Source organism: Watersipora subatra, chromosome 2 (assembly GCF_963576615.1).
Source record: "Watersipora subatra chromosome 2, tzWatSuba1.1, whole genome shotgun sequence".
In the NCBI taxonomy this organism is placed as follows: domain Eukaryota; kingdom Metazoa; phylum Bryozoa; class Gymnolaemata; order Cheilostomatida; family Watersiporidae; genus Watersipora; species Watersipora subatra.
The window spans coordinates 23,217,919-23,332,330 of NC_088709.1; the positions used below are offsets into that span (position 1 = coordinate 23,217,919).

Genomic DNA, 114,412 nt, shown 5'->3' on the forward strand with positions numbered 1-114,412 from the left:
CAGTTTTTTCATCTATAATTACATCATCAATTTCATGCTCGATTTCCTCTTCCAGTATTTCTCCGATTAATGGAAATTGTGCTATATGAAGGAGTCTTTTGAAGAGCAGTTGTTTCGTTTCATCACGTTGTGTAGGATGAGTCATGTAGTGCCGAATTCTATTCCAAAGCACGGTTTCAAAAATCTTTTCTTCCATCGTTTTAAAATCGATCGCGATAAATCTGTTAATCCATTCTAAATCAACCTCTTTTCCAATTTTACCTTCTCGAATGGTAGCTTCAAGATCAACCCATTCAAAGATCATCTTCAAATCTTAGGGTGTTATCGATATTTCTTTTACACATATTGTTGATTCCAAACATTCCCTGCATTCCAACGCACTGCAGACACAGTTGGACTTTAATCTTTTCAATGACACAACTTTTCTAAAAGCAGCTGTTCCTAGAATGTAGTATAAACATTCCTCGGTGAGATGTGTACGAATTTGTTCATTTTCGTCAAGTTGAACCAAGATGTTATCCGGGATTATTTCTGCAACCTCGAATGGAACAAAATCTTTAATCAGAATGTTTTGAGCCATGTTACTATGAGAAAGTCTACATTCGAAATGATTTTACATTGGATAGTATATTGAATTTATATGAGCTTAGTTATATATTATTGATATTGTATATACGAAAAGAAGAGACAATGAAGAAAATAAAATTTTATAGTAATAATACATCGAGGAGCAAAACTCTACTATCATATATACTTAGCAACAAAATCACTTCTAAAAATTATGCTAAAATATATTCTGTGCTCACTCCATCGTTACATACTCTTCTTTTTGAATAAAAATATGTTAATCCGGTTCTAAGTTGAGTGTATGAGAACACTCTATTGTCTTTTTTTACAAAACCTTTGTTTATCCCTTCCTTAGGAAATCTTGATTGTAATACTTTTAAAAAAGTGTCTTTTGTAAAACTATTCGTAGTTTTACTTAATCCTTTACTGCTATGCTTTGTAGAATGAGTTTCATCATTCCAGCAAAAGTAAGTCTTAGAATTTAAGGCTACTATTCCATGACCTGAAAATTCTACTTTGAATAAACCAGGAGTCCTTATATCATATTGATATACTTCTTTGCAACAATTTTGTAATTCCCACAACTTTGTAGGATCAGATTTACAGAGTTGGAAATCATCCGCGTGTCGTTCGCAATACATCCTAGGAAACCATTTTCCATATTCTTTGTAGTATATATCAGCGATCTCTTTTCTAACAATATTATCCATAGGTGCTGAAAGAGCCATGTAGGCACTATCTGTATCCATCGCCACATACTGGAAGTCCTTTCTGTCGAAGTATCTAAAATAAAAAAATCAATCCTTAATTCTTGTTATCTTAGTATTATAATACTCTCATTTCAAAAATTTATCATTCAAATGTTTACCATTATACATATTTTTTCTAGAAGATACAAATGAGATTACTTACCTATCCATGAAGTCATAGTAAAACTCCAACATCCGAAGTTTAGCCAGTTGTAATATGGAGAATCCGATATGTACAGGTATATCCATCTTCATCTGAATAAATATATATATAGTCTTATTAGATTCCTTTACATATATTAGTCCAAGTAAATTTTTCATTATGATTCAATTATATCAATAAGATAATAAATATATACTACTAACCGAAGTCTTGTGTTGAGTCAACTCATAGAAGCTATCATCGATTTCCTCCAAAGATTCAAATCTGTGTGATCGTATTCTCAAGGATGCTTCATAATCTCCTTGAATATACTTGACGTTTCGATGTTTTAATTTCTCAGTGATTGTTTTCCCATACGATGAATTTCCAATGAGTTTATTGGTTGTGGCTATCAACTCTTGGTCAGGATCTTTGTCACCAGCTCTTCTAGCATTTGAGACAGATTCTCCAAATGACTGGAAAACTCTTCTAGGGGTGTATTCTATGAGTTGATATATTTTGGTTATAATCAACCCATGATTAAGATACCATTTTGCTAAAGTGGTGAGTAGTAAAATTTTTTGTCCAAACATACTCCCCACCAAAGTTCGTTGTTCTTGAGGTAGCATTCCTTCCTTTTCAGCAAATTCTTTCATACTTTCACTAAGATGATTTCTATTCAAAGATGTATTCTTGAAAATGGGACTCATTTCTGAAAACTTTTCGTATAAGTTTTCAGGAACAGATATATCGCATTCAATGAAACCATATATCTCCCCTTTTATAATCTGCTGAATAATCTCATCCTCAGTGGCAAAGGAATTGGAAGGATAAAACTCTTCGTTGAAGATACTAATAAAGTTCTTAATCTCGGTGTTATCCTCAATCATCTTGTCCCATTCACACTCCCAGATTCTTACTAAACGATATCCAAGTTCTTTAACATATTCTTCCTTCTTTATCGTTTCCTCCAGAACTTCACTCATGGGTCGATTCTTATATGGATGTATACTTATTCCTTTGGTCTTGTTACAGTTATGTCCATGCCAGAAACATCCATGAAATTGAAACACTGTATTCGATTCTTCACAATATCCATCAACAGGAAGATTATGTTGTCCAATTCTAAATTCTTTATCATTGTTTTCATGTAAGATTTGAATATTGTCCTTCCAAGTTAAAAATTGTAACCATCCATGAGCAGCCTTGCTATTTTTTCGAGGATGAGTGTATGCAAATCCATTTTCGAATCGCCTTATTCTAGGGTTTCCGGTAGGCATTTTTTGCATCATACTCCACAAATATAATGCATTTGCATCAACTCCTAGAATAAGTTCACAAAGTTTGGATTCCTTTCCAAACTTTCTTTCTCGAATCAGTGTTTTCTTCGACTCATGAAGTCTGTGAAAAACAATGCTAGGTCCACCTACGATATTGTCTTTGATGGTAAAGTAAATATCTTTATCGTTTTCCTTGATCAGACAGACAGGTTGACAAGTTTTGAAATGATGTGATGAGATTGTCTGATGATGAGAACTCATAGGATGAGGAGGTGAATCTGAAAGTTTCAACATCCATTTTACTGCCAATCCAGGACGTGAAATGGCGTCTTTCAACATATCGATTCCCATGGTTCTGTAAACTTCTTTTTGTTTTTCTACAGCTTCAACAAATGGTACTACATCGAGATTGTTGTACCATACTAGAAAATCTTTTAACGTTTTCATCTTCTCTTGTTTCCAAATGTTTAAACAGATTTCATAATCAGCATCAGAAATATGTTCATCTCTCAAAGAACTGTAAAAGCATTCTTTAGGTGGTAGAAACGGTTGTTTCAACTTCTCAAGATCATCCATATATTCATAAGGATAGAATCCTTTTTGTTGAGAGCATTTGAAAGCTTTGAGATACTTTGCATAGGAAAATCCTGGAGCAATGAAGTTGGAAATATCCAAGAATTTGAATCTTCTTGATTGAATACAGCTCATCTTGTTTGTTCTTTTCACTACAAAATCAAAATCTTCATCTTCTGTGTCTTGAAGAAAACGAAGTAGAGGTCCTTTCATCACATTCAGGTCGTAGTTTTGTGAATTAAATCCTAGAATCGGAATACATGAGATGAATTTGTCGAAACGTTCAAATAAATGACGAAATCCCTCTCTTGAATGGTATACTCGAGGATTGGAAAATTTGCAGGATTTAAATCTTTTTTCAACTTTTCCTTGCTTTTCAGCTTTTGCCTTCATCAACTGTCTAATGTAGTAAAGTTTTTCTTCAAGGATATCCTGGGCTTCATCAGCAATTTGGAAAATATACTGAACAAAAAAAGATATACAAGAATCAGTATCTCCCTCACTTACAAAACACTTTGGATCCTTAAATCCATGTACATTTGAACAAACTGATATACTCATCAATTCGTGTCTCGATGTGAATCTAACCGAATTGGAATTTGGTGGAAGGTCGGATTTTGGAAGATAACACTCGATATCATAGATGATTAAAAAAGGATAATAAGTATCTTCCTCAGCCACGGATATTCCTATCTCTCGTTTCAGTTGTTCGAAAATTGTAGGTGTTGCCTTAAACTTTCCTCCTTCGAAGATGAAGTTTGTTACTGTTTCTTGACTACATTTATGTCTCTTGAAATTTCCTCTTTTTGTAAAGCTCACTTCACAGGAAGGACAACTAAACCCTTTAGTATAAGCATTAACATCCTTGATGAAACTGAAATGAGAGTTCTGCAAATCGAGGAAGAGTTCCTTTCCCTCTTCTTGGGTCGATGTCCAGATGACTGTTGAGGTTTCATCAGCATTCAGAGATAATACGGTTATACGGATGTCAAAACATTTCTCAAGAGAAATTAAGTCTCCTAACTCAATTCCAGGAAAATTCTTCATCAGATCTTTGGAGGATGAGGAAGAAGAAGAAATGTGTTTCGAGTACTTTTGAAATAGCATCTTCACAAGTTGCTGTTTTGGTCTTTGTCTGGTGCAACTACATCGCTTTGAACACTCACACATCTCCTTCAATGCTAAACATCTGAAGAAACAGAGATTGTCTGTGTAAGGAGTGCAGCTCATAGTGATTACATGTCGATTGTTAAGAATGTGAGTCGGAAGATCTGAAGCCACTCCTATTTGCCCCATTCCAATCAATTTATAGAAATAGAATGAAATATTGGTAATTACATTCAATTTCCAAGCTGTATTCGGGCGTTCTCGAATCGCTATAGCAGCAAGATCTTGTCTTGTCAATTCTTCAAAGAAATTCTGTAGTTCCTGTCTTGTTGTAATCAGTTTTGCTTTTTTGAAAATTGTAGCATTATTCGATGAAGCATGAAAATATCTTAATTCTCCTGAGGCTTTATGTTCAAGAATGCATCCCACACTACAATTTAACTTAGCTCTTGTTTGTAACCCATTCCAAGTTGTCAACATATCGTTCCATATTCTTTCCGAATGGATTGGAGTTGGAAGTTCTGCTTGAGGAATATTTCCATTCCATAAATTTACGTTTAACGTTTCAACAACTCTTCCTCGTTGTCTTTTTGTTTTCATAGCATTCCAATATCTTCTTATTAACTCATCCCATGCCTCATCATCATTAACAGGAATGATATCCTGATTAACTTGTTCTCTTTCATTTTCGATAGGAACGATGGGCTCGACTCTATCATTAATACCAACTAAATTGTCATCATCAGCGTCCACTTCATTTTCGTTTCTTTCGATTTGTTTTGTAGCTTGATCAGATAAATATCTATTTTCTTCGATTTCATTTGTATTTTCTTCTTCTGATACATCTGATTCATCGGATTCATCATCAGCAAGATTTCGAGTAATAGGAGTTACTGTTATCTTAGATCGACTAGGATCTCCTCTTCCAATTTGAGTTGAAGCAGAACGAAATGAAGAATGATGAGAAACATTCTTTACTTTTTCGAAAATGAAAGGGGGATTGGAAACTTGTATAATAATCGAGGCATCATCATCATCATCATATTCGTGATATTGTTCCGAAGATTCATTAGTTGATGTTGTAAACGATTCTGAACTTTCATTCGATTGGAGATGAATGTGTTTAACATGTCTTTTGAGGATTGATTTTTTGTTAAATGAAGTCGAACATTCTAAGCAGATATATTTATTAGCTGAAACGGATGATGCACTTCTTTCCCTACTTCTGCTTCTTTCTCTATTATCAATTGAAGTAGAAGGAGTAGAATTTTCCGATGAAATTAAATTATGCTCTCGTGAAAGCTTGAACATCTTTGAGGAAAATTTCCAGCTGCCAAGAATTAAAAATCTCATTTTACTATTCTCTCTACATTTATTCATTCATTAAAAATTTTTTCCACCAATTATTGTAAATCAACTTACCTCATCAGATTTGCTCCAGTCTCCTTCTGAATGAGAAGATGCCGGATACATTTCCTTGTTGTATTCAAATTTCGGAGATATATAATCCGGTGAAACAGAGATAATCCAAAGTTCTGAGAGAAGATTATACATAGATATCCAAATTGTAGAATTAATCCAAACTTTTGTGAGATATATATTCCAGTTAGTTCGGAGAAATATAATCCAGTGAAACAGAGATAATCCAAAGTTCTGAGAGAAGATTATACGTAGATATCCAAATTGTAGAATTAATCCAAACTTTTGTGAGAAATATAATCCAGTTAGTTCGGAGATATATAATCCAAAGTTCTGAGAGAAGATTATACGTAGATATCCAAATTGTAGAATTAATCCAAACTTTTGTGAGATATATAATCCAGTTAGTTCGGAGAAATATAATCCAAAGTTCTGAGAGAAGATTATACGTAGATATCCAAATTGTAGAATTAATCCAAACTTTTGTGAGATATATAATCCAGTTAGGTATAGAAATAGTTCGAAGTTCTGAGAATTTCATGTATAATAACTCCAGGAAAAAAAAGTCTCGATAATGGTGAGCCCATCAAACTTGGTTGTATTTATACTAGTCAAGTTCAAGGAGGTGGAACCCGGACAAAAGCTATAAACCACTTCTAATCCATCTTGTCTCACTCAACTTTCGCGAAAATTGAATTTCGCGAAAGTGAATTTCGCGAAATTGGATTTCGCGAAATTACACATTATATATATATTATATAGTCAACTTTCGCGAAATTGAATTTTGCAAAAAGTGAATTTCGCGAAATTGGATTTCACGAAATGATATATTATATAGTCAACTTTCGCGAAATTGAGTTTCGCGAAAGTGAATTTCGCGAAATTGGATTTCGCGAAATTACACATTATATATATATTATATAGTCAACTTTCGCGAAATTGAATTTCGCGAAATTGGATTTCGCGAAATTATACATTATATATATTATATAGTCAACTTTCGCGAAATTGAGTTTCGCGAAAGTGAATTTCGCGAAATTGGATTTCGCGAAATTACACATTATATATATTATATAGTCAACTTTCGCGAAAGTGAATTTCGCGAAATCCAATTTCGCGAAATTACACATATATATTATATAGTTAACTTTCGCGAAATTGAATTTCGCGAAAGTGAATTTCGCGAAATTGGATTTCGCGAAATTACACATTATATATATTATATAGTCAACTTTCGCGAAATTGATTTTCGCGATTTTCAATTTCGCGAAAAGTCTTCTGATATTATGGATGATGCAGCTAAATTTATCAAAACTCATTAATCATTTGATGAGGAGAATTGTATATAACCAGCAGAATTTTACTAAAACGATATCAGTTCTTCATTCAAAATCAGAGAATTAACACACTACACAACTATGGAGGATAATACTCAATCTGGAGTGATAAAACCTGGATCGAATAGTTCAGTGAAGATGTCGAAAAAGAAAATTTCACCTGTAACTCTTTCTAACACGACTCCTCCAACGAAGAAGAAGAAATCCAACCAAATCGAAACGAATTTGGAGCAAAGGGCAAAAGATGTAGCAGACAAGTTAAGAACATTAAGTAAGGAAACTTTAATGGAAGCAAAATCACTGCAGAAAATGACAGACCTTTCAGTAGGATTGATTATGGAGGTGACAAAAACGGAAGAAGCTCATTCGATCCATGGAGCGTGCTGTATCATTCACTTCAACTATGTGGAAAATGGGATTAGTAAATCTACTGCTGTATTTGCTCCAAAACGATTTCTAGATGAATCGCTGTCTTATCCAAGTATTATGGTATATCTTGGATTAAAACCTAAGAGTAATGGACAGGGAAGTTACCATGACTTAAGACGAGTAACAGAAGGAACCTCAACTCCCTTGGAGATGAAACGCACTCTAGCCAATCTGAGAATGAAGAGACTTGAAAAACTTATACAACTTTTCAAGACTCGTCATCTCAAGGAGTTCAAAGCACCATCTATTTTCTACTATCTCAATGTTGGAACAAGTGAATACAAAGATGCTGAAGGCAAGGTGAATGTGGTACCAACTGTAGCATTTTCAACCAAAGTTGATGGAGAGGAAGTTCAAGGAACTTTAACGATGCCTTCGAGATGTGCCCTTTCGTTGAAAGAAAATTATCCGGGTATCATTATATACAAGGGACTAGTAACATCTCACAATACTCGCGAATACTACGATGTAGTAGTCATGGGACATGAAGAAGCAAGCAGATTTTACGAGAGTTCGGCACAATGCAAAAAGGATCCTGCTATCATAAATATTTCCGATGACGATGAGTGATTGATGAACAACTCGATACAAACTTCGTTTTAAAGAATGTACATGAACATTTTCTTATATATATATTGAATGTTTCATTTATACTATATTATCTTTATTGTGTCCTATCTACTTGAACGTTTTCATATATTTCAAGTTAAACATAAACTATTTTATTTTTATTGAAACAAAATGATGATGGAAATAATGAATAATACATATAAATATATCTTTTAAAGTGAATAATTTTGTAATAAAACTGTTCTTTCATTCAACATATTAATTTCTCCAACAAATTTCAATCTTACATATATACAAAAAACCGAAAATAAATTTCTTAAAATTCTTAACCATTCAAGAGCTTCAACATTACAAAAACATCAAATCTTCAAAAAATAACTTTGAACATAAATACTTTCTCATATATATTCAATGTTTCAAATATATAACAATCTCCGGAAAATCAACCCCTCGGTGTCCCAGATATTAACCCCCTCACTCATCCGGTAATCTCTCGCTCTCCTCGATAATCCGCGAGATCCACTCCGGAAAACCAACCAGCCCTCGATGTCCCAGATATTCACCCCCCACTAATCCACCGATAATCCGCGACGATTCGGCCGACTAATCCGCAACGATTCCCCCGACTAATCCCGCGATAATCCACGTTTAATCGGATGACTCATCCCCCACTAATCGGATGACTCATCCACAGATAATCCGCCGATTACGCCAGGAGCGGATCCATACCCCCTCGAATTCAACCCCCTACTCTACACCACAATTTCCCCCCAAACCCCAACATCTCATTCAACTCCACGCAATTCAATCTACACCCCTAGCCAATTTAATTCGCAACCCCCTTTTTCTATCCCCCCGCTGGATCCGTCACTTTTTTGTGTAGATCTGCTCTCTACATACTACTTATAGATAGAGAGTTTTAGCAACTGGTGAGGGAAAGAGAGGCTCCTCAGCAGGCAGAAGAGAAAGCGCCTAAGCAAGCCCTTGGAAAAGAGACTGAGTCATTGAAGCTGTTCTCTTTTATATATGTCTGGCATGTGAGACGGCTAGTTTGTAGAAGTAGATTGAGCGTTTAGGTTCAATGCTTTATGTCAGGCGTGCAAAGATATATTGTTTGTGTAAGTTTTCAGCTGGTGTATGTGCTGTAGACATGTAGGGTGAAGCCGGTGACTTACTCCTGGTATTTAGGTCATGTCTGACAGAGAATGGTAGATCTGTATAAGTGTAATCATCGGATTAGTATCAAGTGGTTTTATGGTAGTGGCTGGTAGATTTAGTTGTTTGTACATCCCTTTGGCGGTTTATCCAGCTGGTGTTAACAAAATTTCTATGATTGATTCTTCCAACTTTGAAGTTTCTAATTTGCTTTTGACATTGTCTAATTATTGGATCTTTTGATGTCTTTGGGCGTCTTACTGCTTGTATGTATTATATGCCTATATAGAAGTCTGGTTGCATTTTCTTTTGGTATGTTGTTCTCATAATATTTTCATACAACAGCTTATAAAATTTAATGTCTGGTCACATCTAATAAATCAGGATCTACTCCTTGGCTGTTAATTATAATTATCCAAAAATTTCTATTCACTCCCTAAGCTCGTTTAGGATTTAGGTAGGAAAGCTAAAGGAAACTATGTTATGAGGTAATATACAATTCTATTGCATTGCCATAATTCTAAGTTAGTCTCTTAAGCAGATAGGTAAGTAAGTTAGTAAACAGATAGGTAGGCCGATAGGTAGGTAAGTGAGTAAATTGTTAGGTAGGTATTGTTCTTGTTGTTTCTGAGAACAGTGCTGAAATAATCACAGCTACAATACAAGAGTCAGTACTGTGTTACTACAAATGTTAAAATGTTACTAAGTTACAACGTTACTAGGTTACAATGTTACTAAGTTACAATGTTACTAGGTTACAATGTTACTAAGTTACTATGTTGCTAGGTTACAATGTTAAAAGGTTACTATGTTACTAGGTTACAATGTTACTAAGTTACTATGTTGCTAGGTTACAATGTTACTAAGTTACAACGTTGCTAGGTTACAATGTTACTAAGTTACAACGTTACTAGGTTACTATGTTACTAGGTTACGATGTTACTAGGTTACAATGTTACTAGGTTACAGTGTTACTAAGTTACTATGTTGCTAGGTTACAATGTTAAAAGGTTACTATGTTACTAGGTTACAATGTTAAAAGGTTACTATGTTACTAGGTTACCATGTTACTAGGTTACGATGTTACTAAGTTACTATGTTGCTAGGTTACAATGTTACTAAGTTACAACGTTACTAGGTTACAATGTTACTAAGTTACAACGTTACTAGGTTACTATGTTACTAGGTTACGATGTTACTAGGTTACAATGTTACTAGGTTACTATGTTACTAGGTTACAGTGTTACTAGGTTACAATGTTACTAGGTTACAGTAGTAGTATGTAGAGAGCAGATCTACACACGTTTGCACTTAAAGTGAGATTTTGGGTACATTTTAGCCCGAGAACCTCGGAGAATGGTGTTGTCTGATGGAAAGTTTGGGGGGGTAGGTGTGTGAGTGTTGGGAGCTAAGGTTATGAAGTTTGAGAGGAATTGTGGGAAGGATGCGGTGCTGGTCGAGAGGAATTGTGGGAAGGATGACGTGAAGAGGGCGATGGTTTCGGGTTTCGATGCGATGGGTTTGGGGTTCGGGTGTCGACGAGTTGAGCGATCGACCGTCGAATGGTTGGGGTTGGGTTGGCGACCGGTGGGGTGAACGGTGTTATGTCGTTTCAGTTGAATGAACGCTGATGTTGGACGAGTTCGGGCGTGTCTATTCGTGGAATCGGTTAAGTCTCCCTTCGTTATAAAACTCTTTAAAGATGAGTAATAAGAAAGGGGAAAGTCGAATGATTTATTCATTATGAAAAATTTCGTTCAACTAGAAGGAATATAAAAATATATAAAATTATGGAAACTATTCATAAGGATAATTCTAAAGTTTACAAATCTTGTGAAGAAGAAAAAGATAATACAGATGGATTAGTTGAAGATGCTGTATTATTACATAAACATTTTGATAACATCACTAAATCTACATCAAAACCGCTTCGACAAAGTTTGCTTCAATTTTTTGGACCGGTTTTAATATTACTTGCAATAACTGTAGCTTCATCTTTGATTGAATATTTTTTTATTTGGATTACAGGAGAAAAGATGAATGCTACTGTGAACTATGTAGAAGTATTTTTTCAAAATCTTATGAATAATGAAAGTGTGATTTTTGAAAACATCTCCTCATCATTATAATTAGTTGAAATGAAAACTTCAATGTTAGTAATTATCAAAACATGGAGAAAGACGGACTACAATCAATTGATGTGAGGTTACATTCTCCTTTCACATCTATGATAACAGGACCAACAGGATCAGGAAAAACTCAACTCGTTAAACGGTTGATTGAACAATCTCAATTAATATCTACCCCTTCTCCAATCGAAATTATATATTGCTATGGAATATGGCAGGAAGCTTTTGAGGATATGAAAGGAGTGGAATTTCATGAAGGATTGAAAGATCCGAGTACTTTTCCCAAAGATGGAGAAAATAGATGGATGATCATTGATGATCTAATGGAGGAATTATCATCAAATATCAAGATGGCTAACAATTTGTATACTCGAGAAAGTCACCATCTAAATATTAGTATTTTTACTATTACACAAAACTTATTCTTTGGTAAACTTAGAACAATTTCGTTGAATAGTCACTATTTTTTTATAGGAAAAAACCCCAGGGATTCTACATCAATCACATTTTTAGGAAAACAAGTTTTTCCTGGACAAGTTAAATATTTTCAGGAATCCTACCGAGATGCAACATCTTCACCATATTCCTTCATGAGACTGGACCTCCGACAAGAAACCGATGATACAATGAGAATTATGGGAAATTTCCCTCCTGTTGACTCTACGCCTATGATTATTTATAAGCCTAATTAAGCAATCGATTTTGATTGGTATTCCATAATTAAATAAAACAAGTATATATTCCAAGTTCTCTTTAAATATTCACCATACTACTTCTGTATCTTCCTCTGAGTGATTACTATAACATCACTAAAATTATCACATAGATATGGCTGAAACAAAAAGAATTCAACGAAATTTACTAACTTTATTAACTCTAGTTGGTGATTCTATTTCTTCTCAACATTCAATTATTAAAAATGCTAAAACGGATTTAATTTTAGCAATTATTGATTGTGTGAAATTACTCATTAAAAGAAAAGAACGACTAACTGATGCTCAGTATAAAGCTTTGAGTCGACAAAGTACGAACATCGCTCGACTGATTAGTCCTAAAACATCGAATTTGGAAAAGAAACAACTTTTGCAAAAAGGAGGGTTTTTATCGGCTTTACTAGGTCCGATCGCGGGTGCTATACTTCCAGGATTAGTTGAACCATTGCTCGGAGGATTGTTTAAACCACGAAAAAGAAGATAATTAAGTTATCATGGATAATTCTCCACTTTCTAAGAGAATGAAAAAAAACAGAGTAATTCTGCAAATACTGAACAGTCTTACAGATAAACTTGCAAGTTCTGCTTTACCTCATATGAAAGAAGAAGTAATTAGAACATTACTTGAAATTGTTAAAAATATTATATATGGGAATGTACCTTTAACGAAAAATCAATACCATTCTCTGAGTCAACATAAAAAGGAGTTGATGAATATTATCGATGAAAACAAACCTCTTAAATATAAACGAAAGATTTTGCAAAACGGAAGAGGATTATTGAAACGGATTATAAAGCCATCCCTCAACTTGTATTAATCATTCACCAGGAAGATGAGCTTTCCTAAGTACACAAAAAAATTTTTTTTGGTTTCTGAAGACGAGTACAAAAGAAACCAATTTAAAAGTCAACAGGATTCAAAAATTATCAACGATGGCTATAGTTCGTCACTTCGTTTTAATCCAATAGAAAATCCAAAAGTAAGTAAGGTTAAGGAGACCAGAGATAGGATGCGTCAAATTAATAACGATAACACTATTTCAGACTATAACAAAGTTAATTTGTATGCAGCTGAACTTCAAAAATTTTTAGATGAAATGAAATCAATTCGGAGTTATCCAATTCAACAGTCTCCGACTATTCGAAAACCGATTTCAATGATGTCACAAACACCTTCAGCACCTCAAAATTCAAAAGAAACTCTAAAGAAAGACACACCTGAATTACCCGAAGATAATTCGTCTCATGACTCTACAGTTTTAAAAGAATCGCCAAAAAAAGAAGACACATTATCACCACCGAAGTTAAACGAAGAAGAACCATCGTCAAAATCTTCTAGATCTTATTCCATTTCTTCAATAGTTGAAGACTTCGGTTCGAAACAAGATCAAACTAAAGCGAAAAAACTTCTGGAAAAATTGGAAAAGTCTGGAAATTATGATTCTTTAACCGGGAAAATAACAGGATCTACAGGAGAGATTAAACCTGAGAACTTACGAAATCTTCTTGAAAGAAAGTTTCGTGTTAAAGATAGATCAATTGTATCTTCTCCCTTTTCTCCAAGTTCATTTGAGAAACAATTTAACCTATTTGAAAAAATTATCAAGGAGTCGAACTCGAATTTATCAAATAAATCAAAATCCAACTCGAATAGATCGTCTTCACGAAAACCTTATGTAGGAACAAGAGGAAAATGGACGACTTACTAAATGAATTCTATTATACCCCGGATCTAACATCTTCATTAGGTGGAGCACGAAAACTGATTGAAGCACTTCGGAGAAAAGAAAGCGAACAAGAAGTTAGAGATTGGTTAAGTGGTGAAGATGCTTATACGTTACACAAACAAATAAAAACGAAATTTAGAAGAAGACCTACAATTGTTGCAGGAGTTGGTGAACAATTACAGGCTGATTTAATGGATGTTAGATCTCATCGAGCTGAAAATGATGGAATTACATTTTTACTTACATTGATTGATGTTTTTTCAAGAAAAGCATGGGTAGAACCTCTTGTTAACAAATCAGGTATATTGGTAGCAAAAGTCTTAAAAAAGTATTGGATGGAACTAATTATAGAGTTTTTCAAACAGACAAAGGAAAAGAGTTTAATAATCGAGATGTCAAAAAAGTTTTGAAAGAAAATAAAGTAAAATGGTTTACATCTGAGAATGAGACAATTAAAGCTTCCATCATAGAACGATTCAACAAAACATTACGGATGAAGATGTATAGATTCATGACATATTCGGATGAACGAAGATATATTGATGTTTTACCACAAATGGTAAAAGCATATAACAATACTATTCACACAACATTAGGAATAAAACCGAATGATGTAAATTATGAAAATCAAGAAAGAATCTGGAATAGGATTTATGAAAATGGAGAATATAGTTCTGACAGTACTCCCAAATTCAATATTGATGATGACGTTCGTATTAGTAAAGCTAGAACAGCTTTCGAAAGAGGTTTCACAATAAATTGGACGGTTGAAGTTTTTCAAATTACAGAAGTACTTGATTTTGAAAGACCGATTATCTATAAATTACGTGATTTGGCAAACGAACCGGTTGATGGAACTTTTTATGAAGATGAACTACAGAAAGTAAAAAAACCCACATTTTTTCGAATCGAGAAAATTCTTAAATCTCGGAAACGAGGAAGAACAAAGGAAATACTCGTTAAATGGATGGGATATCCTGATTCATTCAATAGCTGGGTCAATGAAAGAGATTTTGTTAAATAAAAGAGGATGATAAGGAATTGAACTTCATTGAAAGAATTGAAAATGTCGGAGTTCGTAACTCTTCCTTCTGATGCTAGTTTTAGTGACTTTCCTAAAAATACTAATTCAAACTTTACAGTTAGACTAGCCAGATATGTAGATTTTACAGAAGGACAATGGGAAGTTGCTCTAAAAGATATATCGTTTTTAAATAATTGGCCAAATGTAGTAGAAGGGATAATAAGCATCACAAAAGCGGAACTTAATGGGAGATTTCGTCGTTTCGACATAAAAATTGGAAATGGAAGATACGAAGATATAGATGAAGTAATTCAACGAGCTCATGATGTTCTAAAATCCTTCAATTTCCATCCAACTATAGAATTCGAATACGACAAAATATCCAACAAATCTATGTTGTATGTAAGAGATTCGAGTGTTCAGGTTTCGTTTTCACAAGATTTCGCAAATATCTTAGGATTAGATCCGAAGATAACTTATAATGTGGGAAAACACGGAAACATCACATCTCCGGATATCAACTATGGATTTACATCATTATACGTATATTCATCAATTGTAAGTAACAGACTCGTTGGAGATGCAAATGTACGATTGTTACGAGTTGTCCCAGTAAGTGGAAAGAAGTTCTCTCGAGTTTATACAGAATTCAGTCAAGCGCATTACGTTGAAGTAGATAAAATTTCTACTGATGTGATAGAGACCCTTATAACAAGTGATGATGGAGAAAAAGTACCATTTGATGGAGGGAAGGTTATACTAACGGTTCATTTCAGAAAGAAACAATGAATTCCATATTAATTCCATATACTCCAGAAGACTCAAAAAACTTTTACATTCAATATTACACGTCTAATCAAACAGGAAATGGCGGATTGACACCATATAAAGGAAAAAGAGTGATGGGAAATGGACGACTATCAGGAATATTTAAAAAATTAGCAAAAGCTGTTGCGCCTCTAGCAAAAAAAACGGCTATCTCATTAGGGAAAAAAGGGTTAGATGCCGCATCCAATTATCTTAATAACATGGTAGAGAGACCAAAAGAAGAAGAAGAAGAAACAGATGAAGTAGTAATTCCAAGAGTTAGAAAACCTGGGAAAAGAAAATTAAATAACCGTAGCAAACCTGCAAAACGACGGAAAAAAGCCACTCCAAATATTTTTTAAAATTTGAAATGTTTTATATATTATTATCTCAATATTTTTAGTTCATTTCATTGACATACATCAATAGTGAAAGATGAGTTCTGGAGAGATTGGTTCAACAGGTTTAAAAATAACGGGTTCTCCTTTTACGATAAACGAAAGTTTGGGTATATTTGATGTTCCGGGCACACATAGTTCGGTGGAGCACGGATATTATAGTGAATTAGGTCCGTCACGACTCAGTGAATATGGACCAATTGAAATTGAAATACCTGGAGATGTAGATCACTATATCGATTTAAGTAATTCATATTTGCAAATCGAAGGAAAAGTAGTCAAGGACGATGGTTCCAATTTAGACAATACTGTTGGTAACGTAAATGTTGTACCAGGGGATGCGTTTTTTCATTCGCTAATCAAAACAGCAACATTCAAAATTAATGGATCCGTTGTTGAACATTCAAGTGATTATCCTATGAGATCGTTCATAGAAACCCTTCTCAATAATAGCAGAGAAGCAAAACAATACCAATTAAAAGCAGAAGGATGGTTTCAAGATGATAATCTTGCAAAAGATAGTGCGGATTTCGATAATACTGCGTCTACAGCAAGAAAGAATCTTATTAGAGGATCAAACACATTTGAGTTTTTTGGACGACTCCATCTTAGCATTTTTCAACAGGAAAGATATCTCATTCCAGGATTGAATTGTAAATTAGAACTAGACCGAAGTAAACCAAGTTATTGTCTGATGGCAACAGGAGCTGCTCCTGGAGGAGGGGGAAAAGTAAAGTTGACGAAATGTGTACTTCATCTTCGAAAATTAAAAATCAACCAAACAATTCAGCTTTTACATAACGAAAAACTACTCAATGGTGTTAATGCAAAGTATCCTCTTTCTCGGGTATACACCAGATCTTATAATGTGAATACTGGATTAACCCATACTCAAATTAAAATTGCTGATAACACACTTAGACCAAATTTAATACTTGTTTCACTTTCATCACACGATGGAGAAAATGGATCATACAATCGTAATCCTTTCAAATTTGGTCATTACGATGTGAGTCATGTAGAACTACAAATTGATGGACTACCTTTTGGAAAACGATATACTCCAAATTTTGAAAATAGAATGTATACTCGACCATATGTACAACTTCTAAATGCAATGGGAAAAGATCTTTCTTCTGAAGGAAGTGGAATTGGACTGACTGAATATGAAACTGGACTTGCAATATACGCTTTCGATTTGACAGGAGATCTCTCATCCGAAGGTTTTCATTTAATGAGACATGTTTCACTAACAATCGATATCGGTTTTCGGACTGCAACACCAGAAAATGTCTATCTTAATACATATATACAAAAAGATGGAATGATGGAAATCGCTTCTGACTTTAGTGTTCGACTCAGTGGTGGAAGCATATTCTAAGGATGAATACAGCAAATATTTTCGATGTTCTTTCCCAAGATCACATGACTAATAATCATTTTTTTGCTGTCTGTGCAAGAAATGAATTTAAAGAACAATTTTTATCGAATGAAGGAATATATATTTTTAACACACACTATTCTTATCAACCAGGAGAACACTGGATAGGAGTTATTCGAACAAAATCCGAAATTAATTATTTCGATTCAACAGGACGAGATCCTTCAACATATCCAGATGTCGCTCAAATCTTAAAACTTTCTGGAATAAAGTTAATTAAATGGAATGATGTTCTACTCCAAGGATTTCTTTCAACAACATGTGGAGATTACTGTCTTCTCTTTGCAATATTTTGGAGCAGAGGATTTTCAATAGAAGATTTTCTAACAGTTATGCTAAAAATTTCTGAAACAGATACACGAGATCATGTAGTTCGAAAAACTATACTAGATAGATATGATTGGAATGGAAAAATTAGTAAAAGTCTTAATAACGAAGAAAATGAAGGTGTTGACAATGTACATATTCAAGGAACTTCCCAAATTGTTAAATTACGAGAAGAACTGACATAAATTTTTTCTATATTTTACAATTGAATATACATATATACTTTATATCGAAATAAACTTGGTGACAAATACAACCGAATATTATTTACTTTTTTTATATAAGTTTTATATATTGATATACTCACGCTGAGTTGGAGCTATCCTCAAAATAATCCACATATTAATCCATGTATGCCCCTTTACTAGTTCATCATCTTCATCTATTTACTGGTCGAGAGACTGTTATGGAATGGTTAAGCCAAACCAAACAGGAGAATTCCATAGGTAAACCTAGGAAAACAATCAGGTCAAATGCCAAGGCGCTTGTCCACACAACAGCCTGAACACAGCGACACTCAACGAACTTAATCGCGAGTAGCCGGCTAACAGAATTCTAGCTGAAGCATACAAGCCTTATGGTATCAACGCTCGATCGACCCAAATTCTCAAGTCTGTATATAAGTAGGCATCAAGAGATGGTTAAGGAGGCAGAATATTCCATCAGTTCATGCAACGCTTATATAATGAATTGAAGAATGATGGGTGTGTCCAAAGGAATTAATGAGGTGAAAATAGTAAACAGATTTTCGCGAAATTGAATTTCGCGAAAGTTGACTATATAATATATAATGTGAAATTTCGCGAAATCCAATTTCGCGAAATTCAATTTCGCGAAAGTTGACTATATAATATATATGATGTGAAATTTCGCGAAATCCAATTTCGCGAAATTCACTTTCGCGAAATTCAATTTCGCGAAAGTTGACTATATAATATATATGATGTGAAATTTCGCGAAATCCAATTTTGCGAAAGTTGACTATATAACATATATGATGTAAAATTTCGCTAAATCCATTTTCGCGAAATTCGCTTTCGCGAAATTCAATTTCGCGAAAGTTGACTATATAATATATATAATGTGAAATTTCGCGAAAGTTGACTATATAATATATATAATGTGAAATTTCGCGAAATCCAATTTCGCGAAAGTTGACTATATAATATATATGTGTAATTTCGCGAAATTCATTTTCGCGAAATTGTAAGCATAGAGGAATGTTTTGTAATCTATTTATAAATTTTCATTAAACTCACTCAAGCGTTTTACAGACGTTCAACTATATAAAGCAATCGAGAACAAATCATTATTATCATAACACTCTTCATAAGCTAACAGAATTCTGAGAAGGGTAAAATGTCAGAATGGAAATGTACAGATAGTTGTCTTCAAATTTGGGCTACACCATGGGAATATTGTACACACGGACTACTTTCCTGTACATGTGGATATGTATATGATGGATTAGCACAATGTGTACATTGGTAAGTACATTTTGAAATTTTAAATTCTAAAGTTTTATATGAATATATAATTATTCATTTTATATACATCATCTTTTCTCAATTTTCAATGAATTTTCAAAAAAAATTAAACAGGTATCAAGAAGATGGTAAGGAAACTGATGAAAAAAACAACTCGAAAGAAACAAACTCTCAAAATAGTGAAACGGAGTTGCAATTGGATTTACCATTGGATTATCCTATAGATGGATTACCTTCCTGTAAATGTGGACAAGACGTATGCGATGGCTTAGCTCAATGTATATTTTGGTAAGTAGATTTTGAGAATTTTAAATCCAAAGATATATAGTTATCCATTTATTTCATCCTTTCTCAATCCTCATTGTTTTATATATTTAAACAATAATGATGCAAAACAAAAAGAAGTTGATGAGAAAAGCGAGTCAAGCATCACATACTTCTATCTCGATAAGAAAGAATTACAATATTCTGAAGTGACAAGCTCTTCAACTCCACAGAAAACTGGCAATTAGTATTTATAAGAAAGAATTTTTTTTTTTTTTTTGAATGAATATATATGCAAATCAATAGAATCTTTAGAAATAAAATCTTCATCTCCAAAGATGGAGAATTTATATTTTATTGTATATTTTAAGATACTATTATTAAAATAAAATCAATACAATATTCACATATCATTTTTATTGTGGAATAAAAATTTAGAAAAGCATGAAAATTAGATTACAACTTTAGCAGCAGCATGTGATTATGATAAAAAATTTCGACATCCTGTAATTTGTCTACAGAAAAACTTTCATTTCCATACTCTCTTTCTTTATTACTTGGATTATATAATCTTAAGGCTCTTGGTATGAATAAGATATCAGTTATATTTTCCTTAAGATTTTCAGATGATGTCTGAGTTGTCATTCTGCTCACTGGAATAGTGGTAACGTCCGTAGTTGCAATGTTGGTAGGAATTGTGGAAATGTGTGTAGTTCTGATGGTGGATCTTTCTACAGAAAAACTTTCATTTCCATATTCTCTTTCTTCATTATTCGGATTATATAATCTTGAGGTTGTTGGTACAAATGGGATATTAGTTATATTTTCCTTAAGATTTTCAGATGATGGAAGAGTTGTGATTCCACTTGCTAGAATGATGGTATCGAGTGTAGTTGTGGTGGTAGTAGGAATTGTACTAGCGAGTGTAGTTGTGGTGGTGGTAGGAATTCTGGATGTGTGTGTAGTTCTGATGGTGGATCGAGTAGTGGAAGTATTAATTGGTGCTGTAAATCTACCATTATTTTCTTCGAAATGTGGATGATGACAAACAAACTTAATAGGCAATACTCTCCTTCCACAAAACCTTGAACGAGCTGAGTTGCCTACACAATATCTCGCTAACCGTGAAGATGGATTAGCCCATTGAACAAGTCGTTCAGTAATTCCCAACCTTTGAATAATTTCATAACTAGCTATACCATAAGTACAATCCGAGGGGTCATGTTCTAATTGAATTATATTTCGTAAAAATTCACCGTTAACCGAAAAAAATCCAAAACTAATAAATAGTATTGGAGAAATTTGAATTATATCATCTAGTTTTCTATAAAGACTCTTCATGTCTTCTCAAAAGATTTTTTTCATTATGAATAAATCATTCGACTTTCCCCTTTCTTATTACTCATCTTTAAAGAGTTTTATAACGAAGGGAGATTTAACCGATTCCACGAATAGACACGCCTGAACTCGTCCAACATCAGCGTTCATTCAACCGAAATGACATAACACCGTTCACCCCACCGGTCGCCAACCCAACCCCAACCATTCGACGATCGATCGCTCAACTCGTCGACACCCGAACCCCAAACCCATCGCATCGAAACCCGAAACCATCGCCCTCTTCACGTCATCCTTCCCACAATTCCTCTCGACCAGCACCGCATCCTTCCCACAATTCCTCTCAAACTTCATAACCTTAGCTCCCAACACTCACACACCTACCCCCCCAAACTTTCCATCAGGCAACACCATTCTCCGAGGTTCTCGGGCTAAAATGTACCCAAAATCTCACTTTAAGTGCAAACGTGTGTAGATCTGCTCTCTACATACTACTTACAGTGTTACTAAGTTACTATGTTGCTAGGTTACAATGTTAAAAGGTCACTATGTTACTAGGTTACGATGTTACTAGGTTACAATGTTACTATGTTACTAGGTTACAATGTTAAAAGGTTACTATTTTACTAGGTTACGATGTTACTAGGTTACAATGTTACTAGGTTACTGCTAATTTTCTTAATAGCCAAATGGTGTTATAGTTGAAAAACCTGGCAACACAAATTGTATTTTAACCACCAGTAGAAGCAGCAGTACCCAAAACAGTTGCAAAAATTAATACTTGTATAGTAGTCAAAGAAATCTTAGCTAAGCTTGTTAGCAGTTGTCCTATCATGTGTGAGAACAAGAAAGTGTTCAACTCTCATTGGCTTCTCCAGCCTTTTAAAGCAGAATTTTAAATCTTTCACTAAGAGTTGATTAGTGTATTTATTAGCTACATAGGACAGCTGTCCTTGACCCACAGTTGTCTATATACTACTGTCCTGTTAGGACTCTTTACGAATAAAATTACTAAAATAATCTCATGTAATTTTCATCATAGGCTTAGATTGTTTTGTGAGATAAGATAATATTTTATTAGAGTGTTAAGCTGATTATAAGAATCTGTATTTGTTTGCGTACTGCTTGAAAGGGTATATGGCATCGTTCCTTAGTTATTTAAATGAAATCGCTGAAATTTGATATGGAAATGTCACCATCCATATCTACAAAGAAATATTACAAGTAGTCATGTGACCTTATGACACAAGGAAGGTCATCAACTCAAAAAAGAAGAAATATATAAACACCTCTCTGAGATGTGAAAGTTTTGTTGTGTACTGTTAAAGTGCATGTTTATTGATTGCTCAGCTGTTTTACATACGAACAGTGCAAGGTAATGTACAGACAGCATATGAACGGTGCACAGACAGTATAAAGATAGTGTACAGTCAGCATATAGATAGTGTAAAAACAGTGTACAGACAGCGTACAGACAGCGTACAGACAGTGTACAGACAGTGTACAGGCAGCGTACCATTAGCGTAAAACCACATGCAGACAGTACACAAAAAGCAGCATACAAACAGCATTCAGACAAAGTACAAACAGTGTTCAAACAGCATACTAACAGCGTACACACAGCGTACAAACAGCGTAAGATCACATACAGGAAGTACGCACAAAGCAGCATACAAATAGCTTATAGACAATGTATATATAGTGTACACACAGCATAAAACTGGTACTGACAGCAAATGGAGTACCGATAAATCTACTATAAACCAAAAAATTCTGTTTCCCAAACATAGAAAGATTTCTGTAAAGCTGTTTTGAGTTCGCTTTAAATTAGCGATGCATAATATAAAATTTAGTTACAGTAGAAGGAAAGTCCCGAATAAAGAATAATGATTATAACAATGATATATACAAGCAGTATTTAGCATAGCATGTATTTATTATTGCTCGCTGGGCTGTTTTTGCGCTTACAGGACTACAACAAAAGTTGAAAATTACCTCAAAAACAGGACATTATCAAGCTTGGTAAAAATTACAACCATTGTTATAAGACGCTAGCTGGCTGATGTGAAAGAATACGCAAGACTTTGGTTTTAGATGATCAGCTGACAAATTGTTGAGACTAGTTTCTGCCTTCCTGCCGTCTTTATACCTCTACATTCTTCTCGTTTGCCTAAATGGTTACCTATCTTGACCTCTGTTGCAGATTGACACTACTGTTTTTCATTTAGCACATGGTGGAACACATTCTCTTCACTTTATATGATGTCTACTTGTTCCCTCATATAAAACACTGTATAACTAAAACTATAGTTTCTTTACAACATTTTTGTTTACTTAGCCATCCATCCTTTGTATTTCTTTATTTATTTTATACATTTGATCAATATCTTATTTATTTTATATATTTTGTGAATTTATTTATATATTATAATTATTTTACTTATTCAACCTATTTTATTAAATTGATCTGTGTTATTTATTTTATATATCTTTATGTTAGTTGGAGAATGTTCTAGAACCTAGCCTTCAAGCAAACCTATAAATGCGCAACACGAATGAGTTTTTTACGCTCACATGCGAGTCCTAGGGCCTCAAACCAGCAATGTTTATAGACCTTTGTTCTCCCTCTCTCAACAAACCTAATGTATAGAGTGGAAATAGAACAAGCCTCGGGTTATAGAAGAATGTCTCAAACTATTCACACAATAAAAGCATAAATCCTATTGCCATCAGTAAAGTTTTGCTAATTTATCTGGTGTTCAATTATAAACGTGTGTTGGCAGTGGAGTTCAAGGTAATCCAGTAACATGAGTAGATAAGAAATGATAAACAGCTGTCTAATTACAAGCGTGAGTACGTTCATTCATGAGCTGACAAACTTATCATTGATTCAAGGCTGCTTCAACTATTATTGCAGACCAATCAGAATTCTGGTAAGTTTTCAATAGGAACTAACAGTATTACAAATCAGCAAGTAGCAATCACAAATTAACAGGCTTACAAATCAGCAAGTAGCAACCACAAACTAACAGGGTGATAAATCAGCAAGTAGCAACCACAAACTAACAGGGTGATAAATCAGCAAGTAGCAGCCACAAACTAACAGGGTTACATATCAGTAATTAGCGATCATTAGCTGGCAATTATGGATTGCATACAGAATACAATACGTATTTGTTACCGATTGTGTCAACACTACATGACTATTATTCTTGTCTCCTTGTTGAGTTAAGTTAAGGAGAAGTTAGAAACTGAAGGTTTGTTTAGCTGACAACAACCGCAAGTGACACCGCAGTAGGCATGAGTTAGTTCATGCATTACATTGCACAAACTTCAAACATTTTTACTAAAAGACCTGCATTAATTATAATTGCTGGTATTCTAGAATATCGTATTAGTATAAACAAACTATTTTATATAAAGTTAATCCATTAATTAATTTATTCTACTTTCATGTTTTATCGAAACGATTATAAATCAACCATTTGTATTTTTAATTGAGAACTCTGATTGTGTCAGCCTGTTTTTTCAAATAGTTAGCCTAGACAGTTTTAACTCTCACATACTACAAAACATGCATTCAACTTTGTTAACAGTTTTGTTAAGAAAATCGATCCTGATTTCAAATTTCTTTAGCACAAAAAAACTCATTTTCATACTGTTAGGAATCATCAACAGCCCAACTTTTGAAAGTAAATTAATACGATTTCTGTATAAAATGTTTTTAAATAATCAGTGAATGCTTCATAAAGTTTTCCTTCAAGTAGACTCTGGGTAACATGGGAGTTGTCACACATTTTATACCATGGTCCACTTTACTCAATCCAAAGTTTCTGCGACTTAAGATAGAACAGAAAATCAGAAACTATCTATAAATCTTAAATCTATATATATAAATGTCAATGTTCATCTTTCCGTCTGTACATCCATCTGTCCAGCTGTGGCGTTAATTAAAGGCTGACGTGCAACAAAGTTCACATTACAGTTGTTTGGTATCAAAAGATTCACCATGTCTTACTCTGCTGTGTTGTAGGTGCAAAATATGTGGAAATGTGATTACAAGCTCCTAAAGCTCAAGATCAAATTACGACTAGACGATTAGGCCAAGTCGAAACAAAACTGTAAAGTAGCGAGCATCTATATTTGATACGGGGTCTTTGGTAAAACCCGAGGTGTTTGTCATAAACTAGTGCTACGAGAAGTTTTATATTGAGCCTTTTATTGGCCTTTCAATTTACGTGAGAACATCATGTGAACAAAAAATAATCAAATGTAATGACAAGGTCAGAGAAATAAACTGATTCCAATTTACGGCGGCTTTTCGTTTTTGGGCTTTCAAGAGCTTGTAATCCCATTTCCACATATTTTGCACCTACAACACAGCAGAGTAAGACACGGTGAATTTTTTGATACCAAATAACTGTAATGTGAATTTTGTTGCAAGTCAACCTTTAAAGTTTTAAAAATGGAAAATCCACTGGAAACTGGATTTGAACTCACAACTTCCAGTTCTGCTGAACACTAATTTTCCAATACACTACACTGTTCAACTTGCTATACCAGGGAATAAATTTGGCGCATACATGGAATACATGCCAATCTTTTATGGCTTCACGTTAAACACTGCAGGTAGCATGATATGTAAAGCAGTACTAAAAGAAAAATCCATGAAGCCTTACCAGAAGAAAAATACAGGCCCATAAGTGAAGAAAAATGCTTAAACTCATATAACCAGCAAGACTATTGCAATCAGTACAAATCTGTAACAGACACTGCAGCCGGTACGGTATAAATTACACAGAAATGATCACAGTAACATAATAGCACAGTTTACAGAAATAAACAAACACCTTGATTTAAAAGTTAGAATGGCAAATTTTGGTATTGAATATGTCGATTAAAAGTGAATTTTCTGAACGAAAACTTTTTGCATTACCCGTGCAACGTTGGGCATCCATCTAGTTCTAGTATATACCGTAGGTAATAATGCTTAGTTGAACAGATTCTCATAAATGTATTTGTACAAGGTAATGAGATGCAAGTTAGTCAGATCCTTGATACTGGTGTCTGCAGACAAATTCATCATCGTAGTTCAAAAAAGATAAAGCACACCTGGCATCATGGGCTATTTTAAGGTGCCCTTTGTAAACTTGTAGACTGGTGATACAGAGATATGCTGCTGCAAAAGACAACGACATCATTAGACACTTTTTAGCCATTAAGGAATAGCTGGAGGTATTCTACTTAACAGCTTTTAGCCTGCAATCCATTGTAGTGTGCTTGATGACCATGACTTTGTGAAATCACACAGCTCTGAAATTCTCATTGTCCATGAGTTATTTGGAAACCTGCATGAACAGACAACTCTTATTTTGATTTAATTGTATCACTAGACATGTGGCTTCTGAAAGGTCTGTTGCTGGCTCTTAGGGGGCTGTTGACCCCCTCCTTTGAGTACCATTGTGGTAACATTAGTAGATAACTCCCTAAAATCTAAACTATTAATCTCTGCTACAGGGATAGAGTCAATGACTATAGTGTTAAAGGTGTCCCGATGTGCCCTTACCCTTCCTCACAAAAGCCTCTAAGCTACCAGCTGATAGTGAAGCTTATGAATGCCACAGGCATCATAATTTGGAAAAGATTAAAGGATTCTTTGTTGGATATCAGCTTACTCCAGCGCCTGAGAGGTTTTATATCGTCAACACTGTGTTAGTTATTGCTTTGGCAATTATGTTCCCATTTTTGGCTGTTAGCGGGCTATAAATATAGATAGCAGGTTTATTATCAAGCGAACAACTTACCCTGTTCTATTACATTCATACAGTACATGAACCTGCACAAAAAACTCAAGTAAGGTATGTAAACCATCATTACCAGTTGTTTTTGTATCCTGTTTTTCCCTTTAAAAAAAAATTGACATTTGCTAATTTTGAAGCTCTAGATTTTGATGATAAAATGTTGATATGAAAACTACTAGCTGGTTTATAAAAAATTTCAGTCTAATAGCTTTTTCAACTGTGGCAGTAGGTAAGTTCAAAGTAATAAATCCAGTACTGGCATCACACATTTTGATTTCTCTGGATAACAAACTTGCGAGTTTATGTTAAATTCAGGTCAAGAAAGTTACAGAAAACAATAACTTATTTATGCTGTCTAGAATGCTCAGTCTGAGAACTGTAGTCGTGGGTAATATAACATCACCTTCTTCACATGTATATAAGCTCATAGTCTGAGGACCGTAGTGATAGGTAATATAACATGATCTTCATTACATGTATATAAGCTCATAGTCTGAGAACTGCAGTGATAGGTAATATAACATGATCTTCGTTACATGTATATAAGCTCATAGCCTGAGGACTGTAGCGATAGGTAATATAACATGATCTTCATTGCATGTATATAAGCTCATAACCTGTGGACTGCAGTGATAGGTAATATAACATGATCTTCATTACATGTATATAAGCTCATAGTCTGAGAACTGTAGTAATAGGTAATATAACATGATCTTCATTACTTGTATATAAGCTCATAGCCTGAGGACTGCAGTGATAGGTAATATAACATGACCTTCATTACATGTATATAAGCTCATAGTCTGAGGACTGCACTGATAGGTAATATAACATGATCTTCATTACATGTATATAAGCTCATAGTCTGAGAACTGTAGTAATAGGTAATATAACATGATCTTCATTACTTGTATATAAGCTCATAGCCTGAGGACTGCAGTGATAGGTAATATAACATGACCTTCATTACATGTATATAAGCTCATAGTCTGAGGACTGCACTGATAGGTAATATAACATGATCTTCATTACATGTATATAAGCTCATAGTCTGAGAACTGTAGTAATAGGTAATATAACATGACCCTTGATATCTACCTACCTAACATACTTGTAGACTACCCAAAAACAATCATTTAAATTTTGGCTGATTTTGGCTAGGATGGATGGCGTGGAGCTATTGAAACATAGTCGTGATCTTTCGAAGTAAGTAATTACTGAGGGTTCTATACATAAATTATTTTTATATTGGTCTGTCTAAAGCTTACAATCACAATCTACAATCATATTATATAGACTAAGGCTTAAACGAGCTTATGGTTGAGTCACCAACTTGCCCTGATATAAAGCATGCATTCAATATATCTCATTATCATGAACCATAGTCTACCTGAGAATAATTGCTAAATTGTGTAAAGGACTTGAAAGTTTTTCATTTCTTTTATTAGCTTATCATCTTTTCTACAGACATTTAATTATTTGGAACAAGTAAGTATAAGTAGATATGAATTTTATCATTACCGGTCAATGCAGTTCAAAACAAATTAGATCAGGAGACAAAAGATAAAATAAAATAAAGAATGAGAAATGAAAATTATCGTATTGAAAAAAAGCTCCTTTTGCATAGCGCCGTTCTATAACGTGGATTGGCATGGTGTCGGTGTTTGGAATAAGGTGTTGTGGTTTTCCTGAGGCAGTAGGAATGTAATGGATGATCAGGTAAATTGGAGATACGATCTGGGTATTTTAGACACCAAATATCTACGAAAGCAAATATCGATGTTACGATCAGTCTAAATGCTGATGAGTTAGCTCATCGACATTTAGACTCTGATGGTAACTTCAAGATCAGGCAGCATAACCCTAAAGCCTAATTTTTGAAAGCGCTCCAATTTTATTTTATTGGTTTTCAATACAAAAGAATACCAGTTTGAAGCAGCATACGACAAAATATATGCTTAATACATAAAATAGATGAAAAGAGTTCTAGAAGTTGTATGACCTGTGCCCGCAGTGTAAACCATAACCAATAAAATGTTATTGAAATGTTTGTGCAGAGTAGGATCAACACCCAATAGTGGGAAGTGTGAATATAAACTGTCTAAGATGACATTTTATGTCATGTAAAACTGCTGATAACATAACAGAAAGATTAATCAGTGCAAACTCATCACCCTATTGCTCCGGTGCAGCCTTTTTGACATCCATGTAGTTCATGGATCGCATTTTAGGCTTCAAGGGCTGCCCATCGGAAATTTGCTATTAAGAGTTTTTAATGAGTCTTCATTGACTACTATCTGTCTTCAAACAAATATTTGGGGCGTATGAAACCTTTACACGTGTTTGTTTATAGAAACATAGACAATATCAGCTAAATGGATACAGTAGATTAAGAGAGTTCTAGGAATTGTATGCGTGCACTCTCCTGCACATCGTGCCTAGGGTCTCTATACTCACATCATCCGAAGCAATGATGACGTGCACTATGCGGTATCTAGATTGGTATGTCTATGATCTTTGTAACATTCTTTTCAAAGTGCATCAGCAAACCTTTGAAATCATCCTGATCTGACATACCATTTATTTTTAGCGGCGTATCGAAATATCACAAACTAATCTGACATATTAATCTAACGATAAAATCTACTCGCACATTCGGATCACCAGCAGCGAAGCATTGAAACTTGAAAGGCTCTGTTAAACATTGCTTATTTATTCAATATTCCAGTTACAAAAACAATGTGTTATTATACTACAACAACCATTATAGCAGACTACTGCATTCGACTATCCACTACAATACATATACAAATGCGTATGTGCGCCATTCAACCAGTCAGCCGTAACGCGATGCAACAGGCTTCAAGATATTTTCACATTTTTCTGCTACATATTAAGGTAACTAATAAATTTGTGGTGCTCCATTGTGCTCCTCTTTCTTGCTCAGTGCAGTCAAACTTTTTTATTGAGTGAAGGGTAAACTATGCTCCAACTAAGATCGCTGCATCTATTCGGAGATACTCAGCAGAGGTATCTATCCTGACTAAATTAATTATCTTTTCTATTAGTCCTACTGATTTCACTCTATAGCCACTTAATGAAGACGTTGCGCTATCAGTTAATGAAATTATAACCTGTAGTAAGAGGCTGAACTTTTCGTCGTTTTTCTATAACGTTTCGATTAATCATGTTAGTTTGATTATCTCGGCTGAGACTTTCTCAAGCCCAAACTTGTCTCAGGTATAAGAGTCTCGTAAACGATTTGCTTTCTTACCTAAAGGCAGCAGCAAAATGAAGTTATTTATAACTAATATAGCTAATTCCATAAGAGGCATCAGTAGCGAAGGGTCAAGAGTGTTTACACGTGGTTTAACTCTAGTGCTCGGGTATTCATACGCTCTGTAATACTAATAAAGATCTACAAAGAATTTATGTAAGTCTTTTGTCGAATGTATATTTCGTATTTTCAGGAGTAGCTCGTTTAGTTCTCCCAAAGATCGAATAGAGAATGCAGGCAGCTGGTTACACAAAAACAAAAGGAAGCCTGCCATGCACTTTGCTAGCCTTGGTACATATGGCAACAGCTGCCAACCTGAGATTTACGGATCTAACTGGAGTTTAAACAGAAGAAGCTCATGCTCTGCTCAACAGGCTACTAGTTTGCTAGGACCATCTCTAGAAAGAAACTCTCTTATTGGACCAAAGGATCCGAGATATGAACGAGCGATAGATCTTGTTCCCGATGAACATGGAAATATAAAACACAGATGCGACAGCGGAACGTGTCAGCGGGTATTCATTAGAGTTAGCGGTCAAATGTTTGAGACGCAACTGGGAACACTCAATAGATTTCCCAACACGTTACTAGGAAATCCAGCGAAACGAGAACGGTATTGGAGTCCAGACAATAAATGCTATGAATTCAGTAAACATTCTCCTACCTTCAACTACGTTCTCTATTATTACCAAAGCGGAGGCAAACTCATCTGTCCGGATGATATTCCAGAGGATATATTTCTCGATGAAGTTGCATTTTATGAACTGGGACAGGAAGTTGTGGACAACTACAAGGTGAGAGCAGGGTTTCTTCCGGAACCGGATCTGGTTCTACCAGAAACCATATGGAAGCGGAAAATCTGGTTATTGCTGGAATACCCAACAAGCAGTACAAAATCTCGAGTGATAGGAGTTGTATCTCTTGCAATTATTATTCTCTCCATAGTAAATTTCTGCCTAGAAAGCATTCCAGCCTTTGAGAAAACGGTATGCGTGAACGTGACTGACTCTCAGTATTTTGATGACTATGGTAAAGAGGTCTGGCAGGAAGTACAAAGCTACTCCAGTCCTTTCTTTATCATAGAATGCATGTGCGCGCTGTGGTTCACCATAGAGGTCATTTTAAGGTTTCTTACTTGTCCATATAAGAAAAGATTCGTGTTTAATTTGATGAACATATTTGACATAGCCGCGGTTATTCCATTTTATGTAATCACAGCTGTAATCATGGTAACAGGCACTTGTGATCACACCAAAGAATCAAGCATATCCATCGTGTTTCTCAGAATAATGAGACTGTTTAGAGCATTCAGAATCTTCAAATTGACGAAACATTCCCGAGGTATGCAGATTCTTGGCTTGACAATCAAGGAGAGTTTAAAGGAGTTGTCTCTCTTTGCTATTTTCCTTGGAATAGCCGTCATCTTCTTTTCCGCCTCCATATATTACGCTGATCTATTTGACACACGCTCGGAGAATATTACAAGCATACCGGATGCATTCTGGTGGGCGATAGTCACCATGTGTACAGTGGGGTAAGTCTCTGAACGTACATTCGGTAGGTTAAGTTTTCTGCTTATACAAGGAGTAGAGTATGTTTTCAGTACTCTATACTCTGTAGCTTCACATATATCTAGACACTCAAATATAGATTTTTTTATTTTATTTCTATAATTAGGAATAATATCATACAGGGTAAGTACTCTTTATACTTACCCAATAAGGTAAGTTCTCTATGTACTTATTCAATAAGTAAGTCTTCTTATGTAATAATTTAAGTATGTTTTATATTTACTCACTAAAGTAAGTCATCTTTATACTTGCTCTATAAAATAAGTCATCTTTATACTTACTCTATAAGGTAAGTCATCTTTATACTTACTCTATAAGGTAAGTCATCTTTATACTTACTCTATAAGGTAAGTCATCTTTATACTTACTCTATATGGTAAGTCATCTTTATACTTACTCTATAAGGCAAGTCATCTTTATACTTACTCTGTAAGGTAAGTCATCTTTATACTTACTCTATAAAGTAAGTCTTTTTTATACTTACTCTATAAGGTAAGTTTTATTACTTGCTCAATAAAGAAATTGGCATTCATGTTAATATAGTAGGGCAAGTCTTCATCGTTGTAATACAGTGGCGTAGGTCTAATGGTCTACTCAATGGTAATTTTTGTGCAAATAAGCTTAGGATGATAAGTGCCTTGCACATACACACATTATGGTGACATTATACATGTACTGTTAACCAAGTCTCTAACGTACACACAGCAAGTGTATGACTCATATGTGTACACGTAGGGGAGGTAAGCTTCTTGCATATACACTTGGTAATACTAGTATTTTGTACGATTGTACAGCAAAGTTTTTTATCTGCAATACATTCAGTATTCTATATTATTATTTTATTATTTTTATTATTTTATATTATGTAAATTCTCAACCGAATCTTTTGTATGCAACAGATCAATTGCTATGCTCTGCTGTCTGTTAGCAAACTTGAAGAAAAATTAAAAATTTATTGTTCATGAGTGATAATGTACTAAAGCTCCCTACTAAACTTTCTGAAAAAACGAAAAAAAAAGAAAAAGAAAAAACTAAAAAAAGAAAAAACTAAAAAAAGAAAAACCTAAACATAAAAATTGAGGAATCACTAAAATTATGTTTAACACCATTCCCAAAAGGCTAGGTTAAGGACATGCATAAGTATCTCGATATTTTAAACTGTTTAATATATGAACATGAAAAAACGTATAACAAACATACATGCATCTACATGTACAGTAGGTCGACTTAGCACGAAGGAGTGCAACTCCCCATTTCAAGTTATCATGTGAAAAACAGGATTAGTTTCCTGGTCATCACTAACTCCTGCAATAAGGAAATACACTGAAATTTTATATTAGATATGTAAAATGTAGTCTTTGCTATAGAAAAAGCTTTTCATGGTCTAAACTTGAAAGTTGTGCAAACTTTGGAGAAAAACTACTGTAAAACCTCTAATTTTACAACCCTTCTTCTATAGTGGCGGTCAATTGGAGGTGGTTTTCAAATAGAGGTGGCGTTCAAGTAGAGATGGCGTTCAAACAGAGGTTTCACTGTAACTATAGAATGCAAGTTTTGAGCCTGAGATGAAAAACTAGAAGGTTTAAAAACAACCATCATCAAAGTGCCTCAAAAATCTCCTATTTTATCAATTAAACTTTCAAGTATCGATATTAGTCTTATCTTTGTCAAACAGTAAAAATAGCTCGGCACACGTATTTGCGCCAAGCAATAGAGTGTTAACTCTGCAGGTACAAAAGCTCTAGTACATGAAATATTATGCAGCGGTGCACAGTTATAAAGTTGAAATTTCTCAGGGGCTATTACACTTAACCACATTTGCACAAATATTTTCATACCGTGTGACTGATCAATATGTGGAAGCATATTTAAATTTTGATGAAAAGTCAAAAATACTCTTATGCAGTGAAAGCTGAGTTTGACAACACGAGCACGCTGTATTCTTTTACGCTGTGGCAGTATCGTGAAAACAACTCGCATAAGCGTAACCAATGATGAGAGAGAAAGGTGATGACTTTGATGCCTTTGCCTATGTCTTACTCTTGGAAAGCTCATAAAATTAGTGAGGAATTCAGAGACTGTGGGAGATAATGAGATAATTGCTTATGAATGAATTGACCTGGGAGGCAGCTTATAGGGTTTCCTTTTTTACAATGAATTGAAATTGCGCCAAATATGTAACAGCGATTAAACTGCTGGTATGTTCACATCTATTATGTTTGATTGTCAAGTAAATGTGGTGATCTATGGAGGCAAGACTAATTATTTAAATTATGTTACTAAGAAAGCAGTTGAAAGGGCGCTGAAAGCATGGGTAGATTAGATTCCTTACTATTATATTGATGACTGCTTGAGCAAATGTGAATGAGAAGCAGTGGATAATCAAGCTGTTTTCCACCAATCAACTAGTAGAATAAGGTGTTTTCCACCAATCAACTAGTAGAATAGGATACAACTGCTGCTAGCAATCACGGCTACATCATTATGGGTGCCATATACAAAGTAATTATGATAGCATCTTAAGATCAAATAAAGGAAAGCGGGGTGGGGGGGGGGTGATTGAAGAAATAAGCTTTGAGTATTGTCAATAACAGGGCTAACAAAGTTTTAAAAACATTAGCATTAATTTGAATTGGCAAAATGAAAAAACTTGTGGTCATTGATGTTACTTAAAAGCAGGTAGCTTGTGCCCTTGCTGCAAATTTGCCTTCAGGTTTTACTCACCCGATCACAAAGATAATACAATTTTTTTGTAACTATCTTTCACTGTTTTTGACAGCACACTAACAATGCTTGTCAAGCATTCAAATCTTGCCAAAGTTCCTATTTTCATACGATCAATTTAATACCATTATCTAGATAGTAAAAAATTAACTGGTTTAACAACGGTTTCTAATTATAATCATGAGTTCGAATCCTATACAATGCAATATTTTTTCCAACCTTCAACCATGGCTTCAAAGAGATAAGCAGATGAGTCATCTTTAACTATTGTAAAGAAAATAAATCAAGAAAATTTAAAAGTTGTCCCATCTTATAGGAGATAACTCCAAAATTATTAATCTGAGTTGCCCGATGGGAGTTGCAACAACAAACAAGGCCATGGCAATAAATAGCTTCACAAAACATTTACTATAATGAGCAGCATTATAAACTCTTGCAGTGTTTAAAACATGAGAGAAAAAATACTGCCGAATCTCTTGATAAAAATCTCTGCGAGTCTTGAACTCGGATCCTTTTGCTGAATATGTTCTATCACTATTAGTTAGACCTAAATCTAACATTTCTCTGTTTCCCTAAAATACAAGCTAATGAAATCATTTATAGTCATTCACTCTATAGCTTAGCTGTTTGCGCTAACATTTTCTAACGCACCATAAAAAGTAAAAATACACTCTTATTATTTGCGTATTCAGCTGCAAACATTTCTTACAGCTCTAATAAACATTTTTAGTCAGTTTCATTACTATAATTCTTACTTAGACAAATTAGGAAACACCTAAGACTTTCAAATCAATAAATTGTGGATACTTTTCTGGTTACTAAAAAGGCGGATAAGGAAAAGGCAACCTTTTTTTAAAGGCTTTGGATTAATAATGGAGACAAACTGTGACTTGATTCGTATTCATATACATTTGGGGTGTATCATTGCTCACATGGTAGGTATTATGTGGTTTGTACAATTTAAGATACTTTTTATAAAATATGTTTGAAACTCTCTTTGTATACAAACTTTGGCAATTTGAAACAGCTACATTAAGTTGGTAACAGTTTCTAGTTGCTTTGGGGTAATGACTGGAGTGAGACATTAGTCATTACCTTATTCTAAGGAATTACCTTACCTTACCTCATTACCTTATTTTAAGAAATTAATGATCTTAAAATTACCTTAACAACAACTTCCACTGTAAAAATTAGAAATCCAAAATTTTATTTGAAATTATGTAGTGTTAAACTTTTTTTTCATTGTGCTGGTGAAATAATTTATAAATTTAAAAAATAATGAAAAGCCACATATTCCCCCAATGATTTGCATTGTTCTGTATTAGCTATGAGTAGTTTGTCTGAAACTGTATTAAAATGTTTTTTCATGTAAAATTGTTACTAATGATTGATAATGCAGCATCGTAGTTTTGCAAACAAAAATGTGAGATCTGAGGCGTCATGTGAGCTGGTCTACTATAACAAGTAAGTGTCATTTATACTTATATAAATGAGGTAAGTGCCTTTTCTGCTTATGCAATAAAGAAAATTTTATCTAAATACATAACAACTGTTGTCTCCTTAATACAGGCGCAACCAAGCAAGTTTTCTCTATACTTACTCAATGAGGTAAGTTTCTATTACATTTAGGCCATAAGGTAAGTTTTCATTACACTTTGACAATAAGGTAAGTCATCTTTATACTTACTCAAAAAGGCAAGTCTTCTCTAGAATTACTCAATAAGGTAAGTTTTCTTTATACTCATATAACAGGGTAAGTCTTTATACTTTTATAGTAAGGTAAGTATCTTTTCTGCTTATGCAATAGAGTAAATTTTATTTTTATTCACAGTGTTAGTTTTTATTAGCTGTAGCAATGATAAAATCCTACTTACATGTACATAAACTTACATAAAAAAGTGTATCTAAAATACAACTCCATGACAAGTTCTAGTTTTTCTTGATGACACCTCTATGAAAGTGTAGTATTTAAGGTAGCAACCCTTTCAGTCCTATATGATTCTATCTGGCACTTGATTGGATGCTTTCAGCAGACTAGTGAACAGAGTAGTAAATATGTACAGATTACGTTAGGCGTCAGTAGAATCTTCAACTTTTACACAATTACGATTAGGCATATGATTTTTGCCAATATTATAATAAAAAAAGGAAAATAAGCTTGGAGATTTTTTAACAGATGGAATATTCTTATATATGTATATACACTGTTGCTATTGAAGTAATATTAATATTACTGCCCGGAGCTGGCAAGGAAGACAAATCCCATTGCCAATAAGAGTTGACTTCTTGCGCCATGAAACAATCAAGTTGCCTCACAGACTTTAAAAAAGCCAATGTGCTGACACCAGAGTGCTCAAATTACAAATGTGATGAGCTTTGCATCACGTAAATACAGTATATAAAGATATATATACTTATATACGTATCTTTATATATAAATCATGTACAGTATATATATAAATAACCACAGCATTGATCATCTTAAAAGAATTTTTGGTATTAATTCAGAATTCTTTCAACTTTTGGTTAAATTCTCTAAGAACTATTGTAGGAATTTTTAAAGTTATATACTTACGTACATGAATTCCTATACATTACACAATATTGTCACTTATTAGAATACATTTTCGAGTGTATTATGGTGTATCATTGCTGTGTCTGTTTGTTTATCATAACACCACTGTCTGTAGATTGCATTTTATGTGTACAAAGCTCACACATTCTTGTTGTGACTATTTTTGTGTGTCTAGGTTAGACAGTGATTTGAGCTGACGTTAATGTTTTCATAAATAATTGTATTATTGATTGAAAGAAATATTGTCAGAAATCTGACAGACAAAGTTCTTTGTTTGAAGCATTTTACAGTCATCTAGCAAGTCTCTGTGGTTAACTCTATGTTCTCTCTTTGGCATCATAGGAATAATGACAAAGAGAGAATGATAATAATAATAATACTAATAATAATAATAATAATAATAAAAAGAGGTGGGAGTGACCATGTCTTTTGAGACTACACAAAAGACGGCCATCTTAGGAACAGCTCACATTTTGAGGAAGGTCCTCTCTTAGTGGAATTAAGGAAGATGTTGGATCCTTTGGCCTTGTGTTAAGACCCGGACTCAACATGGACTACAACCAGTCACCTACCACCACACGACTGTGAAGAAAAACTTTTGTAACAATAATAATAATAATAATGCTATCATAACAAGACAATCTACTTCTAAACTACTTGGCTTTATCATCAGCGACCCTTTATCATGGCTAGACTACATCTCAAATAAAATATCATCTAACCTACATTTATTTTATAACATTTGTCACTTTATAAACTTTGATACAACCAGACTATATTACTATAATTTTATTCATTCCTATCTCATATATGACCTACCTGTGTTCTACCCTGCAACACCTGTAAAATACACCAACACACTATTTATGTTACAAAAAGAACTTTGCGACTCAAATGCAAAGACCTAAACATACCCCATAAAAACCATCGGTTACCATCTACCAACTTACTACTGGTGTTCTTCCCTTACCTAAGCTATGAAATTACCTTACCTGCCTCACTGCTCACTCAATACTCCACAGTAATTGCCCTAAATATCTCAGCTATAGCGTTAAAACCGCAAACAATGATCACAAACCAGGACCACATTTAAATTACCTAGTGCCATAAACCACAGCAAACTCAACAGTAACCTGCTAAATTCATTTAATAACCTCTGCACTCATTTAAGAACTCTTCCTCTGCAATCTTTTAAAACAAAACTCAAACTACACCTACTATTCTCTAACTAATAATACCATTCACCATATAGTCTTCCCTGTTTTAACATTTTTATATTATACGTTGTTTTCGTCACTAAAAATTTGTTGTCATAGATATGCGTGACTATTTTCACAGAGATTTTATTTGTACACTTTTTGTTTAAACAATACTCACATCAATCTTCAAGCTTGCTTTTTACATATTTTATGCTTTCAGCTCTAACATTATTATATTAGTTAGACCATTCATTAGTTTTTTTTATTTTGTACTCTGCTTTTTAGTTAGTTTACTTGCTGTGGTACCTCTTGAAAAAGATATTGTAAAATATGACCATTGATTACTACAATAAAGATTGCTCAACTGTATCATATAGATAGTCATGGTTTACCAGCGCATCTGAGCTGTATACAGCATCTCCACTATGATGAAGCTTATTTTAATGCTATGCATCCACCACTATATAGCCTGTCTTGACAAACTGTTATTTTTGCGGAGTTGTCCCTCCGCTGAGCGGGCGAGCAAACCAACAGTTGTTTTGCGCCCCTGCTCGACGGTGGGACAGCTCCGCGAAAGCAACAGTTTGTCAAAACAGGCTAACCACCATAATGTGATTAAAACCTACTGATTTTAGATTTAATGTTCAATTGTCAAATATCGGTGTGCGTGTTTGAAAAGCTGCTAGCATCTGACAAACTGTTAAAATCACCATAGTTTGATTTTTAGAAAGTCTGACTTATGCGGTCTTCTTCATCTTCAAAACTAGTAAGTTTTGTTTGTAGATATGGTGACAAGGTACCGAGTGGAATTCTCGGTAAACTGGTTGGATCTATCTGTGTCGTGTCAGGGGTGATCACAATAGCTCTGCTAGTACCTGTTGTCGTGTCCAACTTTTCTACCTACTATAGCCATGAACCTTCTAAGACGACTAGGATTTGTATTGTCAACTCGAAAGGAAACGTTAGAACAGAGATTGTTGACAATGAGCAAGCTCATACTCAGCAACACAGCTCTTCAACTAAAAATGGCTGCACTATTAGTTAGAAATGTATCATCAGTATCTACATATGATTAACAGGTTTTTGATGTTGTGAAGAGCAACTTCAAGTATGAAATACAATTGGTAGCTGGGTGTCCTATTATCCCCAGCTAAAACTCAACAAAATTTAGCCAATGCATTTTATGACTAAATATAACCTTTTTAAGAAACTTTGAAAAATTTCGCAATTTCCATGTGTTGAGCAAAAGGTTTAATAGTTTGGTCTGTTCAGGTCTGTGAGATTTTTACTTATAACTAGTGGATATGAGAACAAAACTAGTTTCTATACACCAAACAAATAAAATACATGTGTTGCACGCTGTGGCTGAAACAAAAGGTCATATTACAAGGTTTTCGTGATGGTTCTAAAAGTGCAATGAGCTGACAAATTAGCCCTAGAGAAAATCCTACATGTAAGTGAATTATGGTCAGTTCAGTGCATAGCAGCTCTTTTGGTTAAGCAAGTATTGCTTACACATTTTAGTACTGAGGAAATGGAGGTAAAGTACCTAGTAGCACTTCGTGTATTTTTTTCTACTTAAACAGCTAGTGAGGTCATGTGTTACACGCATCTGCATTATGCTACACATACATCCACATTCTGGGGTACACATAGTGAAACGAATGACAAAATTAATTGGGAGTTGCTTACTTCCTTCTATCTATAACTAATCATTGTGGGCGGAATTATGGACTCGAATGCATTCCTGAATGGTCAGTCGTCATAGCTGGCGGCGGGAACGCTTTCATACTTATGAGCCAGCCAGAATTATTAATGGAAGCTTGAGAATTAGTAGTAATTTTTTCATTTTGGACGGCTTAACTTTTGTATTGCTTGGAGCACCGCTTTTTGAGTAAACAGAGGTAGTATTCTACGTTTGTGAGTATTAATGGTAACATATAAATGATTATAATAAAAAGTTCAAACCTATCGCAGCATGTTCGTATTTCAACGTATTGAATAAACTCCGTACGTATGCTTATCGAAGTGGTGCAATATTGTATCTAAACTGCTTTTTCAACAAATAACTAGTTTTTTAGCATATGTCTATTTCAAAAGTTTTTTTGGTATATGGAATACACTTCTAAGGACTTGTAACCCTTAAAATGTTTATTGAAATAAATACTGAAAAAATCTGACAAGCAGAACAATAGGCCTATTGTTTTTGGGTAAGTAAAAGGGGAGTAAAAGGCTATCTCATATTTTTCTTTTTTACATTTAGATCAGATTGTTCTCACTGAGAGCCTCTAAAGGCAAAAAGACGTGAAAACTCAGTTTCAACAATGATATACAGCCCAAATATATCATTGGTTTGGGGGTATATCATTGGGGCTGTATATCATTGGTTTCAAGAACCTTTTTTGTTCATTTTTTACTTTTATTTATTTTATTTATTTTTATTTATTCTTTATTATATATTTATTTATTGACATATATACATGTACAAATTTCTCCTGTTAAATCAAAGAAACTAAACATCTGCACACTCGACATCCCCTCGAAGATCCCTAGTTGTTTTTGGCCAAAAGGAGGGAAAATATTGCCCTGATTTTATAGATAGCATGTACAATTCCCTATTTTGTCTTGTATCGTGCGGGTTATTGGGAAGAGTTACATGAGTTAAATGCACCACCATTTGCTTTCAGACATACCTTTGAGTGGGGTTTTTAGGATTAATTCAAAGACTATCGCGGTAGACAAACACTACTGCTACTTTTGTAGGTTGATATGTACTAACTGTTGCGAATTCATCAATTGTTCGCAGAAGAAAGCTCCATTAGCTTCTCTCTCCTATATACTTACTGTACACTAATCCCAGTGCTCAAAGTGTAACAACTTTTTACCAATTCACAGTTCAAACTAAAGATAGCTTATTCTGTAGGTGCGCCAGCCCACCAACCTCACAAGCTTGTCCAGCATTTTTTGTTAATTTTAGGAGCTCTGCGAGGTACAAATAAACTTTTTTACTACTTTTGTATGTCCAATTATGGAAAAATATAACAAGTTGTTTTGTAAAAACAGACTTTACCTTCCTGAAGAAGTGCTACTGGATTTAGAAATAAACCAGCAATCTAATTGGCTTGATTTAAGTATTGTTGCAAATTGTAGAAAAAGTCAAATTTTTTTATTTTTTATCGCAATAAAGCAACTGCTGATTTTCCAGTCCACTTACGAAAGTCGCATCAGAGGCTCGATGTAATTTATACCAATCTAACAGCTCAGAACACGTGCTACTTTTAGACCTATGTTATGCCAATGGGCGTGGAAGAAAAATAGATAGTACATTTTCAAAATTTGTCTAAATGACTTCGCACTGCTGCTAGGTACCGCAGCACTACTGCTAGGTATCGCAGCACTACAGCTAGGTATTGCAACACTAGGTTTGCAATACCTAGCTGGTAACCTGCAAAAAACTTGAAATTTTGTTCTACCAGCTAGCTGAACCTGTGCAAATTGATATGCTCTGACTACTCCCCATAACATCTCGTAGCTATCTGAACTCTACGATATTGCTGCTGCCTAGACATCAATATAGCATGGCCTTCGGCAATCCCAACCTCGTCTCATACACTTTCTTTTTTTGATCAGCAGATATATCTCGCGGAACAGTTTGCTACATATGGTTACTTCACAGCGAGTTACCAAAACACTTGCCACTTTTTATGTACCTCCTAGGTTATGCTCGAATGTATAAAGTTTTTTGTCACAGATCTGGGTGTTGATATAGGCCCAGGCCTACTCCTACTGATCTGCCCTTGAGAGGGTAAGGTTTACTTTTTGTAATCTTTATTTGCACTTCCTACAATCACTCTATCTGCTCTAAATGCCTCAGCATTCTCCAACTCATCCTTGCCATGTCCTGTTTGAACTTTCCCTCTATATTCTTTCCTCATTTTTTTATTCTATCATCTTTTTAGAGATCATCCCTATCCAACTTTTTATTACCATAATCATCTGCGAAAAATAAATCAACTTTTTCCATTGGAGGTGAGGGCACTTGATTTCTTTCTGATCGCTACATTCACCATAACATCCTTCACTGGCAGTGTCTATATTCATGGTGAATAGATTCTGCAGTCTTGCCTTTCCTTTTACTGAACTTTTCATTGGCTACAACTCACTGGTTCTTGTAGGAACTGCCAGCTACATAAAGGGCCTGACTACGAAAAGAATAAAATGGTACTTTGCGATCTTCCTTCGGCCAGTAACCGATCTCTTTCTACTTCGATGGATCACCAGGATAATTCACCTGGTGCATTTGGCTTTACTCATGCACCAAACCTACCTTCCGTAGGCTTTTTAATCTTACTCCCCTGTCACTTTTTGCTCTCCACTGTCTCCATTACTGTTTCTGGTGCTTTTTAAGATACCCCTCCATAATTTTGCTGTCTTTGTTCTATTATTGCTCATTACACTATAACCACCAGTTTTGTTGGTTGTATTTTAACTTCTCTTCTTTTTGTCACCACTCTTTTCTTTACCAGGCTTATTTGTCAAGTGTAATTGGATGTTATCCGAAACATGACAGCTTACCCCAGCAGGATCTGATTTGGAGAAAGACAATATGTTTCTTCATCTGGTAACACATTCCCAAATAACCCTGGCACAGTGCCTATGTCTTCACAAGCCTACTTATCTCATTAGAAGGCTCAAAAATGCTTTGGCATAATGCATTGATCACAGCCAATAACTTCTATGCAGTGTTTTACCAAGAGTTTGATCTCAATCTCTTTACCACATATGACTCATGTTTTCATAGACCTTTTTTTACCTTCCAATGGAACCACTGCCATCCCAATTACCTTCAACCCTCTACCAGCAGCAGTTTCCAAGACTGTCAAGGGCTTCTCTAGCTTTAACTCCAACATATTGTCCGTTTTTCAGTTATTGTTCAAACCTGGTTCCAGTATCAAACTCGTATTCGACATCCTCCCAACTACGTTTTACACGCTGCACAATTTTCCTGCCCGGTCATTGGTCTTTATCCTATTTTTTTAGAGCTAACAAACCTGGCACTTTTGCCTATGCTACTATCTGCGCTGTCATTACCCTTTCAGTGCCTAAGGCATGCATTGCTACCATTTCTGTAGTCCCTATACCTCTTCTCGCGTTTATCTCGCTTCCCAATGTAACTGTTTCATCGATAAGACTCTCTACTCCTATACAAACTGTAGTCTGTTGATCCTTGTAGTCCTCATTCATACCACTAGTGCTGTCCATGCTTTTGCAACTCCATTTTGTTATCCTGGTTCTCTACTACATTTTTTCTTCTCTTCCATTTTTGCCTTCTCTTTTGCCATACCTCTCATAACTGCTGTTGCGGCTAACCCCTCGCTCACTACTGCTGCTTTCCCGGTTCCGATGGCACTTGTGATAGCAATCACTATGACACCCAAGGCAGTTCAGATCTATTTCTATCCTGGCATGAATTTTTCCCTTTCTCTAAAAAAACGTTTACAAGCAAGAAAACTTATCATCTCATGACCTATACATTTACAATTCTGGCACACTTTTATTGTAGACTGCAATCCGTTATATTATCTGTTACTATTAATGCAATAATATTTTGTGCTGTCAGTTAATCTTTAATGATACTTCAGATGTGTCCTTTAGAGATCTTACACCACTTTAAGTGTGGGGTGCATTGGGGTGCAACCCCAATAAACTCAACTTAATCAAATTTTCGAAAAGGTCTTGTTTGCTGGACGGCTCTAGGTTATCAAACGCATGCCCTCAAATGTAACGGAAACACTAAATTGATCTTTAGGTAATATTTAAAATATTACACTACTAGTTTTCTCCATAATGCGCCAGTAATTCATATGATGCGCCAGATAATTTTAGTAGAGAAAACAAAATCAATTTACTCAGCTGTGTCAGCATTTTTTCAACACTTATGCTAATGAATGTTAGTAACTTCTACTTCTTCATTACCATGGTTAGTATTCACTACGTCATCAAATAATTGTTAATAATGATTAATATCTGTTTTTTCCATCATTCTAAAATGTTAATTGCGAAACATTGCTATTTGAAATGAAGTTATTGCTAATAAATTAATATAAACATATATTGTTTGCAACAGCATTGTTTTTATTTGGTAAAACTATTCTACAGCTTTAAAGAGCAATCCTACATTTTTATAAAAGAATTTAATTCATTTGAAAGGTTCATAACAGGCCTATCGTTTTACCCCGCGCGCTCATGATTTGCCTTGTCAAAAGTGATGCTAAAGTTGCATTCTCTGTGGCTAGCAGCTTAGGATAGTAATGTTTTAATTAATTCTACGTTGTGATTTTTTGTGCGTCATTCGATTATATGAATTTAGGAATATAGACAAATTACATATTTTTATAATGTTTGCAAATTTGAAATAGCTGGCACAATTACATCATTAGGTTTTACCTTTGTAGAACAGGCTGTGTCACATAGCTTGCCATCAAATGCAGATGACTGCAATGTGAGGAAATATGGTGTTCACCAAAGACTTTGTTCGAGACTTCTACAGAGTAATTCAACAAGATGTAAATAAATTGACGTATTTACTATAAAACCTTTAGTTGAATGCCATGGTGCATCATTTTTCAACCCTTCTCCTAGAGTGGCGCTTTATTAGAGGGGTTAATCAAATACAGGGTGGTGTATTTTGCAAACACCTTTTCAGAATATCAAGAATACAAATTTAACCCTTTTAGGGCGATTCGACTGCCGCCTATACTTTCTACACTTTCTTTCAGGTGGAGTGACATTAAGCCTTCTGGTGTAAGAAATTTGATATAAGTTGCATAATAATAATAATCTATCAATTGCTACAAATATATATTCAAGAACAAATGCCATAAGCAAACCATATTAATAATACATCCAGAAGCCAAAATTAACATTTTTAAAACAAAACTATTTGCATGTTTTGCTCAGCCAGTTGCCAGTCGTTTTCGTTTGGAATCATTCCATATTTTTCTGGCTGTTCAATTCCACAGTGTCTTATGACCTCAACTCTTCTGCACAACTGAGCTAATCGATATTAGTATCCAAACAATTTTTAGTTTAGTTACCAAACAAAGCAAAGCTTTTACTCGATGCACTTTAGAATACATGTATACACTTCTCGTGTGAATAAGGAGAAACCGCGTGTAATCAAATTAGCCTCAAAATTTTAGCCTCAAAATCTGTAGTAGCAGAGATTCCATCGTAAATGCAAACCTTTTTTCACATGCATTGAAGTATCAAGACCGCATTAAAAGTATGAACTACTATTAGCCGGATACAGTTACTAATTATTCCTATGGTGTTGCAATCGGAGTTTTAATTTAAAAAACTGTAAATATTTCGAGAAGGAAGAAAAGGGCTTCGATACGAACAGAAACAATGAATTAATTGTTATTGATGTAATCAAGTCATTATTGGTACGGTTCTGTGGACACTTTTATTCGGATCAGTTGCTATTATAGAATCGTAAAGATCAAGAATGTCAAATAGTGCCGTTCAAATAGAATGGCGATCAATTAAAGGGTGGTGCTCTATTTTTCAACTCTTTTCCCATAGTGGCGCTCATATAAAGTTGGTGTTCAAATAGAGGTGGCATTCAAATATAGGTGGCATTCAAATAGAGGTGGAGTTGAAATAATGGTGGTGTTCAAATACAGGCTTTATGGTATGTTTATTTATTTATAAAAATCCAAGCCCTCTAGTTTATTTATGTTGTGATTTTTGACTCAATTTTCAAATATATTATGTCATATGTAAACATGGCGCATCAAGAGATGTTTAGTCCATGTAAGTCTTGATTAACACTTGAATCAGACCCATTCTTAAACTTAAAATCTCTGTGTATTGTAGAGAGTACTTGTACTCGTCAACAATGATATCGATGCGATTTGTGCAGCGAGAATAGTTCAGGTATGTCTGTAATTTTTTTCAATGCATTTTTCATTTTTTTAGTCGCCGATTGTATTTAACTGATTGAGCCACTCAAAGTCAATACATATTTTTTGTTTAAATTGCATTATTTGTGCAAAAAACAGAAGTCTGAAGGTCTTAGTCTCGCAACGTCATGATATTTTGAGTAGGGCCTACTAAGCAGAGTCTTCGCTCAGATCTAGTTTTCACATTCTCATTTATTCACCAGTGTCTATTCTCTTGGGATCAAGTAATCCACACCATTGTACCGATAACAGGCAAACAGACACTGGAAGAAGCATACCTGGAGCATGTTGAAGGGGTGAGCACAGCGATAGTCTAGGATATTAGTCATACGTCTGCTATTGACCTCATGAGATCAGTGCATTTAATTAGCAAAGTATTTTTATGTCTCGTGGCACCTTTTTAACATGAATGGAGAGGTAGCTGAGCTACAGGCACTGTGACATTACTTTGGATTAACCTAGTCTACTGTTTAGTTCGCTGCGGTCATGACCGGTTCGCAATTCCTTGACCTTCTGCCATAAGCTACCAATTCTATTTATTAGGTCAAGTATGTGCTGCTGATCAACTGTGGTGGGGCGCTTGACCTTGTTGATATTCTGCAGCCTGACCCAGAAATTGTATTCTTCATTCTTGACAGGTATTTTTACCTCGATAGTCTCTGTGTCCAATGTCTCTATTTATTTAGCAATGCAGTACAATTTCTAATATAGGGTGTTGCTTATATTTTATCTATTGATCAATTGTTGATTGCTTGTGTTAGAGACTTGTGATTGTGTTGTGTGCAGCGCTATTGTGTACCAATTTATTAAACAATCAGCTGTGGAGGTCCCTGCAGCTCACTGATTAGTCGCAACGTCTAAATAGTTTCAGTTTTATTAAATAATATTCTATTAATATTACATGGTGTGTCAACTTAGTAGTGAATTTTGCCAGCTGTGAGGTGTGACAGAGGTATCTGAGAACTTCCCGTAATACCAGTATGTCCTTGTCAGTCTTAAATCTTAATCAGACTGAATCAGTCACTCTCCTCCTCATTTCAAACTCAACTATGGCTCAACAGACAGAATAAACCCATTCTAACAGTATTATTCTAGTTCATTGTTTGTTTCAAACAGATAAGGAAATGTTCTTTTGATCGCACTTTTGGGGTGGGAAACAACTAATATCTTAACAAACAGCGTGATGAGCTTACTAAATTTGTCGACGAATTTTTTCCCATTTTTACGGTCAGAAGATTGTACATTTTAGCCACAGGCCTCTGAGCGTGGAGAACATATACAATGCTGTACAGACTAGAATTATTCTCAAGCAGGAACAAGTGGACAGCGATATCCCAGACTATGAAGATATCTTTAGAGATGATGAGGTAGTCTAAAATCCATAGTGTTGTTCCGATTGGTTCTAGGACAACTGCCCCCTCCCTTTCGGTGAAATTGCCTCTTAAGTAATATGTTTAACAAGTATTGTTTATTTGTCTGTTCAAAGTGCAATAATAATTTAAAGCAAAAACAACAGTTATAAATCCTTTATTTACCAAGAGTAGCTACAACGGTATCCAGACACTCGATGATCACCCTTCATGGTGTTGGTTAAAATTTAACATGGTAACATGAAGCTTGTTTATGGAAAACACGTGTTCGTTAAGCAAAAAGAATTCGCTCCTACCCTTGGGTGATAGTCAGAGGGGAAGAAACCTTACCTTTACCTGAATGGTAGACTTGAGTGGTATTTTGTCTGGATACCGTTCTGATTATTTTTAACTTTTTGTACAAATGAAGGCGCGTCACAATTGTGGTCTCGTGCTGTTCACCTCCAATGTCCTCATTCAACCGTTTTTGTGTGTTCCTTAAGTTGCCTGAATGCTTGCTTACTTGTTTTGATCGAGTTGGTTGCATTTCTAAAAATTCATCTTGCGACAATATTAACTGGAAGCACTTCATCTTATGAATATCTCCTTCTGAACAGACTGATTCAGATGAGGATTCTGGATCAGACGCAGAGGAGGGAAAACGGCGGAGGTTCGATGAGGATTATCTAGCCAAGAAACAGGAGCGAAGAATATGGAACCAGAAAAGGTCAGCAACTGGAATTCATTACTAAATGGATGTTTATGATGTATAACTTAGGCTATAAATACAGTTAACCTTAGGTCAGGCTGTAGGCTTATTTCTCCACCCTAGGTATAAAATTATTGTTTTTTATTTCAAGTTTTTGGCATGAATTATGGATTATAACGTGTAGCCATTGGCGAAGGGACACTTCCTTACGGGTTGAGCCATATCGATTTATTTTTGAGTCATCTTTAGATCACATATTCAAACTCTAGTATCTAGTCGCTCTTATTAATAGACAGTTTTATTCTTCATCTAAGCGCAGATGATAAAAACTCTCCGATCAATGGTCAATAATCTCGGTCATGTGAAAATAACAAGAGGATAACTCCAACATATTAGTATATACATAAATCGTATTAGAGTTACGTTACTAAACACTACACAAACACTATGAGAATAAATGATGGTTATTAATACTGACCTGAAGGAATGTGTCGATAACAGCTACCTTTGGTTAAGTTTAAATGACGTCATAATTTCCTTTCCATTCTCCAGCGGGCATGCCGCCATTTGACTGTGTATGCCGATTCGCATGCAGTTTTTTAACATTTGCTGATTTTTTAAAAAAGTTGGTTTGAAAATGAAGTTACATGTATATTAATAAATCAAGAAAGGAAGATATAACTGATTAGCAAGGATAAATCAATTTCTTTTGGTCAACCAATGTAAAACATTCAAGCATAGTTTCTCCATGTATACCTTGAATAGAGTTTAGGTTTTTTAGCTTACCAATTTAGCTCCTGGTGTTGTGCAGCCTCATCTGTCACCATGTATTCTACATATTACACAGGGTGGAAGTCATGAACAAGTACCAGTCGACATGCTACTGTGGGTCTTCGTCGGCTTTGACGATGTATATCGTAGCCTTTACGATGAGCCTTAACACAACTGATATGCTCTGGTGGGCTATCACAGGTGTAACCTCTCAGTATATCTTTCACAAGGTCGACCATGACCACTACTTTGACAGCATAGGAATTCTACAAGATCACGTCAGCAGAGTTTCTAAAAGGTTCGCATTTCTGGCTTGTATTTCCTGTGTGGGAGCACAACTCCTTAACATATGTAATATAATGTAATTCTTCAACAACTTGTTGAAAATGTTTTCAGCTGAGCTAAAAGCAAAGAATGATAATACAGTCATACCTCGGTATACAAGCTCAGACCCAGAATGCTTTAAGCTCGTATGTCGAGGTATGACTTCAAACCTGATATAAACACAAATTTTGTTACTAAATGTAGAAAGCTAAATTAGTAATAAGGGAAATGAGGTTGTTATTGTCAATTTAGACTCGCAAGAGTAGGTTTGGCGGGATTCAGGGGTGCCAATAAAGATATGTGATGGAACTTACTCTAATTTAGACTAGGTAAGTCTAAACCAGTGGTTCCCAACCTTTTTTTTGCTTTTACCCCTTTGCAAAATTTTCAAATACAAATTCCCCCCCTGGAAAAAGTGAAGTGTGAACTTATAGGCCTACTATATATTGTATTCACTGAAAGGGCTACACAGGTGCATATATGTGAGTCAGCAGCATATATACATATATTTATTTGTTAAATAACCGAGAGTAGCATATATAGTAATAAATCACGTCAACATTATTGTTATTCCGGTACACTCTACGGGTGTGGGGTGAGATTATGAATTTTAACGAGACCGCTCCTGCTGATGCCTCTGTGCAAGTTTTCACAAATCAGGCTTTGTTTTTATAATGCACATCTCAAGTCGCTCTCAAGGTCAAGTCGATTTCTTTTCTCATTTTTAAGGTGCAGCATTGATGGAAATCCTACTACCCGTAGGATTTTCATCAATGCTGAAGGATTTTACGTGCAGCTAAATGGCATCAGAATCTTTATTGCCTTTTTAGCAATGAGTAGAGAATTTTTTCTTGCTGAGAGCCAAAACTGGTCAATAGACATTGATCTGAGATCATCTTTCAGTGCAGAAATGTTAACCAACTCAACAAACTCCTATTGTAGCTCCTCTAGAATTTCTTCAACAGTGCGTTGAAATGGATTTCATGTGATGTTGAGCATTTTTTTTTCTGAAGGTAGCTCAGGGAAGTAACATCCAAATTATGTTATGAGATCGAACAGGTGTTCAGTAATGGTTGCCATTAGACTACCAAGAGCAGGTTTTGTGTTCCAATAATTCAGTGAGTGTGGGAAAGGATACCGTGTTCCCAGTGCAGGTTCGTGTATGCCACAGTACCAGCTTTACATTGAAAGCATCAATGCTGTCATGAAAGGCAAAGAAATGATGATTGCTCCCTTGTAACTTCAAGTTCAACTTGTTTAGCTAGGCAAATGTATCAACCAGGTATGCAGTCTCAAATACATAGTTATCAGCTTTCATGGCTGCTAAAAGTTCATGCTGGCCTTTACTTTCAAGAAATTTCATAACCTCGGACATATGTAGCTCAAAGAGCCTGCCTAACATGTTTCCCTTGGACCACCACCTCACTTCAGTATGAAATAACAAAGTTGTAAACTTCACACTTCAGCTGTAACATCACTTTCAGAACATAATGCTGAGAACAATCTGGTATTTAGTCTTGATGCTTTGATGCAGTTCACAACTTTTATGCTCAGCCAAGTTTGATTTCAACGCTTGTAGACGAGTTTTTGATGCCAATGCTTCACGGTGAATGAAGCAATGCACTCCTTCTATATCAAGGTTCTTCTGCTTGATCTGTTTTACAAAGCCTGATCTACATCCTAAAATAGCAGGTGCTCCATCAGTGCATACACTTATTAACTTCTCCCAACCTAACTTGGCCTTTTCAAGGAAATTTTCAACTATTTTTAACACATCTCTTGGTGAAGTTGTTCGAAGCAAGGGCTGACAAAACAGAAACTCCTCTTCAATGGATGTGTCATGCACATATCTACCATTCACCAGTGGCTGGGAAAGACTGGCAACATCAGTTGACTCATCAAGTTGTATGGCTCAAAATAGGGATGCTTTATTCTTAGCAACTAATTTCTCTTCAACATTTGCTGCAATATCATCAATGCATCGTTTCACAGTGTTGTTGGATAGTGGGATGTCTTGAAATTTTTGCCCAGCTAGTTTTCAAAGTACTATTGATGCGCAGTCTAACATACATGATTTGATCAAGGTCTCTCCTATTGTGTGTGCCTCTTTACACTGAGCAATACGGTAGGAAACAGCGTATGAAGCTGTAATAAGTGCATTACTATGAGCATGGAGATCTCCACTTGCATCAAGTCGACTTATCTTTACTTGCCGCTCTTTGGACTAAAAGTAATTCCGGTTGTTCTCAGCTAGTGTGGGGTAAATTTTTTGCGAGTATCGCTTCAACTGAAAGAGTTTCATGGAGTCATCTAAGAAAGTTTTCAGGCATATCACAACTTGCGGAGCCTGACGACCGTTTTTCATAAGATACGAAAACCCATAATCTAAGTAACTCTCAGTGTAGGTTCGTTTCTTTGCCTTTGACATCTTGCACTAATTAGTAGTTGTAAAGATAAAGCGGCGGCTAAAAATTATTATAAATGACCTAGTATCTGTTTGTACAATAATAATCATCTGGACTGTATATGTATTTTTTATTTAATCTACTACTATAATAGATACATGATTATGTGACTTATTTGCAGAAAAGCAAGTAAGACAACATGAGTGATAATAGGAAACAATAATGTGAGCATAGATGTAATTATACTTGTACAAATAATCTTTCCATTTTTTTTTCTTTTACATGTGATGCAGTAGTTGATAAGTGAGTGTGTCCTTGTGTCAAATACATGTGCACTGTGAACAGCACAATTTCAAACAAAACCTTAGTTTGACCTTAGTTACCAAGGTCATTAATTAAGGTCAAGCTGGCTTATTGGAATTTTTCCAAATTGTTGGCAAAGATTACATTTACAGTACCTACATGCAGGCTGTATTACAATAAATGTACAGTAAAAGGTACTTGGTCTACTACCCCAGCCAGAATATACATGTAATAGAAGAGGAATGAGAACAGAAAATACATCTAGGATTTTGTTAAGGCTTAAAAGCGCGTTCGTAAAATGTGAAATTATAAAAACTAAAATTCCCCCCTTTAAAATGCCAAATTCCCCCCTAGGGGGAATTCCCCCCAGGTTGGGAACCACTGGTCTAAACTGACTTAATTTATATATTTTTGTTTTATTTTTAGCTTTTAACTTTTAGAAAGTCTTACATTGGATTTATTTTAAGCAGAAAGTGAAATATTTGATCTAATTTCACCTTACGTGGTGCAAGTTTGTGTTTTTAGGCGAACGTAAGTAAATGTCTGTACATCGGAAACTTAATATCTTTTGTTTCATATTTTTAAAGCAGCTAACATATGATAATTTTTCTTTTGTTTTTGTAATATTTAAATCAGTTTGGTAACTAGTATTTAACCTTGCTGACTTTTTACGATGCCTTTATAATATTGCTTGTATTGATGGACAGCAGCACTTTGTACACTTAATTCCTTAGCATTACGTTCCTGTAGATTAAGTGTTATAACCTCATGTTAGCACCCATAACCGCTTTATTAGGAAGATCTGTATTAGGATCCTATACCTATCCTAAACCAGGTTCTACTAATTTTTGTTGGTGAAGAACCAATAATAGTATTGTTATTTTATTAACAAATAATATTTTTGTTACATTATTATTAATAATAATGTGCGAATGCAATTCTCGTGGCATGTCGTTTTCCTGTTAGCAGAGCTAGTAGTTGGCTAAATTACTATATTGCCAATAATATGCGTCTGTCATGGACCTGTGTTACTGGTCGTGTGGTCGTGCATAAAAATGAACAACGATTAAAAATTGTTTCATAAGGAAGTTATTGTTGGTTAAAATAAAACTGTTCCACAGTGTTTTACAAAATGTCTAGATATTGCTCACTGTAACACCTCTAAAACATTCAACGAGCCATCTGGGTCTTATTTGCTTTCACCAGCTCAAGCAGGATGGCCATCCTGATCGTCTTTACTTTGGTCATAATCTGAAGTTGTCTCTCCTTGGTGTGTTAAACACTTGCAAGAAAGTGTATGTGCGATAGCATCATGTAGTATTTTTTGGAAAGTTTATTGAAGATAAAAACGTAGATTGAATACAGTGACCCACTTGATATTATTAGGTCACAGTGGCAGTTTCATACCTGTACGTTTATACACTTGCTATGATGTGAACGTCATCAGGTTATAGTGCCAGGCTGATGTCGATATTGCTATCGTTAAGTCGCAATAATGTACTCGCACCAATGCTGCCATGAATTGGTCACAAAGACGCACTTTTGGCTAGAGCTACCATTGTTAGACCACGCTGATGCGCTTATGCTGATGGTGTTGTTAGGTTTGATGATACCGAGGCGGAGTACTCAATGAACAGCCTTAAGATCTCATTTGAGAATGACATAATGGCTGACTTGTATCGTCACTGGAACATCTATGACAGCCTCTGCCAGTCGATATACACTGCCTCTCATTTTAAGGTCTGGACACTGAAGGGCAAGAGCAGATTTCACGAGTTTCTTGCTGTTATGGGGTATGTTACACCGGCATGTTGTGTCATACAGTCTGTTGTTGTGAGGTGCTCTACGCTTGTTATACCATTGTTTCAATAAGCTTCCTTATACAAGTTGATATGTTGGAGGTAGGCCTATGTTATTTTAAGCATGCTTGTGGCATATACATGTACCATACTGTATATTTAAGGGTGTTGTGCCATTTTATATTGCAATTTCTTATCTTGATATTTGATGGTTCTCCTACTACCTTGGTGTTGATTTTTCCACCTTTATTGGTATGTTATGGATTGAAATATTATTGTTACAAAGAGATTTAACCGTGGAAGATCTGCTAACTATTCCCTTATCGCTCATTTTCAGAGAGCGTAACTGGAGTTTAAAACTAAACTTTGTGAAGTAAATAGTGGCTTGGGAACAATCTTGCCTTTTGTACCAAAGAGTAATGCTTGGAGCATCACTGTAATTTTCTACATATTTTCCTTTGCAGGACAATATTCTTAGTATATCAAAGTCTGTCTTTTATTTGATAGGCTCTCGCTTACACAGTGTAGGCAACAGTTTGCAAGCATGGACGCGACATTGCGCAATGATGTGAAGTCACTCCTGAGTGAACACAGCGATAAGTTTAACATCGACCAGATGGCCTTGTTCATACCTACATTTGTAGCGAGTATGGGGTACAGGAGCAAACTATCCGCTGTCGACTATGCCCTTGTCTGCGCCACCATTTTGGAAGATATGGTAGGTCAACATCGATCATCATATTTGGATGTAGCATTTACTCTGGTGCACATGATTTGCTGCTACGTCTACTAAACATAATAGCTGATATGCATGCTCAGTTATGCGTTTGAAGATTTTTGATCATGCATTCCTGCAGAGCACTTTTTATTGCACCAGATCATGGTTACACAACCTATTTTTAGTACCAATATATTTATTGCATACATTGGAACTATTTCATTGTGTTTGTATTTTCTCAAAAGGATTTACTTGCGTCCCATTGGGTAATTATTTTTTAACGAGTCCATTTTTGCATTTTTCTCCATAAGAGGTCATCACTAACACAAAGATTTTTACTGCCAATCGCCATGATAAACCGCCTGATATTAGAGACTTGAATGGTCAAGACAAACGATTCAATCTTGGCTAGATTTGTTATTATTTTACTTATATATTTACCAAACATTAACAACCTGTTTAATATTCAATTTCATTTGGTTACCAGCATTGATGCTTCGGACTTCTTTCATTTTCAATACAAATTGTTTCGAAGTTCCATGAACTCATGCGTTGAGGACGATTATCCTTAATGCGTGTGAGAACGGTCTCGGAGTTTCTAATAAGATCTAATAGCTCGTTTATACCAAAACAAAAGTACTAAGATAGCCGATTGGGTGTGGCGTTGCTTGGAATGTGCCTGTTTTTACACATTAAATAAGCCATGGTGAGTCTGCTTTTATAAATCTTCCCTCACTCGAGATTTTGCTAACATCACGGAACTCTTATCATACTCAAGATTATTCATTGGCTTTGAATGTGGTTGAGTCACGCAAGTGGTAGATTGTTGGCTGAACAAAAAGATTGTCATGGGTTTGAGACCCGCGCAAAGCAACCTATTACGTCGCACTTTTCAAGATTTATGACGGTTTCAAGACTGCATGATCAGAGTTTTTTAATATAGTAGAATAATATAATTCTTGCTGAATCACATGTTTTATTTGAAGTTTGCTCTCTTATTTTCTGCACAGGCAGCAGGTTTCACCGACTAAACACCCGTCATTCAGCATTAATTCTGCCACTGGTTGACTTTGGCAATGCTGAGGCTGTCAACTTTATCCTCATATCAAGCTTGTAGCAAATAAATAATAAAAACATGTATATTACGTTGCACCGATTTCCTGTTTTGTTTGCGTCCAACTTTTTGCACCAAATGACCAGTTTCAATAGGTGGTCGGTGAAACCTTTGCGAGACATGTTGCAAGGGTTGAACAGCGCTTGTAAGTTCCACGAAGCCCTTGTGTATTACTGGTCAATAGCTATGCTGTTGTTACCCATGTTCTGTAGACGAGGAGTGACCCTGTGGAGAGGTTTCTCATGGCTAGTGACAGTCTGCACAGGTATGGCTCATTCTAAACATCTGGTATCAAGATTTTATAAACTTTGTGTAATACAACCTTTTTCATATTTGGATTATATGCTATAAATCTTAGTAGACTTGTTTCTCTTGGTTTGCCCTTTATGCAGTGGTGTATTCAAATGCTGTCAGCTTTGCGTTTTTGCTGCCGCTTACATAATATTTCATATAAATGCATACCGCGAAGATTGATTATATGTTGTAGTAAGATTTATTCCTTAATCTACGGGTTCTTCTCACTACAGAATATAATAGTCTTAGGTTATCTTACAAAGCTGCGAATCCCTTGTACAAAAAATGACGCCGACTAGCGTTGAGTAATTTTTTGGTTAGCCCAGGAGATTAGGTGACTACATAACGATAATTCATGATTTCCATTCACCTGTGCTCCTCACGAGTTGTCCGTCTCATAATGATGGTTGCTGCTGTCACTCCTTTTTTAACACAGTAATACTGAGTTTGATACTCATTCCATCATCTACTTAACTAAACAGGCATTTCATTTTGGAGACTTGAAGTCTGGTCATACACTTGGAGCAAGCTTGATAAGTTCTGTGTATGAGAAATGATGAAGAGTAGACAACTTAAGTAAAGGGCTCATCATTTCAAGTTCAAAAAAACATACTTTTAAATATTTTGTAATAAATATATATAATTAATACCTATTAATAGTAATAAAGCAATCATAATATATAATAATTCATAATTTGGTAAAGAAATGAAATTCGCTGTTTTATACGATTCTGCAATAGTTGCATGAACAAAGCAACAGTTTAGTTTGTTTTCTTCTGATCTGCTATTAGCTTGTGCCCAAACTTTGTATAACAAAAAGAGTTTGTTAACATAGGCCCATGGACAGTAGTATTCTATATACTCACCTATATGACATAACGACTGATAGATCTTTTTAGGTATTATGGTGACTTTCTTACCCATGCTGGTGTTTCACTGGACTCTTATGTTTCCTCTGTACTTTGCCTTTAAGTTCTTAGTCCAATCACTTGTGCTAGACTGAAAGAGAGAAGAGTTACATTGCTAAAATGTCAACTGTTTTTTCTTTTTTTATTGGCAATACTTTAATTTCAAACACATGTTTTTCAAATTATGCCATAAAAGAATCATGAAAATTGGTGACAGTTAGTCAATCAAATAAAATATGTAACATGGTCAAACGGAGGAAATAGCTTAAAATGTTTGGACTGTTTTTAGCATTTGTGTTGAGTTGAAGAAATATAATGTAACTCTGCTTACAGACACAGTATCACATCGGTTCAGTTTTTTAAACCAAGCTTTCCTGCTTGCAGCGCTTGATAGGTGTAATGAATATGCAAATGTTTATGCTTCACTCATTTTTAATCCTTTTTGACATGAAAGCTTTGGTTCCTTTCGGTATAAATATATCCTGCTGTGTGTAATATTTAAGCACGAGCTAAGCAAGTTTTCCCAAAAGCTATTTGTTTGTTGGTAGAAATAACCTGGCGATATTCGAGAAAGGTGTTGCCCAGGCTATAAAACTGCAATCGGTTATCATGTCACAAGTCCAGTTCCTGCTGAGCACCAACGCAGTCACTCCTTCCAAGTCTTTCCTCTACGCTATCCTCTCAGAGGTTTGTTTCTTGCTGTGCTCTCATTTTCGTTCTAAGCTTTTTTTGAAGTGGCCATTTTGTTCATTTTTATGGTCTGGAGAATCATTTGGTAGACTCGCAACATGCATTGATAGTGGTGTTTAATAAAGTTGTATTCCTTTCTGGCTTAGCCTCTGTTTCTGTGAATGTGTTATAATTTGGTTCCGTCAGTATAGGGTAAGGCTGATGCACTGATTAATTTGATAAATATCGAAACGCACTTGATGACACAATATTCTGTTGCAAAAGAAAACTTTAAATTGCAGGGTTCTCCGGAGAGTGCTCACTTCCAGTCGCCACTCATGTTAGAACGACTGGCTCACTTCACCTTAGAAGCCTTCATATCTAGTGAGGTACATGTTTTTTTGACTTTAATAATCTACCCATGCAGTATTAGTACATACAGTGAAACTCGGATAACTCAACCTTCAAGGGACCGAGCAAAAGTGTTCGAATTATCAGAGTGTTCAAGTTATCAGAGCACTGTCACAAGTTTATGTATTCACTTATTTATTAGTAGATACATGAACATATACAAACTATAATATAAATCAAAAGCACAAATGGCTTGTTTCAAATTAAATGCTTCTAATGTAAAGTTTAAAACGTTTTTATCAAAAAGTATAGAGATTTTTCTATCACTTGAGATTGGTTTGTTGTTTGAGGTGATGTTATTGCCAGGACGTTTTTTAGATTGACATTGGCAAAACTTGATCGTTGCTGAAATGCTCAAAGAAAAGACATCTTTTTCTTTTGAGCGTTTTACCCATGATCAATTTTGCCGATCTTTCTTGAAGTTTATGGAAAGATTACCTTACTTTACCTGGGATTCGTTAAGAGCAACACTCCGAGGCAGTTCAATTAAAAGTTTTACGAGGTTTAACAGTACATTGTATATCACTCACGCTTTTTGAATGGATACTTATTGAATGTACACACGTATTCTGTGTTTAGGTCAAACGATGAATAGTTTTTTTAGCTAAGAAAACGTATACGTTTAATAAAAACAAATTTTAAGACGTTTTAAACATTCAACATTCCGACGTTGATTCAACACGGAATCAACTTCGGAAAAATATTCGTCACGGGCTAGCCGGGTCACGCACTCAAGGATTTTCGCCACGCACATACAAAACAACATGCGATTTTTGTTTTGTATGTGCGTGGCGAAAATCCTTGCGCCCGTGGCCGGGCCAGTCCGCGCTATTCATCGTATAGCAGTATAAATCAAATTTCACTAAACCTTTAGAACAGTCGTTGACAAAAATATTTTGCCGATGGAGGTAATAACGACGCTTATGAATTACGAAAAGTTGAGGTTTACCTCTATGGCTTGGAATAAAGTGATTTTCTAAAGCGATAGCAACCGTTTCGGTAGCCGTTGGGCAAAAAACAGTTCGTTATAACAGTGTTGAATTCGAGTTATATAGAGCCATTTATCATTGCGTGGGAACGGACCAAGCAAATCCAGTCGAGTTAACCATGTGTTCGCTATATCCGAGGGCGAGTTATCCATGTTTCACTGTATTTGCTAGTTTGAAGCATTTGCCAGACAACAATGAGGATCCAGTCAGAGCGTAATTTTCATAACAAGAAAAATTTGGCAATGAATAGAATCTTGCTACAGCATTCACCAGACAGGTGAATGCTGTAGCAAGATGCTACAGCATGCTACAAACATGCTACAGCATTCACTAGACTGTGTAAACTCTCCTGGTCATACATACAGTCTAAAGGCAGAGTAAAGGTAGGGCCACACGAGACAAAATTCTCACGAAATTGGCGAAATTTGGACGAAACGATTCGTACGAATTGAAATTTGGACGAATTCGTCCATCGTTGGTTGCGCACGATGAACGAATCCTGAATTGGACGAAACGTCTGAAATTCCTACGACTCGATGTTTGATTGGTCGGTTGAAAAGGTTAGTTGAATGTTGAAGGCCATTTTCTTTTGCGCATGTTTGGTCAGATCTAAAAAAGATAACGATTTGCGAGTTTCTAGCCCGCAGTTCCTAACTCGGATTGAAAACTGTGTACTGTGTTGGCGATTATATGTAATCAGTAGTACCATGGACGTAATGGATTTATTTAATAGAAATATAACTGTTTTGTAGCTAGGCTAATAATTGCTGAAAAGTCAGGTTCCAATATGTATTTAATAGAAATATAACTGCTTTGTAGCTAGGCTAATAATTGCTGAAAAGTCAGGTTCAAATTTGTATTGTAATTAGAAGAAAAAGTAAAACGGTTTTGTGGGCAAGCCAAAACCTGCTGTAGTCATACAAAAGAACCGTTTTGCAATGTAGTACATACGTAATAGTTCGTAATAATATTATCAATGTACAAGCTCTATTCAAAAGTATACTAAAAACCATTTACAACAACAGCCTACTACAACTACTCAGTGCAACTAGCATTGGCAGTTTTGTAGTTGCGTAGAAACGACCTTATTAACGCGCAGTTATATTGTAGGCGCCAAAATTAATTTACGTGTACATTCCGCAACCGATTTTAGGAATTAGGAATTGCGACTAGAAACTCACAAATCGTTATATTTTTTAGATCTGACCCGCATGTTTGTACTGAAGCAAATGATTGAAACGGAATCGGCTTCAATTTATCACCGCGTTATGATTGGCTAGTTGAAAGTTAGTTTCGTACGAATCCATGGTGGGGAAACTCCGTGTGGCAGGTCAGAAATTTCGTACGAATGGAATTTCCCAGATTAGTTGAAATTACACGATACGTGTGGCCCGGCCTTTACATCTGCAAAAGAGTGCATTTGGCAAACTAATATTCGTACAGATGTTACAAATGTACGTGAGAAATTTATTCTGTTATTTAGTCACATAGCTGATTGTATCTATTAAGGGATTCTCTATGTAGGATATTCGTGATCGTATTCAAATAATGCACCCCTCACAATTGTAGGGGGTTTACAGTAGATCCTTTAAGGTTCTTAAGAAATAAACCTGATAGTCTGTTGAAGGTGGATGCATCATAAGAGTGGTAGTGTGAGATCTTCATGAATCATTCGGTATTTACAAGCTTTGATTACCAAACGTTTGCTTGGTGTTCAGTTTATGCAAAAAAATTAAATTCCCAAAAAAATTGTGATGACCATGAATTTTGCGCCGATTCTATTATTTAGAACCGAGTCAGAATTATTGCTAAGACAGAGCAGTTGTAAAAATCCACGCTACATAAGGGACAACGAAAAATGAACTGCTGTTCAAAGGAAATGTACAGCAAACCCAAATTTGGCTCGGGAGTTTGGCCTACTTTGTTATAACACTCGCCATGATATGTAATCCGTTTCTGTTCCTTCTCTCAGAAATGCAGTGCACGACGCAAGGAACTGCCTCTGGTCATGCTCTGTCCCCTCGGAGTAAGCTCAGATATGACTCTTGTGGTGGGTGTTCCTCCGATGGACACCATCAAGAATGACAACAGCAGAAAGTGAGTAGTCGTCCTGGTTGGTATCTGGTGTTGACTTCCGTTTAAGGATTTTATACTTTTCTCCTTTTTAACAATTTTCACCTGTTGGAGGCAGACAGCAAACCGATTGATTAGCAGCAATTAAAAACATAATTTTGTTATTGTAGCATATTTGGCGAAGTATTTAAACACGTGCAACAGAGTGTCCAGTGCAGAACACAACACGACTCCTTTGACAGCCATGGTAAGTGCTATCAGCCTAGCAGCTAGTTCTAGTGACAGTGATGTCTTACATCAGTTGCTGTAAAACAAAACATTGAAACTACCATAAACTGTCGGGAAATTATAGAACTAAATTACTCGCATTTCTTAAAAATCCTAGAATTTTTGGTTTAAATTTGCTAGACTTTTCCTTGTATTGTCTGCAATGGTGATACGGCTCAGTATTGTTAATGTGATTTCTATGTTCTATCTACATCTGAACAATGTTTCTTTACACGGTAACAATGTATCTCTACATTGCAACAATGTCTTCATACTGTAACATGTATCTCCACACTGTAACAGTCTATATTCTAACAATGTCTTTATATTACACTGTTTCTCTCTGTTGTAACACTCTCTCTACATTTTAACAGTGTCTCTCTACATCGTAACGATGCTGATGATTCAGTTGTTCTGAAGATTACTGTCCACTATATCAGCAATAAAATATGCTGTATGTTGTGATAACTTACGCTAGCTGTTGTCAAGTGATTATTATTCACAATCTTCAAGTTAGAAAGGCTGCCTGGCTACCGACTTGGCAGCCAGGGCTGCCTGGATCCTGACATAGTAACGCAGTAAAAGGTTGTCTGTCCTACTAAACACCAAGATATTTCTTGTAGAGGTCTTCAGCGATCTCATCACCTCGTAACTGATTTACAGCATCCTTTTGATGACTAGTTTATTCACTATTAAATGTATGAACTGTTTGTAAAAATAATCCATCAAATAGACTCCTACTACGTTGTTGGCATGTATTACAGTGATAGAGGTAGCGAAGGAGGACCAGGAGCTGTTTCTGGAAGGACTGCTCGATGTGTTGTCTGCATAGGGGCAGGAAAGTCCATCTGGTTGGTGTAATTGAGTCACAAATGTTTTTATACTTTTACTGTTTCCAATTACCATCTTCATGTTATCAATGCTTGCTCCTCGCTATTAATGTTTCATAGATCCCTCTTGTCTTATGCACATGATTTTAGAGACAGACTTTTAACTTGTCTATTTGCCAATTTAGACTCGTGATATGGAGCTTTTCACTCGTGTAAAAACAGAGTTCATTATTGTAACCTTTCTATAAGTGTGTGCCTTTATTTATTGAATGAATTTTTCATGTTCTATCTATGCCTGCTATTTTATATATTTAAAATGTATTCTATTATTAATGCCCATTTGTTTGAACATAAACTAAGCTTCACTATGAGATGTTATAGAGAAGCTCACAAGCATTTAGGACAGTCATAAATGAGAGACAAACTGATATACGAAGAGAGAAAACTTTTATGTCAATATAATTTGCACTTTTGATGCGGTTTTGGAAAATTTGATGACTCTTCACTTAGTTTTGACCTTTATTTGACCTCATCACTTATTTGAAATAATAAGTTGGTAATTCGTACAACCCCATTTGTGTGTCATTATTAGAAAGTGGCATAAAAATGATTACATGCCAGCTCAGAATGTAGTGCTGAAATGATCAAGCTTTGCGCTAGCTCTAGAATAAGAGAAAAGCAGGCAGGTGCATCATTATCTTGGCAGCTGACATTATAATTTTGCATCAAATGACTGAAATGCACTCACACGAAATGGAATGGTTTTTTCAGCATGGAAAAGGAAGCTAACTTACTCCTAGTACATATACTATGTTTCTTGAAATTGTATAAATAAATTGAGCAATTCCACATTGTTGTTCATAAATATCTAGTTGGGTGTCTATGTAGGTAGATACAGCGACTTCAAGTAATTTAAATCACTTGAAAGGAATTATAGCTCTACGAAATACCTTGCTTTGTGAGTGACATTTACATTATTGAATAAAAGTTTAACTGTTGAAATGCCAGCATGTATTCACTGCTTTAGCTACAACACTGACAAATTGTAGAAATGTTTTAATCGATTGTTTCAACAACACAGCTCGAAAGTGTCCTCTTTGTACCATTTCGGTGTTTTGACCTCAAGCTAGTCAGTCATCAGTTTAAACCTTGAACAAAACCAGACAACTATGAAAATCATAGAGTATGATTTTCATAGACCAACCAAAACTTTTTTAAATGTTATCTAGACCAAATGCATCTTAATAAGGCATTTTAATAGGCATAATCTCAAAGGCATTTTAATAAATGACGATGAAACTGAACAGTATACCAGAGTTTTATTAGATTTGCATGACAAATATGTTGAATGAATGCATAGGTTATGGGGGTTTAGATTTCCGAGTGTGTTGTTGCATTAATGTGAGGCTGGAAAGGTAAAAATGATTTTTCATTCTTTTACTGAATAAATCTAAATCCTAATATTCTTTAAAAATATCTTAAACCAAATGAATTTTTATTTTCTACAGGTCCAGGGCACAGTTGCAACAACTCATCTTTGAGTTTTAATTAATTAATCTCAAAACTTGCTGTAGCAGCAATAAGTGCGCACCAGGTAGCAATCACATGATCAGTCATATCACATGACTCATAGCATCAGAAAACATGCAGGTTTTTATTCATTGTGCTATAACAAAGCGTTTAGTATATATAAAATAAATTATATGTTGTAAATATTGACTATAGCACCAACATTGGTCGCCACTCCTTAGCGTTTAATCAACCATGTCTGATCCATACAAAGCAGCCAATTTCTGGCCTGCCTCTTCATACTGCTTATTCACCAGCTCGCAATCGCTGCTATACTTTTCCTCAACTTCAGCCTTCCTGATTGCGATGTCAGCCGAAAACGTTTCCCATTCTTTGTCACGATGCTGACGCTGTTCGGCCAAGTACTTTTGCTAAAAAAGCAAAGTAGATATTAAACAGCTCCTACCATTTCACTAGTGCCCAGATGACACTAGTAATTGTTTAGAGGCACATCTGGGTTACTATCTGGAGATCTCACCAAACTAGTTAAAGCGCAAATAAATACATAACCTAATATCGTGTTATCTAATACTTGAATTTTTATGAAAATCTGTTTGTGACAAAATTTTAAACAGAAAGCAAGCAGATGAACTTAATAGCATAATAAAAAAACTGCGTTTAAATGTTCTTTTCCCTATATTTCATACATTTATACATACCTATAAGTAAAAACTGTATTGAAAAACTGATGCCTATACAGAGCACCTTCAACGCTATAGTAAGCATGAGAAATGTAAAGAACAGGAACATTTATACCATGGCAGTTTTACTGTAGTGGTAGCTAAAGGTACATTTAGCTACCATTAACTGTATGTTTTTAACAAGACACTTTCGTTCTGCAAGCAACAAACATCAGAGGCCCATCAGTGTTGCAGGAGAGGGGAATAGAAAAACGGAATTCACAAAAATAATGCAAATAAATTAAATTAACTCCATATGACGTACGCCTACAAAACATCAAAGTGAAAACAAGTTACAAGAATATGATTCAACAAAAATGAGATGAATATCAGACACTGATGTAAGTGTCTCTTAATTGAAATGGTTTATCCGTGATGTACCTTGTTATGTTTCCCAGAATCTCGAATAATTATGTCACACATTTGTTTCGATGCCAAAAGAGCATGATTGATGTCTTTCAATAAGCCCAACTCCTTATCGCAGCTTGCTACCTTTTCTGTACAACGATCTAGCCCTTCCACCACGGACTAAAAGTAAGAGAACATGAAAGCTACAACAACAAACCCAACCATCTAAAGGAGAAAGAAAACATGTAACAAATTTTGTTAATGTTGATTGGTCTAGTTTCAATAGTTTCAACCACAAATAACTTTTATAACATTTGCTCAATTTTCACAGTTAATAATAACATGCTATGCACTGTTCCTAATATTCTCAAAGTAACCTTTTAATATCAGAGCTGATCATCATGGCATCAAGTGTAATTAGCCTGTACTGTAATTACATCATTGCTGTTATGGTCTGCAAGTAAGCTATAAAATTTTACAGTCTTCCTTTGTGAATACCGTAAATACCCGCGTATAAGACGCACTTCTTTTCTTAAGAAATTGACCTAAAAATCCAGGTGCGTCTTATCCATGGATACATTTATTATAAAAATCATGCATTTATCATAATATCGAAAATTTATTATAATCTTCGTGGTCACCATTAACAATTGACCTAAAAATCCAGGTGCGCCTTATCCATGGACATTTATTATAAAAATCATGCATTTATCATTATATCGAAAATTTATTATAATCCTCGTGGTCACCATTGGCAGATCGTAGGCATGTCAACTTTTCTCATGTTGCCGTGCTTTGTGAAAGTATGCTCACCATTAATCATGCATTTGGCCCATTTCTGTTTTAATGCTGCTTTGAATGGCTTATTTGCAACGACATCCGTTGGTTGCAGAATAATGGTCACGCTGCTGGGGATAAAGAGCTGCTGGGGATAAAGACGAGGTCTGTATTGTGCCGCTTCAATTTTGATTTAACATTGTTGGTTGTACGGCACTGGAAAGCGTCTAACATCATCACGGATCGCTGTCATCAATCATTTGACATGACGAATGTCGACTGATTTAACGAAAATTTACATGAAACACCACCGTCTCTATAAAAACTAATAGAAATTTAGGACTAAAATTAGGATGCGTCCTATACACAGTTACACAGGTTTTCCATCGTTTTTTGGGTCAAATATCTACTGTGTCCTATACACAATATCGTCCTATACGCGGGTATTTACGGTAGGTAACTGGTTTATTGACTTTGCTGTCACCATGCTGCTGGTCCATTCATAGGCTTATCCATACAGATGTGGTAAATATGTGGCATCAAACTCTCGCTACTTATGTGTTGTCTCTGCCACAACAAGGTTTTTTCCCATTGTTTGGCTGAATGCTACGGTTCCTTGGATTAATTCTTACAAATCTCCTCATACTACGAGATTGTCAAGCTTAGCAATTTTATTAGAGTAGTTTATCTTAACAGCCTTTTATTTATCAACTATCTCGTGACAAGCGTAAAAAAGGTACATCATTTACTATTACTCATGTATTTTACATAGCTTGCTGATGTTTCTCATTCTGTTTTAGTCAATTATTAATCACTTTTTATCAATTGTTAAAAGCCTTTTACTATCTCCAGGTTGTCATAGGTTGCTTTATTGTTTGTAGTTTAGTGCGAAATAAATATATATACAAGATAACCAAGTCCACCCATACAAGACTTATTCACTATCAATCCGGGAGGGCCGTTGCATCAAGAGTTTGACATTTTGTTAATTTCCTCAGCAAGGGAAAAAAGTGTGTTACAAAATACAAACCTCCAAATCATCACCATGATTCTAATCTGATTTATCACAGATAATCAATGTTATTCATTCAAGCACTAAATGCCAATAACTAAAGCTAGTCAATATGTATATTAAAACATTAGCTTACCTTGCATGCTTGCTCGCCCGACTCTGTTGCCAAATCAAGCTGTCTCATTTGGCTAAATTCTGATTGCAGAACTGCATGATGCCCAAATAAGCGAACATAAACTTGTGAAACACCTACAAGAGACAATGTTTTTAACGTTAACTAAATTAAAAGTTGATATGACTAAAAAAATCTTGAAAGTGTTATGCAGAAAGTTGGGTGGTATATAATAAAAAAAATTTGTCAATATACACAAAAACTATAACAGTTTAAAAGCTAATCTTAAAATATAAACATTACAAGTTATGTTCAAGCACGCTGCAGCTCCTATAATGCAATGAGGACCAGCCAGTGTTATTTTCTCCTGAAATAACATGGGAAACACTACTACTCTTTGCTGTAGCAGACCAGCACCAACAGAATCTTTAGCAACTCATGATACCATTTATTTTAAGGTATAAAAACACGTTATAATTATTGCAAAATAATCCAGCATCTTGTAAACTATCCATTTATAATGTAAATTATCTTTATTATTGTGTTACGTTACCCTTAAGAGAGCTCTGTTCATCAGTTGAAGCTACAAACGGAAAAGATTGCATTTTAAAACAACAATCCGAAAACTCTATAAATCAAAAAATTTAGAAACATTAATGAAACGATAAAACATAATTTAGAAAATCCTCAGCTTTCCTGTACAGTACAGAACATCGGACTACTGAGAACTAATTAAAGTGTAAACACTAGTTGTTTGCATAACCTTAGTTTTATTTGTCAAATATTTTAGTGGCTGTTGTAAATTAACTATAAAATGGTTTGCATCGTCAAATGTTCAAAATAATTTGCAGCTTGAGTAGAGCGTGAAATCTAAATGAACAACTTGCTGTTGAAGTTATTTGCTATGGGAAACTTCTACGCGACAACAATAACAAGCACTGGCCCAGCACTGTAGGTGGCAGCCTTTAATAGTCATTATTACTCAACTTCTGCAACCGTTTAGTCTGTTACGCCCACAACTTGAGTAGACTTTTTTCAATGTGTCTAGCGAGCCAAATTCTAACATTTCTCAAACACTTTTTGATGGTTTTTTGCAAATTGTAATTGCTACATAAAGAGGTTTTTTTTACATCACTACACGTTATAGCTGAGATATTTTAGTTCTAGCGCGGTTGTATTGTTTGCGTTTTTTATAGTTTTACAGTGCATCATGTTTTTCGTAATTTAATTGACGAAGAAGAAATGCTAAATGATCTTATATGGCTGCCTTGGCATACCGGAAATTAATCGTATTTTTGATTCAGGCTACTATTCAAAACAAGATTTGCTTAATACAAAATTATGATTTATTTGCAACTTTTGTAGAATAAGTTGTTGCACTACTTTAAGTAGTGCATCAACTTATTAGTTGGTTTATAGCACTGATAGTAATATATTGCAACAAGATCTTAGAGAGCTTAGAGATTGGGCTGATAAATGGCCAATGAACTTTAATGTCTCCATGTGTCTTTTTATTAAAGCTGGTGGTAAAAATCTAGCAGATTCTTTTTTAAATGGTCAAGTTCCTAAGAAAGTTTCCACTCTCTCTTTTTTGGAAAATATTTTGCAAGAAGATTTTAAATGGGACTCTCATACTGATGCTATTGTTTCTAAAGCCACCAGACAATTAACTATGCTTCACAGAGTTTTAAAAGATGCAGATACGCAAACAAGGAAAGTAGCATATTTTTCTATTGTTAGATCTTGTATTGGTTTGCTTCTCAATCATGGAATTCCTATAAAAAAACGTTAAAAAACTAGAGAAAGTTCAAAATTGGGCCTATTGTTTTATATTCAGATTGAAGTGTCGTGTTTGTTTTACAAAAATGAAAGAAGACATTGGTTTTCGATCACTATCAAAAAGGAGAAAAATTGCCAGACACAAATTATATGTCAAGTGTTGTGCTAAACAACTTGAACCATCATTTGTTACAGATATTACTAACACTTATGACACAAGTTCATCACACCAGACAGAAAAAAGGCACATATACTCCTTTTATTAAAACTTGTCAGTTTTACCAATCCTTCTGGCCTAGAACTCTAAGAGAACTGAGACCTTAGGAATATGCTTACTTCGTAAGAGTAAAAAATAACGGAAAATTCCAAAATTGATCAAAAAATACTTTTTTTTAATGGTGTTCCCATGCTTTTTCAACGCACAATGCGCAGCCTTAGTGAAAAAAACTTATCTTGCTACATCTTTTTCATCATGTATTCTACCTAACACACCGGCTGAAATCCCTTTGCACTCATTACGATTTTTAAGTATGGTGTGCCTAATAATGAAATTTAATAAATAAAACATTACTTGAGTATTAATAAATTGCCAGACAAATCAAAGTCTTTCAAATTAGACTAGGGCTATATCGCTGTCAACAGTTATCTGAAAGGTGATCATTCACATCTCTACATTCACTGTCTTTATTAAGTCTAACGTTCAACACAAATTGCAAAACATTATTAGAAATAACTAGTTTGTGCGTGATGGTTTGTCACGCTATAATATGATATGACGATCACTGCTGTAGTAGCCATGCCGATTCTCAGACCTGATCTTTCTTAAACCAGATAAGATTAGATATTACATTTGAATGATACAAAGTAGCAAACTCATATTTGTATATAACGTGCTGCATTATTTAATAATTTTTTTGGTAGGGCAAAGTTGATGGTCTAATTAAATACAGTGGAGTAAAACAATGTGGTCAAACTAGATTATAATTAAACGACCTCTTTGTGTCATAAACAAAATATTGATTTATTTATTGAGTACTTGTAGTTCAAAGCTACATGTATAGGCCTATATATATTCTGTCTATATTCAGCTCTAGTGTTGTTTGCGACGTGATACTCATCTAAGAAGAGGTACCATTGCAGGTGGATTGATTTGCGATCGCCTTTTTTGAGTAGACCACAAATTATTTCCTAAATAATACATACAATAATAAAATAATTTTAAATAGAAAAAGAATTTAATTCTTACAGAGTTCATCATGCCCTCCTTTGAGCCAATGCTTGAGGTGACCCTCAAAAATTATCCTAAGAAGAACGCTGCTCATGTGTCTTATGGCACAGCTGGATTTCGAATGAAGTGGTATGTAATTTTGACATTGCCAAATATGAACACATGGTAGCTTTTACAATTAGTGGTTTTGTTTGCTATTAGATTTTTACAGTCACCGTAAAACCTCTAATTGAACGCCATGGCGCTCTATTTTTAACTACCACTGGGAATGTAAACCCCTTTTATTAAACGCTGCATTTAGCACTAATGCAATGCATAAAAGTATGATCGGTAACTGTAACCTTTGATCCAATACTTGCGAACCGGTTTTTCTATACATGAACTTCACAGTGTCAAGACCAAGTTAAACAAGAAACTACTATTAGTCTGAGGCCATTATTGATTATTTCTATGGTGTTGCTTTCAAAGTTTTGATGAGAAAAGGCGGAAGGCTTTGGAGTTGGACAACGAGAGAATTGATTGTTATTAATGTAAACGATTCATTATTAATTCAATTTTGTGAACACTTTTCTACTAATCACTTGATGTTATGCGTTCATAAAGTTCAAAGATAGTCAAAGGGGTGGCCAATTGGAGGCGGCGTTCAAATAGAAGATGGAATTCAATTAGACTTTCACAGTTAGTTTGTGAAGCGAAGAAACTTTTTTGTGTTCAACTCTCTACTCATGAGAACCTATGGTTGGAGAATTATGGGTAGAAGGAACTGATAGTCGTGGAGTCTTGCATATCTACTAGCAGAACACATTGATACCCGTCGTCATTTATTTGTAAACATATTTATAAAAACTTGTATTATGTAATCTGACGTTCAAGTACTGCATATTAATTTTATTCTAATTTTTTTGCATAATTCTCTGCAATTGTTTGAACAGACCGAGAAAGATAAAACATTTTATATCACTAGCATAAGTATAGTTTCAGAGCTTTCTTCTCAACACATATTCATAGAGTAGAACATAGAGCTGGGCCAGAAGCTTCAACCAGATAGATATTTTGTGTAGGTTAATGCTATGATAATAGGTGACCCTAATGCCCAATGTTTTTACAGGGATGATTCACTTGACTATATAGTGTATCGAGTCGGAATATTGGCTGCCTTACGCTCTCAGGATAAGACTGGTAAGTGATGTGATTAGCGGTCTGCTCAAAATCTATATTGTGTGTCTGCGTAAACACTTTGCGTTTCCATTTTTTTTGGCGATTTTATCTAAACTTCATACGCGTACGCTCCGTGCCTTTCACCAGGTCGCTAAATTATTTGATTTTATATATCGATCTGATTCCTGACAAACAGCCTCTTAAACACCAAATTTGGGCAAACGATAAAAGGAACCTCGAGCATCTCTGGGCTTTCTGCTTGTTTCCGATAATATGCGCCTCAAAAATTTTTTTTATGCCTAATTACTAGTTTGATGAAACAGTTTTCTTTTGTTGTCTATTTGTCAGCCAACTTAGTTTTAATGCAGAACATGAGAGCTAGAGTTGTTCCATCTCATTTATATATATGTAAATCTTGGTGTTTGTCTTTTTGTTACACCCTGTGTCCAGTTATAGCGATTAAAATCTAGCAAGGATAGTCTGCAGGGCATCTGAAGGATGCTGAGAAGATGAAGATCCGCAGGATCTAGAAGGTTCTTTGAAGCGGCAAACTTAACCATTAAGCTACAGTGAATACAATTGATTCATTGCGCAAATAGTCATTATATTGGTTAAGATACTCATGGGGTTAACACTACTTGGGGTTAACAACTAACACTGTTGACTGTTACATGTCACGATTGTTAAGTTGGCCCAAAAACATTGGTAATGTTTTAGTAAAAATTTTAGTAAAGTTCTAGCTTTTCAGGCGAGTTACTTAAATTAATAAAGCAATTATTCTATTATCTGTGAGACACAGAGCATTCAGCTAGTCTTTATATGAATCTTAATCTTTTGTTGATCTGTAATCCCTGTGTCCAGTTATAGTGATTAAATTCTATCAATTAAAAATCTGCATGGCACTGGAATTGAACTCTTGACATTCAAATCACAAGTATGCTCACAAGTATGCTCACAAGTATGCTCACAAGTATGCTCACAAGTATGCAAACAAGTATGCTCACAAGTATGCTCACAAGCATGCTCACAAGTATGCTCACAAGTATGCTCACAAGTATGCAAACAAGTATGCTCACAAGTATGCTCACAAGTATGCAAACAAGTATGCTCACAAGTATGCTCACAAGCATGCTCACAAGTATGCTCACAAGTATGCAAACAAGTATGCTCACAAGTATGCTCACAAGTATGCTCACAAGTATGCAAACAAGTATGCAAACAAGTATGCTTACAAGTATGCTCACAAGTATGCTCACAAGTATGCTCACAAGTATGCTCACAAGTATGCTCACAAGTATGCTCACAAGTATGCTCACAAGTATGCTCACAAGTATGCAAACAAGTATGCTTACAAGTATGCTTACAAGTATGCTCACAAGTATGCTCACAAGTATGCAAACAAGTATGCTCACAAGTATGCTCACAAGTATGCTCACAAGTATGCAAACAAGTATGCAAACAAGTATGCTTACAAGTATGCTCACAAGTATGCTCACAAGTATGCTCACAAGTATGCTCACAAGTATGCAAACAAGTATGCAAACAAGTATGCTTACAAGTATGCTTACAAGTATGCTCACAAGTATGCTCACAAGTATGCTCACAAGTATGCAAACAAGTATGCTAACAAGTATGCAAACAAGTATGCAAACAAGTATGCAAACAAGCGCACGTAACCGTTAGAATAAGCCATTCTCATCATTATCAACCATTTTATCCATTATTATCGCGATTGCGCACGCTAAATATGCACTTTTTATTATTAACTGATATTACCTTTTTCATTTGTTTCTCTTTTGAAAGTTGTTTAAGCCGTTTTAAAATCCATTACCTATTTTCTTTTAATTTGTAATTTTCAATTATGCCGTTTCAATTTCAAATGTGCCGTTGCACTCCTATTTTCAGTTCTTTACATTTGTACCAATATCGAGAAATACCACTATCATTTATTCAAAGTTTTGATGGATAGCTTCTGCTGCAGCAATAACCTTTTTTATACACATACTTTTATGTACTCATTGTTATTATTAATTTAATGTATTCATGATTTTTATTTTGTTTTCTCAGTTCGTATTAATTATATCAGTATCAAATTATTTTTCATTGTAGTAGAGCAGGCTTTATCTAGCCATTACTTGCTCATTATTTCACATTTCAGCACCTTTACAGTTGTTTCACTTTTTTCTTAATTTATTTTACTGCACAGCACAAAACATTTTTCTCATATTATAAAATTTAAAAGTAAGAATTGTAAATGTTGTATATGCTACGGAAAAAATAATTTTCTGTGCAAAGTACTTTTTATTACCAGGGCAACCCCGGGCATCCATCTAGTTTTGGTATATAAGCAGATACAGTAGTTCCTTGCTACTTTGTGGTTCACCTTTTGCAGCTTCAGTACTTTGCAGGGTGAAAAATATTCATTAAAAACTTGAAAATTACAGAAAACGATTGAAAGTTAAAAATGAAATGCATATAATACACAGATCTTTCTCATATGCTGGCTCAGTGAGATCCCTGCTCGCGCATCATTGTAAGAGCAGCTGTCATGGTTCCCTGTTTTTGTTATATTTCAGCTATATTGTTACGTTTTGTGAAGTGTAAGAGTATGAAGTACTTGTAACGCCTTTCATCGTGTCTCATAAATGCCTACAACTCTAAAATTCGTCTATTGAACCTGGGAGAAAAGAGAACGCTTATGATTCATAAAAAGGTGACTTTATTAGGTGTGAGTTTATTAGTTTCCATTTCACTGAGTTTCACTTATCGAAGGGAGGGGGCGTTGAGGCACCAGCCCCTACTTATCGAAGGGGCGCTGGTTTCGATTAATTAAAAAAGAGAAGGATTACTGTACATGCTATGGAGGACACAGATTTGACCCAAGTTCTACTCAAACCGGTGCATCTTATCAATCCTAGTTAGTAACCTTGGTCTAAATGGTAGTTATCCTCTCAACTTAAGTGTCACAAAAGTGCAGCATACTGAACGCGTTGCCATCAACCCTCTTTCACACCGTCATTAGCCGCTACCCCCATGCTTCGAAAGTAAGAACTCCATACAGTACTGTACATAGCAATGGTACATTTCATTGCATAACCACTACATAGGCATTTGTTACTTTTCAGGCATACTTGGTGTATTAGAGCTATTAAAAACACGTTTTTCTATTGCAATATCCTGCTTTTAAGGATATACTATATCCCTGAAAGCATCAAGGGGTTTTTAGAGGTAGGGAACAAATTAATTAGTACTTAGTTATTTTATATAAAAAAATGGATTGGAGGTATGAGAGAATTGATTGCATAGGAGCTCGACGTCAGTTTTGTTCATTCTATTAGTTTTGCTTTCTCCATGATTGGTTTTTTTTCTAATTTGATTGATTTTAATAGTTTTTGTGTTGTCTGCAATTGCAACAACTTGAAAAATCTGTATTTTTGCTTTAACCTAAATGTCGCTAATGCTAATCATCTTTGACTTGACAGCTGTTATCGGTGTGATGATCACAGCCAGCCATAATCCTATCAGCGACAATGGAGTGAAGATTGTTGACCCATATGGTGAGATGCTTGAAGCTCACTGGGAGAAATTTGCAAACAAAATAATAAACTGCAGGTAACTATAGAGCAGGCTGGCTATTGCTCCCTCTACTAATAGTAATATGATAATAATAATTGAACTGCAGACCAAAACAGTACAATAGCATCTCGCTAGAAGTCTGTACTATAGTTTATAGCTGTTCAGTTTTAATACAAGATGGAGGAAGTTTCAGTTTTCCGTCTCTGTGAAGTATTTGTATCGAATCCTTCACTCCTTTCACAGCCCTTAAGAATTATTTTACCAACAAAGTTTTTAGGATATTTCTGACAATTCAACAGCTTTGCTTGTATATATTATCAATCTTCTGATGCTGCTCTCTGGTCGCAACTGCTATGCACGGAATAAGCCAACTTATCTTAGGTCAACCATTTCTTGTGAGTTAACCTATAGTACCCTTGTTTCTGAATTGCCTTTTGGCACCTGTTTTTGAGTTGACCTACAGGTCCCTGCTTTTGAATTGATAAGTGGCCCTTGTTTCTGAGTTGACCTAAAGCCCCTTGTTTATGAGTTGACCTAAAGCCCCTTGTTTCTGAGTTGACCTAAGGGGAGCCTGATTCTGAGCTTAACCATTTGCTGCTTTCGTATGTGTTGAATCAAGGGTACTGTCATTGTTGATTGACTCAAAGCAACTTCCTAGTAAGTTAACTATGGGCAGCTTTCTTGTGAGTTGGGCTGTAATTATTTACCTTCACGTACCTCGACTCGTCGCACTGATCAAGTTTTCTTATTTACTTTAGTGATGAAGAGCTCGCCGGTGTCATCCAGTCCATTATCAATGAGTCAAACATCAACTCTAGCCAAACACCTCAGGTTTATGTTGGCATGGATACCAGGTACAGTTGAACATCATGTATTCTACTCTGTATTCATTTTGAGACGGCACTACTGGTGTGGTCATGACTGCAATGTAGAGATAAACTAGCCATGATAAGTTTTCCCCAATGGGTCCTTTCAAGTGTTTCATAGATTGCTCTTCTGTAGTATTCTTTGACTCTTGACAATATAAAAACTGTGACGATTTTGACCTTCAAAGAATGTTTTTTAGGGCATTTGTTCCTCCAAGGTGGACGAATAAATCAACAGATACTTATATGCATGTAGCAGGCTATTAGTTTTTACACTTGCTGTTTCTGTACAATTAACAAGCATTTATGAAATGTTTGTTTCATATTTTTATTGTATAAAGATCCATATGCCAAGGATTTTTAAGAAATAACAACTTCTATCAAAGATATCTTTGAAAGAATAATAATCCTTATGAATAATGTTTTTCAGTAAATAGCATTTTCTGCTAGGAATATCTTTAAAGGAATAGCAACTCCTGGAAAGGATATCGTCAGAGGAATAACAACTCTTAGAAAGGATGTCTTTAAATGAGTAACAACTCCTAAAAAGGATGTCTTTAAAGGAATGACAACTCCTTGAAAGGATATCTTCAAAGATTAGCAACTCCTATATAGAAAATCTTTAAAGGAATGACAACTCCTATAAAGCAAATCTTTATAAAAATAACAACTATAGAGGAAAGCTTTAAAGGAATAGGTAACAACTATTAAAAAGGATGTCTTTAAAGAAATAACAACTCCTAAAAAGACATCTTCAAAGGGATAGCAACTCCTCGAAAGAATATTTTCCAAAGAATAGCAACTCCTATAAAGGAAATTTTTAAGGGAACAGCAACTACTATAGCGGAAATCTGTAAAGGAACAACAATTACTTTAGTGGATAGCTTCAAAAGAGTAGCAACTCCCAGAAAGGCTATCTTTTAAAGAATAACAACTCCTGTAGAATAACCCTTTAAAGGAATAACAACTCCTATGAAGAATTTTTTGAAAATGTCAACTGCTGCAAACATTTAACTTTTAATAAAAGCTTATTTAACCTGACTTCGTTTTGTCTATCATCAATATAATATTTGTGTAAGTGCTTATGGCTACGTTAGATGGCTCTATGGTGATTGTGTTTATAGAATAGGAGACAACTATGTAATAGCTGACAGTGCTTAGATTTGACATGGTTGTAAATTACCTCTGTAGACCAAGCAGTAAGAGGCTGTCTGCTGCATGTCTGGCTGGCGTGGAAACCATGGGAGGAAAAGTTGCTGACTTTGGTAAGAAAATAGAATAAAGATCAGTCTACAGCCACTGCATATTGTACTGATTGTGGGTATCAGTAAAAGGGTAGGCCAGTGAAAGTGGCTGTCGGTGAAAGTGGCTGTCAGCGAAAGTGGCTGTTGGCAAAAGCGGCTGTCTGCGAAAGTGACTGTTGGCAAAAGCGGCTGTCTGCGAAAGTGGCTGTCAGTAAAAGGGGTTGCCAGCGAAAGTGGCTGTCGGCGAAAGTGGCTGTCGATGAAAGTGGCTGCTTCAGGACATCTTGTTTTACTAGTTTTATAAAGAACTGTTACGAGACAGTCAACGACAGTTACTCTAGCATTATCTGTTATAAGTGTTTAATGATTGTCATTTGAATGTCACATGGCTGTCACATGACTGTCACATGATTGGTAGATGATTTTCACGTGACTGTCGAATGACTGTCATATGTCTGTCACATGACTGTCAAGTGACTGTTTCATATTGACTGACTAACTGATATCTAGGACACATGCTATGCTCTAGCCTGCTGTCTATAGATTTGAGGAAGGCCTACCTCACAATTTATCTCTCTCCCATAACGCAGGTTTCGTAACAACACCTCAGCTCCACTACATGGTCTGGTCATACAACAGTAAGTCTACTCACCAACCCACTATGGAGGGATATTATCGCAAGATCTCAGACTCATTCAAAAGATTTCTCAAGCTTTGCAAGCATACGCAATCGATCTCGGCTCCCGTATGTATGCCAATGATACTACAGTCCTTGCGCTTGCAACATGCTCCAAATGAGCAAATGATTTTGCATAAGTTGATGAAGGGAAGTGTTGTTATGAATACAAACAACATAATACTTTACAAATACAGCGGCTAGTAAGATATCACTGATAATACTCCTTCGTATGTTAAAACCATTGTATGTTGAAACAAGTATTCCTATAAAAGTACATTGTAAATGGTTTATTTCATTCCACAGCTCAAAAACTTGTAAAACTTGTTAATAAATACCACCGGTAATTGCACATAGCATTCGAACATATGCATTACATAAAGCTATGTAATGCATTCAAACATATGCATTACATAAAGCTATGTAATGCATTCAAACATATGCATTACATAAAGCTATGTAATGCATTCAAACATATGCAGTACATAAAGCTATGTAATGCATTCAAACAAATGCATTACATAAAACTTTGTAAAAATCTAAATGTAAAAAAACCAATAATATAAATAAAAAACTGTTTGTACAATAATAAGTGATTAGAAGAAGCTTTTTTACAACTTTTTCTTAGAGATACTTAAACTGGAAGTATGAGTGGCAATAATGTTCAGGTTTGCAGGTAAAAGTGGTAACAGAGATATGCCGGATAAAGTGCTTTTATCTTGGGCTAGGGGAAGTCTACATTAATAAATGTTATATTCGTTATATTATTGTAACGTTTTTTAAAAATTTAACTACATGTATTAGTGTTTATTAACTTTTTTTCATTGCACCTACAAAATCGCAATGTTACGAGAGACTTTGTATATCAAATGTTTGAAATTACTCTGGGTATACAATACAGTCAAGTATTTGCTCAAATTTCTTCATCGTATGTTGGACGATTCGCTTGTTGAGGTGATCAAAGGTAAAGGTTGGAGTTTATTATGAACAAGTGTTATTATCGACTAATAGTTTACAAACTGAACGATTTTACAGAAATTGGACCCAGAATTGCGTAAGCTTTTTCTAATACAAATAAGAATCATCAAGCTTCAGGGATAAATACATTGCCATATGTTAATTCTGTAGAAGTTCATGTTTACAACTTATGGAACTAAGGCTTATGAATGGAGCGATCGCTCGCTCCATTCATAAGCCTTCGTAATTGATGAATGAGAAATGGTTTATGTATTTGTAGACATGAGTGGTCTTCATTGAACATTACAATTTCCATTGTAAATTCTCTCTGAAATCATCTTCATTTTAGATCCATTTAAGAGAACTTACAGATTCATTGTTAATAAAAAGTGACTTTTTAATCGATGATAAATTGCCAGAAATGATAAAGTGCAGTATGCATGTCAAAGCCTTTTATTTTGTGTTACAATAGCAGTTGTTTCAAATGTGCCAACTTGTACACTATTACAAAATTCTGTGCTTGCAATTAATGGGACGGCTAAAATGCTGGGCTATATGGGGCATGAACCAATGAGATTCAGTTTATTAAACTGACTCTAACCAACCGAGCTAGTCAGTCACCTTCCGAAGTCTCAAATAGTTGAAGGCATCTTGATTCTCTGTGCTTACAGAGCAGTCGTGGAGCAGCAGTGGTTCATTGGTTAGTACGCAGGCATACAATCAGTAGGTCAGGGGTTCGAATCGCAGAAGAACCATTGACGGTGTTAGGAAGAACATCCATCACAACTGCTTCTGTGCCAAATCCCATGCGCAGATGGTCACAATATATTTACTTCAGGATAAATCTGGTTTGGAATAAAGTGCCATACGTGCAACGGAGAGGAAATAAATCTTGATAATTAAATACAATCATATTAAAACAGAGCATTAAATGCTGTATTTCTAGGTCTAGTACAGTCATAATCTTATCAAACATTTCTGTCATTGTAGTGATTGGTGTCTGTATCTGGTAATTATATTCTTCACAGTTTTTCTCTTTGTATACTCATAACAATCATATTTTTTCTGCCTGGTTACTGACGCAGTGGCTTCATTTAACCATGTCAGCATGCTTACGCACCCTCACAGGCAGCCAGTGTGCAACAGACACCTGTCTACACATGTTTCATATACAGTTAGACAGAGTGGGCTTAAGGGTTGATAACAAATAAGGATATTCTATATAACAGTGGAATAGTCTATATCTATAAAGCCGTCGTTTAGTGTGTTCAGCTATAGCTATTAATATCTAGGAATGAAAGTCCGCTTCATGCTGGGTTTGATCTCAGAACCTCCTGTTCACCAGGCAATAACCTAACCAATTAAGCTACACAAGATGCAATGAACTCAATAGGCAATATGAGTCGCTATGTCAGTTAAAATACGCGTAGCAATCTGTGTTACGAAACATCACTAAAGCTTGCTCTAACGGCTCTTATTAGTATGTTTAAAAATACAGATAGAAGCTTACTCAAATTAGTCATTGGCAATTTGCCAGGCTAATGGCAAGTGGCAGGCAATTACATTACCTGCCACTGTTTGTAAGCTGTTTTTTAATACCCGTGCAATGCCGGGCATCCGGCTAGTGATTTATATTAATAAACTTGACTCTGGCATTGTGTCTGTCTGTTAGTCCGCAATTGTGGCTGATTTCATCCAAACTTCACACACATATGATCTGTATCTTCTGCCAGGTAACTAAAAGGATTTGGTTGCACATCTCTAGCCGGTTCTTGAGAACCAGTTTCTTAATCGCTTACAATGTCGGCTATCAGATCGAAAATGAAAATATTCCCAGACATTACAGAGCTTACTGCTAGTGAATGTAAATGCATGAAACTTGAAGTAGCTGAGAAAATAAGAAACAAGTTTTAGAAATATCTCACATCCTTTATTTACCCTACTTCATACAGATGTAGGGTACTCATATTTTAGTATTACACCCTTAGCCTATATTGTATATTCACATTAATATTCGTTAAAACTATCATACAATCTTCAGGTACACAGGCTATGCTACAAGTCTATGCTAGTGTAGTTTGTTTTTCTGCATTATAGGTAACGATAGATGGAGCTAATGGAATAGGGGCTCTCAAAGCTGGTGAGTTGCAGACGTACCTCGGAGATAGTCTGAGTCTGAAAGTTGTCTTTGACGGAACCGCCGGTGTTCTTAATGATCAGGTAAATCTTCTATTATTAAGGTTTTCTCAGCGCTCAATGGTCGATACAGGAAGTTGGGTAATTTATTTGCGATATGTTCAGCAACATGGTTGACTGTGATTGATCAATGTTAACTTACCGTAAAACCTCTAATTGAACGCCATGGCGCTGTATTTTTCAACCCTTCTCTCATAGTGGCGGTCAAATAGAAGTGGCGTTCAAATAGAGGTTTTATGGCATACGGTGTTTACTTTTCATGCAGACGATGCTAGATTGATAATTACTCTGACAACTTGATTTTGTAGAAGAAGCCATGTCGGTCTCTGCTGCTGACACAGTGCTAGCTGGAAGGGTTTATTAAGGAATTTTTTTATCAAATGTCAAGTTATCCAATAGTTGCTGTTGATCCTTAGGGTTTAAAGGTTAACTGACAGAATTTTAAAATTAGGCCTACATCTATTTATATTAATGTAGTCATGGTAGTTCATTTTTTCGGCAGTGATTTTGATGCTAGAAGACCAGTAGCCAGTTTTGAACATAAGGAGGTCATTTTGTCTGCAAAACATGAATGTATAAATTGCGGCAGTAATGCAGATGACTAGCCAATGCGTGAGTACGAGACAAAAGCATTTCTGTTGGTCACTATTCTTATACATTTCTCCAATGAAGTTGCAACACTACTGTATGTCGTTATAGTTACCTAACTTGTCAGATAGTTGTAATGCAAGCTCAAAGCAGTTTCCACAAATACCGAAAAAGTCTGCCTTGTTTTTATACATGCCCCACTAATTTTCAAATTGTGGTTATAGAACAGCTGCAATCCGCTTGTGTATATCGTTTTTGGAGTGTGCTAACAAAAGTTCCTTTACACAAAATCGGAGATTTAAAAAGTCGCCTGTAAAATTTAGCTATTGTCAGAAGTCATGTTTGAAATCCTATTAATGCATACGTGTTGGTCTAGACAAACCAGTGTTGGAGTCACTCAGACCTCTCAACATCTGTATCAGGGTTGTTAAATATTCCCCATGGTTACCTCTGTAAAACTCCAGTAAAAACTCGACGGGAAAAATGTGGTGCGAAAAAATTAAAATAGGAAAAATTAGGAGAATTTTGTAACATTTTTTATTTTGATTCTCTTGAAATGGAATCTGCTTACTTAAACCTTAAAAATGCCATAAAATAGACATTAATAGTTTAACCGATATAAAGTTACAACCTTGGTTGTTGAAGTGGTAATAGTACAAATATGTAGGCCTAATACAACATAGAATTTTGCTATTTGTTTGTTTGACATTTAATGACACAATACAGAACCTGTATTGTGTCATTAACTTTATCTGTATTTCTGATCATTGGGCTTTATTCACTCCTCTAAAGCTAGAAACTAATTAGTTACCTTTAAGCTAAGATGGTATTTAAGAGGAGATCATCGAAGTGTGGTGACTGTTAATTGACAGCCATGTAAGGATGGTGGCTGTTAAATGGTAGCCATTATGACTACCATGTAATGGCTTTAATACCATGTAATGATAACTCTTTAAGAATGCTTTTGAAGGCATAGCAAAAGTTAGAGAGTACATGTTTGTGAGCATAAACACTACCAGATTATGATGACATCTATATGGTAACCACCATAATATGATACCATCTATATGGTAACCACCATAATACGATACCATCTATATGGTAACCACCATAATACGATACCATCTATATGGTAACCACCATAATATGATACCATCTATATGGTAACCACCATAATACGATACCATCTATATGGTAACCACCATAATATAATACTATCGCTATGGTACTATGGTATGGAATGGGGTTATTGAGAACCACCATGCCATAACATGTTTTACCAACTTTTCCCTTTTACACACAATTATATTAATACTGATTGTTTGTTTAGTTATTGCCACATTGCTGCTGCTGCCCTCTAACCTAAACCATTTTCTATGGTTTGTAGTGCGGTGCTGACTATGTCAAATCCAAGCAGACTAGCCCCGTAGGCCTGGACACCCTGGCTGGGGAGAGATACGCTTCTGTTGACGGAGATGCTGATAGAGTTGTCTATTACTACAAATCTAAAGGTGCTTGCTCTCTTTCTGCCCATTTGGTACATGTTGATATACTCCCAAGAATAGAGTCGTATCTTGTGGTTACACATGTGGTTATAAATTTAGTAGAAGGAAGGTATGTACAGTGCGCCCTCAGGTTACAATGACCTTGTTATCTGATTTTTTTACCTGCAATGTAGAACACGCTGGTTTTTCACCCTCTGTACGAAATATTTTTCAGGTTACGAAATCAACAAAAATTGATCTCGAAATTCAAATTTGACAGTCGTTGTGCTGGTTACAGCGGAATAACAAATATGCTGATATGCTCTCTGGTGAAATTCCTCTATCAATGAATGAAAGAGATACGATGTTCGATCTTGATCAGTTCGGCGTTATTAGTTATAGTGAAAACGAAACTGAAAACAGAAATTTTGAAAGTGATGAAATTTTGGGGATGAAAAACTTGAAGTTTAGTAAAATAGTTAAAAATACATAATAAAACTTAGCTTCAAGGGTGTGTTTAGTCAGCTAAATTCTTTTAGGTTAAATTCAGCGTTCATGTTATATGTTTGTTTCGAAGGTAAGAACTCTATACGGTACGTACTGCACATAAAACATTGTAATGCTACACTTTCTTGCAGATCATAACCACTAAATACACTAAAGTTGCTGTAGGTAACTATAGTTACTAAGGTTAACATATTATTTTGTTACTAATTTTTAATATGTATGTATATAGAATTTTGATGATTTCTACCAGGGGGTGTTTGCATTAGATATTGACTACGGGTTTTTATACCTCTATACGATATTTTTGCTTTACAATGCCAACACCGGAACGAATTAAAATCATATGACAAAAATCTATATTCTATAAGGTAATGTAGGGTGTTCAGCGGTCAGCGGTTCAAAACCTTCACTAGGGGATGTCAGGAGAAGCATCGGGTCTTAAATTACTCCCAAGTATCCCAATATGCACTAGTGATGTTGTCAACATGATCGGTGGTCAACTCCACCTCCCCAGCAAATATCCTGCTAAGGTGGTTTTTCTTGGGAGTTCTCTCAGGCCTTAAATTAATGCCTGAGAGGCATGTGGAGTATGAACTGAGTGAAAAAAATGATACAAAATTAATAATTATGTCCTCTTCTATAAAATAAGTTTGCTAAAACCCACGCTAGAATTTCATACAGTGGCGATCGTGATTACTGGATCGCTTAGTAATTTTTTCGTATTCTTTGTCATTTATGGCATGAACTCATTTTCCTTGTAATCTCTGACTATACATACTATACATATTTGAGAAGAAAGTTTAGTAGATACTCCTCAAAAAATATTAATCACCCATTTTATCTTATCTTGCGATCGTTAATAAGGGCTGGCCAATGAAATACTCAGATGTTAGTAATACTCCAAAGGCCACCAATGTACTACTTTTATATAGTTACTTGTATAGTTACCGATATGTTAAATTTAGCCACCTCCGTCAATGAATATATACTTGGGTTTTTGGTTTTTTATCGTAATAGGCAGATATCGGTGTGTTAACCAAAAACAGGCTTAAAAGCAAATATCAGTTCATATTTAATAATATTCATGTGTGGAACATTCTAGTGTTCCATTGATGTTTATATTGCCATTATTTATCCAATAAACACTAAAAAAACTATGAATTATTAACAAATCAAATGTTTATTCTAAGCGATCCAATAGTTATGATAACCACTAGTAGTGGAGAAGCCAGGTTTATTTAGGTTCAATTCCTAACTTTGACTGCATTTGAATGAGCCTCAGAGACATCACTATGTAGCTGCAATAGAGTTGGCATGAAGTTACAGAGAGTCTAATTAGAATCAATTTTATATCTATGGAACTGGAATGTAAGTCGAGTTGGAGCATAAGAGAGTAATCTGGTGGTGGCATCTATGGAAAATCTGCCAATCAGTTCACTAGTAACATCTGAGATGGTCAGCAAGTGCTTTTGCTATCTGATGTATATATGGGCCATTTGCCATATGATGGATATATATGAACCATTTGCTATGTTATGTATATATATGGACCATTTGCCTAATTTTCGGTCTTTGTGAGATGAACTACAATAATCTGGCTTGTCAAAAATACATGAAGTTTTTTTTCTCCATTGATTAATGAACTTTGATGGAGTTGTCTGTCTTTGTGCAGACCAACCGTTTATTATTAGCAGCCTTACTGCAAAGGTGTAATAATGGTCACTCAATTTTTAAAACAATTTTTATTGTATGTTAGTTGTCATGTTGGGGCACTACCAATAAATTTATCACTTTAAAGTAGTTTCTCAACTAGTAGAGTTATCCTATGAAGATCTTTGATAAAACCGCATGCGCACATGATTTAACAATCCATAGAAGTCTACAACACGAAGATCATAACTCTATTGTAAAGATATAAGAATGTCACTTTTTTGACGAACTTAGTGCATATATGGACATTAACAGCCACAGAAACACTCCTGTTGAGTTACTTTAAATGAGTTCAGGATAAAAATGGTGCAATGATGCATTGAGTGGACAACTCTGAAATTTAGGTTTTATTTCACGAAACATTAAGAAAAAAACTTAGTAATTTCTCAAATAATTTATTTAAATCTCTGTCCAGTACTTTTAATGTCTGTTCAATTAAATTGAGTGAGTCTGTGAGTGATACACAAAAAAAATAGATGCTCTCTCATTTCCTGTGGTTGTTTGGTCTCTGAGGCACGCTAATTATTTTGTTTTTGAAGAAATGAAACTAAACTGAGCAAAAGAAAAGAGGTGAATTTGAATTCAAGTGTGGAATGTTTTTAATAAACCAGTAAGATTGGAGTTGGATTAAATGAAATCTTGAGAGATGCAACATCTAGTATCGCATCACCGACAGTGTGTCACCAACTCTATCCAACCTTCTAAATGCTATGAAATTATGAGATCTGATAAGTTAATATAATTATTACATACAGTCTGTTAAATATGCAAAAGGGCAGTGTAAGTGTTTGATTCTTTGCTAGCAAGTGTCAACAAGTACTGACACTCTGTTGCAGACGATGTGTTCCACCTGCTAGATGGTGACAAGCTGGCTATACTGATGACATCATATCTCAAACGTCTGCTGAACACCAGCAAGATGAGTGATGCCTTAGCCCTAGGTCTTGTGCAGACTGCGTATGCTAATGGGGCGTCTACTGATTACATCACTCAGCAGCTGGTACATTCTTATATTCATTTATCTGAGGCTAATCCTGTGTTGCTGGAAAAACACAACAATAATAATTCAGTGTATATAGATTACTACATTCCATTGTTTAATATAACACATTGGTAGATGTTCCTACAAATAATAATTATTTATTGTTTTACTTAAAAACATTGCATGTCAATGTTGAAGAAAATACGCTTCCAGATTTATCAGATGCAGCAATTGCTTATAATTGAGCAAGCTTGAAAAACTAGGAGAGAGAGCACAACTAGTGCGGTAGAATCTAGACTTACGGACAAACAAGTGAATGAGTTTTTTATTTACGACTCAATAACTGAGCCACATTTTCATCTGCTATCCGATTTATAGTTTGGGATGTGACTTGTTGTGGGAGTGCTGACACTGGTCAGCAAGTATGACGATTAAGAACAGCTATATAGCATGTATTTGACACATGATATATAGTCGTCATGTGTCAGTTATCTTCACCTCTGGTAGCTGATATCATCTGCCTCTGAGTATCTTTTATATACTGTAATTTTGCTTATATGCTGCATTGTTAGAGTATACATATACATGTAAGTGTTTATTATTCAAAGACATGTTTATTTTCATAATTCACTGTGGTAGAGGTGTATATTTTGTCTAGAACAAGTTAATTTCATTTCAATTACTTTAAACCGAGATAACTCGATTGGGGTGTTAGTAGATTGGCATGTTAGTAAATTGATGTACTAATTTGATCATGAAACCAATTAAATTCAAATCTCAATGTTTTACTGTATAGTGTGTTTATTCTGTTCATAAAGTATAGATATGAACTTTATTATCTCTGGTCAAAGTCGTACAAAGTAAATTAGACCGTGAGACAAAAATAAAGAATGGTAAAGTAAAATTATGAGTACTGAAAGAAAAAGCGACCTAACGAAAATCAGGTTATGTATTTTACCGGGCCAACTGGGCAGAGCAATTTAAGAGACGTAATCTAATGACGACAACTCAACTCTAATGGCTGAGGAAAAAAGCTGATGTATCTATTTCATATCATAAGGTCAGGCAAAATAAAATAAAGGACAGTAAAGTAACATTATGAGTATTGGAGGAAAAAGCTTTTTATGAATAACACTGTTCTATAATGTGGATTGGCAAGGTGTTGGTGTCCGGTATAAGGTGTGGTTAATTTTTTGAGAACGTATCGAATGTATCAGCTTCTATTTACACATTTTATAAAGTATGAAATTTATATATTTCATACTCTCTTTAGTATAATCTTCATGTGCATATAAAGAAAATTTTTAATTACTTTATTAGTATTATTATTAGCTTTTATGACTGCCACTTTATAGGAACCAGAAGGCTGTTCAAGGTACTAGGTTGTGGCTATTCTGTTGTTTATCGCAACATAATAGCCACAACCTAAAGGCAATACAAAATACTGTGTTTTGCCCATTTAGGACGTACCAGTGGCCTGCACCAAGACAGGAGTGAAGCACTTGCACCATGCAGCACTTGACTATGATATTGGAGTGTATTTTGAAGCTAATGGTCATGGCACCATTGTATTCTCTAAGTCAGCCAATAATCTCATTGCAGAGGCAGCATCAAGGTACTTGGCTTTGGCTAATTATCTTAATATTCAGTAAATCTCTCCATGTTGAGACATAAATATTGTAGTTATAGTAATTAGCTTTATTCTCATGCCTTAGTCAAACACTGAACATATCAGATGAATTTTTATCTCAATAGAGCCAATATAAACTATAATTCGCTAACATCAACCAATAAACAAGTACTATCTGCTAACATCAACCAATAGAAACAGCTCTTTGAACTCTTTGTTAATCTCAACCAATAGAAACAACTGTTTGCTAACATCAACCAATAAAAACTCCTATTTGCTACTATCAACCAATAGAAACTGCTATTTGCTACTATCAACCAATAAAAACTGCTGTTTGCTAACATTAACCAATAAAAGCCACTATCTGCTAACACCAACCAATAGAAACTACTCTCTGCTGACATCAACCTATAAAAACTATTATTTGCTATTGTCAACTGCTATAAAATGAAGCTTTCTACCATCAACCAATAGGGACTATCATTTTAGAGCAGATGCAAGCACAGAAGAAGGTGTGGCGGTGCTGAAACTTCATGCGCTGTCAGAAATAATCAACCAAGTAGTGGGCGACGCCCTCTCTGACATTGTTGTCATAGAAGCTATCCTCGCAGATGAGAACATGAGCATGGAAGACTGGGATAAACAGTACACTGATCTACCTAATGTACTGACCACAGTCAAGGTGAATGTAATATAAAACATACAAAGACATCTAATGTATCACATTAGCTGTTGACATAAAGCTCTGGATACCATTACCTCTTAATTTTTAAAAGTATATACAACTGTACATTATAAACACATGTAAAAATAAATTGCAATCTTTAAGATAATAGGTCTGTCTGTCCGTCCGTCCGTTTGTCTGAAGCCATGGTGAAAACTTTAGTGGAAAAAGTTGCCCAAAAACACGGGAATTGAACTCGAACCCTCCATATTACAGACCGGCGCACTACCACTACACTACTCGGCCGCTTTGCCACTCGGTGGAATAATTATGCACATACTGATTACTCACGACGATCCCTCGCGGTGCACAGGACTTCATAGTGTGCTGGTAATAACAATAATAGCAATAACAATAATAATAATGAGAGCAGATGGTAGAAACATGAGTGTATGTCCGTCTGTCCGAAGTCACATTAAAAGAGTAAAAAAATTGTCTTGCTCTGGTATCGAACTCATACTGTCTGTTTCTCAAACGGCACTCTAATCATTACCCTACTCAGCCACCTTCCCACTTCAACAAATAATTATGAACATCTTGATTACTCATGATGATCTCTCACGGTGCACTGGACTGCCAAGTGTACTTGTACATAATGGTAATGATAGATAAACACAAGATTTAAAATGGTTTTACAAATAATTTTTTATCTTCAAACATTTGAGAAAGAGAAACACTGAGCATCCTTTAGAACTATTTTACATTATTTACAATGATAAAGTAATAAATAGTAATAATAATGATGTGCAAGCTAAGTTTATTTATTAATAAAGCAGTGTTATTGTGGCTGTTCATAGTAAACCCTTTTTACTCTTTGGCATCAAGATATGTGTATTAGTAGTAGCTACATGCAGAGAGAAACTACAGATAGTGGTTTCATACAGCTTTATACATGGATCTTTTTAATCATTGCAGTTTATGATTATATTAAATTAAACCCGCTTTCATTTTTACATATACACGATATACAATTATATACATATAATATACATATACACAATATGTATATAATATACATATACACGATATGTATATAATAATATACATATACACAATATGTATATAATATACACAAGTTTTTACTGCCCTGTTTACTGCTGATAATGTTGATATGTTGAAGGTTGACTTGCAAAAAAATTCACATTACAGTTATTTGATATGAAAAGATTCACCATGTCTTACTCTGTTGTGTTGTAGGTGCAAAATATGTGGAAAGGTGATTACAAGCTCTTAAAAGCTCAAAAACGAACAGAAAATCGCAGCCACACGAGACCGCCGTAGTTTGGATTCTCTTTCCAAAACGGCTCAAATGTGACGTAGTTGTGAGAGATGGTTTCTGTTTACACTTTCATGCAACCTTATTCGTCAAAATATTTTCACAAATATACTTCACGCATTCAATAAAACCATGTCTATTGTTCTTACGCGTCTGTTTTATCGTCATCGTAGTGCTGTCACTTTTAGCACTGATATCCTATAACTTACTGTAAAAATTCGTTTAATTTTTTAGCCTTAGCTTGAAGGAGTACATATCATTGTCTGACAATCATGACGAGCCTGTTGGTCACTTGTGATAATCGAAAAGTGCTGCAAAAATTATTTGCGAAGTATTGGACGACATGATCAGATTACGACTTGACGATTAGATAATGCCGAAACAAAACTGTAAAGTAGCGAGCATCTATATTTGATACGGGGTCTTTGGTAAAACCCGAAGTGTTTGTCATAAAGTAGTGCTACGATAAGTTTATATTGAGCTTTTTATTGGCCTTTCAATTCACGTGAGAACATCACGTAACAAGACAATAACCAAATTTCATGGCTACGTCATCGAAATAAAGTGATTCCAATCTACAACGACTTTTCGTTTTTGAGCTTTTAAGAGCTTGTTATCACATTTCCACATATTTGGCACCTTCAACCCAATAGAGTAAGACATGGTGCATCTTTTGATACCAAATAACTGTAATGTGAATTTTATTGCAAGCCAACCTTTAACAGATATTGTTTTGTTACTCAATTAATATGAGTATGCTTTTGCTAATTGTGTAATAAATTGATATAATTGAGAGAAAAGAAAATGGTTTAAATATCAATAACCGAATTCTTTTCTACTGTAAATCTTTGTTAGCTACAAAAATGAATCATTTCTTCATGTATAAAGTAGCCTAAATGAGCTTCTGGTGGTAAGACGTGGTGTACTTTAGCAATCCAAGCTCTGCCTTGTCTACCATTGACAGAGAGACTCTCTTACTCACTCTCTTACAAATGACCTTCAACTTTGACATAGTCATATAATATTTACAGAGAGACTCTTACTCTCTTACAAATGACCTTCACATTTTGCATAGTCATCCCACGAACAAACGAGCGGAGCAAATGTTTGAAAGTTTTTATGATAAATGCATGTGCACACAACTTACGAAAATTATTCATCAACCCTCGCAAACCCTTGTATCGAAATCTCATCAACAAATTTAACCATTTTTGTGTAGAGTCGTTAAAGTATATTAACGATACAAAACACATACAAGTCTATTTGAATATGTTACTGTCTTTGAAAATTGTTGACATATTCCTAAAACTTACCCATCTGATCGGATTATACACAAATAGACAGATTAATTTGGCCGAAAATCGTTATTAAAACTGGCCAAGCCTTACTTTTATCAACATTAAGACCGGCAAACGAAACGCCGAGTGACAGAAAAAAGAACAATTAGGTCGTGCGCATTTCACGATAAAATAACGTGCACATTTCACCAGTCTATAGCATTGTCGAATTGGCGACGGTTTTTGTAATAACGTAGAAGTATAGAAATCGTTTCTCTTTTGCCGATTTCAAAGTAACTGACATTTTGGAAACTTTTGAGTATTACTTTGGTATTCTAACTGATGTCCAAAGCAGTGAAAGTAAAGGAAATGACGATATTTTTTCTAACGATTCTTATGAGATTATTACAATATTTAATTATAAGTTTGGATATTATTCTTGATACTTCTTGATATTGTTAGCTATGACGTTTTGGAATGTAAACAAAATTGTGCATTGGTTTTCTATTATTACTGTATTACTATATTAATAATATTGGTTATTCTAATAATATCAGTGCATTTTACTTCTAATATTGCATTTCTCCTATTGCAGGGGGAGAGATATAAACATATAATCTTTTCATTTCATTATTGCTGTTTGTCATGACCAAACACTTTTTTAAATAGATTTTCTAAAAATCTATATAAATATCACTTCTTGATATTGTAAGCTATGACGTTTAGAAAAGTAAACAAAATTGTGCATTGGTTTTATATTCTTACTATATTAATAATATTGGTTATTCTAATAATATCAGTGCATTTTACTTATAATATTGGCCAATATTGCATTTCTCCTATTGCAGGGGGAGAGATATAAACATATAATCTTTTCCTTTCATTATTGCTGTTTGTTGTATATAATAACACCCACACCCAGTACATTGCAGCTACCATTGCAGTTATCCTATTGCACTGCAGTGCCTATTGCATTTTCTCAACCATCAGTACCCTTTCTTTTTCCCAATATCACTTTGGTCGTGGGCTGTATGACATTGGAATTTATAGTATAATATTAAAGATAACGGACTTATTGTTATTAACTTATTATGCCTTAGAGATTGTCATGAGTATAGTTTTCTCTAATAAACTATGTATGCAGGTTGAAGACCGATCAGTTATTCAGACTACAAACGCTGAGCGTACTGTAACCAACCCAGAAGGCCTGCAGGCAGCAATAGACAACCTGGTGGCACAAGTCAGCAGGGGAAGGTCATTTGTAAGGTAAGGAAATGCTAACCCGGTTTCTGCTGAAGTAATTTATACAGTTGTATGTCTATTGTATACTATTTATGTACTGACAGCTTTTACCTCTTTGTATCCTCTGCCTTATGCCGAGTTAACACGATCTTCTAATGAAATCTAGAATGATCTGGCACATTAGTTTAGTTTGTTTGATCGTTCCTTACAGAACTTTCCATGACAGTTTCATCCGACTCGCTAATTCAGCCAATAATAACTCAATCTTTATGCTGTGCGAGCCTGAACATCATTACTCTCCTGTAGAATTTTAACCAATAACATAGAACTACTTTAGCTTCATCCAATAAGGAGGCAACAGAAACTGTAACCACCCAATCATATTAATCGTCTCCCTTAATGGTCTTATAAAACCTAATATGTCTTAATCTTCCACGAAACCTTAACGGATTCATTGTTTTAACCCAAAACCTCCGTTACAAGGTTTCGTTCGAGGTTCATTCTTCAATGTGGTAACTAGGCATTAAATGTAAATAGCCCATTAGCACTTACCTGGTAACTATTGTCATGGGTAAGCAACTTCTCAATGTTGCTAATAGTCAATGATAAATATTATAGACAAGAGTAATAAATAATACTAATGAAGCTAAGTTTTTATCTCGTAATATAAAGAAAAAACAAGCCCTGGCTCCTAATTTTACACAATTTCTGGTGGTTGTGCTATGTCACCTGTCCTACCTTAATCAGTCACACAGATTTTCGATCATTTACATTATTTGCATCATCATATCAATAGAATTTTCACATCTTTGCCTTGAATGTTGCCTGCAAGTGCTTTGCATCACATCATTGGAAGGCTTTTGTTGCGTGTATGCAATTGACAGCGTCTCTGCTGTTTGTAGACCTTCCGGAACAGAGAATATTGTGCGTGTCTATGCAGAGGCTGGTACAAAAGACGAAGCTAACAAGTTGGCTACAGGAGTTGTCTCTCTTGTTAAGGAGATGTGCAATTAACATGTATAATTGCTTTTATAGCAGTTCGTTTGGTGCTTGATAAAAACAGCGTTTAGCTTCCTTTGTAGGAGATATCTGGTGGTATGGTTCATAGTTCATTCTTACTGCCCTCCTTTTTATTTCCCTTCACAGTTGAACTTTTATCTTTATTTTATTCCAGAGTTACAGTTTATGTCCATACTATTACTATTTATGTCTAGTACTATACTCCAGAGCTGTAATCAATGTTTGTTACAATGGCTCTCTGCACTCTATATGCAGAGTTTTACATGATCAATACATTCCACAATTATTGACTTCTCAGAACTGAGGTCTTACTACTCAATGCGTCTAGCCTCATGCTCTTATCAACCGTAACTTTGTATCGCTATTCATCTTAACCTGGTGCTGTTATTGACCTTAGACTTTGTCTGTTCTAGTTAGGTTTAGTTTTATAGACTTGTCTAGAATAAAATATGTTTTTAAATAAAAGTTGATAATTTTAACAATTCTTAGGTAAATGATGTTCATATCATTTTAAAGCATAATCAAGGTAGAGACATTTATTGTGACCATATGAGACCCGTAGAAGAGGTAAAAGAAGAGCAAAACTAACCAATTTTACATTTCAAATACATCATGCATAAAACCAAGAGCTAAACATTTAAAATACATAATAAAATATAAATAAAACAATAAGAAAACAAATACATGTATATCAATTAAAGCCATAGTATTGTTGTTGTTAGGAAATGCACCAATGGAAATAAAGGTAAATTAGCGTTTGTAAAAACAACTTCATGTCAAGGAAAATAATCGATTGATTTGGTTGTGGTTGGTGGTAGTTTGGTTGATCATTTGCTATGTCTCTATGCTGTGCCACAAATGGCCCACTCACACTCTTTTGTACCGTGTAGTTTATATACGAAATCATACGGTTTAGCTGAACATCTTTTCACAGTGAGTGCCTTCTTTACCGGCCAGGTGTACCTGCAAGCAGTATCTTTCTGTGTGTAGGTGTAATGAACTATAAAAGAACTAAGACAATTTTGGTCTTATGTTAAACTACATGGGAGGTTTGGGGCCTACATTAAACTTCCTTTAATAAACTGTTTATCGAATCCCCCAATATCATCAGTACGGCGTATTCTAGTATATCTTTGCTTTTGATACTGTAGTGTAAGACTTTAGATGAATGATGAAAAATATATACGTTTGTCATTTTGAAGTTTGACTTTTCCAGTCTTTATGATTATTTTGATTAACATTAATTGTTTACACTTTAGATGTTTTTAAAGAATTAGTCTATGTGAGAATAGTTCCATTTAAATTTAGAACTATTAAACCCATATAAACGTAAAGAGACATTTCAGGTTACTAAATATTTGTGCCACTATATGGCTGGTTTGGCTATAACTCAACTTTAACAAAACAATACTCTTGTTTCCTCAGAGTGACTCGTTTTAGTATCAACATTTAGGTTGTACTTAGACTGTAACTGGTAGTCATAGCTACTTACATTGACTAACATATAAACAGAGTACTCAAAAGCCATCATACCGGTGAGACAACTCTCGTGTCAGAAGTGAGAAGACAATTCTAAAACATGACTTTATACAATTCATCTAGTGATCATCTTATGAATAGAAACTTAACTCCCCCGCTATATATACATAGGTGTCTATACAGCTATGCAAATGTACTACTCATTAACGATATGGCGATTTAATTGTTTGGTAGCAATTTTTAAGGTAGATGATTTGAAAATCGCCACCATTAGAAGTGGTATCGCTAATCATATAAACGATATAATCGTGTAATGGCAATTTATCTCACACCTGATGATTTGCTAAGTGAGCAATACGGGAATTAAAACGTATGGGCCTTTTAGTTTTATAATAAACTCATTCCAGAGCCTTCCACACACACACACATTCATGACATAAATGTTTCTAATTGTCACGAACACAAAACAGTTTCTGTTCAACTTGAAATATACACAAAGCTCTATATGAAGTTTCCCACAGTTTTATAGAAACAGTTAATTGTATATATTTACATCAAAAATGTGCCAAAATGTGAAGTAATTTATAAAACTGGTGTATTTGGATGGCTATGGAGAAATTCTAATGCGCTTGTTTTATAAAAATACAGTTAAACTTCTTATGATCACCTCAACGGGTGAATAATTAAATAAGTTTTATACAATGCTGTGTGTAAGTTTTTGTAGTATTTATTAGATTTGCCGTATGTTTATGGGTTTTGGACCAGATTACAGAAGTTACAATGTATTCTTATAGAGATATTTGTTCTGACTTACAACAATTTAACATAAGATGCAGATTCCAGAACAAAATAATTTTGCATGTAGAAACCGTTGCTATATTTTGTGTAGCTTAATTTCTAGGACTAACATCACATTAAAGGCTAGTACTACACTGCCTCCGGCTTTGTATTTTCTGTATTGACGCTAGGTTATTAGACACACGAAGGAATATGTCAAGGTCGAAGAACAAATGCAAAGAAATTTGCTAAGAGCAATGCAATGGGAAATATCTTAAGCAGTAAGAAGACTAGATACCACAGCTGCCAAACATTTAATGGTGCGGCAAAAACCACGGCTGCCACTCTTTTTAATTTTTTAATTTAAATTTGTTAAGTATTTTAAGAAGGCTTACAAGACTGTACATATGATATATTCTGTTCCTGCTCTTGTTGTTGTTATGTAGAGGCTCGATTGTGTATTAATAGAGAGGTGCTATGTTAATAATTTTTAGCCTCTAAGGTCTTTCCAACCAGGACAGAAATAGCAGGTAATTGAATAAGGGCACTGTTGCCATATGAGAGCAGTCTTACCAGTCACAATTGCGATTGAGGCTGCCATGTACTGGCACCTCCCATGTGTCGCCTACTTTAGTTGGCATTTTTGCATCAGACCAGAATCCACCATGACTGCCACAAGAAAGTTGGGGTACGCATTTGTCAGCAATATGGGTTCCTGCTGCCCCTTTGATCCTGAATGATATCGAAACAAAATGTATAATTAGAAAATGGATCATAATAATAAATCACAACATAAAGAGCAGAATTTACATAATGTTTACAAGTAGCTTTCGCAGATGTTGAGTGTAAATAAAAACAATGATAAAACAACGATAAAAGTTACTCCTGAAGTTGTTTATTACTGGTACATATGATATACATAAACTGTACATGCACATGCAAATCTATGCATGCTTGTAGGGACAACTAAGGTTTACTAACCTAAACCATATCTCATTGCCTTGGAGCTCTTTGTCACAGTGATAATCATTATTGTTTGGGCGTATGTTGGAGCCCTGATTATCTTGTCTCCACCACTCAGTAAGATTCTTAGTGTTAGCTGATGTGCAAGGATCTAAAGATAAAGTACTTAAGATAAGATAATGATAAGTAAGTACTCAAGATAAGATAAACTATCAGTTATCTCAACTTGCTGTAACCAAGAGAAGATAATTCTAGAAATAAAGTACATAAAATATAATATAATGGTTAATATCATGATACAGGCTAATTTTGCAATCCTTGAACTTTGCGAGGATTATCTCCACTTGCTCATAGCGAGTCAAATCTGTCCCCAGTGCAAACTCCATTGCACGGTGGATTTGCATGTATATGCAGTTAATCAGATGCCATCGATAGTGATAGTAAAAATTATTGTGGAATCCTTCAAGTTTTTGGGAGTTATCTACGCATTCTTAGAGTGAGCAGAGGTTACCTGTAATGGCAGGTCTATTTGGTCCTGATTGTGAAAACTTTCATAATTAGAGACACTCAACTGCTGTTGAGAATCAGAGACTATTCATTTGGTTCTCAGAGCAACCACTCTGCAATTTTTCTACTACCACTCTAGCCTTCATGCATTGCTTACTGCTAGCAGAAGATATGCGTGAGGAGGGTTTTTGGACTTCCCGATTCCAGTTTTAAGATTAAATTGGAATAAATCCGGTTTCTGGATTTGTCAGCCCAGGATCATGGCCAATTGTCTTTCAGGCTGATACAAAAGATCTTGATGACAAAAGAGATACCTAACTGTAGTTTTGAACCACTAGTTTTGAATCCTCAGCGAAGATTGAATAATTTATCTGACACATGTTGTTGATCACTTATAAGTTTCCCCAGTTCTCTGAACTGGGTGGTAAGAAGACCTTGTGACCCCTAACAGTTGTGGAGAAATAGAAAAACAAAATTTCACCACTGGTAGATTCATTGGAGATTTGACCACCATTTTTTTTAAACATAAAATCTTTTGACAATTACAAAATGTGGTGTGGCCATTTTTGGCACATTTATATTCCATATAATGAGAAGGAAATAAACCTTTTTACCTTCCATAATGAAACTTGTTCATTTGTGTCTAGACATGGTCACATTCACACACTCAGTACAACAAGAATACTGAATGGCCAATGCTGCCATAACCTACCGGATGCTTCTTTCGAATATTTTGTGGAAGTGCCGATCTCCTGGCTGTCGAGGCAGTGCATGACCAAACTTTGCACTAAAACTTGAACACCCTCTGAAGAGGGGTATGTATTATTTCTGACCCAATCTAAAGAAAAAAACATAAAATATACTATATAACAAGTATTTAAAAGCAGGATGAATCAACCCTCTATATAGCCTGTAGTTCTATCCATGCAGTTATTGAGTACCTAAAAGTATAAAAACCCACCCTTTATATAATCTGTAGTTCTATCCATACAATAGTTGAGTATCTAAGAGTATAAGGAGCCCACCCTCTAAATAGCCTGTAGTTCTATGCATGCAATGGTTGAGTATCTAAGGGTATAAGGAGCCCACCCTCTGCATAGCCTGTAGTTTCATCCATGCAATGACTGAGTATCTGAGAGTATAAGGAACCCACCCTCTAAATAGCCTGTAGTTCTATGCATGCAATGGTTGAGTATCTAAGGGTATAAGGAGCCCACCCTCTGCATAGCCTGTAGTTTCATCCATGCAATGACTGAGTATCTGAGAGTATAAGGAACCCACCCTCTATATAGCCTGTAGTTCTATGCATGCAATGGTTGAGTATCTAAGGGTATAAGGAGCCCACCCTCTGCATAGCCTGTAGTTCTATCCATGCAATGACTGAGTATCTGAGAGTATGAGGAACTCACCCTCTATATAACCTGTAGTTCTATCCATGCAGTTATTGATTACCTAAGAGTATAAAAAACCCACCCTCTATATAGCCTGTAGTTCTATGCATGCAATGGCTGAGTATCTAATGGTATAAAAAAACCCATCCTTTATATAACCTGTAGTTATAGCTAGCCCACCCTCTATATAGCCTGTAGTTCTATCCATGCAATGACTGAGTATCTGAAAGTATAAGGAGCCCACCCTCTATATAGCCTGTAGTTTTGTGCATGCAATGGTTGAGTATTTAAGGGTATAAGGAGCCCACCCTCTGCATAGCCTGTAGTTCTATCCATGCAATGACTGAGTATCTGAAAGTATAAGGAACCCACCCTCTATATAGCCTGTAGTTCTATGCATGCAATGGTTGAGTATCTAAGGGTTTAAGGAGCCTACCCTCTGCATAGCCTGTAGTTCTATCCATGCAATGACTGAGTATCTGAGAGTATAAAGAACCCACCCTCTATATAACCTGTAGTTGTATCCATGCAATGGTTGAGTATCTAAGGGTGTAAGGAACCAACCCTCTATATAGCCTGTAGTTACTGTCAAAGCATTGACTGAGTAGATAAGGGTATGAGGAACCCACCATCAAGATAGTTTGTGGTTCTAGCCAAGCAATGAGTCATCAGGCTGTTTAACAGCTTTACAAGGTTCTTCCATTTGTTCTGTTTGCATTGCTCCGCAGTCAGCTCTGGAAAACAAGGAGTCTCAACCAATCACAAATGATTATATATAACCTCGGCTGTTTGGATGCCTAGACTATGACTTTCATGTACCACTTGTCTGTTTTCATTATAAAGTGTACGGTTGGCCTGTTATTATAACAAAGTATGCAGATGGTCTGTTATTAAAAGAAAGTGTACAGTTGATATGTTATTATAGCCAAGAGTACAGTTGGTCTGTTATTATAACAAAGTGTACCATTATTGTCATTAACTTTTTATGCAAAAATAATAACTTTCCTTTTTTATACAAATAATTTCGACTCCCAAAATGTTGTTATTCCATTTTGGATACTAAATAGTGAAACACTAGTAAAAAAGTATATTTTTAGACAGTTTACCGTTACTATTAGCTAGCCCTTTGGAATTGCAACGCCCTGGTTTACTACCCTGGAATTCTATTGAAGTCATTTGATGTTTAGCTATGGATATACAAACCTTGTTGAAAATTTTTCAAGTAGTCAAATCTAATACAATGCATAATATTGATTTATAAATTAACACCACACCAATTAAATAGGTCGACTTCTCATTGTTTCAGAATATTCTATTCAAACAAGGCAAGAGCCGAAGCCCTAACAAAAACCCAACTACCAATAAATGAGTCAGCATGACTTATGGCTATTACGCAATGGAACACCTTGCCCAGTTACAAAGATATTGTGCAATCACTCAGGTGCTCAGTAATAATCATGATCATTATTTTATAAACTAACTCATAGACATAACTCCATGAAACCATAGATGCAGGTTTACCAAATCATATGTACAAGTTTAGGAGAATATAGATAGATACATACAACTCCGCCAAATCAGATACCAATGTTTATGAGACCATAGACACAAACTTACCAAACTATATATACAAATTCATTAAACAATAGATACATGATTACAGATTTAAATCTTCAAACCTCTAAAGAACTGGAAGATACATACTAACAGGAAAAAGTATAAAACAAAGTTTTTGGCATCAGCCTTACCATACATTAGAAAATAACACACAGAAGGAAATACAAACAAGATAGCTAGTTGCACTCACTCGCCATGTTCATTCCTTGACAGTAGCCATCTTCTAGAACTTCATCTAATAGCTGCTCTACAAGGAAAGACAAGTCCTTCTGATGGCATTCTGTAGAAACAATTGTCATTACCAAAATTAAAGTGACAGAAAGCTTCATTTTAACGCAGTATGCTTTGCCTTGTGTTACACTAGCAGCTGTTTTAGTCAGTATTGCAAATGCTTCTAGAATGCACTGATGATAATGCGTTTTTACGACTCTAAACCCTTTTGGAAAGTGCTCAATGGCTCTATTGTGCCAGCCAATTGAATGTGTAAAGACTAAAGCAGTTTCGTTGTGTCTTACTAATTTTATTATTCTTGGGTTTTCCTTTGTAAGCATAACAAACACCGTCATGGACAATACATCAACACTCTCAATCCTGCTGCAACAGTCTAGTGCTAGGCTTGTCATACCAACTAACATATCATATAATAGTATGTGTCCTATATTGTATGATAATAATATTTATAATAATACTAGCTGTGCTACCCGGCGTTGTCCGGGTATTAAAAATAAGTTTACAAACATGCCTGGCACATTGCTAATGGATAATTTGAGTAAGCTTACTAATAAGAGCTATCGCTTCTCATGACATTACGCCATCACTTTGCATCGTGAAGGAGAGCGTAGCGTATTTGCTCTCATATTGCGACATATATCACCTAGTGAATCCATCAACCTTGTGTGGCTGAATTGGTAAGGCATTGGAGTTGTGAAACGGAGGGTTAGAGGCCAAATCTTCTGCGATACGGATTCTTTATTCCAAAATATTAATTAATAGCTATAGCTGAGCGTTTCGATGGACAAAAACCGGCGACCAACATTGAGAAATATATATAAATTATATTAAGATATAATATTATAAGTTTTAAGTTTATATTATATTTGTTTTAAGGGTTATCTTTGGAGTGTACACTTTTTGCATTGCAGATGTATTAGTATGTTGTATTTACTTTTTATTAGTTGTCTTTTTCATCCTTTTGTATTGTTTCAACAAGTATACCGGTCACTAGCAGGGAAATACCCAAATTCTATGAATCCCAGAATATTGTAATTGCTGTATTTTGTGATCATTAAACTATGGGTTTCGCTGTGACTATGGCTTTATTTTTCAGCTTGTTTAAGACACACAAATAAAAGAATGAAAGGACAATTGGACTCGCTGTGTCTATAGCTATGATAACAGACACATGTTGATAAACAGACTGATGTACTTGCTGTGTTTTGTCATAAATAGATTATTTGAGTTGCAGCGTGTTGGGTTCAATGTGTCTACAACTCTAGAAACAAAAAGTAAACAACTATGAAATTAGTCTAAATTCTAGAAGGTTTGAGCAAGTTTAGAGTAATTTCAAGAAAAAAACTAATTTAAGCTACTTTTCTAATATTGAAAGTTGTATTAGTGTTACATTTAGTGTATTTTCCCTTCACAGTTGAACTTTTATTTTTATTTTATTCCAGAGTTACAGTTTATGTCCATACTATTACTATTTATGTCTAGTACTATACTCCAGAGCTGTAATCAGTGTTTGTTATAATAGTTCTCTGCACTCTATATGTAGAGTTTTACATGATCAATACATTCCACAATTATTGACTTCCCAGAACTGAGATTTTTCTGCTCAATGTGTCCAACCTCATTTGCTTATCGACCGTAACTTTGTATTGCTGTTTATCTTAACCTGGTGCTGTTATTGACCTTAGACATCGTCTGTTCCCATTAGTTTTAGTTTTATTTACTTGTCTAGACCAAAACATGTTTTTAAATAAAAGTTGATATTTTTAGCCATTCCTAGGTAAGTGATGTTCATATCATTTTAAAGCATAATCAAGGTAGAGACATTTATTGTGACCATATGAGACCCGTAGATGAGGTAAAAGGAGAGCAAAACTAACTAATTTCACATTTCAAATACATCATGCATAAAACCAACTCCTAAAAATTTAAAACACATAATAAAAATATAAATAAAACAATAAGAAAACAAATACATGTATATCAATTAAAGCCATAGTATTGTTGTTAGGAAATGCACCAATGGAAGTAAAGGTAAATCGGCGCTTGTAAAAACATCCTCATATCGGGGAAAATAATCAATTGATTTGTTTGGTTGCGTATTCATTTGCTAGGTCTCTATGCTGCGCCACAATTGGCCCACTCACACTCTTTTGTACCGTGTAGTTTATATACGAAATCATACGGTTTAGCTGAACATCTTTTCACAGTAAGTGCCTTCTTTACCGGCCAGGTGTACCTGCAAACAGTATGTTTCTGTGTGTAGGTGTAATGAACTATAGAAAAACTAAGACAATCTTTGTCTTATGTTAAACTACATGAGAGGTTTGGGGCCTACTTTAAACTTCCTGTAATAAACTGTTTATCGAATCACCAGTACGGTGTATTCTAGTATATCTTAGCTTTTGCTACTGTAGTGTAAGACTTTAGACGAACAATGAAAAATATATACGTTTGTCATTTTGAAGTTTGACTTCTCCAGTCTTTATGATTATTTTGATTAACTTTAATTGTTTACACTTTGGATGTTTTTAAAGAATTAGTCTATGTGAGAATAGTTCCATTTAAATTTAGAACTATTAAACCCATATAAACGTAAAGAGACATTTCAAGTTACTAAATATTTTTGCCACTATATGGCTGGTTTGGCTATAACTCAACTTTAACAAAACAATACTCTTGTTTCCTCAGAGTGACTCGTTTTTGTATCAACGTTAAGGTTGTACTTAGACTGTAACTGGTAGTCATAACTACTAACATTGACTGACATATAATCAGAGTACGCAAAATACGCAAATTTTACAGTATGAAAGACAACTCTCAATAAAACTATTGCTTTACGTAAATCTGTTCCCGAACACGGGTAATGCAGCTAGTCTACTATATAAACGGCAATCGTTGTCTGTCTGTCTGTCTGTCTATCTATCTGCGTATGTGTATATGTGTTCGCCGTATAGAGTACCATACTTTTCGGACTATTAGCCGCTACTAGGTACCTGGGGCACATTAACGGGAATCTCCAGTTAGTGCGCCTCTACATAACCTACCTATTCATCGTTTTTACACAAAAATCAATCATAATTAATACAGAAGCCAAAGCTGATGATCAAATAAAGGTTTCACTATTTGTTGGAAAATCAGAAGATTTGGAGATGCCAGAAATTGCACCTGGGCCCTCACGCTCCTATCACTCCTATCCTCACGCTTTATCACTGAGTTACATCCCCTTCGTTGTTAATGAGCCATCACAAATACCATTTGTATTTTGTATTCATACCAGTGAAATGCTTAGTGTTACATCGGTATTAAAAATCAGCTTATAAACACTGACAGGTATGGTAGTTGTGTAAATATATATGTACACCTGCATAACATATGTATAAAACTACTACATATTGTAAGTACACATATATAATAGTTGTATACATATAGATGTATACCCCTACTATATAGTGTATATATATAGTAGTTGTATAAAAATAATGTAATGTAGAGCTATTACAAATAATACTTGTATTTTGTATAACCACGTGTAAAATTGGTCTGTAATTATAACCAAGTGTACAGTTAGTCTCTTATTATAATCATGTGTAAAGTTGGTCTGTGGGTATAGCCTAGTGTACAGTTGGTCTGTTATTACAACCAAGTGTACAGTTGGTCTGTTATTATAACCAAGTGTACAGTTGGTCCATTATTATAACCAAGTGTACATTCTGTCCGTTGTTAGAACCAAGTGTACATTTGGTCTGTTATTGTAACCAAGTGTACAGTTGGTCTGTTATTATAACCAAGTGTACAGTTGGTCCGTTATTATATTCAAGTGTACAGCAGGTCTATTGTTATAACCAAACGTTCAGTTGGTCTGTTATTAACCAAGTGTACATTTAGTCTGTTATTATAACAAAGTGTACAGTTAGTCTCTTATAATAATCATGTGTAAAGTTGGTCTGTGGGTATAGCCTAGTGTACATTTGGTCTGTTATTATAACCAAGTGTACATTTTGTCCGTTGTTAAAACCAAGTGTACATTTAGTCTGTTATTATAACCAAGTGTACAGTTTCTCTGTTATTATAATCAAGTGTACAGTTGGTCTGTTATTATAACCAAGTGTACAGTTGCTATGTTATTATAACCAAGTGTACATTTGTTCTTTTATTATAATCAAGTGTACATTTGGTCTGCTATTATAACCAAGTGTACAGTTAGTCTGTTATTATAACCAAGTGTACAGTTGCTCTGTTATTATAACCAAGTGTACATTTGGTCTGTTATTATAACCAAGTGTACATTCTGTCCGTTGTTAGAACCAAGTGTATATTTGGTCTGTTATTATAACCATGTGTACAGTTGGTCTGTTATTATAACCAAGTATACATTTGGTCTGTTATTATAACCAAGTGTACAGTTGGTCTGTTATTCTAACCAAGTGTACAGTTGATACAGGCGTAACTACTTTAAAGTTTTGACTGGTACCATTGCAATTGCAACATCAGTTTGTAGTAGCTGATGTGGACAACCACCTTTTGTTAGGGCTATATTTCTTGGAGGCTTAAGAATGCCGGGTAGATTTCCGTCACTGTCAGCTACAATGTAAGGGCAGCACGGTTGCCTGTTGCTTGGAAGACGGGAAACCTCTTTCAATAAATGTGCAAGTCAAACAAAATATGGTTGTTTCACCGAATACCGAGTGTCTGCAACTAGCAAGACTAAGTCAGAAGTGGATGTCAGGACCGGCCGTATGGAAGCTTCATATAAGATTCCAGGCCTGTGGGTGGCCACATCTCTGCATGAGCCTACCACACGAGAGGTCTATAGTTGCGTGATGAGTACAACCAACCAGCCTATCTATCTGCCTTTTGGAATAAAAGTAGCCCTATGTACTCTTGTGGAAGTTCAAGAGCAGCTTCGGAATGACTATAAGAAAACTTAAATTCCTAAATACATGGAGGACTACCTCCCCAATTGGACCTAACGCTTGTCAGAGATAGAGCCAAATCAAGGCACGACACTACTATTAAAACGTCAGAAAGTTGTCAGTTCTAGCAAGTATGATGTTTGACAAACCAAAGTGATTAGGCATTAAATTCTCATTAAGAAGTATGCGATAGCCATTAAACAGTGACCATATCAGCAAGAACTAGTAAAAAAGACTGAGATTGAGAAACAAGAGGAGGGTTTGAAGCAGCACAAACTCATCAAAGAGGAGCACGGGCCTGGAGTTTTCCAGGGGCTCTTCTGAAAAATAAATGTAACAGCTGGCGCTTTTGCGTAAATTATCAGAAACTACATGTAAATTGAGTTACCCACAAGGACGCGTACCCCTTACCACGCATTGATGATAGTCTAGATCAGGGGTCAGGAACTTTTGACTGAAAGAGCTACAAAACCCACATGTTTCCAAATTCAATTTTACGAAAGCCATATGTATATTTTAAATCTCGAAAACATAAAATGGAAAAGGAAGACCAACAAATTTAGTATATTTGTGCAATTTTAGAATGTAAAAAAACTGGATTTATTTTGAACAACAGTGTTATAACAAAGATATTATGAAAAGTAATTCATTCTATTAATGCAACTTCTAATGCTGCATGCTTTTGCTGATGGCTTGTAGTGCGGTTGATATGGTTGAGGTTTAGCTTTATGTGAGCATTAAGGCGTCTATCTGTTGAACGTGATGGCAAGTTTGTCTTAATATTCTTCATGTGTGAGGATGACTGATCGCATGCATATGTAGAGCCAAACATGGTCGAAACGTACAATGGAGTACAGGAAGCATTGGAAACGCTTTGCTTAGGGTGCCAAATCAAAAATTTGCAAATGAAAAATTTTTTTTGTTAAATGGACATTATTTTTTTTGTTTATTGTTACTGTAATTTCAGCATTATTTTTATTATTATGTTAATTAAATTAACACCAAATTATGGATTGTTTTTTCTACTGAATTATCAAAGAGCCAAATGAAATCATCAAAAGAGCCACACATGGTTCGAGAGCCATAGGCTCCCTACCCTTGCTCGAGATGCTCTCGGAGGGAATCAGTTCTTCAGCACCCTTCATCTCACCAGTAAATATTGGCATGTGGAGCTTCATGAGGAAGCCAAAGAGAAAGCTGCTTTTGCGACTCGCTCAAGACTGTGGCAATGGGAGGTGTTACCCTTCGGGTTAACATCCGCGCCATCTACCTTTGAACGGTTAATGGAAACCGTAATGCGAGGGTTGCATTGGAAAACATTGGCGATCTATGTCGATGACATAATCGTTTTTTGCGCCAGATGTGGCAACACATTTATAGCGGCTTGATGAGGTGTTTACTCGTCTGACAGAAGCTGCGTTAAAATTGAAGCCGAGGAAGTGTCAACTCTTCCGCAAAGAGTAAACTACTTGGGACATGTCAACAGTAACAAAAGAATCGAGACAGATGGGGCAAAGATTCAACCAGTCTCAGACTGACCCATTCCTCGGCACAAAAGTGATGTACGAGTATTCCTTGGTATCTGCGGATATTATCGTCGCTTTATTGCTAGCTACTCTGAAATTTCCAAACCCTTTCGTCAATTTAGTTCGAAAAATACACGGTTTGTTTGAAACGAGGCATGTCAAAAGGCATTTAAAAAGTGGCAAAACTGTTTGATCTCGACCCCTATTTTTGCATATCCCCGCCATGACCTATTGTTCATATTGGATATCGATGCCAGTGATGTTGACAATGGTGCAGTCTTGTCGCAAATACAAGATGGTGAGTAGCGAGTAATCTCTTACTACGCAAAAATACTTAGCCAGACTGAAGCCAACTACTGTGTCACACGAAGAGAACTGTTGGCTATCATCAAGTTTGTGAAGCACTTTTGACCTCAGCTCTATGGTTATAGGTTCTTGATCCGCACTGATCACGCCTCTCTCGTTTGGTTTTTAAAAACACCATCGCCTACTGGACAGCTGGCTCCAACGCTTGAGACATTGTCAGAGTATGACTTTCAGCTGATACACCAAAAAGGTTAAAAGCATAACAACGCCAATGGTCTCAGTCGACAGCAATGTCTGAATTGTCGTCAGTGCAAACATCTACGGACCAATGTAGAGCAACGGATAAACAATCTGTCGCCATTGAATGATTTGGCTATGGCACAGCAAGGAGATCTACAAATAAGACCTGTCTATAAGGCAGTTCGAGACAATCTGTTGTATGACCCCAAGTTAGGTGGACTGGAAACTCAGAAGCTTGTCATCATGCAGAAGCGCCTACTTGTAGATAAAACAAAAGTGTTGCGAGTTCATTTGCCTACTCATTGGTGGCGAGAGCCACCAATGAGTGGGCAAATGAACATGGCAAGCTTGAGCTGTGGGAGCAGCAACTCCGAGAGGAGAATTATGCTCACTTCAAAAATCTGTCAGAGCGTCAGCAGAATGGCCAATGTGTTGAGGTCAACTCTGAGCAATACGCCAACATAGTATCAGATTTATCAGCTGAATTTGCAAGAAGATTTTTTCAGTTTTCAGAAACTGAAAAGAAGATAAAGATATTTGCCGATCCATTTTCTGTCAACCCTAGCAGTGTAGCACTCGAGTTACACATGGAGCTCATTTACTTGCAGGCTAACGAACGTCTCAAACAACAACATCTCAGCCATGAACTCATAGAGTTATATCATGATTTTTTTCCAGCTGGCAGATATCCAGCTCTACATAAACATGCTCTTTGAATGATCAGCCTCTTAGGCTCTACTTATTTGAGCAGTTCTTCAGTCGCATGAAGCGTACCAAAAGCAAATATCGCACCAGACTAACCGATGAGCATCTAGCTCAGCAGCTCAGGATTTATTTTTCAGAAATTAAACCGGACCTAAACAGGATTGCACGAGAGAAACAGTACAATGTGGCTCATTTACCTAGGAATTGTTAAAAATGTCAGCTTTTATTTAAAAACGTATTTTATTCTAGACAAGTAAATAAAACTAAAACTAACTGCAACAGACTATGCATAAGGTCAATAACAGCACGAGGTTAAGATGAATAGCAATACGAAGCTACGGTTGATAAGAAAATGAGGCTATACACATTAGGTAGTAAGACCTCAGTTCTGAGAAGCCAATATTTGTGGAATGCATTGATCATGTAAAACTCTACATATAGAGTGCAGAGAACCATTATAACAAACATTGATTACGGCTCTGGAGTAGTACTGAACATAAATAGTAATAGTATGGACATAAACTGTAACTCTGGAATAAAATAAAGATAAAAGTTCAACTGTGAAGGGAAAATACACTAAATGTAACACTAATACAACTTTCAATATTAGAAAATTAGCCTAAATTAGTTTTTTTCTTGAAATTACTCTAAACTTGCTCAAACCTTCTAGAAATTAGACTAATTTCATAGTTGTTTACTTTTTGTTTCTAGAGTTGTAGACACATTGAACCTAACACACTGCAACTCCAATAATCTATTTATGACAAAACACAGCAAGTACATCAGTCTGTTTATCAACATGTGTCTATTATCATAGCTATAGACACAGCGAGTCCAATTGTCCTTCCATTCTTTTCTTTGTGTGTCTTAAACAAGCTGAAAAATATAGCCATAGTCACAGCGAAACCCATTGTTTAATGATCACAATATACAGCAATTACAATATTCTGTGATTCATAGAACTCGGGTACTTCCCTGCTAGTGACCGGTATACTAATCGAAACAATACACAATGATGACAAATTATAAAAGTGTTTAAATGTGAAATAATTAGCAAGTAATAGCTAAATTAAGTCTGTTTTGCTATAATTAAAATGAAAGATTATTTAGTAATGATACAATTAATTTGAGCTGAGAAAACAAGATAAACATCCTGAATATGTTGAATTAATAATACTAATTCGTGCATAGAAGTGTGTATAAAAAAGGTTACTGTTCTACCAGACGCTATCCATCAAAACTTTGAATACGATGATACTGGTACCTCTCGATACTGGTACCAATGTGAAAATGAGATATCGGTCTGTCTTCGTCTGGTACTTTGTCTGACCGAACGGAGAGAGAATGTAGAGGCTATCCCTAGTCGAGATCATACGATTGTTTGCGTGAAAAATATTTGCCTTCATCGATTTGGCAATCAAACCCTATGAAAAACTAGAAATAGAAGTGTAATTACTTATTCTTTGAATTTTTAATTTTTAAATGTGCCGTTTCAATTTCAAATGAGATTTACAGTTTATGTCCATACTATTACTATTTATGTTCAGTACTACTCCAGAGCCATAATCAATGTTTGTTATAATGGTTCTCTGCACTCTATATGTAGAGTTTTACATGATCAATACATTCCACAAATATTGTCTTCTCAGAACTGAGGTCTTACTACTCCATGTGTCTAGCCTCATGTTCTTATCAACCTTGTATCGCTATTCATCTTAACCTGGTGCTGTTATTGACCTTAGACTTTGTCTGTTCCAGTTAGTTTTAGTTTTATGGACTTGTCTAGAATAAAATATGTTTTTAAATAAAAGTTGATATTTTTAACAATTCTTAGGTAAATGATGTTCATATCATTTTAAAGCATAATCAAGGTACAGACATTTATTGTGACCGTGTGAGACCCGTAGATGAGGTAAAAGGAGAGCAAAATTTACCAATTTTACATTTCAAATACATCATGCATAAAACCAACTCCTAAACATTTAAAATACATAATAAAATATAAATAAAATGATAAGAAAACTTATACATCGTATATCAATTAAAGCCATAGTATTATTGTTAGGAAATGCACCAATGGAAGTAAAGGTAAATAAGCGTTTGTAAAAACATCCTCATATCGGGGAAAATAATCGATTGATTTGTTTGGTTGTGTACTCATTTGCTATGTCTCTATGCTGTGCTGCAGATGGCCCACTCACACTCTTTTGTACCATGTAGTTTATATACGAAATCATACGGTTTAGCTGAACATCTTTTCACAGTAAGTGCCTTCTTTACCGGCCAGGTGTACCTGCAAACAGTATGTTTCTGTGTGTAGGTGTAATTAACTATAGAAGAACTAAGACAATCTTTGTCTTATGTTAAACTACATGGGAGGTTTGGGGCCTACTTTAAACTTTCTGTAATAAAATTTTTATCGAATTACGCAATATCATCAGTACGCTATATTCTAGTATATTTTTGCTTTTGCTACTGTAGTGTAGGACTTTAGATGAACGATGAAAAATATATACGTTGTCATTTTGAAGTTTGACTTCTCCAGTCTTTATGATTATTTTGATTAACTTTAATTGTTTACACTTTGGATGTTTTTAAAGAATTAGTCTATGTGAGAATAGTTCCATTTAAATTTAGAACTATTAAACCCGTATAAACGTAAAGAGACATTTCAGGTTACTAAATATTTGTGCCACTATATGGCTGGTTTGGCTATAACTCAACTTTAACAAAACAATACTCTTGTTTCCTCAGAGTGACTCGTTTTAGTATCAACGTTAAGGTTGTACTTAGACTGTAACTGGTAGTCATAACTACTTACATTGACTAACATATAAACAGGGTACTCAAAAACCATCATACCGACGAGACAACTAGCATGTCAGATGTGAGAAGACAATTCTAAAACATGACTTTATATAACTCATCAAGTTATCATATATCATATACATGTATATATTTCTTAGTAGCATGTAAACTCGTCAGCTACAAACAATTGGGAGTTGTGCGACCACTCCTGTTTATCATGTAAATATGTCCTCCTCATTCCTACAATCAAAACCACAACTCGGAAGCTCAAAAATTCATAACATGTAACACTAGTGATTATGAATAGAACTTAACAATATGGCGATTTAATTGTTTGATGACAATTTTTAAGGTAGATGATTTGAAACTGCCCCTATTTAAAAAGATATTGCCAATCGTATAAACTATGTAATTGTACAATGTATAAGGCCTATTTATTTTACCCCCGACTATTTTCAGAGTAAGCAATACTGAAACTAAACACACACGGGCCTTCTAGTCTTATAATAAGCTCATTTGATAACCCTTCACACAGTCATTCATGAAATTAATGTTCGTAATTGTAACTAACACAACAGTTTTCTTTTTCAGTTAAAATATACAAAAAATATTAATGAAAACTCACAATTTTTTCACATAATGTCTTACATAATAATGATGTCGTGATATAATGCAAAGCGTCTCTTTGCAGTATTGTATCGTCTGGTGAATTTGGGAAACCGTGGAGCTCTAATTATGAAGATGTATAGCTCATTTAACAGATAAAGAGTTGACAAATTTTATGAAGTTTCACGCAGTTTAATAGAAGCAGTTACATATATATATTTACTTCAAAAATGTGGCAAAATGTGAAGTGATTCATTAAACTGGTGTATTTGGATGACTATGGAGAAATTCTAATGCGCTTGTTTTATAAAAATACAGTTAAACTTCTTATGATCACCTCAACGGGTGAATAATTAAATAAGTTTTATACAATGCTGTGTGTAAGTTCATGTAGTGTTTATTAGAGTTGCCGTATGTTTATGGGTTTTGGACCAGATTACAGAAGTTACAATGTATTCTTATAGAGATATTTGTTCTGACTTACAACAATTTTTACATAAGATGCAGATTCCAGAACAAAATAATTTTGTATGAAGAGACTGTCGCTATATTTTATGTAGCCCAATTTTTAGGCTGAATTACACAATAACTCTAATGGAAAACGAAGATGAGGTATGCCGGGTGGCTGCCATGAGACCGAAAAAAAGAAGAGTCAAACCACCCTCCCCGAACTTGCCCTCTTCTTCCCCTGCTAGGGCATTCCTCACGAGCACGCCCGTCAGAGAGGTATAGGCCGGGGGAGTCTTCCCACCAAGAAACCTATAGTAAAGACAATCAAATACCTGTCTGCCCCGACGATCGCGCGAGTGGAGGAGCAGGCGCAGGGATGGAGTTGCAGGATTTGCCGGTTTACCACTAGCAACCCGCAGATCAAGTTCTACATACTTCAGCACTATGCAGTGTTTGTGTGCCCTGCAATTGGCAACATGTGTCACGAGACCGAGTGCTGGTCCACCTCGTGACACACAATCCAGGAGACATTGACCCAGTAGTCTATCTAGTCAATCAGGACACGTGGGAGCATTTCTGTCAGGAGAATATGCGAGGCTCCCTACCTATGACTGCATGCACCACCTCTACCAGGGGAAAAATGCAGTGCAGCCCACGCAGAGGAGCACAGCAGCCCGCGATATGGCCCTGTTCACCAGTCAGGACATGCCCTGTTCCGACAAGGCTTGGTCCGACAACTCAGGACCTGCCCACCCACCGCACTCTGGCCGAGGTGGTGGGCCAGGCACCCGCTAGCCAGGCGCTGCTGCAAACTCAGCATAGCAGAGCCTGGTTGTTATCACAGGACGCGCAGGACGGGAGGAAGGCCGCCAAGGCAATGTAAAACCTATTACACAGGAAGAAGTTGGAGGGCCAAGAACGCCAGCTTCTCTTAGAGGAAGTGGAGCGCCTCCGCTATGGTGCCCGTCAGCTAGAAGCCCTGGCGCAGCTAGATCTTTCCAAGATACTAATTGGAGACCATAGTTGCCAATGAGGGGAAGTGTTTGATGGGCTGTATGTGTGAGCCAAACCAAGCCGAGCCGAGCCGACTCCAGTTCAATCGAGTGGAACAAGAGGTGGGGCTACCCGCTATATAAGCCTGAAAATTTGCTGTAGAGAGGCAGAGCTGTCTGCGCCTGTATCATTGACTGTTACATGATTTTCACTGTAACTACTTATGATTAAAGCAGAATACATGTATATACTCTTCACACTGAGTCTTATGTTGGTGGGGCAGCACGCAAAACCTTTACAATATCTCATTTTTACGTTTGTACCAGTATAGAGAGGTACAAGCACTTTAAATCTATATTCAAATTTTCATGGGTAGCTTCTGGTAGAAAAGTAGCCTTTTTAATACCTACACATTTTTATGCAAGAATTGCTATTATTAATTCTACATTTTCAGGGATTTTATTTTGCTTTCTCAGTTCGTATTAATTGCATCATTACCAAATCATCTTTTATTGTAATACGACAAAACTTACTTAATTTAGCTATTACTTGCTAATTATTTCACATTTGCATCACATTTAAACACTTTTATGGCTGTTTTAATTTGTTTTTTAATTTATTTAACCTGCCCAAAACATTTTCCTTATGATATAAAGTTTGAAAGTTACAGTTGTTTGACAAAGTTTGAAAACCTTTACAACTGTTTTATTTTTTTCTCAATTTATTTAAACGGCACAAAAAACTTTTCTCATGATTCAAAGTTTGAAAGTTATAATGGTGAATGTTATTATATGTTAAATAGAAATAAGTTTTCTGTGCAAAGACTTTTATTACCCGAGCATTGCTGGGCGTTCATATAGTCTTTGCATATAATAATTTGAAAAAAGAATATATTTAAACTTATTGTTATGGCATAATGAGCTTAGCCATTCATTTATTGGTCAAAGGCAAATTTTAATTTGCGAGTTGTTTTCAACTGCCCTTGGGATGGAATAATTACCAAAAATCTTTCTGCGATTGGTTGGAGCATTTTGTTACCATCAACTGACAAATAGCGTATTGCAGTTGTTGCTAGGTAACTGCGCATTTCTTATAAGTATTTTCCCATGACGGTTTACATTTTGGCTCAAAAATAATTAATATTTAAAAAGACGTAAAAATGTCAGATACTTATTCTCATTATATGTAATATTTGATGAGTTAAAGTCACAAATCTCTCTTGGTCATCAGAAATATTGCATAATAAACGTCATCGCAACTGTCTAAATAGAGTTGGTTGTGACAATTACATCTAAAAACACCAAACTTTAACCTGGCTACCTTTTATTTCGTTTGAAAAAAAGTTGGGTAATACTCAATTTTGTATGTAGCCTGTTGCCAAGTTGCCTGTTGCCAATTGTTGTATGATAGTAGCGTACCTCTTTGTAAGATCGTACTATAGGATGATATGTGAGCATAAGTGTACAGTTAACATCTTGTGTGAGCGTAACTAGCAAACTTGAGTTACAGAGAAATGTAATGCTAACAATCAATATCCATTTATCTCAAGCACAGCACCACTGTAATCAACAATGACACAATAAGAAAAGGTCAATGAAAGGCAAGAGAAGACAACTACCTGAGCCATGAGCAATAGTAATGTAATTTTTCCCGTCAGACTCAACTCTGGATGCAAATCCATTAAACCATAGACTTAAGTTCAATAAATCTTTGATATTATGTTCACTAAATCGTATACAAAAGTTTACCAAATTCTAAATACCATTCTAGTAGAATGTAGCTACAGTTTACGAAATCAAAGATCTAAAATTATGAAACCGTAGATAGAAAACAAATTTTAACAAACCATAGACTTAAGTTCACTAAACCATAAACATAAATTCACAGAATCATAGATATAGCTCAACAAAGTCATAGATACAAGTTTACCAAATCATACATCTACATCTGAGTCTAATCAATTACAGATGCATGTTCATAAAATCCAAATATCGGTGTTTATGAAATTATAGATACAAACCTAGCAAACTATAGATGCAATTTACCAAATCAAAGATCTGTGTTTATAAAATCATGGATACAAGCCATGATTTCTAATTTGATCATTTAGGGAGAGCAGAATAACGTGCAAAGGCCATTGCCTAATATACCTGTATTTGTTTTGTATAATATTCAACAGTGACAAGCCTTTCATGTCCTGCGCAGTCCCTTCTTTTCCGTCTCGCATAGAAACATGTGAAGTGAGAGTGTGC

The 114,412-nt window shown here is 35.3% G+C and overlaps 5 protein-coding genes across 6 annotated transcripts; 3 read left to right on the forward strand and 2 right to left on the reverse strand.

Annotated features, from left to right (window-relative positions):
• The first annotated feature begins 30,333 nt into the window (after positions 1 to 30,333).
• Positions 30,334 to 39,175, forward strand: LOC137388074 (potassium voltage-gated channel subfamily A member 2-like). The gene is made up of 2 exons (XM_068074589.1): positions 30,334 to 31,595; positions 38,914 to 39,175. The coding sequence occupies exons 1-2, from the start codon at positions 30,334 to 30,336 to the stop codon at positions 39,173 to 39,175; spliced, it is 1,524 nt and encodes a 507-aa protein (XP_067930690.1).
• Positions 39,176 to 39,928: 753 nt separating this feature from the next.
• On the forward strand, positions 39,929 to 62,497 carry LOC137387035 (cell division control protein 45 homolog). Its single transcript, XM_068073315.1, has 16 exons — positions 39,929 to 40,050; positions 44,586 to 44,696; positions 46,012 to 46,071; positions 46,301 to 46,393; positions 46,641 to 46,735; positions 47,347 to 47,464; positions 48,064 to 48,173; positions 49,003 to 49,224; positions 53,560 to 53,751; positions 54,265 to 54,475; positions 55,802 to 55,854; positions 57,340 to 57,478; positions 57,763 to 57,849; positions 60,833 to 60,957; positions 61,104 to 61,180; positions 61,965 to 62,497. The coding sequence occupies exons 2-16, from the start codon at positions 44,643 to 44,645 to the stop codon at positions 62,030 to 62,032; spliced, it is 1,704 nt and encodes a 567-aa protein (XP_067929416.1). The 5' UTR covers positions 39,929 to 40,050; positions 44,586 to 44,642; the 3' UTR covers positions 62,033 to 62,497.
• Positions 62,498 to 63,665: 1,168 nt separating this feature from the next.
• LOC137387693 (biogenesis of lysosome-related organelles complex 1 subunit 5-like) lies at positions 63,666 to 67,230 on the reverse strand. The gene is made up of 4 exons (XM_068074180.1): positions 67,082 to 67,230; positions 66,553 to 66,665; positions 64,661 to 64,807; positions 63,666 to 63,970 (listed from the first exon to the last, which is right to left on the reverse strand). Exons 1-4 carry the CDS (start codon positions 67,131 to 67,133, stop codon positions 63,785 to 63,787), a joined length of 498 nt encoding a protein of 165 aa, XP_067930281.1. The 5' UTR covers positions 67,134 to 67,230; the 3' UTR covers positions 63,666 to 63,784.
• A 2,330-nt stretch (positions 67,231 to 69,560) lies between these two features.
• On the forward strand, positions 69,561 to 93,120 carry LOC137386868 (phosphoacetylglucosamine mutase-like). 2 transcript variants are annotated; one of them, XM_068073052.1, is made up of 13 exons: positions 69,561 to 69,664; positions 70,644 to 70,714; positions 74,176 to 74,305; positions 75,028 to 75,123; positions 76,327 to 76,400; positions 76,970 to 77,124; positions 80,110 to 80,232; positions 82,184 to 82,307; positions 85,334 to 85,497; positions 86,943 to 87,094; positions 87,599 to 87,791; positions 91,531 to 91,652; positions 92,531 to 93,120. In XM_068073052.1, the coding sequence occupies exons 1-13, from the start codon at positions 69,564 to 69,566 to the stop codon at positions 92,640 to 92,642; spliced, it is 1,617 nt and encodes a 538-aa protein (XP_067929153.1). In that variant the 5' UTR covers positions 69,561 to 69,563; the 3' UTR covers positions 92,643 to 93,120. The 2 variants fall into 2 exon arrangements, with proteins under 2 accessions (XP_067929153.1, XP_067929154.1); XM_068073053.1 differs by having other exon boundaries at positions 69,561 to 69,661.
• A 370-nt stretch (positions 93,121 to 93,490) lies between these two features.
• On the reverse strand, positions 93,491 to 99,752 carry LOC137388767 (uncharacterized). The gene is made up of 6 exons (XM_068075217.1): positions 99,573 to 99,752; positions 98,395 to 98,499; positions 97,087 to 97,212; positions 95,886 to 96,018; positions 95,478 to 95,636; positions 93,491 to 93,611 (listed from the first exon to the last, which is right to left on the reverse strand). The coding sequence occupies exons 1-6, from the start codon at positions 99,709 to 99,711 to the stop codon at positions 93,491 to 93,493; spliced, it is 783 nt and encodes a 260-aa protein (XP_067931318.1). The 5' UTR covers positions 99,712 to 99,752.
• Between the last annotated feature and the right edge of the window lie 14,660 nt (positions 99,753 to 114,412).

Coding starts and splice junctions, on each gene's coding strand:
- LOC137388074 (XM_068074589.1), top strand. CDS start 30,334: ATGCACTTTGCTAGCCTTGGTACATATGGCAACAGCTGCCAACCTGAG. Junction 31,596..38,913: donor GTCACCATGTGTACAGTGGG/GTAAGTCTCTGA, acceptor TTTTGTTTGTAG/ATATGGTGACAAGGTACCGA.
- LOC137387693 (XM_068074180.1), bottom strand. CDS start 67,133: ATGCAATCTTTTCCGTTTGTAGCTTCAACTGATGAACAGAGCTCTCTT. Junction 64,808..66,552: donor CGGGCGAGCAAGCATGCAAG/GTAAGCTAATGT, acceptor TCTTACTTTTAG/TCCGTGGTGGAAGGGCTAGA. Junction 63,971..64,660: donor ATTCTGGGAAACATAACAAG/GTACATCACGGA, acceptor TTGCTTTTTTAG/CAAAAGTACTTGGCCGAACA.
- LOC137388767 (XM_068075217.1), bottom strand. CDS start 99,711: ATGAAGCTTTCTGTCACTTTAATTTTGGTAATGACAATTGTTTCTACA. Junction 97,213..98,394: donor AACCACAAACTATCTTGATG/GTGGGTTCCTCA, acceptor TTTTTTCTTTAG/ATTGGGTCAGAAATAATACA. Junction 95,637..95,885: donor GGCAATGAGATATGGTTTAG/GTTAGTAAACCT, acceptor GATATCATTCAG/GATCAAAGGGGCAGCAGGAA.
- LOC137387035 (XM_068073315.1), top strand. CDS start 44,643: ATGGTGTTCACCAAAGACTTTGTTCGAGACTTCTACAGAGTAATTCAA. Junction 55,855..57,339: donor GCTAGTGACAGTCTGCACAG/GTATGGCTCATT, acceptor GTTTGTTGGTAG/AAATAACCTGGCGATATTCG. Junction 60,958..61,103: donor AAGAATGACAACAGCAGAAA/GTGAGTAGTCGT, acceptor TTGTTATTGTAG/CATATTTGGCGAAGTATTTA.
- LOC137386868 (XM_068073052.1), top strand. CDS start 69,564: ATGCCCTCCTTTGAGCCAATGCTTGAGGTGACCCTCAAAAATTATCCT. Junction 74,306..75,027: donor AACAAAATAATAAACTGCAG/GTAACTATAGAG, acceptor TATTTACTTTAG/TGATGAAGAGCTCGCCGGTG. Junction 76,401..76,969: donor AGGAAAAGTTGCTGACTTTG/GTAAGAAAATAG, acceptor CCCATAACGCAG/GTTTCGTAACAACACCTCAG.